We start from the raw sequence: 139,214 nt of genomic DNA on the forward strand, positions 1-139,214 counted from the left end.
AAGGTAAGGGCACAGTTGCCAACAAGACTGTCCTCACTTCAGATTCATTCACCAACCAAGAACCTCTACCAAGCTTCAGTGCTCAGAGTTTTAACTGGAGTTTCATTACATAAGTATAGGTTCATTTCCTGGGTCAGGAAGATCCCCTGGAGAAGGAAATGGCCCACTCCAGTATTCTTGCCTGGAGAATCCCATGGACAAAGGAGCCTGGCAGGCTACAGTCCACGGGATTGCAAGAGTTGGACACGACTTAGCGACTAAACCACTACCTACATAGGTATGAACGATCAAATCATTGGCTGTGAGACTAAACTTAATCTTCAGCCACCCTCCTGTTCCATCCCTTAAGGTCAGTCAGTGTTTCCTGCACGACCAGTCCCCATCCTGAGTCGTCTCATTTACATAAACTCAGATGTGGTCAAGCCGCACCGTCAACAATCGACATTTCTTTTGTTCATGGAAAACCCAAGGATCTAGAGGTTGTCTTTCAGGAACCTGGGACAAAGACCATATATATATTTTTAAAAACAATACAATAGTTGGTTATGAATAAAGCTTCTATGAACATTTGTGTACAAGTCTTTTTTGTTGTTCAGCTGCTAAGTTGTGTCCGACTCTTTGTAACCCCATATAGTGTAGCACGCCAGGCTTCCCTGTCCTTCACTGTCTCCCAGAGTTTTCTCAAACTCATGCCCACTGAGTCAGTGATGCTGTCTAAGCATCTCATCCTCTGTTGCCCGCTTCTCTTCCTGTCTTCAATCTTTCCCAGCATCAGGGTCTTTTCCATTGAGTTGGCTCTTCAAATCAGGTGGCCAAAGGATTGAGAACCTCATGAACACAAGTCTTTATACGAACATAAATTCCCTTTTCTCTTTGTTAAATATTATTACATAGGAGTAAAAAGACAGTCATGGCATTTTTTAAAGTTTTTGTTTTTTTAATGTGGACCATGTTTTTTAACAATCTTTATTGAACTTGTTACAATATTGTTTCTGTTTTATGAGTTGTGGGTTTTTTTTTTTTTTTCTGGCCTTGAGGCATGTGAGATCTTAGCTCCCTAACCAGGGATCGAACCCATACCCTCTGCATTAGAGGGAAAAGTCTTAACCACTGGACCACAAGGGAAGTCCTTGGGTCATGGCATTTTAAAAGCATTTGATTTGGGGAACTTTCAAAACACAGGCAAAACGAAGAGTACAGAATAGTGAGTTCCCATTCCCTGTCCCTGTCTCAAATTTGTGGTTATTGGTTGTTGTTTAATTGCTAAGTTGTCTCCAACTCTTTTGCAACACCATGGACTGTAGCCCACTAGGCTCCTCTGTCCAAGGGATTTTCCAGGCAAGAATCCTGGAGTGGGTTGCCATTTTCTACTCTAGGGGATCTTCTGCCCAAGAATCGAACCCAAATCTTCTGCATTGGCAGGTGGATTCCTTACCACTGAGCCACCTGGGAAGCCTTTGTGGCTGTTTCCAGGCATTACATCTCATTTACAAATACCCTAATGGTCTATAAAAGATAAGGGCTGTTTAAAAAAAAATGTAATCCTAGTATTATCACCACTCTTTTAAAAGCTGGCAATAGTCTTTAATAAACTTAATAGTGTGGACTAGGAGCCTGTTAGAGCTCATAACATTTTTATACAGTTGGTTTGTTCAAATAGCCCACATATGGTGCTGGAATATGTTTTTTTTGTTTTTTTTTTTTTAAATCTAAAGGAATGCTCACCAAAAAGTTACCAGTGTGGTGGGGGGCGGGGGTGAAGTTACCAGTGGGAAGTGGAAATAGGAGTGCCTGCTATTTTCTTCTGGGTATAGCTGGTAATAATGATCGTTAAAATTTATTTTTAAAATGTGCTTACCTCAGTGTCTGTCGGCTGTAGACTTTAAGCTTTTATTACTATTTGAGTGTTTGCTGTGTTCTCAGCACCAAGCCCTTTAGTACATGGTTTATCTTATTTTATCTGGACAACCGCTCCCTGTAACAGGCATGGTTATCCCATTTTGCAGATGAGGAAACTGAGGCTCAGAGAGGTGAAATGACTTGTCCTCGGGGACACCCAGCTAGAGACCAGGTGTGCCCAACTATATTTCCAAGTCAAATCTGGGACGTCCCTGGTGGTCCAGTGGCTAAGATTCTCCATTCCCAACGCAAGGGGTTCAATCCCTTATCAGGGAACTAGATCTACATGCCACAACTAAGAGTTTGCATGTTTGTAGCAGGCAACATGCTACAACTAAGAGTTTGCATGCTGCAGCTAAAAATCGGACATGACACAACTTAAAAAAAAAGATCCTGTGCTGCAATTCCACAACCAAGACCTGGCAAAGCCAAATAAATAAATAATTTAAAAATTTTTAAATAAATAAACAAATAAAATCTGTATGTCCTAAAGGCTTTATTAGTACAAGAAATATCTATGACTTTAGGGGAAAACAGGGTGTATTCATCTCCTGCGGCTGCTGTAACAAATGATCCCAAACTCGGTGGCTTACAACAACAGAAATGTCTCCTCTCACAGCTCTGGAGACCACAAGTCCTACATCAAGGTGCCAGAAGGGTTGGCTCTTTCTGGAGGGCGTGGGGAGAAATTGCCCCATGCCTTTCTCCTAACTTCTGGTGCTTTCCCCAAATCCTCGGTGTTCCTCAGTGTATAGATGTACCCGTCAAATCTCTGCCTCCAGCTTAGCATCGTCTTCTCCTCTGTGCCTCCCTGGGGGTCCCCTCCTCTTAGAAGGACACCAGTCATTGGATCTGCGGTCGTGACCAACTCTTTGCGACCTCATGGGCTGTAGCCTGCCTTCAGGCTCCTCTGTCCTTGGAATTCTCCAGAGAAGAATACTGGAGTGGGTTGCCATTTCCTCCTCCAGGGGATCTTCCTGACCCAGAGATCAGACCCAGGGATTGAACCTGGGTCTCCTGTATTGCAGGCAGATTCTTTACCATCTGAGCCACCAGGCCCTTGGGTCCAGGGCCCATCCCAAATCCAGCATGACCTCGTCTCAACTAATTACATCTGCAAAGATATAATTTCCAAAAAATGGTCACACTTGGGGGTTCGAGGTAGCTACAAATTTTTTTGGGGGGGGACACATCAAACCCACTACATAGGGTTAACTTTTTAAAATATTTATTTATTTATTTGGTCACACTGGGTCTTACTTGCGGTACACACGATCTTCAATCTTTGTTGCAGCATGCTTGATTTTTAGTTGTGGCGGGTGGGATCTAGTTCCCTGACCAGGGATTGCACCCAGGCCCCCTGTGTTGGGAACAATGAAATCTTAGCACTGTTAGCATTTTAGACTCAAAAAGGCAGAAAGGAGGACCTTTCACCTATTCTCCATAGCCTTATTCTCCTAGAGCCCTCGACTTGACTCCTCCAGCCAAGATGGGGCCGAGTTTCTGGGCTGGGGGCAGTGCAAGCAGGGAAATGGGGCGTGTGGGCAGATGGCCCCAGATTATTGGCAACACAGTCAGGAAAAAAGCCTGGCTTCACGGCTCCAGGCTTCTAGGCTCCTCCTGCACTGTGGGCTTCTGACACTTCCAATCCCCCCCAAACTCAGGATGAGGACATAGAAGTAACCAAGCAAGGCAAGGACACTGAGGTTCTAGGGACAATACCCCCATCTTCTCCCTGGGGCCAAACAGCTCTCTTTGTATGAAGGAATACCTTTTGTGGTATTTCTTCTACTTTGGATGGAGACATCACCTGCTCATGTGAGGCAGACAAATCTTGCGTGTTCAGCGTACTGAGACCACACGTGTGTAGATGTTGTAACCACCATCCTGTTGGTTGTGTGGAACACTCTGGGGCTCCCCCAGAGGGTCCTGGGAAATCTTTCAAATGGGAAGTGTGGTCCTGCCCTCCCTCACCTAAAATCTTTCCATGTCCCTTCACCATGAGGGTCACACTCATAATCATCACCATGATGACTGCGCTCAGTGTACATCAAGCACTTGATCTGCCTCACAGAGCTTGTCTGCACGGACTGCCTTTCCCTCCTGATATCCTTTGGACACGGAGATTCCCTGGTAGCTCAGCTGGTAAAAAATCCACCTGCAACGCAGGAGACCCCAGTTCAATTCCTGGGTTGGGAAGATCCCCTGGAGAAGGGGTAGGCTACTCACTCCAGCATTCTTAGGCTTCCTTGGTGGCTGAGATGGTAAAGAATCTGCCTGCAATGCAGACAGGTTCGATCCCTGGAGGAGGGCATGGCAGTCCACTCCAGTATTCTTGCCTGGAGAATCCCCATGGACAGAGGAGCCTGGTGGGCTATAGCTCACAGGTTCTAAAAAAGTTGGACATGACTTAGGGACTAAACAGCAATGCTTATTATACCCATTTCATAGATGGGGAAGATACTGCATGGAGTGTTGGAGTCACTGGGCTATATTTGAAGCCAGGTCGTCTGGCTCCAGCCCCACCTCCAGATAGTCATGGAGGCTGCTTCTTGTGACACAGCTGTGTGCCTGAATGTCACCTCCTGTGATCCCGAGCACCTAGCAGTCTGGGTTGAGTCTGGGTTGAGAATTCAGGACAGGGCACCAGAGATGGGGAGAGACAGAGTCAAGGTAGGAATAAAAAGGCAGCGAGAGAGACTTCCTGGTGGTCCAGTGGTTAAGACTGCTCGCTTCAACTGCAGGGGCATGGGTTCCATCCCTGGTGAGGAAACCAAGCTCTCCTATGCCCCATGATGTGGTCAAAGCGGGGAGGTGGAGACAGAGACAAAGAGAAAGAATCGAGGAAAGAGAGAGAAACAGAGAGGGATTCGGGATTCGACAGAAAGCAATGGATGGACACAGACTTGTCCCAGGTCCCTAGTACGTGCTTTGAATTTGTGGGTGGCTGGGGAATGCCCATGAGATCATCAGACACTGATGCTGATCAGGGAAAGGGGAGAAGCAGCAAGACCCCAAATATAGGCACCTGGCACAGAGGATGGGTGAGAGGGCGCGGCGGTGTGCCAGTGTGTGTGTGCATGCACGTGAGAGCCCTGCGTGGGTGCAGCAGTTTGGCCTTATGGCCGGGCGAGCATCCTTTCTCCTCTCTCCCAGTCTCTCTCCCCCATCCTGGGCCTCCCAGCTTTCCCCCTGTCTCTCTGTTTCTTGTCTTGGAGTCTCTGCGTCTCCCTGGCAGCCAGTGCTGGGTGTATGTTGGCACAAAAGGCACCTCCTTGGGGTGGGGTCCCCATGGCAGCGGCTGATGCCTCACACACACTCATTCACAGCGGAGTTCTTCCGCCCCCGCCACTGAATCCCCAGGAGGACTCACCCACGGCTGACAGTCACAGTGTGGTAAATGGCAGCCCCCATCCCATCTCACCCACGAAGTGTGGACTGCAGACCCACAAGTGGCCTGCTCTGACACCAAGAAGGGGAAATGGATGGGAGCCCGTCTCCCTCAAAACCCCCAAAACCTGGCCGAGGAAGGATCGTGAGGCCTCTCAAGCTAGGCCAGGATGAGGACTCCATCTTTAGGATTCCAGGCAGGGAGGCTGGTGGTGGTGGTAGGGTGTTCAGGAGGAGGAAGAGGAAGAGGAGGCAAGGGGCTCTGGAAACAGAGGGGACTCGGAGTGGAGGGAGCACAGAGAGGGGAAGTCAGAGAGGAGCTCAGAGAGTGGGAGGGGGCTCTGAAAGAGGATCACAGAGAGTGGGGAGGAGACAGCACCCAGGATTGAAGACTCCCCAGAGAGGGCCTGCAGCAATCCTGGAGAGCTTCCAGGAGGCCTGGCCTGCTTCCCCCTGGGAGAGTCCTTCCCACCCCACCTCCCAGCTTGAAAGAGTGGACCCCAGAGCCCACCAACTAATGACCAAGGGACTGACCAGCTGACCCTTGTTGACTAAGGAAAGCCCGTGTCCTGTTCAGGGGTATGTGTGTGTGTGTGTGTGTGCGCGCGCGTGCACGCACTTGCCAAGGCTGTCCTGTGGACCTTTCCCCAAGGAGCCCTGTTGCCCTTCCAGGTCCCCAGGGCATCCCTGTCTTCCTAGTAATGTCTGAGGGAATAGGCCTGGCCAAGGACAGAACCTGGCTCCTTCTGTGATTTTCGGGGGTCGTTCAACTGCCCCCTCTGCACAGTCCCTGTGGGCCTGGTGTGCCCCCACCCTGGATCACATGATCCCCACCCCCCTTCCCTCCCCCTTCCTCCTCGGCCCACTCGGCCCCCTGCCGTCTTTAATTGGCTTTTGTGGAGCTGAATTCATTGGGACTCTGCACAGCCCTGCGAGGTGGGGCCTGGCTGCTGCTCTCCCGCCTCCCTCCCTGGCTAATTGGGGGGCTTCATTGTCGAGAGGAGGCCCCCCCAAGCCACCGCCCGCTCCCGCTGCTGTCTGCTTGTTCCCGCAGACAATGCTGGAAGCCTGCTGTCCTTAGGGGCGGGCTGCTGTAATTTGGTCTAATTCAGCCCCGGAGACAGCGATTACAGCTAATAAATAGACCCCAACCCTCCTTTGTCTCATGCTTCCCTCCATCCTGCCTCCACCCTTCCCCCCAGCTGCTCTGTTCCTCTCCCTTCCCACAGCCAGGAGAGGGCAGGAAAACAGACAGGGCCTCCAAGCCTCAGTTTTGCCATCTCAGTTCAGTTCTGTTCAGTCGCTCAGTCGTGTTCAACTCTTTGCGACCCCATGGACTGGAGCATGCCAGGCCTCCCTGTCCATCACCAACTCCCAGAGTTTACTCAAACTCATGTTCATTGCGTTGGTGATGCCATCCAGCCATCTCATCCTCTGTCATCCCCTTCTCCTCCGCCTTCAATCTTTCCCAGAATCGGGGTCTTTTCCAATGAGTCAGTTCTTCGTATCAGGTGGCCAAAGTATTGCAGTTTCAGCTTCAGCATCACTCCTTCCAATGAATATTCAGGACTGATTTCCTTTAGGATGGACTAGTTGGATCTCCTTTCAACCATCTAGGAAATGGTTATAGCATGGGTCCCCAGGAGCTGGTGCCCATCTGTCTCCCCTGCACCTTGGGTTGGGTGTGGGCAGCAGCAGCTTGCTCAAATCAGCACCCTGCCATGTCCTAGACACACCATTAGGCCCCATTCTTTAGTGGACTCTCTCTTACTCCATCCCCCCCAAATCAAGGTCAAGGTCTGGGAATCTGGGAAAGGACTATGCACCCACCAGACTGGGTACTCCTCCCCTCACATAAATTAACCCTGACATGAAACCACTCCTGATGATGGCTTGAAGCACAGAGAGGGTCAGACACTTATCTGATGTCACACAGCAATTAAGGGGCAAGGTTGAAGGAATTCCAAGAAGGTCCAAAGTCCAGTGATCAGGACTCCGAGTTCTCACGGTAGGAGGTATGGGTTTTATCCCTGGTCGGAAACTAAGATCCCACAGGCTGCATGGTGCTGCCAAAAAAAAAAAAAAAAAAGAGGTGGGGGATGTGGGCAAGGTTGAGATGTGAACCAAGGCTTTAGGGATTCAATGCCCAAGTTCCTAACCATTATGCTATAGTAACTTAGAGGATGAACTTGCCTTAGGGGATGGACTTTGTTTTAGGGGGGCTGTTTTTGTTTTTAAATATTTATTTACTTGACTGCGCAGGTTCTTAGTTTCAGCATGTGGGATCTTTAGTTGTGGCATGTGAGATCCAGCTCCCTAAGCAGGGATCAAACCCGGGCCCCCTGGATTGGGATCAAGGAGTCTTAGACACTGGACCACCAGGGGTTCTGGGGATGAACTTTGAATGTAGTAGAATCATGGGCAAGTTGGCTAAAGGAAAGAGATTTCTAGAAGGAAGTCACAAAACATTCATTCATTCATTCACACAGTTAATGTCCTTCCTGAATACCACAGGCTGTGTACCATGGACAGAGCCATGGCTCAGATAGGTAGGCAATGCTTGGGGAGAAGCAGAAACGACAAGGAGATGTACGAGGGACAATCTGGAGACCGAGATGTTTCCCTGCCTGAGCGGAGACAGGTCAGGGCACAAGTGGGGAGGGGACTGAGCTGAGCAACAGGAGAAAGGACTCCACTGACTCGCCAGGAGCCAGGGGTCTGCTGTAGGAAACCCTTCCTGCACTTTTTTACTGTGAACTCACAGCTTCCCAGGTGGCGCTAGTGGTAAAGAACCTGCCTGCCAACACAAGAGATGCAAGAGACTCGGGTTTGATCCCTGAGTTGGGAAGATCCTTGGAGAATGAAATAGCACCCCACTCCAGTATTTTTGCCTGGAGAATCCCATGGACAGAACAGCCTGACAGGCTGCAGTCCATGGGGTCACAAAGAGTTGAACACGGTTCACACATACACACACACACACACACACACACGGCCATCCATGAGGGAGTACTATTTTTATCATCTCCATTTCATAGATGAGAAAGCTGAGGCTCAGAGAGGGAAAACCACCTGCCCAGTGGCACACAGTGAGGCTGAGTTCACCAGGCTGCCCAAGAGAGAGTAAGAGAGGAGTGTAGTCCTGGGCAAACTCCAGTAGGATACTTATGTGCATGTGTGTGTGTGTGAGGGTCGGGGAGACAGATCTGGGGAATGAGAAAATCTTTCTCGCATCCCTCTATACCCTGCCCCCACCACATCCATCTCCCCCCACATTTAGCCTTCAGAGAATGATGGTTTGATTGTGCAGAGCTAAGAATAACCCCAACTGTAAAGTGCCCTGGAACTGCAGGGAGGTGAGATGCAGAGCCTGTAGGAAGGAGGCGGGGAAAAGGGCAGGTCTCATCCACACATGCCCCCCACCCCGGTGCCAAAGCTCTCCACTCTGTAGCTTCTACCAGCAGCCCAAGGCTTCTGCTTCTCCCATCAGCCATCCCTGCCTCCCCATGACAGAAATAACAAGCTCACTGTGTCATCATCTCTTGACGGAGAAGGTCCCGTCTATATTTATAGGCGCTAGGTTAGCCATGGAGAGGTTTAGAATCGTGCGTTCTGGAGTCAGAATGCCAGGTTAGAGTCGGTGCTCCCCAGCTGGCTGAGATGAATTCATCTCTTTGGGCCTCAGTTTCCCCATCCATACGATGGGATTAATGATCATACCTCTCAGTGTCACAAGGATGAAGTAGGTTAGAAGTGCACCCAGCGCCTACGAGGTCTTCCCTTAATGTTCTCTGCAGTTGTAGTAATGGTGGTGGGTGGAATAGAATTTAAGGACCTCCCTCTCTGTGTATAGCACCAGGAGCTCAAGTTGCTGCCCTGTGATGACCTAGAGGGGTAGGATGGGGGTGGGTGGGAGGAAGGTTCATGAGGGAGGAGATGTATGCATACACATAGCTGACACATTGTTGTACAGCAGATACTAACACAACATTGTAAAGCAATTATACTCCAGTTAAAAAAAATCTAAAAATTAACAACAAAAAAAGAATTTATGGGAGCCCCCACCCCCAGCACTAGGGATTGTCTTCAGATGGCAGGGGTCGGGGGAGGAATCCACATGGGCTGCAGGCAAGAAGGCATCATTTCATAAATCAATGAAAATTATAAAGATAAGGTGGGCAGGGGAGTTCCCAGCTACTGCAAACCTCCCCAGGTAATCAGTCAAAGAATTGATTCATTCAAACATGACTGTTGTGGTTCCAACACCTAGGGAATAAATAGTTTAAAAATATTTCTCCATAGCAAAAAACAAGTGAGCGAGGTTGTTTATGAAATTAATCTCTCTGGGTGTCTGTCTTCCCAGTACACTGCTTCTTGTGTAACTTAAATCACCAAGCCTAGTTTCCCCATCTGTAAAATGGACATAATGAGAGTTATGATAAAGAAATTACGGAAACACGTAGTTCAGGGGCTTCCCTGGCGGCTTGGTGGTAAAGAATCTGCCTGCCCAGGCAGGAGATGTGGGTTCGATCCCTGGTCTGGGGGGATGTCACATGCCTCGGAGCAACTAAGCAGGTGCGCCACAGCTACTGAGCCTGTGCTCGAGAGCCTGCTGAAGCCTACGTGACCTAGAGCCCGTGATCCACAAGAGAAGCCGCACAATGAGAAGCCCTCGACCACAGCTAGAGCAGAGTCTCCGCTCTCTCTGACTAGAGGAAAGCCCATGCAGCAGTGAAGACCCGCCACAGCCAAAAATAAATAAATAAATAAATAAAATTATTTAACAATAATAAAAAAAAAAAACTAGTTCAGGACCTGGCACCTTAACTATCATTATTTAACTACTAGTTAACCAATTCATTAGCTAGTAGTTCACTATCATGATTTTTGTAAACTAATTTCTAATCGAAAATGTGATTGATCCCTGGTCTGGGAACTAAGATCTCACCTGCCAAGTGGTACAGCCAAAAAATAAAATAAAATAAAAGGTTTTTGCATTAGAGCCACGATTCTTCTGTCCCACAAGTTTTTCTGTATGTTTGGAATGGTTTCCAAAATAGGGATACAACTTGTACACAAGCTGAGGAGTAGAAAGTCAGTCCTTGGAGAAGGCAATGGCACCCCACTCCAGTACTCTTGCCTGGAAAATCCCATGGATAGAGGAGCCTTGTGAGCTGCAGTCCATGGGGTGGCTAAAAGTTGGACACGACTGAGCGACTTCACTTTCACTTTTCACTTTCATGCATTGGAGAAGGAAATGGCAACCCACTCCAGTGTTCTTGCCTGGAGAATCCCAGGGACGGGGGAGCCTGGTAAGCTGCCGTCTATGGGGTCGCACAAAGTTGGACACGACTGAAGCAACTTAGCAGCAGCAGCAGTATATGCTCTATTGGCAGTTTTTAAAGTATTGCCTGTCAAGGCTTAATAGGGATTTGAAACAGGATAAAAATTATTATAAACATGTAAACACAGATACTATTCGCCACTTCTACAATTTTACAATAATATTTCCATTTTGTGTACTTAGTCCTGCAACTGTTTAACTCGTTAAGTGGTTCAAGATGAAAATATAAATAATCCTGTGATTATTTTCCCCCAACATCTTATGACTGATGTTTAATGAGAGAAAGTAAGAAAAGACCACATGTTGCTTCAAAATTAGCAACACAGAGCCTCTCCCTCTTACTTTCAATATTTATAGTTTAAAAAATTCTAGAATTTGGCTGCTTTTTAAAATGACAGATTCAGGAACAAAAAATACATTTTTTCCTGAAAAAAAAAAAAAAGAAAGTCAGTCTTGCCCAAACCCCCAGCCCCCAGCCTACAGGAGCCTCTCACCCAGAGGTCATAGGCAGTTACCCTTGCTGCCCACTTCACAGGCTCCTTCCAGGGCTATTTTGTGGGCACACCCCACCATGTTCATATACATTTGTGTCCTTTCTGGGTTGTGATTATTTTGATAAACGCTGGCATAGGCCATACAGTTGCCCAGACTGCCCCAGTTCAGAACATAAAGGGTCTTCTCATTTATCACACAGCTGTGGGTGGACAATTGGGCTGTTTCTTCTCTTAAAAAAAAAAAATTATTTGGCTATCAGTTCAGTTCAGTTGCTCAGTCGTGTCCGACTCTGCGACTCCATGAATCGCAGCACGCCAGGCCTGGTTGTCCATCACCAACTCCCGGAGTTCACTCAGGCTCACGTCCATCGAGTCAGTGATGCCATCCAGCCAGCTCATCCTCTGTCGTCCACTTTTTCTCCTGCCCCCAATCCCTCCCAGCATCAGAATCTTTTCTAATGAGTCAACTCTTCGCATGAGGTGGCCAAAGTACTGGAGTTTCAGCTTTAGCATCATTCCTTCCAAAGAAATCCCAGGGCTGATCTCCTTCAGAATGGGCTGGTTGGATCTCCTTGCAGTCCAAGGGACTCTCAAGAGTGTTCTCCAACACCACAGTTCAAAAGCATCAATTCTTCGGCGCTCAGCCTTCTTCACCGTCCAACTCTCACATCCATACATGACCACTGGAAAAACCATAGCCTTGACTAGACGGACCTTTGTTAGCAAAGTAATGTCTCTGCTTTTGAATATGCTATCTAGGTTGGTCATAACTTTCCTTCCAAGGAGTAAGCGTCTTTTAGTTTCATGGCTGCAGTCACCATCTACAGTGATTTTGGAGCCCAAAAAAATAAAGTCTGACACTGTTTCCACTGTTTCCCCATCTGTTTCCCATGAAGTGATGGGACCAGATGCCATGATCTTCATTTTCTGAATGTTGAGCTTTAAGCCAACTTTTTCACTCTCCACTTTCACTTTCATCAAGAGGCTTTTTAGTTCCTCTTGCTGCTGCTGCTGCTAAGTTGCTTCAGTTGTGTCCGACTCTGTGGGACCCCATAGATGGTAGCCCACCAGGCTCCCCCGTCCCTGGGATTCTCCAGGCAAGAACACTGGAGTGGGTTGTCATTTCCTTCTCCAATGCATGACAGTGAAAGTTAAGTCGCCCAGTTGTGTTCGACCCTCAGCGACCCCATGGACTGCAGCCCTCCAGGCTCCTCCAATCCATGGGATTTTCCAGGCAAGAGTACTGGAGTGGGGTGCCATTGCCTTCTCCGTTAGTTCCTCTTACTGGATCTTAATTGTGACACGTCAGATCAAACTTTGTTGTGGCATATGGAATCTAGTTCCCTGACCAGGGATTGAACCCAGGGCCCCTGCATTGGGAGCACGAAGTCTTAGCCATGTAGCCACTTGGGAATCCTGGTTTCTGTTCTTTTGCCCAGAAAGCTCTTGGTCTACTATGTCTTAATATTCTCATGAATGACCCTGGTAGGGCCCAGGCCGAATGTTCTAGTGGCTGATTCCTGTTCAATGAGCTTTTATTTTATCTTTAGTCATCTTGATTACCTTGAACTTCATCTATGTAGTATGCAGTCTAGTTTTGTGCCACGAACTTTGGAGCCAGACCACCTGTCTTTGAATCTCTAGTCTATCATCAAGTTGATGTTGTTTAGTCACTAAGTCGTGTCCGACTCTTGAGACCCCATGGACTATAGCTCGCCAGGCTCCTCTGCCCATGGAATTTCCCAGGCAAGAACACTGGAGTGGATTGCCATTTCCTCTTCCAGGGGATCTTCCCCAACCCAGGGACTGAAACCACTTCTGCATTGGCAGGCAGATTCTTTACCATTGAGCCATCTGGGAAACAACTATTTATAAGCTGTGTGACCTTGGGCAAGTTATTTAACCTCTCTGTGTCTCCTTGAGCATGTTACTAAACTCTCCATGCCTGGGTCTCTTCACCCATTAAAAAGGGAGCTTCTGGGGGGTAGTTGGGGGTTTATTTATTTACTTGACTTCGCCAGATCTTAATTGTGGCATGTGGGATCTAGTTCCCTGACCGGGGATGGAACCTGGGTCCCCTGCATTGGGAGTTTGGAATCTTAGCCACTGGACCACTTGGGAAATCCCCTAAAAGAGTATAAAATGTGACATTTTCTTAGAAAGGTTCTGAGCTCACATTTGCTGGAGGTAAAAGGGATCTGTTGCAGACAGCCTTTACAAGAGATGTTTCCCAGACTGAAAACATTGAATCCTTACCCACTTCCCTTCTTTCTTTCCTCTTTCCTCTTCTTCCCTCCAACCTTCCTGAAGGCCCCTGGAAGGCTGAGCACTTTGATAGAATAGACTCTGCCTGCTGAGGCTGCCTGCTTGGGGACAAGGACACTTCTGCAAGTACTGGGGGTGGGTGTTAGGGGAGAGAAATCTAGGCCTCAGTGAGGAGCTGGAAGGAAGGATGGGATGTGTGGCAGGAAGGGGATAATGGTGGGGTGGTATGGATAATGAAAGGTGCCTGTGGTCTGGGCTTCTGCTGACACCTAGTGGAAAGATGAAACTATCGTCATTTTCATTCGAGGCACCTGAGTTTCTAGCCTCCTCAAGGACATCTACTGGACACAGACTCAGAGAAGGGGAGCGACTTTCTGGGCATCACACGGCAGACTGGCTGCCTTGAGTCAGTTTGAAGGACACAAGAAATGATTGTTTAATGAATTCCTTCAATGAGCTTTTAAAAATGTTTTATTTTTATTTTAAAAAATTATTTATATTTTGACTGGGCTGGGTCTTCATAGCTGTGCTCAGGCTTTCTCTAGGTTGCAGCAAGTGGGGGCCACTCTCTAGTTGGGGTAGGTGGGCTTCTCATTGAGTGGCTTCTCTTGTGCAGAGCACAGGTTCTAGGCACGCAGGCTTCAGTAGTTGTGGCGTGTGGGCTTAGTTGTCCTGTGACATGTGGAATCTTTCTGGACCAGGGATGGAACCTGTATCCCCTGCATTGGCAGGCTCATTTTTTTTTTAATAATTTAAAAAATTTATGTATTTTTGGCTGTGCTGGGTCTTTGCTGCTGTGTGGGCTTTTCTCTAGTTGCAGCGAGCAGAGGCTACTCTTCATTGTACTGCGCAGGCTTCTTATTGCAGTGGTCTCCCCCGTTGTGGAGCACAGGCTCGAGAGCACCGAACTTCAGTAGTTGCGGTTCCCGGGATCTAGAGCATAGGCTCAATAGCTGTGGCCAGTGAGCTGAGTTGCTCTGCGGCATGTGGGATCCTCCTGGATCAGGGATCCAACTCGAGTCTCCTACATTGGCGGGTGGACTCTTCACTACTGAGCCACTAGGGAAGCCCCAGCAGGCGGAATCTTAACCACTGGACCTTCAGGGAAGTACAAGAAATAATTTTAAAGAAGGTTTTCTTTTTGTTGTTTTTTGTTTTTGTTTTGTTTGCAGATAAGTGACCTCTCAGATCTTGATGCAGGAAAGAACAGGCTTTGCAAGGTTTTGTCTTTCACCAGGAAGCCTACCTGTGTTACTCCATCCCCATAACCAGGTATTTTCACGCCATCCCTTGGTATTTTCTCTCCTCTGAGCAGCTATTCATTTGTTTGTAATTTCAACACATGTTTCCTGAGCCCATACTGACATGTAGGGAACAAAATAGATTCAAACAAACAAATAAACAAATAAGTAACAACAACAAAAACCCTGAACTGGTAAAGCTTACAGTCCAGTGGGGTAGACAGAGGAGAAAGAAGTAAACAGATCTACATATGGGGTTGTTTCAGAGACCAATAAGTCATTGAAGAAACAGTGACATGATTGGGAGTGAATTTATGGCTGTCAAAGTTAGGGGAGAAGATTAAGGTTAGCTGGGCTCAAGGAAGGCCCCTCTTCAGAAGTAGCATTAAAACCAAGACTTGGAGGAGAGGAAGGAACGAGCCCTGGAAATAAGTAGGAGAACGTGGCAGGCACAGCTTGTGCAAAGCTGTATGGTCCTTGGGGCAGGACCATACCTCGTATGGTGGAGGGACAGCGAGCAGGCCCATGTGACTGGAGCAGAGTGAGGGGGAAGGAGAGAAGGAGAGGAGGGCAGGGAGAGGATGGGGCAGGTTGTGCAGGAGCTTATGGGCCATGGGAGGATGTGGACTTTTATCCCAAGGGAAATGGGAGTCCTGGAGGGCTGTGGGTAGAGGAGTGGTGGGGCCTGAGTCGGGTGCTCACAGGTGCAGTTGTTGCTGTAAGAAACCATGTGCTGTGGGGGTTGCGGGGATGCAGGTGACCACACTGGTCCACATGGGCCATGAGGGGGAGGATGAGAGAGATGGTCACATAATAAGTAGTCAGCAAATACTTGTTGAATGAATGAATAGACGGAATACTATGCAGCTGTCAAAAAGGATGCTGCAGAAGAATTTTTAATGGCAAGGGAAGGTGTAGTTGGCAGAATAATGCCCCCCACAATGTCCACATCCTAATGCCCAGAACCTAATGCCCAGATGCTCCCTTCCATGGGAGCACAAGGGACTTTGCAGGTGAGATTACGTTCAGGGTCTTGAGCTGGAGCAATTATTTTGCATTATCTGAGTGAGCCTACCATAATCAAATGGATCCTTGTAAGGAGAAGAGGGGACTTCCCCGGGGGGCCAGTGGCTAAGACTCCAGACTCCCAAAGCAGGGGGCCCAGGTTCAATCCCTGGTCAGGGAACTAGACCCCGGCTTGTTGTGACTAAGAGTTCACATGCCACAACAAAGATCAAAGACCTTGTGTGCTGCAACTAAGACCTAGTTCAGGAAAAGGAAAACTGTGTGCTTTTCAGTGTGATTTTAAAAAAGATTATGTATTTTGCTGTCCTGTGTCACCAGGGATCAAATTGGGGCCCCCTGCACAGGGAGCTTGGAGAGTTAGCCACTGGACCACCAGTGAAGTCCCTCAGTATGTTTTAAGCAATTTTTAATAGTAAATCCCCGCCTCGAGCCTATGTTGAAAGTGTTATCCATATGTTTGCTTCCATTAAACACAGAAACATAAAATTATAAGTTCTTAATGTTGTGAATTTTAATATACCTACTTTAAAGTTTCAATATTTTCAATGATATTCTGGGGGGAAATAGGACTTAAAAATATGTAAAATCAGACATAGAAGGACACACATTTTTGTTCTTGCTTCAGACTGCAATATGGCTTGGTAAGACACTGCCAAAACCTGTCTTGATTTAACATTTTGATATTTTGTCCACTGTGAGGTTGCTTTTTGCCATTAATTTGATATTACTATCTTAGGATAATGTACTAAAATATTATTTATCTTGATTGTTGAGTTTTTTAGAGCCACCTTAATTTTTGCACCTGAGGTCTGTGCCTCACTTTCCTTCTTCTAATCCTGGCCCTGCAAGGGGCAAAAAAAAAAAAGCAGATTTTAGTAATCTGAATCTAAATCCTTATGATTACCTCCCTTCCTTCCACTATCTCTCTTAAAAAAAGAAATGCTCTAAAATGAGTTAACTCCAGTCAAGATGAAAACTCATTTAAATTATCTTCAATTAACTTCTATGTCCTGATTTTTTTTTTTTTTTTTTTTTTTTCCGCTTCCAAATTCGATGCACCCAGCAGCTAGATCTTTTACAGAAAATTACTGTAGAAAGTGGTTTGGGCTGAAACAGCATGGTTAATATTTGTAGACAGGAAAGGGTTTAGAATAAGGACTCATGAGACGAACTAACGAAACGTTGACTTCAGGATGGGTTTGAGAGCAATTTCTGTCTTGTTCGTTTTAATAGTGTGTTTGTGCTTGTTGAGAGGGGGTTATTTTCCTCCTTCTAGCTTCCACGGCCGGAGAAGGCAATGGAACCCCACTCCAGTATTCTTGCCTGGAAAATCCCATGGATGGAGGAGCCTGGTAGGCTACAGTCCATGGGGTCATTAAGAGTCGGACACGACTGAGCGACTTCACTTTCACTTTTCACTTTCATGCATTGGAGAAGGAACTGGCAACCCACTCCAGTGTTCTTGCCTGGAGAAACCCAGGGACGGGGGAGCCTGGTGGGCCGCCGTCTATGGGGTCGCACAGAGTCGGACACGACTGAAGTGACTTAGCAGCTTCCACGGCGTCAGGCAGAGTGATGGACATTTAGGAAGAGTGGAAATCAACGTGGGGGGACCGAACCAAATGATAGTCATTTCAGGAGCCACAATGTAACAACTTCTGTGACATTGTCTATAATAAACTCAAGAAGTGTGACTCTTGTTCGTTTCCCTAGTGTAGCGGTTATCACTGTCACCTCCCACAAGAAAGATCCCTGGTTCAAAACCCAGATGGAAACACTTAGATATCTTTACTATGGGACTTTAAAATTTACTACAGTAGAAGTTCAGATTAGGGGCTTTTCAAATTTCTTCTTGTTTTTTTTTTTTTTTTTAAGCTATTCTGGAATTGTAGAAGTTATTGCAAAGTAATAGAAATACTAGCTTGATGTTTAGGAAATTTTAAATAGACAGTAAAAAAAGAAACTGTTAAAAAAGAAAAAAAGCAACCGTTGCGTTGGCCGGGAATCGAACCCGGGTCAACTGCTTGGAAGGCAGCTATGCTAACCACTATACCACCAACGCCCCAGTAAGTGAGAGTTCCTCACAATGCCCTTAGTAAAAGTATTAGCGGTTTGGTTGGGTGATACCAAGTTATCAGGGGTGTCTCTTCCCAGCGTCCCTTCTTCGCACAGGAAGACGCCACCCGTGGCACGTCTCACCCCTCTTACTGCGGGGGGCCCTGCTGACGCGTCTCCCCCAAGCGCCCCGGGCTTCTTGGTACTGGCCGGGCCGCAACCAATCCCAGGCCGCCGCCTGGGCCGCTCGACTTCCGGGTCAAAGGGGCCTGGGCTGCCGGGTACCCCGTGTCCGCCGGCCCCGCTGTGCCCCGCGCCCGCCACTTCCGGGGCCGCAGTCCCTGGCATGGAGCTGCGAGTTTAAGGTGCCGCCGGCTCCGGGACGCCCTGCCCAGCCCGGCTGCCGTCCTCGCGCCGGCCCCCAGTCCCGGTGAGCAGCACCCCCACGCCCCGTCCGGCCTCGGCCGCAACCCTGAACCCGCCATTGACCCGCCCCGCTTCAGTCCCGACTCTGGACCCTACGTGGAACGGCCTCCCCGGGGGCCCTCCGTCCCCGCCCCCGCGCTCCCCGGCCCGGCCGTTGACCGTACGCGCGGTTCCTCCAGTCCTCGCCTCCGTTTCCCCTTCGCCCCGCTTCTCTCCTCACTCTTCTCCCGCCAGTTCCCTCCGCTTGCCCGGCCAGCTCTCAATCTCTCCTCTGCCCGGCCTGACCCGACGTCCTCTCGCATCCCGTTGCTGCCCGGGCTACCGGGCTCTGACCCCTTTCCCGGGGTGGCCGCACTCAATAATGCCTTCTCTTCCCCGTCGGCTCTGGAGGTCCCCACCTTGTTCTCTCTTTATACAGACACATGCTACCTATATGAGAGCAGAGGCCACCGCCCCGCCCTGCGTCCGGCCCCCACCCCTTCACCCCACATCCCCACTGGGTCCAGCCCGCTTCCCTCAGCCTCCTTCCCAGCCCTGTCCAGCCATCCACCCTCTTCCAACAGAGTCTTGACACTTCCCCATCTGTGCGGCAGAAGTGGCTCCTGTTCCTTTGAGCGCATCCCTGCCCCGGACTGTGAGGAAGTCACTTGCCTGAGCGGCAAGCATAAACCTTTACAGGAGCTGGGACTAAAAGCCCAGGAAGGGTGCAGTGTGGTCACCAGTCCCTGTAGTCCCTTGCTGGATCCTGGTCGAATTGGCACCTGGTGGCAGGACTTTCCTGCGGGGTGCGGTCCAGGGCGCGTACACAGCGCTGCGGGGCTGTGAGGCATCATTAAGATCTACTGGGTACAGTGAATCAGGCCCAACCACTGGGGACTCGCCAGTGGCAGGAGCGTGAGGGGGTTAGTCAGTCCATCTTTTAAGTCGCCGCGTTAATGACACATTTACTCTCTCAAGGTCTGTGAACCACATCTGCAGCTGAAATGGAGGCTCTCTGGACCCTTTAGAAGGTCAGTGGGGTGGGGCGGCTGGAGTGCTGGGTATGAGTGAGTGGGGTTTATTTGTCTGTTCCAGGATATAGAATCTGGGAGGAAGTGGTTTTCTACAGCCCTGGGGGACAGTTAGCCTGGCCCCAGGCTAGTGGCTTCAGCTTTGCTCTGGTTGGAGACTTTTCTTTCTATTCAGGAAGAGAAAAAAAAGTGTTTGGTGGATGTGTGGCTACACATGCAGACAGACACACCACGCCCACCCTCCACCCCCCACTCCCCATCTGATAGGGTGCCTGGCACTGGGTTCTGGAATGATGTGGATTCTTGCTCTGAAAGGGGCTTGAGTCCAGTTCTCCTCTTGGAGATTTTAAGTAACTTGTTACTTTGTTATTAAGTACTTGTTATTTAAGTAACTATTGATTTTAAATAACTTGTTCAGATGACAGTATTAACTGCCCTGTGGTTTCTATGTGTGTGATTTTAACCCCTGTAATCTCATTCAATCCTCACAGTAGCATTAGGCATTGGCCCTGCCAACAAACAGGGCATTGATCCTGTTTTACAACTGGGGAAATTGAGGCACAGGGGTGTTAGGCGACTCCTTCAAGGTCGCAGTGGTGGAATCAGGATTTGACCCCAAACCTCTCTGACACCAGAGCCCACGAGTGGTGGAATCAGGATTTGACTCCACACCTCTCTGACACAGAGCCCACAGTTTTCATCCCTGGTCTGCGGTGAAATCGGTGCTGCTTTCTAGTGACGTTTTGCTTCACTTCCAGGTGATTCTCTATCCTGGGACCAGGCGCTGCTTTCTTTTTCTCTTTCAAATATTTACTTGGTTGAGCCAGATCTTCATTGTGCCATGCAGGATCTAGTTCCCTGACCAGGGATCGAACCCTGGGTCCCTGTGTTGGGAGCACAGAGTCTTAGCCACTAGACCACCAGGGAAGTTCCACTGCTTTATTTTTCTTTAACCATCGGGGCGCCTGTCTTGTCAAGAAGGTGGTGGAGTGCCCCCCACACCAATGGTCCCTTTGACTTTAGACAGCATTCAAGTGAGGACAAGGACCTGTTCATTCAACCTGAGATGTCTGTTGAGTGCATCCAGTCTGTCAGGACCACAGTGGGAAAGAGACAAGTGAAGGTCTGCCTCCATGGAGCTGACATCCTCTTGGGAGTGGTCATCTACCCAGAGAGGGGTTCTCAGCCTCAGCTCTAGTGGCATTAGGGGCCAGATTATTCTTTGTGTTGGGAGGGGGTTTATCCTGCTTATTGTGGGGGCTTAGCAGCATCCTTGGTCTCCACCTACCAGATGCCAGCCACCTGCCTCCCAGTCCTGACAACCAAAACTGTCCTCTGGGGACACTGGGCCTCGCTGAGACCCGTCTGCGTACCAGGATCACCTGACCTGCAGAGGCCCTGGGAGGCTGCACACATCTAAGCACACAAACAGAGAAGGGGTGACTCACAGGCCCTGGGGGCCACCCTGGTATACCACCTAAACCACAGGTGATTTACTTTCATGTCTAGTGTGAGGCTAAGAATCTTACTCAGTTTTTGCCCCCCAGACAGTAAACACAGAGTTTCTCCCCCTTGGCACTTAGGACACTGAGACCAGATCATTCTTGGAGAGAGTGGGGGTGGGCTGTCATGGACACCGTAGGGTGATAAGTAGCATCCCAGACCTCACTGACTAGGTGTCAGTAACCGCCCCCCCCCCCGACCATCAGAACAACCAAAAATGTCAATAGGCATCACCAAAGATGCCCTGGGCAAGGGTGGAGGGCAAAAATTACTCCCACTGAGAACTACTGTCTTAGAATGTGTGCCTGCAGAAATGCTCAGGCATTGAGATGGGGCTGACAGGGTAGCACTTTGGACCGAGTACCAGGAACGACCTCTGAAGAGCTGATACTGGGACCCGAAGGACAAGAGGGAGCAGGTCTTACAAAAAGCAGGGCAGGGGTGTTCTAGGCAGAGGGGCTGGGGAGTGCAAAATCCCGGAGGTGGGCTTGCCTGAATGTTTAGGGAGGTTGAGGCCATTGTCGCTGGAGATGGTGGTCAAGATCTGGGAGGAGTGGGGTCGGAACAGCCATCGGGGAGCAACCACAGTGGCGAATGTGGGTTTATTTGATTCCCCAAAAGTGCAGTGGGTGGTATGTCCCTAGTCATGTGAAACTTGCGTCTTCTCAGGATTCTCAACTGGGGAGAACTGCCTGCTTCCTGGCAAATACCTGGATAGGCCTTCAGATTTCTAATGTTAGCCCCATGAGAAGGACTTCCCTGGTGGTGCAGTGATAAAGAATCCCCCTGTATATGCAGGAGATACAAAGACACAGGTTCGATCCCTGGGTCGGGAAGATCCCCTGGAGAAGAAAAATAGCTGCCCACTCCAGTATTCTTACCTGGAGAATCCCATAGACAGAGGAGCCTGGCAGGCTACAGTCCATTGGGTGGCAAAGAGTCAGATACGACTGAGCATGAGAAGGCCCTTGGTGCTGAGTGTTCTTTGCAGACCAGAGGGCTGCCTTTGGGTTTTTTGGGTTTTTTTTTGGTCACCCCACATGGCATGTGGGATCTTAGTTCCCTGACCTGGGATCAAACTCGAGCGCACTGTATAGCCAGGAAAGTCCCGGGAGGGCTGTGTTTGAAGGGGAGCGAGACCTCGCCCCTCCACACTGCCAGAGCTGTAGCCCTGCGGTCTCCCCCCTCTCAGGCTCACCCACCCTGAGGTCAGCCAAGTGGTTAATGCGGAAGGTTAAGAAGCTGCGGCTGGACAACGTGAACACAGGACATTGGAGAAGGTAAGGGGCGCCTGGGGATCCCTGGTCAGTGGGGATATCGCAGAGGTTCCCGAATTTCTAATGGAATCTTAGGTCTGGAGGGTCTAAGACAAACCTTGGTGGTCCCCAGGTTTCTGGTTTTCCCCAAAGTGTGCTTCTGGCTCTTCTGTGAGGGCGGCAGCATGGGCTAGCAGGGTTACTCAGCCTTGGCATTTAAAAAATATATTTTCATTTATTTATCTGGCTGTGCCGGGTCTTAGTTGTGGCCTTCAACCTCTTAGTTGTGGCATGAGGGATATAGTTCCTGACCAGGGATCGACCCGGCCCCTGCACTGGGAATGTGGAAGTTCCAGCCTTGGTATTTTCGCCACTGGGCTAGGTCCTTCAGTGCCTGCCCTGGCATTGCAGGAGTGGAGCATCCACCCCCCCCCCGCCAAGTCATGACAACCCCAAGTGTCCCCAGACATCACCCAGTGTCCCCTGGGGAGGAGACTGAGAACCACTGGCCAGATGGTCAGGATGTGGGCTTGGGGCTCCTGCCCTTTTTTGTGGGGAAGGTTGGCTGGGCCACTTGACTTCAGAGCCTGCTTTCCAGTCACCTTTAGGGAGAACTCACTTCCCAAGGTTTCAGTGAGGATCAAATACAGTTATCCTCACAAGGCCCAGTCACTCATCCGTTCTACATGTGGGGCCTGGCACAAGAGAAAGTGACCATGAAAATTTCTCAGCTGAGCCAATCTCTGTCAGTATCAGTTTTCTGATCCGCAGGCTCATCTGCTTTCAGTGAGTGCAAGGATCGGGGCAGAGGACGGCAGGCAGGGAACAGAAGACGGTTCTGGAAGACAGGGCTGGCATTAAGTGCGTGATTTGTTACCCAGAAGCGGCCCTGAGTCGGTGTGGTGCCTGTGCATTCAGGCTCCGGTCCACAGTGGGGCTGGGGTCTCCTCTCCCCTGTGCACCGGGTCTGGGGCGGGCATGGGCTGGGCTGCACAAGGACTCAAAGAAGCTGAAGGCCTGGGCGGTGCTAGGGGTGGCCCTCATAGAGTGGAGGATGGCTTGCTGTTTCCGGGGAGCCCCCAAAAGGAGGGGTGCTATGAGGTCCCTGAGGCCACTCCCAGGCATTTCTGGAGCGTGGTGGCACTGGGCCCCACCTCCCTTCGTCTGGCACCTCCTGCCTTCTTGCCTTCCACCTGCTTCCCTCATCACCTGGGACCCTGGCTGATACTCCAGGGGCAGGTGGTTCCAGCTTGAGAAGCGCTGGCTCAGTCAAATCTCAGAAGCCAAGCGGGCCTTGACAGCGTCCCTGCTGGCAGGGCCCGACCTGGGTGCTGGTGGTGGTGTGGGCTGTGGGCAGTCCTATCGATTGGCAAAAAAAAAGGCGTAGGTGGGTCTGGCCTAGGTGGCTTGGAGTCCGCTTTCATTTCCCCAGCTGTGTAAACTCTTGACTGAAGAAGCCGAGCCCCAGCTGACGCTGAATGAGGCAGGGCCGGCACAGGCTTGCTTCCTGAGGGCTGCATTCTGTTCACCTGTTCCCCTCTCCGAGCCTCTCTTTCTACCCCTGGGGAGGAGAGAGGCGAGCCGAGGGCCAAGGCCCAGCAGCAAGTGTTGGCCTGCCTGCGAGCTTGGGCTGCCAAGCCACGTCTAGAAGGTTCCTAGAAGGTCCTCCCGATGTTTCATTTCGTTTCTCATCTCCTGGATCGTGTTTTTGCTTCCTGGGCTCTCTGCACTGATCGGAGGCAAGATCATTTTTATTTTCCTTTGCTGTGGATATAAGCCATGAGATTCCATGAGGGTTTTTGCCAGGTTTGCTTTCTGCCTCTGGGGTCCCCCATGGGAGCACCCGAGGCCAGTTTGTTTTTCTGCCGTGATTGCAGCTGGAATTGTGATGGCAGCGTGGGGCTGGGGGCGAGGCGGGGGGTTTGGCGGTTAGGGGACTTGTCCTGCCTTGGTTTTCTGACCTTGTTGCCAACAGTGCTGGGGCTGCGTGGGCTCTGTAGCGCCCAGCTGGTCCTGGCCCGGCCCCTTCCCAGCCCCGCCCACGGCCCCTGCTGCCGTGAAGGTGAACCGCAGCTCTGTGGCAGGCCAGGACAGGCCATGGGCGCCCCTTGGCAAGGGTGCTATCCTGCCAGGGTTTGCTTTATTTGACCTGAGGCCCCCAAAAGGCTCTGATGGCCTGTGGTCCATGTCTTCAAAGCCAGAGTGGGGGCAGCTGGTGTCTGGGGAGCAGTTTGTTGCCCCTCCCCCAGCTCTGCTGGGTCAGAAAGGACCAAGCAGGGCCCAGTTGGAAAGAGGAGTGAAGATCAGCCTGCAGTGGGTGCTCAGCAGCCATGGGTGCCTGCCATATCTCTTTCTTCTGTCGCCTCTCACAGCGGGCAAGGGATCTCGTACTAGCAAGGAGCAAAGCCTTCTGGAAGTCTTAAGGCCCCCACGTGAAGGTGGAACCCTAGTTCTGTCCACAACTTCTTGAAAGCCAGTTCCTCCTACAAGGGAACATGTACATGTGCCCACAGAGGCGCTAATCCCAGAGGATGAGGTATCCCGGAGTCTAAGCAAGACCTCTGGCTATTTGGTGCCCTCACAAGAAATCCAGGCTGGCCTGCCCATGTTGGCTGGCCTCACCAGACGACCCTGGCTCTTCTAGAACCAGGTCACCGAGGCTGTGTTTAGATTTCCATAAAATAAATATTTGCCTGGCCAGTCTAGTTCAGTCAAGAAGCCGCTAGTGCAGGGGGTGGGGAGGGATTACACAGCAGCAACCTTCCCTGGAGTGGGTGGAGAGAGTGGAGTGGCCTCTGGGGAAGGGGGTGCCTGTCCATCCTCTCACCTGAGGCTCTCTGATGACCAGCAGATGTCTGCCTGGCTCTCTGAGCCCCTCTGGTGAGACAGGACAGCTTCCCCTGCTGGCTGGCGAGCTGACAGCATGGGCCACGAGATCTGCCCATCTGCATCTTAGGCTCAGTTCTTGGGGAGTGAGAGTGTCTCCCAGTAGAGATTGTCACTCTGTGTCTCTCCAAGGAATGCCTCCTGTGCGCCAGGGGCCGTGTGAGGTTCCAGGGACACTGCCATGGCCAGGACAGACAACGTGGGGGCGGGGAGGGCAGGTGGGAACAGGCAGGGGATCCGTGAACAGTCACCATGACAAAACACTCTGAGGGTGGAGCAGCCAGGGGGCAAGTGAAAGATGGATGGACAATTTTGGTCCAGATGGCCATCCACAGCCCTGACAGACACGCTGAGATCTGATTAGAAGCTAGTCCAGTGTGGAGTGGGGCAGAGGTGTTCCAGGAAGAAGGCTAGCACAGACAAAGGCTGTGGGCTGGGAAGGAGCCTGGCTTGTTTGCAAAGCTGAGAGAAGGCCTAGATTGATGAAGGGGGTGAGGTTTGAAGGCCTGGCAGAGGTCAGAGGACAAAAGCCAGCAAAGGCCATGTGAGTGCTTGGTCTTATCCCAGGTGTGTGTGGGAAACCAAGGAAGGGTTTTAAGTCGCAAGGTCAGATTTGCAACACATGTGAGGTTGAGCTGGGAGACAGTTGCAGTGTTTCAGCCAGGAGGTGCTGGTGGTGGGGGTCTGCGGGTTCATGGCTGGAAAGAAGTGGAAGAATTTGAGGTGTCCTCAGGGGCGGGGCAGGGTGCCCAAGGTTGGGCCTGGCCAGGGGAGTCGGGGGTAGGGGGCAGCTTTTGGGCGGAACTTGGGTGCCACCCTGCTTCTCATCGTCTTCCCGCCTGTCCTTGTCTCCCTGCCCCACTCTCCTCGTAGCTTCTCGCTGAATTCCCAGGGGGCGGAGAGGATGGCCACCGGGGCGCTGACGTCTGAGCGCGGCGACGCGGCGGAGACCGAGGACCCGGCCTCCCGCTTCCAGGTGCAGAAGCACTCGTGGGAGGGGCTCCGCAGCATCATCCACGGTAGCCGCAAGAACTCGGGCCTCGTGGTCAACAAGGCGCCACACGACTTCCAGTTCGTGCAGAAGACTGACGAGTCAGGCCCCCACTCCCACCGCCTCTACTACCTGGGTAAGGCCCCAGGCTCCCCGCCCCTGCCACGTTGCTGGGCCAGCCGTTACGCCGTCCTCTGGTCCCCAGAGGTCAGCCAGTCCAGTGAGTCAGAAGGTCCAGACAGAGGTCTGGGCCTGGGGCAAGCTGTTCTGCAAATGGTGTGGTCCCACCCACAGGTGACACTGTGAGCAGTGATAGCCTGGGGCAAGGGTCCCCCAGGGCCTCAGCTGTGTGGAGGCCAGCACAGAGGGCAGTCCTGCCCCAGCCATGGAGCAGCAGCTCCAGGTTTGGGCCTGGTAGGTGTGCCCACACCCCTGAGATTGTTTCCAGGGCCTGTCAGCTAGGCCCGCCCCCTGAGTCACTTCCCAGCGGCTTGGGTTGGGCCGGGGTGGCTGGTGAGCAATGTGACTCCCCACAGTGGGAGTGGAAGGTCACTCCCGTGGAGCCTTGCCGGCTCATGGCATGTTGAGAAGGACCCGGAGGCTCACAGAGAGGTGGCAGGATTGCATCACCGTGGGCGGATGGTTGGGGGTTTGCTCTCCCAGCCCTCGATCCCCGGATAAGCATATCAGTTGCTGCTCACTTCCGCCTCCTGGGGTGTGCCTCGATGCAGGGCTTCCTACGTCATCGGCAGTTAGGTCTGCGCTTGTGTTCCCCGCTGGCCTTTGGGGCATGGTGTGGCCTTATGCACACCTGTGGCCTGGACAGCCGGACCCTGGGCTGGCTCCTAGGAGGTGGATGACAGATAACCTATTGAGCAAATGAGTATTACCTGAGGGTCTTCCAGGCCAAGAAAGAATGGCACCAGTCCTGTTCCTTTGGACACAGCCTGACCTGTGATTGTTGATCCGAGGCAGGTTTTTAACCCCAGCTCTGAATCTTCGGGGCCAGGTCACTCTCCACATACCCTCAGCCTGATCCCAGTCAGCCCTTGGTCAGTATTGGAATGAGTGATGGAGCGAACGTACAATTGAAGGTCATCCCCCACCCCATGCTGCCCCCATGCTGCCCCCACATCAAGACCCTGACCAGTGCTGCCCTCATGCCAAGGCCTGTGAACAGTGACCGTGGGGGCTGCCGGATGCTCTCCCTCCCTGCAGAGGCCCACGTGGAGACCAGATGGCAGTTTGGCAGGCGGAGTCAGAGAGAATGGTCTAGAAGGGCAGGTGAGCGGCGGCTGGCTGTTCTTAGAAATCCAGTTGTGCTGGTGTGCCGCCACACCCGTGGGTGTACAGACCATCTCGGGCGGCTTTCGAGCGTAACTGGGACAGAGGTTATGTGGGCTGCACAGCCAAAAATACTTACTGTCTCTGGCCCCTATGGAAAAAAGTTTGCCAGGAGAGATTAGGGCAGGCTTCAGGTTTCATTTACCCTGGGGAGAGGAAAAAGAGAGAACTGAATGCGGCCCAGACTCTGTGACCGTGGCAAGCTACAGCCTCTCTTTTTCTTTTTCCTGTGGTTCCGTGGTCCCCAGTCCCTTCCCTATCCTGCATGCAGTCTCACTTGGGTCCCTAGCTTGCTCAAGTTCAAGTTGCCCTCCCAGGTCAAGATACTTGTTTGAGTGTCCCAGGATAGCTGCTGACACTAGTGACCCCTGACCTGGTGGTTTAAAATGACCGAAGTGTATTTTGTCTCAGTGCTGGAGGCAGAAGTCTGAAATCAGTTTCTTGACCTAGAGCCGGGCGTCTGCAGAGCTGGTCATCTTCCTGAGGCTCAAGGGGTTGGGGGTGTGTTCTTTGTCGCTTCCTGCTCTTGGCAGCCATCGGCGTTCCTCGACTTGTGGCTGCATTGCTGCAGTTTTTGCCTCCCTGGTCACATCGCCTTCTCTCCTGTGTGTCTGAAATCTCCTCACCTCCCTCTTATCAGGCTCATTAGGCCCCCCCTGCATAATCCAGCCCAATCTCCCCATCTCGAGATCTTTACCATAATCCCAATGGTAAAAGCCCTCTTGCCAGGCAGGTACCATGCTCACCAGCTCCCGGAGTTAGGATCTGGGCGTCTTTGGGAGCCATCATTAAGCCAACCACAGAGCTGCCGAAAGGGCAGAAACGCTCTGAGTTACTCTGAGCCTCATAGTAAAGATGTGGGTGTTAGGGACCTCCTCCAGCCCGCCCCGTGCCTCCCAACACTGAGAAGCCTGAGCTAAATGGAGTCCAGGCATCCGCTTCATGTGTTTCTCTCTGCGGCTCCACTCTCACTTCCCACCTGCCTTCTGCTGCCACACTCCCAGGATCGCATGCCTGGTTCCGGCCACCAGCAGAAACTGACCACCTTTCTCTGAATATGATTCGCTCCATGTAGGTCAGATGTCCACTCCTCTGGTCGGCCTCAGCCTGTGCACGGGTCTGGGCCTGGGGTTTGCAGAAGGTTCTGAGAGCCCACCCCAGGGGTCTGGGCCAGCTCCAGACAAGGGCGGTAGAGCCACTGAGACCCCGAAAGGTGCCCAGAACAGCCCAGAGCCATCCCGCTTCTCTTGGGCTAGATCACCCTTGAGCTGATCCAGTGTGTATCACTCAGCACCCTGGGGTGCCCTTGACCTCACGTCACATCCAGGTTCCTGGATCAGGTCTCCCCCGAGCCCCCGTGTATTTATAGTTCAGTGCTGGGGGAGTCCTGGTAGTAAGACACGTTTATGGATTGAACAGAAAGGACCTCCCAAGTTGATGCCCAGCCTGCTCTGGTGCTCTGAGCATGTGGCCTGTGCCCCTGCTCCTCCGGGACCCCTTCCTCCCTGGCGAGCCCCATCACCACCCTTTGGGAAGTCTCTCTTGGAGTCCAGTGCGTGTGGGACAGAGCAGAGAAGAGAACATGCCTGCTGCTGTCCCGGAAGACGGGCTCCGGTTCCAGGGCTCCACTGCTCCTTAGTGGGTTGGCTCTTCCCTGCTGCAAATGGGTGTCACGTGTCCAGTGGAGGAAGGCACTGGGCCCCAGATGGCACTGGGAGTCCCTTCAGGCGTAAGGGAGATCTCTCGTGTTCTGTGTCCAGGTCCTGGGCCACCTGACATGCTGGGGGGCTTTGGGATGGGGTGCTGAGATGGTGGAGCTGGTAAGAGAAGTGACAGCAGAAGTCAGGGGCCGTGCTCAGCCATCCCAGACCCTCACTGTGCACACCGATCCCCACCAACACCAGGGCCTGGGCAGCTGCTTCAGGGAATGTGCCAGAGCGCATGTCCCTTTTCATGTCAGTACTTATTAGTCAGTGGGGAGGGGAGGTGTCTCTGGTGTTCTTTGGTAGGGCTGCACCACCAACTTCCTGTCTGGAAGGCTCGGGCTCCCAGAGAGCCTGTGGACCGGGGCTGTTCAGAGCCCCTGGTGCTTGGTTGAGAATGGCCACCTGCCCCCTCCCAGCTGTCCACGCTGGCCCCCACACTGGGCCTTGTTTGTTGTTTAATTGAGAAGTAATTCACGTCCCATCAAATCCCTTCTCTTAAAGGCAGATGGCACGGTGGTTTTGGGTACAGTCAGTCACAGGATTGCGCAACCATCCTCACTGTCTAGTTCCAGAACATTCCATCACCCAAGGCAATCCCCATCCCCATGAGCGGTCACTCCCCATCCCTGCCCCCAGCCCTGGCAACCACTGACTCGCTTCCTGTCTCTGGACTTGCCTGTTCTGGACATTTTACAAGAAAGGAGTCACCCACCACATGATTCCCGTCCCCATTTGTCTTGTGAACTTCGGAAGGAAGATGTCCCCGTGGGTGGCCTGGGTGGGCGGTATAGAGTCTGTGTCTTGAGCTGAGGGTGAGTCTACCTGCGGCAGCTTAGAGCAGCAGTTCCCAACCTTTTTGGCACCAGGGACCAGTTTCATGGAAGACAGTTTTTCCGCCGACTGGAGGTGGGATGGTTTCAGGAAGATTCTCATGAGGAGCTTGTAACCTGGGTTCCTCTTTTGTGCAGTTCACAGTAGGATTTGCTCCTGAGAGACTAATGCTGCTCATCTGACACGGGGCAGGGCCCAGGTGGTAACACAAGCAATGGGAGCGACTGTAAACACAGATGAAGCTTTGCTCACTAGTGCTCCCCTCCTGATGTGAGGCCTGGTTCCAGACGGGGTTAGGGACCCCTGGCTTAAAGTCCTTAGGTGTTGAATTGTGAACACTTCTCACTTGTACGTCCAAGTTGGCTTTGCATTTTCACTTCTTTACCAGCTATACTTCATGAGTAAACTGTCACGAGTCGAAAATGCAAGTCGCTTGCTGTATTGAGAAGCTACCTATAAGAGTCACTGTGGTGGGATGGGTATTACTTATGAAGCTCTGTTTAGCTCTAGAGGCACCAAACTTGGGGCCCCAGCCTCCAGTCTTAGAAGTGAGGGTGCATATGAGGCCAGGAGACCAGTACCAAACCCAGTCTTCCTCCTGGAGGAGTTTGGGATTGAAAAGGGGTCAAAGAGAGGCGCCCACTCTCTGTGATCCACTGTCGGTCATGGTGCATTCCTGGCCACAACCTGCTTCCAGGGAGCCCTGCCTCAGTCCCCCAGCGTGGTACCTGGAGAGCAGGGACCCCCAGGCTCCCCGAGAGAACCATCCTGCTCCCACAGCCATCATGCCATTGTCCATCAAGGCAAAGACACTTCAGGTTGGAAGATGTGTCCTTGCCGTATTTGCTGCTGTCTGTGCTGAGCGCTCTATATTTCTTCCCTCATTCACCCACACAGAGTTCTCCCCAGGCAGCCACTCTGCTCTACAGATCAGCAGCTCTCAGTCGGGTGCTCCTGCCCCAGGAGACGATGCTCAGTCGTGTCTGGGGACATCCTGTGGTTGTCACACTGATGGGGCTCTTGAGGGTAGGGCCAGGGAGGCTGCTTCACACCCTCCAGTGCCCAGGATGGCCCCGCAGAAGCTGACCAACCTGGTGTCAGCACTGCAGAGCGGGAGGGGCTGGACTTGAATACACTTCTTCCTGTCATTTTGGAGTTTTGCCCTTCCTCTGATCCGAGACTAATTCCTGGCCTTTGCAAGAGCCCATAGTAGAGCAGGATACATGACCGGAGCCCAACCTGTGGGAAGTTGGGGATCACTAACCCCCCTTTGTCCTCTTGGGTGCTTTTTGTTCAGTAACTGAGGCTGACATATTTGGCTCTAACATTTCAGGTGGAAGAGCCTGCTGCTCCTGCTGGCCAGTGTAAATTCTGTCTATGGATTCTCTGGGGAGGGACGTGTGGCCAAGGGGCTGAAGAAGCGGGAGGAGCCAGCCGGGCCCAGTCCCAGGAGCCGTGGGGAGTCTAGGTCCTAGGACTGTCCCACCTGAGGCTCTCTTCCTGCCCTGAGCTAGGCTAGAGTTGGCAAGGGTGCCCACTCTGCTTTTTTCTCTTCCCCACAAGGGATGCCTTATGGCAGCCGAGAGAACTCCCTCCTCTACTCCGAGATCCCCAGGAAGGTCCGCAAGGAGGCGCTGCTGCTTCTGTCGTGGAAGCAGATGCTGGATCACTTCCAGGTGAGCCCCATGGTTGAGTTGGGCCCTCCCTGTGGCTGAGGCGGGCAGGTGCACTTGGCCTCTGAGGGGGTCCCAGCCTTTCCCCTGGGGAGGAGTGCCTGGCCCTGGACACCTGCCCTACGCCCGCCCTCCCCTTCCCCCTGGGCACCCGAACCGCAGCACAGGCTGGTGATGACAGCGCCTGCTGGAAGCACCTCTCCCTTTAAAAGCCTCATCAAAAGCGTGCGAGTAACTTGGGCTTGAGGCCCTTTTATAGACGTTTAACTAATGACCCATGTGGTCCAATTCATCTCGCTTCCAAAGAGGATGTGGCTGGTGAGTGGGGAGAGTGCCTCTTGTACTGGTTTACACTGACTGCTTTTGGATCATAAACATATGACAGTACTCTGGGGAGAGGACCCATGCAGCTCTCTCCTCTCTGCTTGTCGCCTGTCCTGGACAGAAGCCACCAAGCCCACCAGCTCCTATTTGCATGGCTTTCCTTGCAGCAGGGGTGGGGGTGGAGGGTGCTCATTTTGCTTTGGATTCTGCTCTTTAAAAACACATTTCTGGGATCTCTCTTCTGCAGTCCAGTGGTTAGGACTCCATGCTTCCACTGCAGGGGGCAAAGGGTCAATATCTAGTCGGGGAACTAGATCCTGCAGGCCTTGCAACGCTGCCACAGAAAAAGAAATTTAAAAAATAAAAATGTGTTTCTTCCTTTTAATGTTTCTCTGAATTCCCACGTGATGTTCAGAATTCTCCGTGGGGCAGCTGCATGGTGTCCCCCATAATGCACCCGCTCACCTGCCAGCTGCCCCCCCGACCCCAGGTCAGGCATCTGGGTGGTCCTGAATCTGCTGGTCCCCTCCCCCGTGCAGAGAGTGGGAATGTGTGGTGGTGGGTGGAATGAGCTCAAATGTTCTTGCAGAAAGGGGCTGTGATCGAATATGGAGGGCGGGGTTCTGTAGGGTGGCACTGGTTGGGGGCCCGGCCCCATCTGTCTGGGAGAGAGTCAGTGGGGAAAGGGGGCCGGGGCTGCTGACGCCGATGTCCCCCTTGTGTCCCCAGGCCACACCACACCACGGGGTCTACTCCCGGGAGGAGGAACTGCTGCGGGAGCGGAAACGCCTGGGCGTCTTTGGCATCACCTCCTACGACTTCCACAGCGAGAGCGGCCTCTTCCTTTTCCAGGCCAGCAACAGCCTCTTCCACTGCCGGGACGGCGGCAAGAATGGCTTCATGGTGAGCTGCGCTTGCTGGTGGGGAGGGCGGGGGAATGGCTGGGGCATCCCACCCTGCTGAGCCAGGCCCCTCTCTCCGCAGGTGTCCCCCATGAAGCCCCTGGAGATCAAGACCCAGTGTTCGGGGCCACGGATGGACCCTAAGATCTGTCCCGCCGACCCTGCCTTCTTCTCCTTCATCAACAACAGTGACTTGTGGGTGGCCAACATTGAGACGGGCGAGGAGCGGAGGCTGACCTTCTGCCACAAGGGTGAGGCTGGGTTGGGGGTGGGGTGGGGGTGGACTCAGGAGCGACCGGAACACCACCACCACTACCTACCAATCCCCTCCCTGTGTCCCTATGTGGAGGGTGGCGGATGGGAACCCGCTCCCCCTTGTGGTCAGTCCCCACAGCCACCACTCCAGCTTCTGCTGGAGACCCCTGCCCCACCATGCGCCCCCACCAGACCACCAGCACCTGCTCAGAGCCTGGTCTCCCAGCCACTGCAACCCCCCACCCCACCCCCATCGTAGCCCTGTACAAAGTCTAGCTGCCTGGCTTTCTTCTCTGTGAATCACCCGGGCCATGGGGACCTGGCCTGCCCACTAGTTGCTGCCCATCTCAGCCTTCCTACCCCTGCCCTCCTGTCCGCCTCCACACTTCCAGCCCAGAGCTCACCAGATCCGGGCTTGCCTCAGGCCCCTGCCTGCCCTGTGTAATGGCACCCCTGTGCAGACGCCTGTGGAAATCCGAGGGCTATGGCTGATCCCTGCCTACCATCCTGCCCCAGGTCCCGGTGCCCTCTCGATAAGCCTGAGCTTCTCAGCTGGGGCGACTGGGACTGGCCATGTGTTGAGACATTGTTAGCTGTCACAATGGGGAAAGGATGTACCTGGCATGGAGTGGGTGAGGTGGCGATACTGCCCTACACCCCATGGTGCCCAGTACGGCCCCCAGAATGGCCCCCACCGTCAGCAGTACCAGGAGAGCAGCCCTCCTCTGAACCAGACTCCTCATCTCCCATCTGGCTCTGTCCTCTCCAGGCTTGTCCAGTGTCCTCGATGACCCCAAGTCTGCAGGTGTGGCCACCTTTGTCATCCAGGAGGAATTTGACCGCTTCACTGGCTACTGGTGGTGCCCCACAGCCTCTTGGGAGGGTAAGTGCCTCTCTGGTTTAAAAACACTCGTGCACAGGACTTCCCTGGTGATCCAGGGGTTGAGACTCTGCGCTTCCACTGCAGGGGATGTGGGTTTGATCCCTGGCTGGGGAACTAAGATCCCTCATGCTGCAAGGTGCTGCAAAAAAATAAATACACTTCTGCAAATGCTCTTCTATTAATAGAAGCACAGTATACATGCTAGTCTACCCTTCACACTTTTTAAGATCGGCCTCGGCTAGCTTGCTGGTGACACTCAGGCTGCTGTTACAGAATACCACAGCCAGGGCAGCTTATAAACAACACTGTTGCTGGGACTGGGAGTCCACAACCAAGGCAGATTCGTTGCTGGTGAGGGACTTTCCCTAGCTTCCGGGTGCCATCTTATCTCCCTGTCCTCACGTGCTGAAGGGGCAGGGAGCTTTCTGAGATCTCCTTTTTGTAAGGAGCACTAATCCCCTTCATGAGGGCTCCACCCTCATGACCTGGTCACGTCCCGAAGGCCCCACCTTCCAGTACATCACACTGAGTGGTGGGGAGCTAGGATCTATCATTTGAATTCTGGGGGGATGCACACATTCCGTCCGTTGCAATCAGAACACGGAGAATCAGTCCTCTACCTGTGGATGTCTTGGGTGCCACAGCTAGAGAGTAGCCCCACTAGCTGAAACTTGAGAAAGCCCACTTGCAGCAGTGAAGACCTATCACAGCTATAAATTAATTTAAAATAAAAAGAGGAAAGAAAAGAAAATCCCGCCTTAGAGAAATTCCCAGCTGGAAGAGAGATGAGTTGAAGCTACATGCACCTAGAAGTTTGGTGGGTTTTGCCAACAAGTTAGGAAGAAGCCAGAGCAGTGGGCCCTTTTGTATCTGTTTTTCTTAGTTGTGCCTAAGGCCGGATGTGTCACCTTTTCCCTGTTCAGCAGAGCACAGTCTGTCTTCTGAGGGAGGGAACAGTCATTTCCGGGGCCAGTGAGTAGTGTCAGACTCTCCACAGCATGAGCAGAACTGGCCCAGGCCTCTGCTGCTCAGAGTCCCTCTGACCTGAGCGCCAGTGGGCATGGGGCCACAAAACCCAGGATCCTGGGGACCAGGCGTTGGTGTCCACCGCCCCAGCCTTGCACCACCCCATCGGCCATCCACAGCCACCTTTACATCAGCTCACCTTTTCCTTAAGTTGATTGGTAAAGAAAACTTCATGGTCCAACCGTGAATACAAGCTTGGCCTGAAAATTGTGCAGTGGGGAGAAACCAGTGCCCTACACTTTAGCCAGCACCCAGGCAGAGGTTGGATTGTCAGGGTTGGGTAGGCTGCTGGCACTCCCAAGACCTGGCGGGGATCGGCGTGTTTCTGGGGAAGACACTGTCCACACTCCTCCGTCTGGCCAGTGTCTTTCATCACTGTAACACCTGGTGTGCCTGAGGCCCACCAGGGAGAAGGGCTCCAGGTCAGAAGTCGGGGTCGGGTCAGGTCACTCTGCTCATGACTCTGCCTGTCAAAAGCAGGTGACTGTCCCACCCTTCGACATCATGGTCTATAAAATGAGGTCTTCTCCCCTTGTCCCTGTGGGCATGGAGGTGGGCTTCTTCTCTGTGGGGGGCTGTGGTCTCCTGAGTTTTCATGACAACCACAGATGTCTCCGGACATGGCATAGGTCCCTTGGGGACACAGAATGACCCCTGCTGTCATCTGCTGGCCTTGATGACGTCAGGATTCTCACTCTACTATTCTCAGCAGCTCAGAAACCCTCAGATAGAGCCCCCGGCATGCAGGAGCCCAGGGGCACTCACTCCGCTTGCTGTAACCAGCACCCTACAGAGCAGGTGTGGACATCTGCAGGCCAAGTGGGCTTAGCCACATTTGGTGGATGATGTTGGTCTACCCTAGCGAGTTAGATGAGGGTATAAGATGCAGAGGGGACCCTTCTCAGCAACCGAGAAAGGAATGGCTAAGGGCTCCATCCCTTGACCTTGGCACTGGCAGCCCCCATGCCGCTTGCTAAGCCAGCAGCTCCTGGCTACTCGCTTCCTTCTCGTGACAATGTTCACGGCACCCTTTCTTGCCTCGGCCCCGAATGCTGGTCTGCTCGGGTGGGTGTGACCAAGTCCCACAGATGGGCAGCTTGGACGTCACAGCTTGGAGACTGGACGTCCTAGGTGGAGGCATTGGCAGCTTTGGGTGTCTGGGCCCCACCGTGGTGGAGCAGAATCCTGTGTGGGCAGGAGTGGGGGGCAGCGGGGGGATGCCTGGCACCCTCAGCAGGTGCCCGGCTCCTTCCCAGGGTCAGAAGGCTGCAAGACGCTGCGGATCCTGTACGAGGAAGTGGACGAGTCTGAGGTGGAGATCATCCATGTGCCCTCCCCTGCGCTGGAGGAAAGGAAGACGGACTCCTACCGGTACCCCCGGACAGGTGAGGGCCTGGGATAGGTCAGGGCAGCTTGGAGATGTCTGAAGCCTCGTGGAACCCGGTGAGGCACCAACCAGGATGGGCCCACAGGACCCAGGCAGGAATAGACCCAGAGAAGCAGGCTGGGTTCGGGAACAACAGCCGGGCCAGCGCCAGCATCAGTGGTGACTGGCGTCCTGCCTTGGGGCCCAGGAGACAACAGGAGCCCTGGGGAGGTAGTGGAGGGTGTGGCCTCTCTGAAGGCGTGTCGGACACTCATTGCCTTGTGAGAGTACAGTTTGCCCCGTGTCTCAAGAGAAGCCAGAAATCCAGACTCACCCACAAAGTCTACCAATTTATTTTTTTTTAACGTGGACCATTTTTAAAGTTTTTATTGAATTTTTTTATAACATTGCTTCTGTTTTATATTTCAGTTTTGGGCCAAGAGGCTTGTGGAATCTTAGCCTCCTGACCAGGGATCGAACCTGCACCCCCTGCATTGGAAGCTCCGAGTCTTAACCACTGAACTACCAAGTCCCAGAAATCTACCAATTCTTAAACATGTCTCAAATTATTTAAAAATACTTTTAGTGGGACTTCCCTGGCATCCAGTGGTTAAGACTTTGCCTTCCAATGCAGGGGGTGCAGGTTCGATCCCTGGTTGGAGAGCCAAGATCCCACATGCCATGCTAGGCACAGTCACACAATTTTTAAAAAGAAAAACAAACTTGGTGAGCCACACAAAAGACTCATGCAGGCCAGGTTTAGCATCTTTGGGGCCCCCATGGAAGCCTCCAAGAGACTTGTTCCTGCCGACTGTGGGCTGTGCTAGACAGAGCCTTCCTGGGGAGACTTCTAGGCCCTGGTGTGAATGGGGAGGTCAGTCTTTTCCTTCCCTTGCTGGAAAGGTGAGGAAGCAGAGCTCCAAGATACCACCTGCCAGGGTGCTAGAGCCATGGGCCAGAGCTGAGACATGTCATAGGAACTGAATCCCACCCTGGAGAACCTGTCTCGGCTACCCCAGCCTATAGCCTGCCTGCCTCCTGACTGCTGAGCACCAGCTGTTGCCAGACATGGGCCCTGTTTCTGCGTCATGGGTGCTTTTATTAGGGGCGTGTGCCATCTTTGCACCCAGCTTTCAAGGTCTCCCGAGGCAGGGAGATATCTTCCTCCTGTTTTGTGTCCCTCCATGACCCCCGACCAGCCCAGGCCTGATCTCTGTTCTTACACAGCAAATCTGTAGCCACATCACCACTGGGCCCATGGTCCAGGCTCACAGTCAGTCCTGCCTGGGGGCCTTTGTTCCCCAGGCCAGAGAGGGTGACACACCCACAGAGGGACCTTTGGACAGTTGGTGTCTTCCTCCCCTCCCCCCATGTCAGCTGGGTCACAGCCTGGGAGCATCCCCTGCACCCCCAGCTGCCGCCCCAGCACCTCCTGTCAGCCCTCTTGGTCCACCTGCCAGGTCCACCTTGCTTTCATTTCTGCAGGCAGCAAGAACCCCAGGATCGCCTTGAAACTGGCTGAGTTCCAGACTGACAGTCAGGGCAAGGTAAATGTGGCCGGGGCACCTGGAAGAAGCGTCCAGGTGAGGAGGGGAGGCCAGGGTCTCTGCTGGGAGATCAGGTGGCCAGATCAGAAGCACTCCAGGGCAGGTGCTTCTCTGGCCAACTGAACCCAAAAGAGGCTCCACCCAGAGCCCCGGCTTCCAGGCCACACCCTTCCATCCATCACCCTGAACCTGGATTCAGACAGGGAGTGGCCCTGGGGTGTGGAGAGGGGACCCCTGTGAGTGAGCTTTGAGCGGAGGCCCTGCAGGGGTTGGGGTGCCCAGAAGGGCGGGGGTGCAGTCACCTGGAGGATCTGACCTTCGACCAAGGGTACCCCTGTCCCCGCCTCTGGGCAGTTCCTCATCTGTCACTTCAGCAGACGCATCAGTGTTCCGGATCCTTCTCTCCATCACCTAGTCAGCATCACAGATGGGGGTCCTCATCACCCAGGGAGTCACTCTTCAGGATCCATAGCCAGGAGGGCAGGGGAGGCTGTGGGGAGAAGGGTGGAGGCGATGCCCAACTCCATGTGAGGATGTTGGGGGGATGCCCCTCATGTCAGAGATCAAAGCAGGCTGGTGAGCCAGGAAGCCCCTTGTATTTTGGCCAGAATGGCTTCTTGTGTAACATTTCAGAAAAGTACCTGAGATAAACTACACTTATTTTCACGATCTAGGGGTTGGTTTTGGTTTGGGCACGAGTAGGCCCTAACCATGGAGAAGGAAATGGCATCCCACTCCAGTATTCTTGCCTGGAGAATCCCAGGGACGGGGGAGCCTGGTGGGCTGCTGTCTATGGGGTCACACAGAGTCAGACACGACTGAAGCGACTTAGCAGCAACAGCAGCAGCAGCAGGCCCTAACCAAGCCCCTTCTCCACTCCTGACCAGAATGTTCTGGTGGATCCTCCAGGGACCTGCACTAAGCGGCTTTGCTGAGCCCCACCAGCTGTTGTAAATGGTTCCAGGCCCCCCCTCAGATGAGCAGGGTCCTGAGATGGCCGGGGGATTTTGCCTACTAACCCACAGCTGGGGGATGCAGAGGTTGGGGGCAGGCCTGGGTGTGGGATGTGCTGGGCCCTGCTGGCCTCTCTCCCATCCACCCTCCTCAGGAGATGCCCCACTAGCCCTGTGTCACCTCCAGGAAGCCACAGGGGCCAGAGGCTTGTCTTGCCCAAGGCCACCTGGCTCTTCAGCAACAGCCATGCCAGAACCCTTGGTTTCCAGTCAGCAGGCTGTCGCAGCAAAGACCGCTGGGAGGCTTTAGTCCCCAAAGGCTGTCATCTCCTGTTCTGGAGGCTGAAGGTCTGAAACCAAAGTGTCGACAGGGCGGCTTCCTCCGGAGGCCTGGCAGAAGACCTGTCTCTGGCTATCCGAGGCCTGGGAATGCCACCTTCTCCCTGCGTCGTGTCACAAGACAGGATGCATGGCGCCTGTGTCCACATCTCCCCCTATTATAAGGACGCTCATCCTGTGGGTTTGGGCCCCCACACCCCAGACCTCAGTATAACTGCCCCATTTCCAAGTCAGGCCCCCTCCTTAGGTCCCAGGAGTTAGGGCTCCAGTGTGTGGCTCTGGGGAGATACAGCACCTCAGAGCAGTGGCAGCACACGGCCAGGCCGGATGGTAACCCACGTCTGTCTGTTCCCCTTTAGATCGTGTCAACGCAGGAGAAGGAGCTGGTGCAGCCATTCAGCTTGCTGTTCCCGAAGGTCGAGTACCTCGCCAGGGCCGGCTGGACCCAGGACGGCAAGTAGTGAGTGTCATCCCTCAGAATCCAAGACACCCCTCACAGTCATTTCTGCCCTGGGTTGGGCCAGACACACTACACCAGAGCCCCAAAGCATACCCGGGGGCCAGACCTGGCCGGCTGCCCATCACCATGCAGCTCACAAGAATGATTTTTCCATTTTCCAGTGATGCAGGGGCTGGGGATCCAAAGAGGAGTATTTCATCACATGGAAATGATAGGAAATCCATATTTCAGTGTCCAGAGATAAAGCTTTATTGGCACATGGCCACACCTCTGTGGCCACTCACTCCACACAGGCAGAGTTGAGTAGTTGAGAAAGGAACAGTGGCCTGCAATGAGGGCACCTGGTCTGTCTTTCTGTTGAGAGTCAACTTTTCCACCTCTGATGCCAGTAGATCTCTGTCCACAATACACTGAAGTTGGGACTTCCCTGGCAGTCCAGAGGTTAGGACTCGCACTTTCACTGCAAGAGGGCGAGGGTTCAATCCCTGGTCTGGGAACTAAGATCCCGCATGCCGTGCATTACGACAAAAAAAGAAACAAACAGAAAAAAGATTTAAGCTAACTGTCCACTTAGAGCAAGATATGAAGCAAAGGACAAATAAGGGCCGAGGGTTTGGCAGAAGTTGCCCAAGTTCACCAGTGACGCGAGGTGTTTGCAGAACAGCCGGATCGTACAGTTTTGTCAGCACCCACCCCAGCCCCGTCCCCACCACCCCCATCTCCCTCCTGGGCATGCCTGCCAGCCAGGGAGGCTTTATGTACTGCGTAGTCACTTGCTCGAGTGTCACTGAAGCTGACAGAGGAGGAGCCATTCTGACCATGCACACGCATGGGCAGGGGGTGTCAGGCCCCGGCTGGCCTGCACCAGGCCCTGAGTTTCCCGTCCTCCCATCTCACCCTCCAGTGCCTGGGCCATGTTCCTGGACCGGCCCCAGCAGCGCCTCCAGCTGGTCCTCCTGCCCCCAGCACTGTTCATCCCTACCACCGACAACGAGGAGCAGCGGGCGGCCTTCGCCAGGGCTGTGCCCAGGGATGTCCAGCCGTACGTGGTGTATGAGGAGGTCACCGACGTGTGGATCAATGTAAGAGCTGGGGTGTGGGGCCCTGTCCTCGCGCACCTCCTGGTTTCCCATGTCCCTACCCCCAGGCCCCCAGCTCCTCAGTGTGGGGAAGCCAGCTCAGGAGGGAGGGTTGGCGGGGACTGCCCTCTGGCCAGACTGTCCAAGCCTCCGCTTTCTCAAAGAGACACAGCCTGAGTTTCCCCGCACCTGCTCCTGCCACACCCCCCACTCATGACACCTCTCTCTGCCCCGACAGGTTCACGACATCTTCTACCCCTTCCCCCAAGCAGAGGGAGTGGACGAGCTCTGCTTCATCCGTGCCAACGAGTGCAAGACTGGCTTCTGCCACCTGTACAAAGTCACCGCTGTCCTGCGGCCCCGCGGCTATGACTGGACCCAGCCCTTCAGCCCCGGGGATGGTGAGCAAGCCCAACTAATACTTACTCACCACTCTTGCCTGCAGTTCAAGCCAGTGGTTCAGTGCACGGCTTGTTCACGGGTCCCACCCCACAGGGTGTGGGTGTTTGTGATTAAGAGACTGGCCTTTCCCAACGCCGTTCCTGGTCTGGAAGGGCTATCACAGCCATGACTGGTTTCTTTTGGCAGCAGGGTTCATCCAGCACCAACTGCATGCCAAGGCCCTTTGTGTACCAAGGCTGTGCCATCTGGCCCCTTATAGGAGAAGCTGCCTTGCCCTGCACACAGGGAGGGTCACTGTATAAAGAGACAAGTGTGGACATCTCTGCTCTAGAGGGGAGGCAGGCAGACATCAAGAGACGGTGAAAGACACCAGGAGGCCCGGAGCACATCAGTGGATAACGTGACACAGGGCAGAAACCTGTGGCAGAGGTGGCCACACAGTGCTCTAGGCAGAGGGCATAGCCGGTGCAAAGGCCTGGGGACAGGACTAGGCCTGGTGTTGGGGAGGGACAGTGAGGAGGCCCATGTGGCTGGAGCAGAGTAGTTGGCGGGGTAAGGGAGGGAAGGCCTGGTGTGGTCGGTGGGACCCTCTAGGCCGTGAGGAGCATGGGCTTGAACCCAGAAGAAGGTTCAGGAGCTCAGAGTGAGTTGGAGCAAGGCAGGGGGACCAGCAGGCTGTGCCATCACCCAGGCCTGCTGGGGGTCTCACGGGGGTGGCTTGGTAATGAGGGGCACAGAGGCTATAGAGCTGGAGCAGTGCATTGGCAGGGCCGCCAGCCCCAGAGGAGGCCTGTGCGACTCGGCTCCCCATGTGGGCCCAACGGTGCGGGCATCGGGGAAGGTTTGGGGGCAGGCAGTGGCGCACCCACCTTGCAGTGAGTGAGGGACTGAGGAGTGGCTGTCCCTCCTGGGTCCTCTGGTGATGGTCAGTTAGCCCAGGTCTCTGTTCTGTACGCCCTGTGGATCCGTGTGGGGACATCTGCCCCTCCATAGGATACGTTGACAGTAGTTTGGTTCAGACCCAAGAGAATAGAAAGGATCTGTAGCCACTGCTAATAAACTGTTTTTAATATAAAATTTCAAACACATGGCAAGAAACATTACATATTGTTATTTACCTGATAAGACCTCTAAAGCGAGGACTTCCCTGGTGGTCTAGTGGTTGAGAATCCACCTGCCAATGCAGGGGACACAGGTTCAATCCCTGGGTCAGGAGGATTCCACATACTGCGGAGCAACTAAGCCTGTGTGCCCTGGAGCCCATACTTCTCAACAAAAGACGCCACCACAATGAGAAGCCCACTCGCCACAACTAGAGAGAGCCCATGTGTAGCAACAAACATCAAGCATGACCAAAAATAAGTAAATAAATATATAAAAAAAGAGAGAGACCTACCCACCCAAAAAAACCTACTGTAACTCCCCTGAGCCTTTGGTCAGTCCCAGAGTTTAGTCAAGACCTGGTTCCCAACCTATCCTAACCAGTCACAAGTTCAAGGCCTGGAAGGAGGTGGTTTGGCCCGCAGGGTTCTAAAACTGGGTACCTTTTTTTTTTTTTGGCCTTATCAGTCTGCATGTGGAATTTTATCAATAGTTCCCTGACAAGGAATCAAATCTATACCACCTGCAGTGGAAGCTTGGGGTCAGGAGAAGCTCAGAGTCCTAACCACTGTGCCTCCAGGGAAGTCCCCAAAATCGGATGCTTTTGATAAAAATGCAGATCTCAGGTCTGCGTCCCATGGCAGGGGCCCAGCCGGTCCACCTGCCTGTCTCCCAGCTGCCTGGGTTTTGCAGCAAGTCCATTTTGTGCTTTGAGTCTGTGTCACAGCTTCCCCGGGCCCCCTTCACCTCTTTTCCTATCCTTCCAGATGAATTTAAATGTCCCATCAAGGAGGAGATCGCACTGACCAGCGGCGAGTGGGAGGTTTTGGCGAGGCACGGCTCCAAGGTACCCGAGTCTCCACACACGCCTGTACACACACATGTGCACAGACACACACACATGGTCCTGACCCCTCCAGACCCTGGGCGCCTGTGGCTTTCTTCTCCACCCCCATGCCCCGCACCTAGCCACCCGCTCCTGCTCTGCAACTAAGGGCCATGGGGGCTGCACTTGCCACCAGCAGGAGATCCTGGGTCTGGAGGCAGGGTTGTCTGCGTTTCCTTGGATCCTGGTGGGTGGGACCTGGCCCATTCTCCCTGCCATTAGGAGCGTCCACTTGGCCTCCTTCCGCTGCATGAAGCTACCTGTGGACACTGGTGGGGCCCACCGTGGAACTGCCCTGCATCCATCATTGGGGGCCAGGTCTGCAAAATTCTCAGTTTTACAGAGAGACCCCTTAATCAGACGTCCTGGAGGCCTCCCTCCCTCCCAGCTTTTATAAAGGTCTCCTGGTCCAAAGACTCAGACAGACCTAAACTGTCCAAGTGCCCAAGAGGAGATGTAGGCCAACCTTTTTAAAGCCCAGAGCTGGGTGGCCCGTGTGCTGCCAAGGGAAGGGGCCTTGGCACCCCTGGGCAGAGAGCAGAGGGGGCATCCATTACAGTGTCAACCTGCACCTCATCTGACCTGACAGCCCCCATTCTAGGCGAGACCACCCGGGACACTCTCAGGTTAGCACACAAGTGTGCACTGTTGATATGGTAGGAAACAGCAATGTGAAAACACTCGATCAGGAGACAAGTAACCTCCTTGGGCCCAGGTAGTGTAAGGCACGGTGCCCGTGACAGTGGGACCACACTTGTCCCTACTGGGTGGCTCTGCTGTGCTTGAGTCTTGCTGGAGGCGCCCCTGGGCTCATAGCCTCGCTTGGCCCAGCCAGCCAGGCACTAAGACTGGGTTTCCTTGCTGCGACATGGGGCCAAACAGCTCCAACCCTCCCATCTCCACATCAGTGGACACTTGGGGCAACTGTGGGCACTGTGGGTGTGGAGCAGCCTCCCTGGCCCCCACCCCAGCTGTGATGACCACAGATGTGTCCAGAGGCTGCCAAATGGCCCGGGGGCACAGAGCGGCCCCAGGTGAGAACCCTGTTTTAAAGTACTTTGAAGGCCTTTAGCCGCTGGCAGACACACAGGACAATATTAAAATCTTTCTCTGGGGACTTGCTGGGTGGTCCAGTGGTTAGGACTCAGTGCTGTCTCTGCCAGGGCCTGGGTTCAGTCCCTGGTAGGGGAACTAAGATCCCCCATGCCGTGCTCACGGCTGGGGGGAAAAAAAAAAAAAACTTTCTCCATGGTCAGAGTTTAATCCTCTGCACACCCTATCTTTTTACCTAGAAATTTTCTTTAAAATAAAAAAGCAACATTTTAAGAAAGAGAAAGGGAAAGAATGTCCTTTGCCGTTCCTTTGCCGTCACTGCCCACAGCCACATGCTCCACCCCTGTGCCCCGGGTCTGGGTGGGTCCCTCACCTGCAGACTCTCCTTCCCGCCCACACAGCTTCTTACAGAGACTTGGTAACAAAACCAGCACACGACTTAACTATGGGTGGTTTGGGATTTTCTAATGACATCCTCCATTTTCAGAAAACCTGCATTTATTTTCCAGTGAGCACATGATAACCAACATACCAGCATTGGTTGTAAAAATTGAATTTCTCTATACGGTCCCCTTCCATCCTCACCCAGGCCCCCGTGACCTGCCTCCATCCTCAGAAGTGACCACAGTGGGGAATCACTGTAGGTCTTTCCTGTTTGCACAGGAACATGAGTATTTTAGAGGGTTTGTAGGGTTGCATGGCTTCTTGTGGCCCCAGAGAGGTGTGCTGTAAGGGTGGAGCCAGCCTGTCTTTAGGACATTTCAGCTATCATCAGCTCTCTCATCTGAAGAGCACTTGGGGCATCGCTGTGCCTTCATTTGGAATTTGCCCCTCCAGTGCCATCCTTGGGAGCAGTCCCCAGGGGCATAAAGGCCTGTTCAGAGCATCTGTGCTGCACGGTCAGCCCAGCAAGGCAGTGCCTCTTTCATCCCCAGAACGAGGTTCTTTCCCCCTCCTCCTGAGGTCCTTGCCTGAGAACCACACCCAGGCCTGACGGGCTTTTCCTCCAGGAAATAGCGGGGCAGGGAGTTACCACTTCTTAACCCTGAGCACTTGGGTCAGAGGGTGGGCTGTCCCCACTGGGGACCAGGACTGGGGGCTGCTGGACCCAGGACAGGCCCTCCCTCGGCCTCGGTATCCCCCCACAACTGTGCCTTCAGTCCCCCTCCGGTGGCTCTGGGCCCGCCTGGAAGGAGCTGTCCAGACTGGGAGTTCTGATTCCAAGTCAGACCAGAGAACATGTGGTTAGCCCAGCTCTAGTGGAGTGGGCTTCTTCCCTGCGGGATCCAGGACAGTCTCCCAGACAGCTCTCCAGCCGGCGGGCTGAAGCCAGCTCTGGGAGAACTGTCCTCCCTGTTCATAGAACACTGAGCCCTCCCTGGGGGCGGGGAGGGAGGCCCCGGGGGCCATGTCACCAGGAGCTCCTGTGCCACCTGCAGATCTGGGTCAACGAGGAGACGAAGCTGGTATACTTCCAAGGCACGAAGGACACGCCCCTGGAGCACCACCTTTATGTGGTCAGCTACGAGGTGGCTGGCGAGATCGTGCGCCTCACCACACCCGGCTTCTCCCACAGCTGCTCCATGAGCCAGGTGGGCCTCTCCCCAACGTGCCCTCCCTTGGAACATTCCAAAATATCAGGCAGCAATCTGGAACATGACCACAGGGCCACCCCCGACCCAGACAAGTAGGCAGTGTAGTCTGCTGGCTGTAGGACCAGCAAGATGGGGAGGTCTGGGTCTGAACCCGCCCCCAGGTCCCTCAGTCAGCAGCACCCAGGGCCCCCCTGGTCAGGGGACAGGCTCCTCTCACCTTTCAGGGTAGGGGTGGTGGTAACAGCAGGGTCACACGAGCAAACACACCACACGGGGTATGGACGGCAGGCAGTTGATGCAGGTGGAGGTGATGGGGGAAGGCGCCAGCACAGTGGGGGTGATGGGAGGCGCCCCGCGGTCTCAGTGCCCCATCCCGCCCACAGAACTTCGACATGTTCATCAGCCACTATAGCAGCGTGGGTACACCACCCTGCGTGCACGTCTACAAGCTCAGCGGCCCCGACGACGACCCTCTACACAAACAGCCCCGGTTCTGGGCCAGCATGATGGAGGCAGCCAGTGAGTAACCCCAGACCCCTGGGACCTAGACCGCGTGCATTGCCGGCTGAGCCCTGGTGAATAACGCGGGTGAGCGCAAGGCAGCAAGCGGCCCAGAGCCCCAAGAACCAATCGAGCGTAACCATAGCCCTGAACTGTCCTGTGGGGCCCCCGAGACAGCCTCAAGTTTCTGTGCTGCTGTCCCAGAGAGAGCACATGCAAAGGGCAGGAGCCGGCTCTGCCAGGTGGAGGGGTCCCTGCTGCTGCTGCTGCTAAGTCGCTTCAGTTGTATCCGACTCTGCGACCCCGTAGATGGCAGCCCACCAGGCTCCCCCGTCCCTGGGATTCTCCAGACAAGAACACTGGAGTGGGTTGCCATTTCCCTCTCCAATGCATGAAAGTGAAAAGTGAAAGTGAAGTTGCTCAGTCATGTCTGACCCTCAGTGACCCCATGGACTACAGCCTACCAGGCTCTTCCATCCATGGGATTTTCCAGGCAAGAGTACTGGAGTGGGGTGCCATCGCCTTCTCCAGAGGGGTCCCTACACAGGGCCAAGTGCACCTGTGCAGAGCAGATGGCCCCTGCCTGGGGTCGGTTGGTAGGGGCCTCGGGGAGTGGGAGGAAGCTGGTTAATTAACCCAGGAGCCTCCAGGGCGGCCAGGCCTCCACCTGGGTGACCCCAGGTTCCAATTCTAGCTGCGGAAGCGAATGCCAGTCAGTTCACTTCATCTCTCTTAAATGTTTCATTACCTACTGAATGGCCCCGTGGCAGCCCACGAGTTGTAAACTGAATGCAGAGCACCCCGCCATGGGGATCACTCACTAAAAAGGGCCCCCTGGTTATAACTGCCAGGAAGCACAGAAGACGGGGTGCTTCTGGTCCACCCTCTGGGTTTGGGGGAGTGTGGGTTCGGCCAGACGTGGGCCCCGCTCAGAATTGAGCCTGCCTTGGCTCACCCTGGCCCTCGGAGCCACAGCCACTCTGTCTCCATAGGCTGCCCCCCCGATTACGTGCCTCCGGAAATCTTCCATTTCCACACGCGGTCCGATGTGCGGCTCTATGGCATGATCTACAAGCCCCACGCCGTGCAGCCAGGGAGGAAGCACCCCACTGTCCTCTTTGTGTATGGAGGCCCACAGGTAGGCACGCCCCTCCCCCATACCCCCCATCCAGGGCTCGCGGGGCCCCTCCTAGCGCTGCTGCCCATCCCCACTGACCTCACTGCACAGCCTCCCCCTTTCACCTGGTGATACTCCCTGTCCCTCTGGGAAGCCCCCCTAAACCCCGTCTGTGTGTCTGGGCCACCCACCCAGCAGTGACCCACTCTTACCCCTGGTCAGCAGCTTGGAGCTCTGGGCCCAGCCCTCTGAGAAGGGGACAGGCCAGGCAGGCAGGTTGGCAAGCAGGTGCACCTAAGACAGCGCTTCTCAGCTGGGGTGGCTGTCTCCCAGGAGACACTTGGTGACATCTGGGGACATTTGTAGTCATCACAGCTGGGGTGGAGGTGCTCCTGGCATCTAGTGGGTAGAAGCCAGAGGTGCTGTCAACACCCTACAGCCAGCAGGACACCACCCAGAAGATGAGGAGGCCCCAAACATGAATTGTGCCGAAGTAAGGGACCAGCATAAGCCACATTACTTGGGGGACACACCACCCGGCACCACCAGCCTGCCACGCTCCCCATCAGCTTCTGTGTCTGTTTGTAGATAAAATAGAGGGGTAGAAAAGAGGCAAAATGTAGCTGAAGAAATAAGGGAGTAATTCCAGGGAGGAACTTGGGCAGGGGCCTTCCTCTCCGTGCCATCCATAGTCTTCATGATAGAGTGCAGGCCTCATCTTTAGACTCACACCTGCCTTGACTTCCCCACAGGTGCAGCTGGTCAATAACTCCTTCAAAGGAATCAAGTACTTGCGGCTCAACACCCTGGCATCCCTGGGCTATGCTGTGGTCGTGATTGACGGCAGGGGCTCCTGTCAGCGAGGGCTTCGATTCGAAGGGGCTCTGAAAAACCAGATGGTAATGTCTTTTCCCATTCCCTTCTTGTGTGGTGAAGGTGGGGGGACCTGGGGTTTGGGGGAGGCCCTGGGGCACCTTCCTCAAGGACAGTCTTGGCCAGGGTGTCAGTCCTATGGGGCAGCCTATGGAACTAGAGGAATGTCCACTCTGCTGCTCAGCTCTGAGTGGTGCCCCGTGGGGAGACAGGTATACATATACCCTACCTGGTGCCTAAGACCCAGATGCAGCCAGGCATGTCAGTATAGGCCCCTTCAGCAGGAAGCCCCGAGGGCTAGGCCAGATAGGCACTGGTGGCTGTGGAAGTGGTAGTGGCGGTGGTGGTGAGGATGGTGATGATGGTGGGGATATTGATGGTGGTGGGGGTGATGCTGGTGATGATGAGGAATTTGATGGTGATAATGGTGGTGTTGAGGATGGAGGTAGTGGTGCTGGTGGTGGTGATAACACCAGCTGTTTGAGTCTTGGCACACACCAGGCCTCTGAATACAGGATACCTTGCATTTCATTTCATCCTCACACTCACTGTAAAATCCGTACTCTTCATGTTAACCTCCTTATTTTGGGGATGGGGAAACTGAGGCCCAGAGAGGGGATGTAACTTTATCAGAGCCAGCCAGGAGATGGCAGGGCAGGGTTGGTGCCAGGTCCTGCTGACCACCACCCCGAGAGGTTTGCACAGGACCTGGAGAGAGGGTGACTTCCAGAGAGGGCCCCCTGCGAGGGAAGGGAGACTGTGGGGCATGGGCCTGGGAGGAGGCCACTGAGGGGTACCTGGCCTCATTCCCCAGGGCCAGGTGGAAATCGAGGACCAGGTGGAGGGCTTGCAGTTCGTGGCCGAGAAGTATGGCTTCATTGACCTGAGCCGGGTGGCCATCCACGGCTGGTCCTACGGAGGCTTCCTCTCGCTCATGGGGCTGATCCACAAGCCCCAGGTGTTCAAGGTGGGTCCTGCCCCGCCTTCTCCCCCCTGTCTGCCAGCGCCCTCATGCCCCTTGGAGCCCGCCCCCCCTGGGGGAGGCATCTTGGCAGGGGCCTTGCCACGTGGCTGTTTCTCCCCGCAGCAGCCCCACGGGGACGAGCCCCCCTCCTCATTGCCCGCCACTGCTGACCCCAGGATGGCGTCCGGCTGCACAAAACCCCGCCAGCAGCTCTCTGTGGGAGGCTGAGCTCGGGACCCCGGCCCCGGACGGGCAGAGGTGGGGCATGGTGTGGAGAGCGTCGGGGGAGGGGCCCCCAGGCCGGCGGCGCTGCCAGGGCGATGAGGAGGAGGAGGCAGGAAGGCAGTGGGCCCAGGGAGGGGCCAAGTTCAGCCTGAGCGCTCGCCTAGCTCACCCACCCTCCCACGACAGTGCACGGTCCACGGGGGAGACACACGGAGGGCCCCTCCCCGCCAGCCCCCGTGTGCATGCCCGCTCCTCATGTCCTCCGGGGGAGGCCCCGGGACCACAGGCCAAACGCAGGCTCCCAGGACGTGACCCCTATGTGTGTCTCTCTCTCTTTCTCTGCACCCCTTCACCCACGGTGGCCCCCAGGTGGCCATCGCAGGCGCCCCGGTCACAGTGTGGATGGCCTACGACACGGGCTACACAGAACGCTACATGGATGTCCCAGAGAACAACCAGCTTGGCTACGAGGCGGGTTCCGTGGCCCTGCACGTGGAGAAGCTGCCCAATGAGTAAGGCCCCCTGCCGCCAGATCACGAAGGCCGGCCCTCCCTGAAGTTGGGTCCTCCTGGGGCCGGGTGGGTGTGGCTTCCACATCTGCTTCTCTGTCCGCCGGCGCCCCCTCCCCTTCCTCCATCCGCCTCACAGAATGCAGGCCCCCGGGTTCTCTTGGCCCAAGGAGAGAGGGAAGCCCCCAGCCCTGCCCCCAGAAACATGGAGAGGAAGCTCTAGAATGATACTACTTTGGACACCCTGGCATCCCTTGGCTCCTAAGCACGTAGCCTGCCGTGGGCCCTGTGAGTCGGTTTTGAACCCTAACTGCCTGTCTTGTGGGTTCTGCCTCAGAACCCAGGTCCACAGTGGTTGTAAAACCTACGTGTGTTGGCCCAGCTCTGATATTCCATGTATGCTTTGGGCACTGGTTTCTGATTTTCCCATCGGAAGGAAAATGGCGTGGCCATTTCTGATGTACCTTGTGTCTGGTGAACGTCCACCCTGGCCTCACCTTTAGTGCCAAGGTTCTTGTCCCAGACTGACCCCGCCCTGGCCCCTCTCCCTGCGAGGCCGTTCTCTTCAGTCTAGAGGGTGACTCCAGGGGCCACCATGGTGCAGCCAAGCTCAGAACCCACAGCTCTGCAGCCACTTCCATCCACTTTTGCATTCATCTCAGTTCACTGGAATAATAAAAGACAGAAGCCTGGTGGTTGCCAGGGACTGGGAGCGACTGCTCATGGGTATAGAGTTTGCTTCAGGATGATGGAAATGTCCTGTAACTTAGGATCCAGGTGATGGCTACTTGACATTGTGAATGCACCAAATGCCCCTGAATTGTTCTCTTTAAAATGAGTGAATTTTAGATCATGTATCACCTCAGTAAGCTATTTTTATGTCAAAATTTCAAAAGGAATCATCCTCCACTACCCATGCCACATGTCAAGTGCTTGGTAGCCACTGGTGGTGTAGGGTGAGGCAGGTCTAGCACATTCCAGAAGCTTCTGGGACCTCAGGGCATTCCAGGTACCACTGGCCACACCCTCCCCTCCTGGCCAGGTGTCTCCCAGAGGTGCCAGTCATGCCAGATCATTGGGTTGCTCCACCATCTGCTGCCAAGTTGCTGCTTCTGCCTCCTCACTGCCATGGGGCAGGGTGAGAGAAGGGGGTTCGGTCCCAGACCCTCACCCCAACCTTGTCTTCCAGGCCTAACCGCCTGCTCATCCTGCACGGCTTCCTGGATGAGAACGTGCACTTTTTCCATACAAACTTCCTCGTCTCCCAGCTGATCCGCGCAGGAAAGCCTTACCAGCTCCAGGTGAGTGGCTCCTCCCAGGAGCTCGCAGGGTGGGCAGCAGCGTGGGTGGGGAGGGGGCAGTGGGAGGAAACCCATGTCCCTGCCCCCATCCTCATATCTGACTGCCTGGCTCCTCACGGTAATTGGTAATTACCCTGGCTCCCTGGGTCCCCGAGTCCATTCAGTAGATGCCTCGCAGTCCACTCCGCCCTCTGCTGGCCACCTCTGGGAACTGGGGGAGCACACGCTCTTACTGCAGGAGCACATGCGTTATTTTAAACCAAGAAGCTTGCTTTGAAGTTCGGAACCCCACCCAGAAAGTATGAGGGGCACGGGGGGAGTGGTTGGAGAGGAATTCCCTGAGGAGGTGACATTTAAGGATACTAATGAGTGAGTGGGGATTCAGCTAGGCCTAGGGGTCGGCTGTGGAGGACACTAGACAGAGGAGATAGTGAAAAGGAGCAGCTCAGGGACAAGAGACCAGCGTGGTTGCAGCCAGCAGAAGAGCTGAGGACCAGGGCCGAGTGACCAGCGTGGCCAGGCGGGCAGTGCCTCCAGTGGTGGGCGGGGCTTAAGCAGTAAGGGCGGGGTCTCAGGCGAGGGCAGGCCCTCACGAGAGGGTGGGGCTTCGGTGGTAAGGGTGGGGCTTTTGTGGTAAAGGGCCGGGCTTTGGGAGTGGGTCTCAGGGGAGGGCTGTATTTTTTTCTAAGGGTGAGGAAAGGTTGGTCATCTTTCAGGCAGCCGTGTAGACAGAGGCCCATGGGGCCAGTGGGACATGCACCAGTCAGTTGTCCTGGCAGGAAAGGGGCCGGGAGTGAGGAGCGAGAGGCCTGGTGGACTCCAGGGGTGGGACGTGGTCGGGGGGGTGGGAGGGTGAGGGGGGTGGTTGGGGGAGGCCTGATGCTGGAGGTAAGAAGGACAGATTTGATTACCTGCAGCCGCCACGCAGTCTTTTTGCATCCTGGACACCTTCACGTGCTCAGTCCTGTCAGGGGAGGACACGTTGCCATTCAACAGATGGAAAAACTGAAGGTCATCAGGCAGGAGGGACAGGCCTCAAGATCTATGGCTGTGCATGCACTGGCCAGACAGGGCAGGAGGGCGGCGGGGCTCCCACAGGGTGACGAGCTGTTGGGAGCAACCCTGCCCCCAACCCCACATGCACCCCCAACACAGGCCAGCAGCAGCTGCGTATCAGAGTTGAGGAGTCAGGCAGGGCCAGGGTGGATCCTCAAGTATCCCTTCTGAGCCTGAAGGCCTGAGTCTCCTGGTTGGGGTAGCCCCTCTCCCTGAATGACCACAGGTCATTTAACCTTGGGCAGGTCCTTTAACCTTGGGCCTGGTCTCCTTATCTATGAAATGGGCTTGATGACCCCTGCCTCTGAGAGGTGTTGAGGGTCAAATGAGTGCTCTCAGGAAAAACATTGGGCACATGGGGGCCTGGAGACTTGTGCCTCTGCCTCCCAGGGGAAGTTGAAAGTGAGACAGGATGCTCCCTTGGAGGGTGGGAGAGGGGGGATGGAGCACACCCACTTTCCGCTTCAGACACCCTGAAACACTTGGCTTGGAGGCTGACAGGCCAAACTTGTTCACACTTCACATTGTTGCCGCAGACCAGGCCCACGACTGGGGGTTGGGAGCAGAGTGGGGAGCCAGATGAGCCTCTCCTTGCCCTCACAACCCAGGAAGAGGAAGTGACCAAGCACCCAGGACCCAGGGTGGCATAGAGGGGTGGGTGTCTGTCCCAGGTTGTGCCACTGCCCCGGGCCCTGAAGGAGTGGGACCTATGAAGCCTTGGGAGCAGTAGGACCCAGGAGTCCAGGTCTTGATCTCAGCCTGGCAACTCCTCTGAGCTGGGGACAGTATGGTGAGACTTGTGATTCATCCAGGATGGAATACTGAAGGCAAGGGTGGAGGAGGGCAGATATCTGAGCAGTTAGATGCATTCCTAGGGTGTGAAGCAGGTTTCACACCTGCCCCAGGAACCCTCACTCCATGGCCAGAAGCAAGACCTGCCTCGCTGTCACCATCCACCTGAGAGCCTACTTCCACTCAGCCAGGTCTCAGGGACTGGGTGATTCCTTGGGCGTGGGCCCTATCACCAGCACACTGCCACTTCTCTCAGGGGAGGGTCCCCCCTTGGTTATTGAGAGGGCCCAGGAAGCACTTGGCAAAGCCTGGGGGGAGGCCCTCCTAGAGCAAGGGCTTTCTGGAGCCTTGGTGTGTCCAATCCCCAGTGGGGCCTGTTGGTAAAATGCAGTGGCTCAAGTGGAGGGCAGCAAATGTCTCCATGATTTGAAGCCCCAGCCCCTTTGCGGATATGAGTTCCTCACGCTCCCTGGGTTTGGGGGACAGAGGAGCAGCACAGGTTCGCAAGGCTTGCATATGTGCTTTCGTATCTGCACTAGCTGGCCCAGGCCACACAGACCCTACAAGGTCTGAATTTTTCACTCAGCCTTCATGGGGGGAGGCTGTCACTTGCCCAGCAAGTTGTCCATGGAGGAGGGATTCAAACCTGGGTCCCTCAGTTCCAGAGCAAGACCTCTTCCCAGGGTGGCAAGGGTGGGACCAAGGCCCTGAGGGGACACACTGGGAGCCAGACTCAGAGGGTGAGGTTCAGGATGCAGGGTCCTCGGTGCCACCAGCCTTGCCTTCTCTTTCCACCCAGATCTACCCCAACGAGAGACACAGCATCCGCTGCCCCGAGTCCGGTGAGCACTATGAAGTCACACTGCTGCACTTTCTTCAGGAACATCTCTGAGCCCGGGGCCGCCTCGGGAGGGGCCTGCACAGTCAGAGCACAAGTGGCTCCACAGCCGCCATCGCGCATGCAGGGTGCAGGAGGGACCGAGTGGCCTCGCAGGCCCCGCACCGCACCTCCTCCCACCGGCCCGCGGGACTGCCCGCCCCGGGAGCCACCACCTTCACCCCCACGCCTTTGATCGTTTTTGTTCATGCTCCTGGGTTTTCTGCCTGCTGCTTCAGGGTTGCCAGGATGGAGCGCTGAGGCCAGTGTCCACAAAGCACTTCCTCAAGCCATCCCACTGCTCCCCATTGTCTGGGAGCCTCAACTCCACTGAATGTGGAGGCCTGAAGAGACTCCAAGAAGCCTGGCCTTTGCACTGCTCGCCCCGGGGGCAGGGTGGGGTGGGGGTGGCCAGGCCTAGGCTCAGCCCAGCCAGCGGTGCAGAAGCATGTGGTTGCCTGTCCTCCCCACCCGCGCCCACTTGTGTTTTTTTTTTTTGTTGGGGTGTGGGAGGGGCGTTTTTCTTTATTATTTAAAAGACAGAAAGCTAGGGGTGCCTAAATCTAGAATCTGGGTCTGCCGCCGGCCGCTGGTTTCACCCCAGCCAGCACCCGAGACAGGAGCTGTGCACCCAGCAGACCGCAAGTGTGCAGGGGAGCGGGCAGCCCTCCGGCCCGGCTCTCCCTCAGCTTTCAGGCAGGCTCTGAAACGTGACCGGCTGGGGCTCTGCTGGCCAGCGGCTGCTGCCCCTTCTCCAGCCGGGCCATCTGGTCCCACGTTTCTGCCTGGCCCGCACTAACCGGGCTTCCAGGGTTGGGAGTGGAACCCTCCCCGCCTCAGGGTTATCCTTATTCTTCCTTTCCCTCCCGCCAAGAGTTCTGCCAGGGGCGGGTTAAAAAAAAAAAAAAGAAAACCCAACAACAAAAAAATCCCACCAGAGAGCCGAACCACCTCTACATATTATGGAAAGAAAATATTTTTGTCAATTCTTATTCTTTTATAATTATGCGTGTAAGAAGTAGACACATTAAACAATTCCAGATGGAAGCACTGCCACCTGCCTGAGGTTCCTTCTAAGCTAAACTCCCCGGGGCTGGTGATGGGGGTTCCGTGGGTGGGCAGGGAAGTCCCAGGAGGGAGCTGAGCCAAGGGCAGGGCAGTCTTGGCAGTGGTAGGAGAGGGGCTGCTTGCTCAGCCTTGCTGCCCTGGCACAAAACAGCAGGGGGTCCCATGCCACGGCTGGAAGATGCCCAAAGGACAGTCTCAGAGGTCCTGAGGCAGCTCGTGGGTGCCACTGAGGGACCCAGCCCAGGCTGTCGTGGGCAGCCTGGCCCTGACTTCCTTTTGCACCTTTCCTTATCCAGAGGCTTGATTCAGTGGTTGGAGCATCAGGACACACCGACAAGTCAGGGCAGGGTGCAGACTCTTCAAGTCTGTCTCAACAGCTGAGAGATGAGACTGGAGACCCTGCCCGAGCTGAGGGCACTCATGGTACTTGAGTTTCTAATGGCACAATGACCTTGGCCCCAGGGCCATCACCCGCTCCATCCTTTGTGAAGGTCCACTTTTATATTTAATGGCTTAAAGAATAAAACAGGGACTTCCCTGGGTGGTCCAGTGGTTAAGAAACCATGCATCCACTGCAGGGGGCACAAGTTCCATCCTTCGATGGGGAAGTTCCACATGCCGCAGTGTGGCCAAAAATAAACCAGTACAAAAGGGTATAGAGAGGAAAACGATGCCCTCCCCACCTCCGGGGGCGGTAACCCCTCCCCAGTCTCTCGTTAGAAAAAGAAAATGTTATTTTCGGCTGTGCTGGGTCTTCGTTTATGTGCTCAGGGTGTCTGTAGTTGTGGCAAGCAATGGCTCCTCTAGTTGCAGTGGCTTCTCTTGTGGAGCATGGGCTCTAGAACATGCAGGCTTACGTAATGTTGGCAGCACCTGGGCTCAGCAGTTTTGGCTCACAGGCTTAGCTGTCCCATGTTATGTGGAATCTTCCCGGGCCAGGGATTGAACCTGTGTCACCTGCATTGGCAGGCAAATTCTTAACCGCTGGACCATAGGGAAGTCCCCCAGTCTCTCTTTTTAATACCTGCCTTCTGTTTTGCTCTGGGAATGCCATAATTTATTTTGCCAGACACTTATCAAGGGATAAGGTTATTCTGGGCTTTTTGTATAAATCAGGGGTCAACAGACTTTGTCAAGGACCAGAGAGTAAATATTTCAGGGTTTGTGGGCCAGTTAGTCTCCGTTCCAACTGCTCAGCTCTGGCCCTTGCAACTCAAAAGTAGCCAAGGGTAATGTATAATGTATACATTATAATGTATAATTATAATGTATAAATGAGTGGATGTGGCTGTGTGACAATAAAACTTTATTTACAAAGTCACACAGCTGGCCAAATTTGGCCACAAGTTGTCAATGACCAACCTCTGCTATAAAAGATCCTGCAACAAACAGCCTTGTACATGTTTTGGGCATGTCTGAATTTATAGGATAATTTCCTAGAATTATCAAAAGGCATATTCATTTTTAATTTTGAACAATATTGCAATATTGCTTTCTAAGGAGAATGCCTCCATGTACACACCTCCTGGTGAAATGTGCCCCTTGCTCCATTCCTTCAGTGTTGCTCTTGTTCAGTCGCCAAGTCATGTCTGACTCTTTGTGATCCCATGGACTGCAGTATGTCAGGCTTCCCTGTCCTTCACTATCTCCTGGAGTTTACCCAAGTTCATGTCCATTGAGTCAATGATGCCATCCAACCATCCATCCAATGATGCCATCCTCTATCATCCCTTTCTCCCTTTGCCTTCAATGTTTCCCAGCATCAGAGGCTTTTCCAGTGCGTCGGCTGGAAAAGGTGGCCAAAGTATTGGGACTTTAGCCTCAATATCAGTCATTCCAGTGAATATCAGGGTTGATTTCCTTTAGGATTGACTGGTTCGATCTCCTTGCGGTCCAAGGGACTCTCAAGAGTCTTCAGTACCACCTGTTATTTTTGAAAAGCTTAGGGAGTGAAACACAGCAGCTCACTGTACTCTGAACTCATATTTCTGTGTGTATGAATATTTTCATGCTTTAAGGCACTTGTTTACTGCTAATTATTTGCCAACTTTTTAAATTTCTTTTTGGCTTGCAGGATCTTAGTTCCCCAACCAGGAATGGAATCCAAGCCCTTGATTCCTAACCACTGGACCACCAGGGAATTCCTTGCCCACCTTTTGATATGTTGGCCTCATTCATTTGTAGACCCTCTTTATATGTGAAGGAAATAAGTGCATTGTCATACATGTTGCAACCTGAACAATGTTGCTGATTTTAAAATGTTTGATGGGTAGGAAGCTCAGCCAATGAATGCTAAGAATCATCTCAGGAATAAGAATATATCTTGCCTGTAATCCACTGTGAAAGTGGAGAGGCAACTAATCACAGGTCACAGAATGACAGAAGTTGATGAGAAAAGAGTCACTAGAGTTGCCCAGGAGGCTTGGCAATTGGCAACCCACAACCATCTCAAGCAGAAACTTTTTTTTTGGGTGGGGGGAGCTGCCTTGTGACATGCTGGATCCTAGTTCCCTGACCAAGGATCAAACAAGTGCCCCCTGCGGTGTAAACATGCTCTGGACCACCAGGAAAGTTCCTGTTTGTTTGTTTTAAATTAACCACAGACACATAAGAAGTTGCAAAAACAGTGTGGAGTCTCGTGTACTCTCACCCAGCGTACATCTTACCTAACCCTAATACACTGTCATGCCAGGAACATGATGTGAATACAACGCAATGAACTAAACTCTAGACCTTATTCAGATTTTATCAGCTTTCACAGGCACTCATATGTGTGTAGTTCTATTCCACTCTGTCACCTGTACAGATTCCTAGAACCACCACCACAGTCAAAATACAGAGCTGTTGGGAACTTCCTTGGTGGTCAGTCTGTTGGTTAAGACTGAGCTTCCACTTGAAGCGACCCAGGTTTGATCCCTGGGCCAGAGAACTAGGATCCCATATGTCTCATGGCAGGGGAAAAAAAAAAAAAAATATATATATATATATATATATACACACACATACATACAGAGCTGTTAATTCACCACAAGGGAGTTCCTTCACACTCTATGATGTCCACACCCACCCTGTTTATGGTGTCCTGACCATGGAGACAGAAGCCGTGGTAGTTGTTACCAAATATTTTTTGACTGCTAGATTTCATGTCATGATTAAATAGCAGAATCTTGGGAATGATGGTTTTTCTCTTTAAATCCCTTAAGTTTTTTGTTTGTTCCTATTTTGGTTTTTGTTTTACAGGCAAAAAGGAAAAACAGAAACAAGAGGCTGGGGTTCAGTCTGAGAAGAAAACACACATACACACACCTACCCCTCTTGAGTAGGAAACTCAAAACCACTCACAACCAAATACCTTGTCAGCTACAGCATTTGGCCACTAATTGAATCCTTCATACGGACCCACTGAAGGTCAAACACGGGAAGTAGGGAAATGGAGACATAAAAAGAACTGTGCTGTGTGAAAACACCAAATAGTCTGCCGTCCTCCGATTTATGGAGCCAATTCCTAACAGGTCCACGGCAGCCGGCTGCAAAGAGGGAAGCATTTCTTAACAGGAGCAAGTACCCCCTACTCAGAACAGGCTGTAAGAAATAAATGTGTTGTTTAAGCCAGCCTGTCTGCTTAAGATATTGTTATAACAACCCAGACTAAGGCAAGGATCCAATCCTAGATCCCAGTTGCCTTTCGACGTCTTAGTCTCCTCATTCTGTGATGGTTCCTCAGCCTTTGTCTTTCGTAACATTTTTAAAGAGAACTGCCAGCTACCTAGGTAGAACATGCTTCAACTTGGGTTTCTCTGGTATCTGCTCTATCAGATTAAGGCCGTGCATTTTGCACAGAAATTCCAAGGAGATGCCACTCAGAATGTCCTCTGTATCCCGTGGTGACTCCATGAAGTCACTGTCTTTTTTTAACGACGTTGACTTTGCTCAGTGGGCTAAAGATGGTGTCACCCCTATAAAATTACTTACTTTTCTCTTTGTAACTGTTATGTATCTCGGGGGGGGAATACTTTGAGATAATGCAAAAATCCTCTTCCCCACCAGTTTTTAGCATGGATCCACGAATCTTGGAGTAACAATCAGAGTTGTTTGCTCAATGGTGATCTTCCATTTCCCTCATTCTGCCTACATGTATTAACCTGAATTTCAGTGGTGCTCCTTTATATCCTTCATTCGTTGTACACGTACTAACTAGAAGAGTTGAAGGGTCAGTCACTTGGCTAGTGAGGGACAAATGGACCCCAAACCAAGAAACCTTATTCCAATTCCTTCAGCCCCAGAACGCTCCTGGGACTTCCAAGCCCCGCCCCAAGATGGCAGCCCGGGTAGGAGGGGCGGGGCCTTTCGGATCACGTGGTCGCGCCCGACGCCGACGTGGCCTCCGCCAGACTCCCTACGTGTCCCTCGCCGCGCTCCGTCCGCCGTTCCTGCCCCCGCGAACCTGATTCCAAGATGGCAGCGCCCAGCGGAAGAAGGAATGGCAGCGGCGGCGCGAACTTGTGGGTCTCGCTGCTCCTGGCGGCCGCGGCGCTGAGGCCGGTGGAGACGGTGTCCGAGCCCACGACGGTGGCGTTTGACGTGCGGCCTGGCGGCGTGGTGCATTCTTTCTCCCAGAACGTGGGCCCTGGGGTAAGTACCTCAGACACCCCGGGGGCTTGAGGAATGGTGCTAGCCGGGGCATGGCCTGGGGAGGGGGAGCTGACCGGCGGGGTCGGGGGCGGGACCGGGGGGCGGCCCCGGCGTGGGCAGGGCCTGAGGGTAGGAGGCGGGACTTGGATTAAGAGGAGGTGAGGCTCCTGGGGGCTGGCTTCTTTGAGGGGGCTGAGTCTCTAGCCTCAGTCCGTAACTCATCTCACTTGCCCATCGTGCCCAAGCAGCCCCATCCCTCAGACTGAAGTGTTGTTCTGCAGTCGCTCAGTTGTGTCCGAGTCTCCGACCCCATGGACTGCAACACACCAGGCTTCCCTTTCCTGCACTATCTCCCCGAGTTTGCTCAAACTCGTGTCCATTGAGTCAGTGATGCTATCCAACCATCTCGTCGTCTGTCGCCCCCTTCTCCTCCTGCCTTCTATCTTTCCCAGCATCAGGATCTTTTCTTATGAGTCGGCTCTTCACATCAGTTGGTCAAAGTACTGGAGCTTCAGCTTCAGTGTCAGTCATTCGTTCTTCCAATGAGTATTCGGAGTTGATTTCCTTCAGGATTGTCTGGTTTAGACTCAAGTGAGCCCCTCCTTATTGGAGGGCAGGATGGGCCCAGAGGTAGGGAGAGGAGAGCTGGAGGCCCAGGGGCATATGCTTCCAGACCCCACAGAAAGTCGTTCTGCCTCCGCTCTGACCAGGAAGGAAGTGGACAGATGTTGCTTTTCCTTCCATTGCACAAGGTCCCCCATCTTTTTCATTGAAATCTGAGGCCAGACCCTCCTTATCTAGAGGCAGCAGGCCTAGGTCTAGTCTAGCCCATCCTCAGCTTGTTGGAGAAATTGCTTCCTCTCTCAGTCCCTCTTTCCAGTCTAACAATGATATCAATAGTCACTATTTGTTTATTTCTTTCTTATAACCTGATATTTTGCTAGATTCTTTATGTGAGGCCCATTTTCCAGGTGAAGAAACAGAAAGCTTTGCCCTTGCCCAAGGCCCACAGCGGAGCAGAGATGTGGACACAGGGACCCCAGGGGTCCCTAATTCCAGATTTCATGTTCCTAAATGGGTGGGTGCTGGAAGAGATGTGATCTCCCCCTTCTAGAAGCCACATGGGTTGTTTGTCCAGAGCCAGGAGATCCCCAAGCGGGGAGGCTGGTGGGGGAGTTTCAGGCTTCCAAGGACATCGGCCTCCAGGGACATCAGCCAGAAGGCTCTGACTCTACCTCCTCCCCCTAAGTGTAGATACTCAAAAGCAGGATCTTGATTCTGGATCTCAGAGGGACATTCAGAGACCCTGAAGCTCCAGCGCTAACAATTATCTACTACCGAGACGTTTTTTCCTTCCATTCTCTAGGACAAATACACCTGTGTGTTCACCTATGCATCTCAAGGAGGGACCAATGAGGTGAGTTGTTCAAAACTCCATGTAGTTTAGTATGATAGCATCCATTGTCATACAGACATGCTATCTAGAGGACACTGGACTATTCTTGCCTAAGCGATAAAAGACAGTGCTCAAGTCCAATGGTGATGGCAGATTCTACTCATAATTCCATAGAGTGAACAGACATATGGACAGAAAGAGGGATGTGAGACCTGAATCTGCCTTTCTCACGAGCCTCCCTTAGCAGTATCGTGTTCATCTGTGCTGAGTAACACAGACTGAGCAGCTTAAAACAGTGCCCAATTATTATTGCATCATTATTTTTTTTTTTTCAATTATTTGGCTACCGTGGGTCTTTGTCGGGGCATGTGGGCTTCTCTAATTGTGGTGTATGGACTCTGGAGCACGAGGGCTCAGTAGTTGTGGCACGAGGGCTTAGTTACAGTATGTGAGATCTTAGTTCCCCAACCTGGGATAGAACCCAGGCTCCCTGCGTTGGGAGCATAGTCTTATCCACTGGACCTCAGAGGAAGTCCCTGTCCCATGGTTCTAAAGGTCAGAAGTCCCTGTCAGCTCAGCTGGATGCTTCACAAAACCAAGATCAAGGTGTCAGCCCGCCTGGGCTCTCACCTGCAGGCTCTGGAGAGAACCCTCTTCCAGACTGATTCAAGTTGTTGGCAGAACCTGGTTCCTTTCGGTGTGTGACTGAGGTCCTCAGTTCCTTGCTGGCTGGTTTCTCCAGCTGATGGCAGAACATGGAGTGAGAGAGATTGGAAGCACAAGACAGGTATAGTGCACCACAGCTGACTTTGAGGAGGTAGGATGTGTGGCCTCTAGAAGCTCAGAGCAGCCCCTGGCTGGTAGCAGGGAAATCAGGGCTTCAGCCCTCCAGTCACAAGGAACTGAACCCCACCACAACCAGGTGCGTCGGAAGAGGACCCTAATCTCCAGATCTCTAGCTGGGAATGCAGTCTGGCTTCCAATCTTATTTCATTTATTTCATTGACCGGGCCATGCAGCACATGGGATCTCAGTTCCCCAACCAGGGATCAAACCCACGTCCCCTGGATTGCAAGGCAGAGTCTTAACCACTGGACCACCAGGGAAGCCCCTGGCTGACACTCTGATTTAGCTTGTGAGACTGAACAAACAACGCAGCCCTGCTACGCCCAGATTTCTGACCTACAGAACTGTAAGCCAATGAATGGGTGTCGCTTTCAAGCTATTAAATCTGTGGTAATTCTTCACATAATGTAGTGAGTTGAATGAGGTCCTCCAAAAAAGATGTGTCCACATCTTACTTCCTAGAACCTGTGAATTTAGACAATGTCTAAATGTCCTCCAGTATCTGCTAGAGGACAAAATTACCCCCAGGCGAAAGCCACTGGGCAAGAATGATATGAAGTTGGGGCTTCCCTGGTAGTCCAGTGACTAAGACTCTGTGATCCAAATGCTGGAGACCTAGGTTCAATCTCTTGTCAGGGAACTAGATCCCACAAGCCCCAACTAAGACCCAGCGCAGCCAAATAAATAAATAGATAATTAAAATTAAAAAGTGACATGAAATCCACTTTCCTGATTTTGGATACATTCGATTTATAAATAAATGTCCCCCAGCAACAGAATTGTAATGAAATGTAGTGACCACCTGGTGACACCCTTCCCAGGGGAACCAAGAGTCGTTGCAGCCCTTCCCCCTGCCGCCAGGACCATGGGCATCCTGGGATTGTCCACCGCTCCCTCGGACACCTCCAGGCCTCGCTGCTTCTCTAAGCAGTCCAGTCCACTGTGGGGTGGTGACATGTGGTAGAACATTATACCCCGGTCCATACCTCTTGGTAGAGCCATGCCCCTTCTTGGGCTCCTTCTCCTCATCAGTGCATTCCTTGCCTGTTTGGTTGTGAAAGTGAAACCGTCAGTTGCTCAGTCATGTCCAATTCTTTGCGACCCCATGGACTGTAACCTGCTTGGCTCCTCTGTCTGTGGAATTCTCCAGGCAAGAATACTGGCGTGGGTTGCTGTTTCCTTCTCCAGGGCATCTTCCCGACCCCTGGAACGAAACCAGGTTTCCTGCATTGCAGGCAGATTCTTTACTGTCCAAGCTACCGGGGAAGCCCATGGTTGTGTCCATGGTCAGTTCATAGGATAATAAAATCGTGATGTCCCCAACCACCTAGCAGTTTACCAGGCGCACCGAGCGGTGCTAAGCCAGGCACATGTCACGTTTCATCTTCAGAACCCTGGGAGGCTGTCATTACCCCACTTCGCACATGAGGACATGGCAGCCTCTGAGGCTGAGGACCCAGGCCCCCTCAACTGGAATGTGACCGAGGTCCCCAAGGTGCAGACCTTTGACTACTACCCTGAGGTGGGACACAGCCTGCATCACCAGCAGTGCCTCCCTGACAGGACCCTGCAGGTGGACAGTTCACGGGAGAGCCAGGCTCACTCTTGGGACAGCGGCTGGGTCACAGATTCTGAGCCAGCAACAGGCTCAGTTCTTCCATTTTGGATGAGGGAATTCTTCCCAAAGGAAATACCTCAGAGCAGACGTGTCCGGCATGACCTGTTCCAGCAGCACCAGCCAGAACTCTGGTCATCAGAGACTGCGGGCCACCAGCAGAGCATGGGAACACGACAGTGTGACCCACAGGCTCTCTGGCTGCTGGCCCACTGCCCCGGTGGCAGGAAACAGCCCACTGGATCCTCTGTATCTGCCTGTTAGAAATGAGAACTTACGTCCACACAAAGCTCACACGTGACTGTTCAGAGCAGCATGATTTGCCATAGCCAACAAGTGGAAGCCACCCAAGTGTCCCTCAACAGGTGATGAATGAACACAGCGTGGTCCCTCACACACAGGAGCATCACTCAGCAATGGAAAGGGGTGAGGCCCAGACACTCGCTACCACGTGGACAGATCCTGAGAACACGATGCTCAGTGAGAGAAGCAGGCACAGGAGGGCACACAGGGTGTGACTCCACTGGTGGGAAACGTCCAGAACAGGCCGATCCACAGACACAGTGGTTTCCTGGTTGTCAGGGCCTGGGGGAGTGAGTGCGGGTGACTGCTCATGGGTTTAGGACTTCTTTGGGGGATGGTGAGAATTGGATAGGGGTTTCTTTTGTGTCTCAAACAGCAAAGAATCTGCCTGCAATGCAGGAGACCCGGGTTCGATCCCTGGGCAGGAAGATCCCCGGGAAAAGAGAGTGGCTATACAGGTGATGGTTGCACAGCTTTGAAAGTACAAGGAAACACTGAAGTGTCCAATTAAAAAGAGCATATTGTGTATTATATAAACTGTTTTTCAATAAAGCTGTTAAAGGTGAGTGAACTGTTGATACACATGCAACCACTCAGATTAATCAGACATGTGTTAGGTGGAGTCAGACTGACCGACTCAGGAGATCGTGGCCTGTGTGATTCCGCTCAGGCGGCGTTGTGCAAAGGCACAGCTATGAGGACAGAGCAGATGAGTGATGCCTGGGGATTTGCAGGAAAGGAATGACTGCACAGGGATGGTGAATAGACAGCTGGGGAAACAGAACTGACTTGTGTCGCAGTTGGGTAACTCAGAACAGACACAGTGACTTCCCTGGTGGTCCTGGTTAAGACTTCACCTTCCAATGCAGGGGGTGAGTGTTCAATCCCTGGTTGAGGAACTAAGATCCCACATGCCTCCTGACCAAAAAACCAAAACATAAAACAAAAGCAATATTGTAACAAATTCAATAAAGACTTTAAAAATAGTCTGCATCCAAAAATCTTAAAAAAATACACAAATGGGCCCATTTCACCATCTGTTACTTATCAGTATATCTTAATGAAAAACAATAGCGGTGACCATTTGGGCACTTAGGCCCTGATCTCCCCAGCCTTCCGGGGAAGGTCACAGAGGCTCTGTCTGAACGGGCTGCCTCAAAACACACCCTCATGTGAGTATCTGATGCCAAAATGTGAGCCTCACCAAGGGCACCTACCGCCCACCCTAGCCTGCAGCCTCAAGGCCACAGTCAAGTTCATTTAACAAACAACTCAGAGGGAGGTTGGCCATATTGCTAAGAAATGCTTGGTTTTAATTTAGTTTGCTTTCATAGTCTTAAAAAAAATGCTTAAAGATTTGCCTGTCATGGAACTTTTAAGAGCTATAGAACACCATCCCAGAGATATTTCACAGCATAAAACTGTGAGCCCTTGAAACTGTGGGCAGGAGTTTTTTTCCTGTTTTGTCCAGTTTTATTTTTTGGCCACACTGTGCAGCATGTGGGTTCTTAGTTCGCCGACCAGAGATCAAATCCACGCCCCCCTGCGGTAGAAGTGCAGAGTCTTAACCACTGGACCCCCTGGGAAGTCCCAGTAGTTTTTAAATAGAAAATGAATATATGAGTCCACTTGCCTTGCCTGTCCCACCTAAGTGATTGGCTTCGGCCTTCATGCTGCAGGCAGGAGGCTTCTAAGTGACCATTTATTCCCATCATAATTAACATAAAAACGGCCTTGTTTTTACTAGTGGAAAAGCTGTAGTGTTAAAACAGCTTATCAGCAATTGGAATCCATCTTTTCTCTTTCAGAAAGATAAGACACTCTCATTTTACTAGTCAAGCTCAGAAACACCTCAGGCCACCAGACCTTGCATTTGGCCAACTTTTCGGAGGCCCTGAAAATGAGAATAAACTGGTAGTGGTGTGTTTTGGAACCATCTTAAAGTATGATCCTAGTTCCCTGACCAGGGGTCGAACCTGTGCCCCTGCAGTGGAAGCACAAAGACCTAACTACTGGTCCACCAGGCAAGTCCCTAAAGTATTATTTTCTTAATTTAATTTTTTAAAAAAGCTAATACGTGTCATTCAGAAAGAGAAAAAAAAAAAAAACCATGAAAAGCTCTCCAGCACCTTCCATCTGCCCAGCCCCCACCACGTCCTGTGTGTCACCATGGTTATTGCAGTCTTGCATCTTCTCTAAGAACTGCTCTGCACTTACACAAGCAAGCAGGAGGATATTGTCTTTCCTTCTTTTATTTTTCCCAACAGACTTTATTTTTTACAGCAAAATTGAGCAGGAGGCACAGGGATTTCCTGTATCCCTGTCCCCCCACCATCATCCCTGATCACGTGGATTTGTGAGGGTCAGTGAACCTGCACTGACACATCAGCACCCCAAGTCTAGAGTTGACATCGGGGTTCACTCCCGGTGCGGTGCAGGCTGTGTACCATGTGAGGCTGTGTGTCCTGGGTTGACCTGTCTGTCCTCTCTCCCCAGAAGTGGCAGATGAGTCTGGGGACCAGCGAAGACCACCAGCACTTCACCTGCACCATCTGGAGGTAAGCCAGGGTCCTGGGGGTGGGATTACCCCCTCCTCAGATGAGGCACCTTTGCTCTAGGCAGCCCACAGGCTGACAGAGTCCTGCGGCCCTCCAGGGTGGGGAGAGCTCCCTGGGAGGGCTCCCCAGGAGATCACCTTGACACTGAGGCTGAGAAGGGGTTGAGGGGGCAGGAGGCAGGGGCTGCAGCCCCCGGGAGAGGGGTCGGGCTCCCCAGACACTGCCCCCTTCTTCTTCACCCTCAGTTACATTCATCATTCAAGGGCTTAATCTCCTGCCCTGGGGCTGACACCATGCCCACCCTTCTTGTAACCCCACGGCCTGGAGCCCAGCTCGAGGAGCCTGAGAAGGAGGCGGTCAGCCCCCTGATGGGGAGGAGGGTCTACAGTGTCATCGGATCCTGGCCCTTCTCCTCTGGGCCCTGTGGCCTGGAATGGATCACCTGAGCAGAACTGATTTTTTTTTTAGCTGTGTTGGGTCTCAGTTTCTGCATGTAGGATCTTTGCTGCGGTGCAGGGGCTTCTCTTCTTGTGGCACACAGGCTTGGTAGTTGCATGACGGCTCAGTTGCTCCATGGCATGTGGGGTCGAACTGGCATCCCCTGCATTGGCGGGTGGATTCTTACTCACTGGACTGCCAGAGAGGTCCCGTAGAACCAATTTCTCAAGCATTGACACGTGTCCAACACAGCAGAAGTCCCAGCCACGCTCTCACTGTCAGGGACCGGAGTCAATCCAGGGGACAGATCAAGAAATGGGATATGATAGAGAGCAGAGAGGGTGACATTTAATCAAAGAAAACGCGTGCTGGCCTCGGTGCGGTCCCCGTCTCCTGCGAGATACCTTACACACAGCAGCAGTACCCCACTCCAGGGTACCGAGTAGTGTGAGGGTGGGAGCCTCATGTCCTCAACACGCCACCACCAGCCCTGTTGAGACCCTATCTGTGCCCCTTCCTGGCCTCAGAGGGAAGCATCTAGAGGAGAGGAGCCGGGGTGGGGCCCCCTCGTTACAGGTTAGTCATCCAAGCTGCATCCCCCTGCCTGTAGACCATCATCTCACATGGGCTTGGGAGTGCCAGCCCTCCAGCTGGGCACAGACTTGGGCCACACAGGCCCAGAGCAGGGTCCTCATCCTGCAGCCTCTTAGTTGACCCACCCAGCAGCAGCTCTTAGGGACACACTCAGCTGTAGACACCCTCCTCTGCTACCTAGTTAACCCCTGTACTCTCACCCTTTGGGCATGTTGCCCCGCCCCGCCCCCACTGCAAACCTGGGATGTTGTCCAGGGGATGACAAGTGTTCAGCAAATGGATGCAAGTGTTCCTGTCCTCAAACAGCTCCTGTGCAGAAAGGGAAGAGGCGTGTCCATCGTGGAGCTGGAAGAATGTTCTGGCAAAGAGCAGATCATGTTGAGGGCACCCAGTCTGTCCTTCCCCAAAATGGAATCCCCAAATAGATTCTTAGGGAGCGGGGGACACGTAGCCCCAGGCTGATCTGTCTCCCAACCTTTCTTCGCAGGCCCCAGGGCAAGTCCTACCTGTACTTCACGCAGTTCAAGGCAGAGGTGCGGGGTGCCGAGATCGAGTACGGCATGGCCTACGTGAGTGTCGCCCAGACTGGGGGCTGCCTGGCTGGCCCACCATGGACTGTGCCTTGAAGACCCCCAGGTGGGGGGTGGGGAGGCGGCAATAATGAGGAGATGGATACCAAGCCCTTAGAGGGAGGCCTGGGGGTCGCAGGTTGCAGTACCCAGAGGGGATCCCAGTTGGCCCCTAGAGACCAGTCTTCCTCCAGTAAGGCTTTACCAGCCTCCCGCTTACGTCCCCTGCTGGCCAAGCTGGCAGGAAGTCAGGAGGCAGGGGGGCTCAGATCTGGGGATGGGGCGGAAGTGGGCCCAGAGGGCAGGCTCACTGGTATTGGGAGGGCCCCACGTCCTTTGGCCCCAGTGAGCTGTGGTTCACGGCTCAGCCAGCACCTTCCGCCATGCTCCTGACCCACACAACCCCCTTCAGAGCCCGGCCACTCTGCAGAGCCCATGACTGCTTCTGCATCCGAGTTGGGAATAGTTTGAAAACCACTTTATCAGCCCAAGAAGCAGAACCAACAAGAGACAGACATGAGAGATTCACTGTAGGAACTGGCTTCTGCTGTGGGGGCCTGGCTGTTGGCGGGGATTCGTCCAGGGGAGCCTCAGCTCTTCCCCTAGGCATCCCCAGAGCATCAAGGACCGTCTCTTTGACTTAAAGTTAGCTCAGGATGAACCTCTGTCACAGCAGTGCCCCCCGCCCCAGCAGCCGCCACCAGGGTCTGATTGCCTAATGCTACCACGGCTCCTTCCAGTTGACACATCAGACTGACCATCAGTCTGTTAACTCATCACTCTCTTGGGTCTCTTCTCACTTTGCATGCATTCATGCTCAGTCACGTCCAAATCTTTTGGAACCCCATGGACTATAGCCTGCCAGGCCCCTCTCTGTCCATGAGGAGTCTCCAGGCAAGAATACTGGAGTGGGTTGCCATACCCTCCTCCAGGGGATCTTTCCGACCCAGGGAATTGAACCCACATCTCTTACCTCTCCTGCATTGGCAGGTGGAGTCTTTAACACTCCACCACCTGGGAAACTCCACTTCTTAAAGAACAGGTGCCTGGCAGGCTACAGTCTATGGTGTCGCAAGAGTCAGACACGACTTAGTGACTAAACAACCACAAAATTGTGTCTAAAGTAATCTATTCTTACTATAAAACTCCATTATTCTAACTGATCTGAGAAAGACACAGTTCTGATTTTTAAAAATTACATTCAAGAGACTGCCATGCTTGTATGCCATTTCCATACATCAGCTAAAGGGAAAAACTGAATTAGATGCCTCCCTCCTTGGATTTGCAGCAAGGCATGAGGTTTGAAGCCAGTTGATGATCTCGTAAGTGGATTAACCCGCCACTTCCACCGGATTCTCTTTTCTGTGCTTAAAAAAGCATCTCAAGTCTGTCATCTCTGCTGCTCCAGGAAGCAAACCGAGCCGTGTTCTTTCCTGATTAGAAAAGTTTCCACTTGTTCTCTTTCAGTCGAAAGCTGCTTTTGAGAAAGAGAGTGACGTTCCATTGAAAAATGAGGAGTTTGAGGTGACCAAAACAGCAGGTAGGTGGAGGGGTTTGTGGGGCTGGAAACCAGGTTCTCTAGCAGGGAAGGTGAGAGAGGGGACAAGACCCCCATGAGGGGTCGATCCAGGGACCACTGGTGAGAGGAGGCGGCTATCCCTCCTGTAAAAAGGGCCGTCTGGTAAATATTTTCGGTTTTAGGGGCAGACACCCCCCTTTGAAATAACTTGATCTGCCCCCGCAGGGCCAAGTCAGGCATGAACCACTAGTCAATCAATGCATGTGGGTGGCTGCATGCTAATAAGACCTTGTTTTGTGAACACTGACTTGTGAATGTCATACTACATTCCCATACCACAGGATGCCGTGTTCCCTTTGATTTCTGTTTATAAATGTAGAAGCCACTGCTCACAGGTGGCAGGCACGCTTGGCCCGTCCCTTGCAGAGAACAGAGGGTGTAAAAGTCTGCTCAGCTCCACAGTGGGGAATGGGGGAGGGGGCGTCCTGGGCCCTGTGACAGGTTCAGGCATCGAAGTTGGGACCTCATGTGCGCCGCATGACTGGAGAGGCAAGGGCGTCACATCCTGAGGCTCCGAGACCCCTGTGACCTCTGACCCCTGTTCAGCTACAGCCATGCAAGCCAAATGCAGAACAGAAAGAGTGGGTGCTAGACTTGGGGCTCGGAGGGGTGAGAGCAATGGGGGATGAGTGAGTGAGACAGTGGACATGGAGTTAAGCTGAGTCAGGGAGCCTGAGAGTCCTGAGGGACAGGGGAGAAGTGAGATGAGGAACCCATGTGGCCATGGTGTCACCAGGCAGCAAAGTGGAGAGTGGGAGGGGAGGGAATGTGGTGGTGTGATTGGGGGTTTTAGGAGGGCCTGGAAGGAGGCCTGCCCTGCCCACAGGTCCTCCAGGGAACAGGGCCTATTCAGAGTGGAGATCAAGGACAGAGGGGCCTGGGATGCTGGCAGACCCTGAGCCCCAGGGAGCACCAATGGGGAGGATAGACAGGGAATGGGAGGCAGGCTGGGGCTGCAGAGCAGGGCATGGCCAGACAAGTTTGCCAGGGCAAACTTCTGACCCCCAGCTGTTCTCAATGTGGCAGAAATAATCACAGCTTTTTCCACCTCAGCCTCTCCCGTGGCCTCTCGTTTCCCTCCAGTCAGGCCCTCGACTTCCCCACCTTTCCCTGTCCATCACCCATAAGCCTCTCAGGGCCAGGAGCCTATCCTTATGGAGTCCACTTGGAGGCCCCTCCACTGCCCTGCCCACATTGTTGCCCCCACCCCACCCCCCAGCTCAGGACCCAGAGGACTTGCAGAGGCGAGCGCCAACCCAGGGTCTCTTCCTTTGCAGTGTTCCACAGGCCTGGGGCCTTCAAGGCTGAGCTGTCCAAGCTGGTGATCGTGGCCAAGGCAACACGCAGTGAACTGTGACCTGAAGCCCCTCTGAGGGTAGCTTTTCCTCCTCTCTCCGCAAGGAGCTGGACCCCCAGAAGGCCCAGTACTTGTTTTCTAGGTTGGATGGGGGGGCTCTTGGTTTTCTGTCCCAGCTGATGTTGCCCTGTTTGGAGGACAGCTAAGGCCCCAGAATGGAGTCTGGAGGGCTAGGACTCACCTGGCTCCCACCTTCCCTCACCCTGAAGATTGTGGGTCTGAGACCCACTGCTCTTCTCATCAGAAGAGACATCAGAACACATGGCCAGGGGAACAGGGGGGCGTCTCCCTGGAATCATGGCTTTTGTGAAGCCAGGGCATCACCTCCTCCCCGCTGGGATCAGGCCAGGCTCCAGGATGTTCTGCGGGGGAGCCCCCAGCCGCCTGAGACCCCACACCAGCCGCCTTCTCACTCCCCAGGGGACCAACTTTCATACTGGGCAGCAATGAAATGTTCTTTCATATTTAAATAAATAAGACAACTAAAAAGCACCCACAGTCTTGGCATCCGGCGCTGGTGGCCTCCCCCCCGCCACCGGCTGGGCTTGCAGGGCTGGGATCCCCTACTTTCCTTTGCTGCTGAAGACGGGCGAACTGAGTCACCCCCGGGCAGAGGGAACCTCCTGGTAGGACTTTCCTGCAGGTGCAGATGTACTGGACCTGAGGCAGCCTCACCAAGGCTCACATGGCCTCACCTGTGGGGCCACTCCTAGCTGAAGGGGAATGCACCAGGGAAGACTGGCTCTTCTTTTTTTTTTGGCATGGCATGTGGGATCTTATTTTCCCAGCCAGGGATTGAACCAGCATCCCCTGCTTTGGATGTGTGGAGTCTTAACCACTGGACCACCAGGCAAGTTCCCAGACCATCTGTTCTGTGCCCTATAGTTGGCTCTGCTTATTTTTTTGGAAGCTGGATTGCAAACTCAGTGACTTAAAAAAAATAACAAAACACCCACAGGCAAACAAAAATAAATAAATGAAATCCCCAAATGCCTCAGCCAGTCCTAGCAGCAGGGCCTGGGAGTCTGACCCCCACTGGACTGTCTGCCTGGCCTCTGACCAGGAGGAAAGAAACCTGTGGCTGTGAATCGGGTCCTTGATGATCAGAATCACCGCATTGGGCTGGCTGAGGCCTCTCTGTGTCTGTCACTCACCTGGCCCGCCCCTCGTGCTGTTGAGGAGCCAGGCGCTGCTGGGACCCCGCCAGCCAGAGAAGAAGCCGCTGACCGAGGGCATGGGATCCAGCCCCAGGGCTCCAGCACTACTGGTGTAGGAGCCATTCCAAGGGAGGTGCAAGCAAGAAAAACAGCTGCACTCAGAACCAGCAATGACTGACAGCGACCTTGGGCCCACAGGACTTGAGGAAAGAACCAGCAGCCTCAGTGGTCAAGTGCGCATGACCTGTGCCATTTCGGGAGCACCTCTTTTGTTCAGTTGCTCAGTTATGTCTGACTCTTTGTGACTCCATGTTCCACAGCATGACAGGCTTCCCTGTTCTTCACCATCTCGTGGAGCTTGCTCTAACTCCTGTCCATTGATTCGGTGATGCCATCCAACCATCTCGTCCTCTGTCCTGTCGCCCCCTGGACAGTACAACAGAGCAGCTCTGGACGCACACAAGTCCTTGGGGACGCTCGCTTCACTGAGCACGGCACCCTGCAGGTCTCAACAGGGCCAGGAGACGCTTGCCTGGGGCTGCCTGCAGAAGCTAGGCAGCAGGACAGAGCCAGAGGCAATGGTGCTCCCTGGGCCTAAGCTACGTGAGGAGACCCCAGCCAAGAGGGGTACTGAGTTTTGTACGGTCAGTTGGGAATCACTTACCACTTCCACATCCTGGGTGCTAGCAGAGAGGCAGAGCGCTGGGTGCGATGTGGCAGGGCAGGGCAGAGCATCTCTGGACACAAAGAAGCCTCCCCTTTACCCCAAGGGCCTGGTGAGCAGAGCCGCCCCGCCGCAGGTCACAGTGAGGAGCGGTACCAAGCCCCCTCTGTGCTGCCAAAGCCAAGCTGTGCCACCTCTGCTAGGGTGTCATCAAGCCCAGCGGGAATTCAGCCTGCCAGCAGCCTGTGAACCTATGACATTTGTGTGCAATCTGGAGTTATTTTCTTTTTTTATTTCGGCTGTGCTGTGTCTTCGTTGCCATGCTCAAGCTTAAGTTGCCCTGTGGCAGGTGGGATCTTAGTTCCTGGACCGAGGATGGAGGCTGTGTTCCCTGCATTGGAAGGCAGATTCTCAACCACTGGACCACCAGGGAAGTCCCCAAACTTGATTTTTAATAGGTAGAAACCCCGGGCAGGTGAGAGAAGGCTATCAGATGCTTTTATTTACATAGTTCTCTTTGGTTCTTTTTAAAATTCTTTTTATTTGGCTGCACCAGGTCTTTGTTGTGGTACGTGGGATCTAGTACCCTGACCAGGGACTGAACCCGGGCCCCCGCATTGGAAGTGTGGAGTCTTAGCCACTGGACCACCAGGGAAGTCCCGGTTCTTTTTTTTTTTCTAAATTAAATCTCAAGTGTATGAAAAGAGTCAAGACAACAAGTCCAAAGCCTTGTCACGTGGATGTCCTTCAGCCAGCAGAGCAGAGGGCAAAGAATTTCATCTGGGGCTTCTCGGTTAATCAAAATACACGTTTGTTCTTGAACTTGAGGATCTGTCTCTTGGCACACAAAGGGGGTAAGTTGCTTTGGAAGTCGAAGGTAGAGAGGGGAACAGCTGACTGTTGGGTGGAAGCCTTTGGCTTTTTCAGGGCAGCCGAAACCAAACAGAAATGCTGCCCTGGATCTGGGGTCCTAATCTACTAGCCAGCCCAGCAGGCCATGGAGAGGCAAAAGGGAGTGGTGAGGACTGTGGCAGAGCAAAGACAGGCCGCCTCTGCAGCTTCACCAACGGGCAGTGCAGGTGAGTTTTCTAGAGTTTTCAAGATCCACTGATAGATTGGGACATGCAATTTCCTTGGTTTCAAGTGTTGGCAACTAATTCCAAATGTCTCAAACACTGAATGAGGCTAAGCAAACCCATCTTCTCACCTAATACGGCCTGCAGCCCTCCTGTTGGCAGTGTTTCCCCTAAACAGACCAGATTCTACAGAAATGGACACTGTTCCCCCTCCCTCGGGGTGCTCAAAACAACCCGACACAGCCAGACCTGCAGGGGGCTTCACAATCTTTTACAACCTGTGCCCACTTCCAACCAACAGATTGCAGATACACCCCCCACACCCCCACGTGTCCATCCATGCCCCAAGTTAAGCATTGTCCCACCTGCTGGGTGTTGGCAAAGCCAAGGTTTGTTGAGCTTTGTCTCTGAGGCCTGTCTTATAAAAACAAGTGTTTATGTGTATTTGTTTTCCAAATATGAAATGATCCTTTAAAAACAGGCATGTGTCTCAGATGGCTTTCCCAACGGCCTTCATCGGAGGCGCACTCTGACCACTCCCTCCTGGGAGTCAGGGCCACGATGCCAAGCAGACAGAGGGGCATCCTCACCAGTAGGCCTGAGCCCACCACAGCCCTCACCACGGCTCCCTGGCGTCATTTTCTGAGCTGCGGAGCAAAGTGCCCAGCCTGGGAGGCTGAGACAACGGAAGCTTGTTTGCTTAGCTCAGGAGGCCCGACGTCAAGGTGTGGGCTGGGCCGGTGTCCCAGGCTCTCTCCCAGCTTTTGGTGCTGGCTTGCAGCTCTTGGCATTCCTTGTCTTATAGACACATCCGCCCAGTCTCTGCCTCCACCTTCACATAGCATTCTCCCTCTTGACTCTGTGCACATGTCCCCTTCTCAAAAGGACCCCAAGTCATGGTGGATTAGGGGCTGCCTGGCTCCAATATGAACTCATGGCAACCAATTACATCAGCAATCACCCAATTTTCAGATCAGGTCACATTCACAGGTCCCAGGGGTTAGGACTTCATCCGGGAAATAGGAGGTGGGGTGGGGTGAGACAGTTCACTCTGTAACACCCCCTTTCTCCTGGTTCCCTGTGACCCTCTCTGCGGGAATGAAAAAGCCCAAGTAACACTTAAGTGAGAAGCCCCCAGCTGTCAGAGACACCCAGTGATTTGAGGGGTACAGACGGTGGCTTAAGGGGCATAGTTCAGATGGTGCCAGAGCAGGCAGGGGTCTCCAGGTGCCTGGGAGAGGCCGCAGGCACAGGCAGACTGAGCCGGGCTCTAAGCCCGGTGAGACTGGGCCCGAGGACAGGGGACCTGGGTCTTTGGAGCTGCACAGTCACCTGTGTGTGTGTGTTGGGCGAGGGGTGATTGGCCAGAGTCAGACAGGAAGGAAAGGGTTAGCTCCGTCCCACTTAAAGCTGCGCCCCCTGCAAGCAACCACAGCGGTTCGGAGGTTGTCATATGCTGTCCTCATCCAGCATCCGGGTGAGGCCGTCACAGATCCGGCGCAGGTGGGAGCGGTAGGGCTCTGCGGGGCTGTAGAGCGCCGCCAGGAAGTCGCAGTCGGCCAGGTGGCCGAACACGTGGTTGATGCGGCCGTGGGACTTGGCGGTCAGGTGCGCGCCGGCCGCCTGGTGCAGCAGGTCCCGGCACTCGAGCAGGGTGGTGGCCAGCACGCGCCGGTCGAAGGTGAAGTCCACCTGGTGGAAGCTGACAGCGGTCATGGCCAGGCGGCGCGCCTGCTGCCGCAAGCGCTGCAGCCGCGCCAGCTCCTCGGCGCCCAGCTGCCCGGCGCGCAGCAGGACGCCCAGCTTCACCGCCACCTTGACCAGGTTCTTGACCAGCTTCTGGGCCTCCTTGCGGCTGCGGGTGAACTCCTTGGTGGCGCGGTACAACTCGTCCAGCACCTCGCTGCTGGTGTCGTCAATGAAGGCGGACGCCACTGCCCGGGAGGCCATCTTGCTCAGGAGCTTCTTCTGGGCCTGGAGGGCCAGGCTCTTGGTGCTGAAGGTGTCCATCTGTCCTGCAAGGAGAGACACACAGACCTGCCGTCAGCCCGCGGGGCCCAGCTGTGAGGGGCTTTCAGGGGCAGGCAGCTAATGCTGGAGATCTGTCTTCCCCATCCGAGAAATGGGCGCGCGCCACCAGCCTATCCCCAGGGGAGCCCACGTACCCACACCACAGAGGTACTGGGTGTGCAGAGCTGACTGGGAGACCTTTCCTCCCCCCTGCACCAAACACAGCAAGTGCCGCCATCTGCGATGCTGCAAGAGCCCTTAGCAGGGGCTCCTCAGCAGATCAAGAAGGCCCTGGACAAAGGGACAGGTAACAAGATGGGGAGGGAATCCCAGGCAGGAAGATTACGGAGCTCCAAGGCCTAGGGAAGAGAAATTCAGAGTTGTTGGAGGACCGGATGCAGAAACTTGTGAACAAATAGCAAAAGCTATTTTTAGGAAAAGCTTGTAAAAACAAACAACATTCACACTGAAGAGATAATGACCCAAGGGACCCTAAGGGACCTAAGGGAATTTGTTTCTTAAAGGAATTAATGTGTAGTGGTGAAATCTGGGCAGGGCCTTCTGTTATGGTTTATTACAGAATATAGATCCCTGTGTTATACCCTAGGACCTGTGGTTTAGCCATTTCTGTAAACAATACTTTGCACCTACTTTTCCCAAACTCCCAACTAATCCCAGACTTGCAACTGCAAGTCTGTTGTCTATGTCTTTATTTTTGGCTGTTCTGGGTCTTTGTTGCTTCGTGGGCTTTCTCTAGTTGTAGCAGGTGGGGGCTACTCTAGTTGCGGATCACAGACTTCTCATTGCGATGGCTTCTTTTTTTTCTGAGCTTGGGCTCTAGGCACATAGGGTTCAGTAGTTGTGACAGACAGGCTTAGTTGCTCCATGGCATGTCGGATCTTCCAAGATCAGGGATTGAACCTGTGTCTCCTGCATTGGCAGGCAGATTCTTAAACTGCTCCACCAGGGAAGTCCTGTTCTCTATGTCTGTGGGTCTGTTTCTGTTTCGTTCAGTTCAGTTCATTCACTCACTCATGTCCCATCTTTGCGACCCCATGGACTGCAACACTGCCAGGCTTCCCTGTCCATCACCAACTCCCAGAGCTTGCTCAGACTCATGTCCATCGAGTTGGTGATGCCATCCAACCATCTAATCCTCTGTCTTCCTCTTCTCCTCCTGCCTTCGATCTTTCCCACATCAGGGTCTTTTCCAGTGAGTTAGTTCTTGCATCAGGTGGCCAAAGTATTGGAGCTTCAGCTTCAGCATCAGTCCTTCCAGTGAATATTCAGGACTGATCTCCTTTAGGATGGACTGGTTGGATCTCCTTGCAGTCCAAGGGACTCTCAAGAGTCTTCTCCAACACCACAGTTCAAAGACATCAATTCTTCCGCGCTCAGCTTTCTTTATAGTCCAACTCTCACATCCATACATGACTACTGGAACAACCATAGCTTTAACTAGACAGACCTTTGTAGGCATAGTAATGTCTCTGCTTTTTAATATGCTGTCTAGGTTGGTCATAGCTTTTCTTCCAAGGAGCAAGCGTCTTTTAATTTCCCGGCTGCAGTCACCATCTGCAGTGATTTTGGAGCCCCCAAAAATAGTCTGTCACTATTTCCATGTTCCCCATCTATTTGCCATAAAGTGATAGGACAAGATGCCATGATTCTAGTTTTCTGAATGTTGAGTTTTAAGCCAGCTTTTTCACTCTCCTCTTTCACTTTCAACAAGAGGCTCTTGAGTTCTTCATTTTCTGCCATAAGGGTGGTGGTATCTGCGTATCTGAGGTTATTGATATTTCTTCCGGCAATCTTGATTCCAGCTTGTGCTTCTTCAGCCCAGCATTTCTCATGATATACTCTGCATATAAGTTAAATAGGCAGGGTGACAATATACAGCCTTAACGTACTCCTTTCCAGATTTGGAACCAATCTGTTGTTCCATGTCCAGTTCTACTTGATGCTTTTTGACCTGCATACAAGATTTCTCAGGAAGCAGGTAGGGTGATCTGGTGTTCCCATCTCCTGAAGTATTTTCCACAGTTTGTCCTGATCCACACAGTCAAAGCATAGTCAATAATAGCAGTAGTAGATGTTTTTCTGGAACTCTTGCTTTTTCGATGATCCAGTGGATGTTGGCAATTTGATCTCTGGTTCCTCTGCCTTTTCTAAATCCAGCTTGAACATCTGGAAGTTCACAGTTCACATACTGTTGAACCCTGGCTTGGAGAATTTTGAGCATTACTTTACTAGCATGTGAGATGAATGCAACTGTGTGGTAGTTTGAACATTCTTTGGCATTGCCTTTCTTTGGGATTTGAATGAAAACTGATCTTTTCCAGTCCTGTGGCCACTGCTGAGTTTTCCAAATTTGCTGGCATACTGAGTGCAGTACTTTCATAGCATCATCTTTTAGGATTTGAAATAGCTCAACTGGAATTCCATCACCTCCACTAGCTTTGTAGTGATGCTTCCTAAGGCCCACTTGACTTCACATTCCAGGATGTCTGGCTCTAGGTGAGTGATCACACCATGATTATCTGGGTCATAAAGATCTTTTTTGTATAGCTCTCCTGTGTATTCTTGCCACCTCTTCTTAATATCTTCTGCTTCTGTTAGGTCCATACCATTTCTGTCCTTTTTTGTGCCCATCTTTTCATGAAATGTCCCCTTGGTGTCTCTCAATGTCCCCTTGGTGTCTTTGTTTTGTAGACAAGTTCATTAGTGCCATAGGTCCCACATATAAGTGGTACCGTACATGGTATTTGTCTTTCTCTGACTTAGTCCTCTTAGTAGGAGAACCTCTGGGTCTGTCCATGTTGCTGCCTATGGCATTATTTCATTCTTTTTATGGCTGAGTGATAGTCCATTGTATATGTAAACCACATCTTTATCCACTCATCTATTGACGGACATTTGGTGGCTCCCATGTCCTGGCTGCTATGAACATTGGGCTGCATGTATCTTTTTGAGTTATAGTCTTGTCCAGATATGTGCCCAGGAGTGGGATTGCTAGATCATCTGGCAGCGCTATTTTTAGATTTTTGAGGAACCTGCATACTGTTCTCCATAGCGACTGCACCAATTTCCATTTTCACTAATAGTATGGAAGGGTTCCCTGTTCTCCACACCCTGTCCAGCATTTACTATTGACCTTTAACGATGGCCATTCTAAGAGGATGACAGAGGCTGAGATGGCTGGATGGCACCACTGACTCGACGGACATGAGTTTGAGCAAGCTCCGGGAGTTGGTGATGGACAGGGAGGCCTGGCGTGCTGCAGTCCATGGGGTCACGAAGAGTTGGACAGGACCGAGCAACTGAACTGAACTGATTCTAAGAGGTGTGGGGTGATACCTCATTGTAGTTTTGATTTGCATTTCTCTTCTATCAGCGATGTTGAGCATCTTTTATTGTGCCTATTGGCCATCTGAATGTCTTTGAAGAAATGTCTATTTAGGTCTGTCCATTTTCTGATTGGGATGTTTGTTTTTTCTGTTACTGAGTTGTATGAACTGATTATATATTTTGGATATTAATGAGTAGGGCCTTCTGAATCCCACTACACGTGAGCCCTGGCTCCAGCCTCACAAACCCACTGTAGCCTTGCTGTGAGCTGAGAAAGGCTCAGGATGAGTGAGTACAGGGGGTCCTGGCCTCATTGCACAGCTCCATGAGACAGGGTCCCAGCCCCAGCCTCAGGCTGTTCAGGGTGGAGGAGGAGCGCAGTTAGCAACCCCCCATCTCCCCAACCCCGTGAGTTTACAGCAGACATCCCTGAGGCCTTAGTCAGGCCCTGGATGAGTCAGAGGGCAGCAGCTGGCTGGGGTTCCCCAGGGCCATTTGTGGGGTTTTTGGAAGCACAGCGTTCTGATGACTCCTCTGATACAGAAACACTGACATGCATCAGCTTCCACCCAGGAAAGGACCGGGCAGGTGGCCAAGGTGAGTGGCAGGCTGGTGCTCTTGGAATAGCAGCCACGCCTCTGACTGCAGAAGCCTGGATTTCTGCCTGTCCCTTATGTCCTGCCTACCATGGCCATCTTCCAGATTTCTCAGGCTCTGAAGCCTCCCCCTCAGCACCAGAATTCTTCCTAAACTGAACATCTGGGCATAGTCCTTTCCTTCTAAGAACCAGCTGGAAGCTCCTCATGGCTCTTGAGACCAAGCCTCACATTCCATTTGGATCCCTGCCTCTTCCCTGGTGAACTCCTATACATCCCTCAATACCTTAGCCCCCAAACCCCTGCCTCTTCCTTGGTGGACTCATATATATGCCCCAAAGCCCTGGCCTCCAAGCCCCTGCCTCTTCCCCTGGCAGCTTCATCCTTCAGCTCAGCCTGGACACCACCTCTAGGAAGCCATCCCTGAACAGCCAAACTGACAGTGAGGCCCCTCCTATGAGTGACCCAGCACCCAGGCATCCCCCATCCCTGCTGCACACCCTGGCTTTGCTGCCTCAGTGGTCTGCCTCACCACAGGTCCCAGGGGACAAAATGGCGTGATTCCCTATCCACTCTGTTTCTGGAGACTCCAGAAACATCTGCCCAATGAATGAGGTAGCCTGAGACCCGCCCCCAGCCCTCCCCCACTGCTGCCCCAGGCTCTGGTCAGAATCCACCCCACCCCAGCTGCAGGCCAGCCAGACCAGGAATGCCATGTGGGTGCCCACTCAGCCACGGGAGCCCCCACAAAGCCCCTCTTTGTGTGAGCTCAGACGCCGGGAGGAGTCCAACCCTCGGCCGCCCTCTTGCTGCCCACAGAGGTCAGGATAGGCCTGGTGATGAATGACCTGGGCCTCCCTGCCCCCTACACCAGTCTCAGACCCTGTCCACAGGCTGGGGCCAGAGCAGGGTACGAGTGACTCAGCATCACATGGCAGGCCCTGAGCAGTGGCCGGTGCCTGTTTCACAACTTCTGCCTGGTATTCTACTGAGCTTGCCCATTTGCAGAAGAAACCAGGCTCAGGGAGGCTTAGCCATTTCCCCAAGGCCACACAGCAACACAGGGACCGCCTGCCCCACCCTCTCTGCACCCCAGCTACCTCTGCCTTTCCTAGTTGATTCCTGGGAGTCAGCCTCAGTCTTGGGGTGCTGGGAGATATCCCCTGTGACAAAACCAGCCCTGATATCTGAGGCCTGCTCCTGGCTCTGACCATGTGGCCAAGCAACATAACTGCCCTATGCCTCCGTTTCCTCTGTAAAATGGAAGATGGTGACTGTCAGGATGGAGAACTGACTCCATCCCAGGGCAGAAACTTGTGGCCAACCTGAGAGCCCCCCCAACCCCCAGGCTGTGAGCTTTCCCTGGGCAAGAGGCTGGACCACTGTCTTGACTTCTGACCTTCAAGCTCTGCGTCCTTTAGCTCTCTGAAAAGACCTATTTCTCTATATTCTCAGCAAGGATGCCTTCTCAACAATTTCTCTAGAACAGTCTATTCTTTTTCTTTTTGATCACACTAGGTGGCATATGGGATCTTAGTTCCTGGGATCAAATCCACACCCCCTGCATTGCAAGCACAGAGTCTTAACCACTGGACCACCAGGGAGGTCTCTAGGGCATTCTATTCTGTTCCCTCTATGAGCACCCCTCCTGCTCTCATCACCTGTAAACTGCTCCCCATGCAAGTCTCAGAGTTACTGTCACCTCCTCCCGGAAGACTCCCGGATGTCCCAGGCTGTGCCGGGTGCCCTTTTGGCTCCCATGGTTCCATGGGTGTCCGTCCTCCATTGCAGCCCTGAGCGCTTGGTTTCAGTGTCCATCACGCCAGGCCTGAGGGTGTGGGCAGGGGCTGTATGTTTCTTGCTCTGGCGGCCAGCCTGGGGCCTAGTACCCAGCAGGCACCCAGTAAGTGTGTGTTGAATGAATAAGGGGAGGGATGTCTGCAGACATTGGAACCCAGAGGGAACTCCCAACACCCTGGGTCCCCCAGTTTACAAACGGACAAACTGAGTCTCAGAGACAGGAGAAGGCCTTTCCCTAGATCCCAAGAACCCTGGCACTCAGGTCTTTCTGCCCTATTCCATTACTGTGTGACCCCAGGCAGGGCTCTGCCCCTCTCTGGGCCTTGACCTTCCAGTCTGCAAGTCCTGAGCTTGTGCATGTTGGTTCAGAGGGGAGGCTGGTCCTATTTACTGGCTTCACCCCACCCTACCCTGCCAAGCATAGGAGGAAGAGGGGTGGGGGTGGAGTGGGAGACTCCACACTCTTAGCCCCTCCGGCCAGTCCCCAGATCTGTGACACCTGGACCAGCCCAGCTGCATGGTAGCCCCCCCCTTCTCCTCCATCCATTGTTCTATCAGAAACGCCACCCCCTCTAAGCAGCCAGACAGGGAGATGACTACTCTCCCGGGGGAGCACTCTGGGGACCAAAATAGACCCCAGCCTTCCTTCCTGCCAGCTGTGCTCATCCAGGTCCAAGGGCAGGCCAGCCGGGAGGGGCCTGGCGGGGGCAGGGCCTTCCCAGGGTCTGCCCAGCGGACCCAATGCCAGATCACCCCACTGCCATCACGAGCCAGAAATGCCCAATGAAGCCAGGGCTCGACTGGAACGCTCATTCAGGTTCTCAGTGAGTGTTTATTCAGCACCAGCTGTGTCCCAGGGCTGGGGATATGTGTGCTAAGTCGCTTCAGTCCTGTCTTACTCTTTGTGACCCCATGGACTGTAACCCTCCAGGCTCCTCTGTCCATGGGATTTCACAGGCAAGAATACTGGAATGGGTTGCCATTTCCTCCTTTAGGGGATCTTCCTGACCCAGGGATTGAACCCGGTTCTCCTGCTCGTCAGGCAGATTCTATAGCTGGACCAGAAGAGACTGGGTCCCTGCCTCCCCAGGCCTGCTAGATCCCGTGCCACCTCCTTGTTCCAAAATAATTTGGGTGCCCTCACTTCCCTGAAACAGAGTCCACAGGCAGCATTGTCCGCCCACCAGTATAAAAATAAAATTAATAGGTGGTGAGAACAGTGAGCAGGATTGTACAGGCGAACTCTGGAATATTTCTTTAAAAAAATTTTTTTTTTTTGGCCATGCCGCACAGGATGCGGGATCTTAGTTCCCCAAACAGGGATAGAACCTGTGCCCCCAGCATTTGGAGTTGGGAATCTTAGCCACTGGACCACAAGGGAAGTCCCTGGAGTGTTTCAGGTTCTGTGCCTCCATCTGGGTTTACACGAATGTAAAAAGTCATTACAGTGGGTGGTTGCAAAGCAATGTGAATACACTAAAACCCAGCAAATTGTAAACCTTCAAGGGGTGAATTTTATGGGGTATGAATTAGATCTCGATTTAAAAAAACCCGACATTTCTCCAAAGAAGGTATACAAATGGCCAATAAGCAGGTGAAAAGATGCTTAACATCACTGGCTAGGAGGAAAATGGAAGTCGAGCTCATAATATAATACCTCACCCCATAAGAACGGCTACTGCCAGAAATACAGACAATAAACAGGGCTGGCGAGGCTGGGAGAAACAAGCCCTCATCCAAGGCTGGTAGAAACAGAAGATGGTGCAGCTACCATGGGAAACCGTTTTCTGGCAGGTCCTCGAACAAACACAGTTACCACATGACCCAGCGATTTCTGCTCCTAAGCATCAACCTCGCCCAAGAAATGAAAATATATGTTCGCGTAGAAACGTACACACACGTGGGCATAGATAGCAGCACATTTGTACTAGCCAAAACACGGAAATGACACAAACACCCACCCACATACAGATGGACAATCAAATGTGGTCCCTCCACACACGGGAGCATCACTCAGCCCTGAAAAGGGGTGAAGCCCTGACACTCGCTACCACATGGATGGACCCTGGGAACACAGTGCTCAGTGAGAGATGCAGACACAGAAGGACGCACAGGGTGTGACTCCACTGACAGGAAGCGTGCAGAGCAGGCCGATCCGCAGACACAGTGGGTTCCTGTTGTCAGGGGCTGGGGAGCACAGAATGGAGAGTGATTGCTAATGGAAACAGGATGTCTTCTGGGGGTAGAAGAATGTTTTGGAATGTGAACACTTTAGTGAATTTTACAATACGTGAATTACACATCATCAAGCTGAACACTCACTGCGCCTGTATCCAGGGGACATATTTTATACCTTTGTGCCCCTTACTATATATTTGTTGTTGTTTAGTCACTAAGTTGTGTCTGACTCTTTGTGAAACCCTGGACTGTAACCTGCCAGGTGTCTCTGTCCATGGGATTTCCCAAGCAAGAATACTGGAGTGGATTGCCAGGAATCAAACTGACAGGCGGATTCTTTACCGCTGAGCCACCAGGGAAGCCTATATAGATATAATGCCTCACTTTAAAAATGTTAAATAGGGTTTTCCTGATGTCTCAGTGGTAAAGAATCTGCTTGCCAATGCAGGAGAAATGGGTTTGATCCCTGATCTGGGAGCAACTAAGCCCACGTGCCACAACTACTGAGCCTGTGTTCCAGAGCCTGGGAGCTGCGACTACTGAGCCCACGAGCCACAGCTACTGAAGCCCATGCGCCCTAGGGCCCGTGCTCTGCATCGAGAAGCCGCCGCAATGAGCAGCCTGCGCCTCAACTAGAGAGTAGCCCCTGCTTGCCCCAACTACAAAAAGCCCACACAGCAACAAAGGCCCAACACAGCCAAAAATAATAAATAATTTAAAAAAAATGTTAAATAAATTGGGACTTCCCTGATGGTCCAGGGGTTAAGACTCTTGTGCTTCTAATCCTGGAGGTGTGGGTTCAGTCTCTAGCTGGAGAACTAAGATCCCACATGTCTCATGGCCAAAAAAAAAAAAACCAGAGGATAATTTGAGCCCCAGCTCCACTCCGACGGCGGAGGCGGGGGGAGCGGGTACGCGCGGTGCGCATGCTCAGCAGCCCGGCTCCGCCGGGAAAAAAAAAAACCAAACATAAAATAGAACCAATATTGTAACAAAATTCCAACAAAGACTTTAAGGGCTTCCCCTGGTGGCTCAGTAATAATAAATCTGCCTGCCAATGCAGGAAACATGGGTTTGATCCCTGATGCGGGAAGACCCCACATGCCGCGAAGCAACTAAGCCCATGAGCCACGACCATCGAGCCTGTGCTCTGGAGCCCGGAACGGCAACTTCTGAAGCCCGAGCGCCCTCGAGCCCAACCTCCACAACAGGGGCAGTCACTGCGATGAGAAGCCCGAGCACTGGAGCAACTAGAGAAAAGCCCGCGCAGCAATGGAGACCCAGCACAGCCAAAAACAAACAAAATTATAAAGTAAATAGATAAATGAAAACGGTCCACATAAGAAAACAAAAATCTTCAAAAAAAGAAAACCTCAGGCCCACTGCACTCAAGGATGGAGTGAATCTGTCAGAGGTTTGCCCCTTAATGAAGCATCGCAGTGAACATGTAGATACAAATTTCTATCAAAAAAAGAACTCCAAAGGTACCATCTGTTTGTAGGACATATGGCAGGTTAACCTTAAAAATGCATTCCAGTATACATCAGGTGCAGACAAATACTGTTTGACTCCACTTTTACCTAGAATAGTCAAATTCATAGAAAGTACATTGGTAGATGCCAGGACGTGAGGAAGTTGTGAGCTGAGGGGCCGCCCTGAGCATGGCTGGATGCCTAGTGTCCCTGGTCCCTGCCCCCGGAATGCAAGCACATCCCGTTATTATCACAAGTGGGGGGAAAAGCCCTCTGAATTTCCAAAACAGCCACCTAAGAGGGGTCACCCCTGCTGGAAGGAGGAGACAGCAGGAACCAATGAACGTGGAATAAACAGGATAATTTCAGAGACGAATAAGGCCTGGGTGGGAAGCAGTGACAGCCAGGGATGGCAGGTGACCTAGGCCAGTGGTCAGGAAGTTTTCCTGGAGGAGGAGCCCCTGCAGCTGGGACTGGAAGGGCGGGGTCTGAGGAAAGGTGAGCCAGGCAGAGGGAACAGCAGGTGCAAAGGCCCTGGGGCAGGGCAGTGCAGAGAGGAGACGGAAGGCTGGTCCCCAGCCTCCGAGGAGCCCACTGTCCAAGTCCTCCCACAGCTCTGAGGTCTCCCCACCGAGACTCCAGACTAGCCCCAGCCCCCGAGGGCAGCTTTCCCATCTGTGAAATGAGTGTCCAGTCACTGAGTCCCTGACTCTGTCAACTCCTGTTCTCTATGTTCTTCTCAGAACCCTGGCCTTCCATCCCTACCTCAGACTTTTGCCCTCTGCAAACCCCACTTTGTCTCTTTGGCTCTGACCTTTGTCCTTGCCCCCATTTTGGACACTCCAGCTCCTAAACTGACCAGACATTGACCTGGAGCCTCGGACTGCTCTAGACATGCAGCATCCTTTCCTTGCCCAGGCAGGGGCAGGGAGGCAGGACTCTGTGAGCCCTCCCAGAGGGGAAGGGCACCCAGCCTGGCAGATCTGTTCCTCCCAATCCTTTCAGTCCCCAAACTCTGGAGGAGGGCCAACCCCCATCCCTGCCCCATCAGTGACCTTCCCAGTTCATCTCCTCTCTCACTGTCCCTGCAACATGCTAGGCACGGTCCAGCCTTGGGGTCTCCACCAGGTGGGGAAACTCTCCCCACGGCCCTCCATCCAACCTGAACTGAGCACGCTGCGGGTGGCCTCTCCATGCACACATTCCCGGTGCTGGACGCTGGGCATGGGGGTGATGGGGATTCCGCCCCAACTCCCAGGGGCCCTTCCTAGGCGCACTGGGAATGCTACATCTCATCCCATTCACCACCTGCTGGAAAGAGCCACCAGCTCTCCGGGGTTGGGGGCGGGGGGGATGTAGGCGTGTAGGTACATATGTATGTTTTCCATAAACCTTCCTGACATAAAGGATGTGTACCGTGCAACTTAAGAAAATAGCAAACCTCGCTGTAAATTTCATGCAGCCAGTTGATGCTCGATAAACATTCTCAGTGAGTTTTGCCTAATGCGGTGGTGGTGGTGGTGTTAAGTCGCTAAGTCGTGTCTATTTTGTGACTCCATGGACTACAGCCCATCAGGCTCCTCTGTCCATGGGATTTCCCAGGCAAGAATACTGGAGTGGGTTGCTGTTTCCTCCTCCAGGGGATCTTCCTGACCCAGGGATCGAACCCATGTCTCCTGAATTGGCAGACGGGTTCTTTAGCACTGAGCCACCAGGGAACCCCAATTGTAAAACTGGTACCAATAGCCAATCTATGGTTGCTATGGATAAATGAAAGCAGTTCTGACATGGATGTTCCTGGATCTTCTCTTTCATACAAACAGAGAAAACTTGGACTTCACTTACTCGTCAGCCAGGTGACAGACTTTTTTGCAGAATCCAACAGTGGTTTTCTTATAGGAGGGAATATCTCTTCAAGGTTTTTTGTGCTATTTGAAAGCAAGCAACTAGAGACACACCACCCTTTAATTTTCATTATTGACATTACCTGGAATTATACCGGGGGTGGCAAACCCTGGCCAGCTGCCTGTTTTTGTAAAGTTTTATTGGCACTCAGCCATGCCAATTTGTGTACATATTAAAGCACAGCCTTGAATAGAGGGAACAGAGGCTGTACGGCTTGCAAAGCCAAAAATATTTACTATCTGGCCCTTTATAGAAAAAGGCTGGCCAACCTCTGGATTAGATGATGAATGAACAATACATCAAACCCTGATTTGTAGCATCTGCCAATATCCATGGTGTAAATTCTCTTGCCATGGCCAGTTTCAAGCTTCCAACCTGACCATGGAGTTGGAACAAACTGCTCACCATTTCCACCAAACAGAAATAACCTCGAGAGCATAGAGGTCATTGCACAATGCAGTAAAATAATTAGAAAGGATATATTTTTTCTTTTCTTGGCTGCACTGCCTGGCATGAGGGATCTTAGTTTCCAGACCAGAGATGGAACCTGTGCCCCCTTCATTGGAAGGTCGGAGTCTTAAGCACTGGGCCACCAAGGAAGTCCTGAAAGGATTTTTGACCATTTATGACCTTTGCTTTTTTATAAGTTATTTTGAAGTATTTAAGTCACATACCATAAACTCCATGCTTTTAAAGTGTACAATTCAGTGGGTTTTATATATTCACTGACCTGGGTAACCATCACCACTATTTAATTCTGAAACATTCTCATCCCTCCAGAAAGAAACCCCAGCCCTTGAACTTCCCTGGTTGTCCAGTGGCTAAGATTTCAAGAATGGGACCCAGTTCAATCCCTGCTCAGGGAACTGGATCCCGCATGCATGGCATATAAGAGTTTGTAAGCCACAGCAAAGTTCAAAGATCCCAGTGCAACCAAGTAAATAAAATATATCTATATCTATATATTTTATTTATTATTCTTTCTTGGGAGAAGGAATGATGGATCTGCATTGTTGCACCTGGGCTTTAGTTGCGCCAAGTGGGGCCTACCCTTGGTTGCAGGGTGTGGGTTTCTCATTGCAGTGGCTTCTCTTGTTGGTGCACAGAGGCTCTAGGTGCTTGGGCTTCAGTAGTTGCAGCACGTGGGCTCAGTATTCGCAGCTCACAGGCTCTAGAGAGCAGGCTCAGTAGCTGTGGTGCACGGGTTTAGTTGCCCTGAGACATATGGATCGTCCTAGACCAGAGATCAAACCAGTGTCCTCTGCATTGCAAGGCAGATTCTTAACCACTGGACCACCAGGGAAGTCCCTTTTTTTTTTTTTAATAAATCCCATCCCCATCAGAAGTCACGCCCCATCCCCTCCTCCAGGCCCTGGCAACCACTAATTTACTTTCCATCTCCATGAATTTGCCTATTTTTTCATATAAATGGAATCACACAGTCTGTGTCTGGCTTCTCTCACTGGGCATCCCATTTTCAAGGTTTATCTGCCTTGTAACAAGTGTCAGGCCTTCACTCCTTTTTATGGCTGGATAGTATTCTGTAGTTCTGTGGGTGTTTTTCTTCTTTTTGGCAGTGCCATGCAGCTTGTGCCATTAATTTATCCACCAGGGATGGAACCTGGGTCCCCTGCAGTGAAAGCTGGGAGTCCTAACCGCTGGACCACCAGGGAATTCCCATCCATACCTTTGTTTTAAATATAATGTATTTGACTGTAAGTTCACAGCCTGTCATTATTTAAAATTTATTTTTTCTTCCAGTTTTATTGACAGTCTGTCATTTTTAATAACGACTGGGTGGCAAAATTGGGATATTAACAACTGGGTGGCAAAATTCCTAACAGTACAGCAAGTGACTCCGATGATTGGGGTGAGGCCGGCTCCGGCATGCCACAGGTCCACAGAGCAGCCTGCCCTCCACATGAATTCTTCATGTCCCAACAAAGGGCATCAATAATTGATGAGCCTGCTCAGCGAGGCCAGGGCTACCACCCCACCTCTCTCCCTCAGCCCCTGCTGCAGGGGCCCAGGGAAGCCTGGGGTTGGGGTGGGGGCTCCGGGCCTCCGCCCTCCATGGTAAATGCCCCCACGATCCTTGTTCCCATTCCATACCCTCCGCCAATACCAGAGCACCTGCTGTTTCCAGCCAACACCAGGGTACCCGCTGCTTCCAGCCCTTTATCAACCATCACTCAGACCTCACATTTGGCGCCCATTTGGATATGTAGAAAGTGGGGCTGGGGGCTACCTGTTTGAGGTGGGGGCTGGGGAGGGGATACCAGTGGTTCTCAAACCGGGTTTCCCAGAGCCTTCGGGGGCCACCCCAAGGATGGGCAGGCTCTGCCTGCCTGCCAGGCTGCGGCAAAAACTGAGACACTTTCCACAGTGGTCAGATCTCCACTGAAGAAAGATCAGGGATTGGGCGAGGGACGGGGGTTGGGGGTAAAGAATGGATGGGCAAAAATGAATGTTGGGAGACCGAAGCCCACCCCACTGCAGAGAAGGACAGGAGAGGCTGGGACTCAGTCTGATTTTTAACAGCAAGTGGCAGAGGTTCGAGGGTCACCCACCGGGAAAGACTGTGGACACAGCCCTTTAGAGTCCGGCTCCACCCACTTCTCACCTCTCCGCAGCCTCCATCCTGTCTCTGGTCCCCGTCCCCTGTCCCGGGTTCCTCTCCGGAGAAGCCGCCAGAGGGCGCTAGTGAACACCCGAGTCCCCCTCCTTTGCCCGCAGCCCTTCAGGGCTCCCACCCCCCTCAAAGTAAAATCCCAAGTCCTCCCGTGGCCCACAAGGCCATGCACGACCTTCTCCGTCCCTTCCCTGCGCTCCCCTCCTTCCTCTCTCCCCCTCATTCACTTTGCTCCTGACACACAGGCCTCCTGGTTGTTCCACCAGCACATGGAGCCTGGTGCTGCCCCAGGGCCTTTGCATGGGTTGTGCCCTCTGCCTGGATTGCCCCTCGTCTCTGCATGGCTATTTCTTTCTTGCCATTGAGCTTCAATTCAAATCTCACTTTCTCAGGAGTCCCTCCCAAATTCCCCACCTCAACTAACTTCCCCATCCATCTGTCTCTCCAGTCCTTCATGCAGTTACAGCTAAGCCTAATGACTTTCTCTGGATGAATGTCTGTGAGCTGAATCCGGGTGGGAGGGAGGGGTGCACCACGTGGACCTGGGTCATTGCTGGGTCCTAGGCACCCTGCACCAGGCTTGGCTCACAGTAGGCACCCAGAACCAGTTTGTTGAATGAATAGATGGCCTTTCGGTGCCAGAAACGAAGTCAGAGATGTCGTCCAAGGGCCCCACTATCCAGCCAGGGAAACTGAGGCAAAGAGAAAGACAGATATCCTAAGGTCACATAGAAGCAAAACACGAACCCTTCTGGAAGGGTCTCTTCCGGGTGGACACTCCCCAACCTCCACCGCCCCTTTGGACACAAGGGAAAAGTGAGGCCGGGAGGATGGAGCCTTGGAAGATCCCAAGGACTTGGCCAGAGGTGCCTCCTGAATGCCTCACGTGGTGAGATTCTGGAGGAAGTCGTCTGATGGAGGGGTATATGTGGGGGATTCTGGGGTGAAAGCCCGAGTTCTCTGTAAGGCCAAGTCCTGCCTGTCTCTAGGTCATCTCAGTCTGTAACACCTGGGGCTGAACCTGCACAAGCATGAGTCATTTCTTCAGCACCTGCCTTTGGAGCTATTTGCATGACAATAGCAGGAGTTCTGTCCTAGGCACCCTGTTGTGGCCCCATTTGACAGACAGGGACATTGAGACCTTCTGAATCCATCACATCAGATCACCAAGCAACCAAGAGGCCCCTCCCCTCCCCAGGCCTCAGATGAGGAAACAGGCTCAGGCAGCCCCTGACCTGCCCAAGGCCACACAGCAGAAAGGGATACCACAGGGCCTCCAACCTGTACCTGCCTGACTGGTCTTTTAACTTAGGGACCCCCACCCTCCATCAGAGTGGTGTTCGAGTCCCCAGTTTGCCTCCCCTCAAGAGATCTGGGCACTCACCCACCACTGGCGTCCCAGGCCACTGGGCCTGCCAAGTGGGAGAAGCTCAGCCCAGGTGTTCCTGTGGCTGGGACGACAGTTCTTTGTTCTGGTTTCCATAGGTACAGCGTCCCTGGGTCGGCTCCTCCTCCGCCCCTCCCAGCCACCCAGCTGCCCAGCCTTGGCCCCGCCGGCCCGTGGCCCGGCCCATCTAGGCAACTTGTTATGTTTTAAAGCTGGCTCCTGGGCACCTGGCATTCAGGTAGAAGGAACAGTTCCTGCAAAGGCCCTGAGGCAGGAGGGTGCCTGGTGCGTTGGTGGAGTGTGGCAGCTGTGTGGCTGGAGCAGAGTGAGTGAGGGGGGTGAGGAGGAGGAGGTGGGGACCAGGGGAGAGACATGCAAGGCCCATGTTCCTGTATTTAATCCTGCAAGCTGCCCTCACCCCTGGGGGAGTTATTATGTCCCTCAGACAGGAAACTGAAGCTGGGAGAATGGAATCAACTTGTTCAAGGTACTGGTGGTGAGCGGCAGAGCAGGAACTCCGGTTTGTCTGATTCCAAATTCTGAGCTCCCCAACCACTGGGCTGAACTGCCCTCACCCTGCTATGCTACCCACCCACCCTCAAACCCAGGATGTTCATCTCCCCCAGCTGGGCTGAGACCTGCTCAGGAAGTAACCTCAGAGGCCTGTTTACAGATGGGGCTGCCCCTCCTCCAGCTGAGCCCCCCCAGCTACAGGGAGTGGTGATGCACACAGATCTGGGTCAGGTCAACTGCCAATTACCTCAGTGACGAAGCCCCAGTTCACAGCTGACAAAACTGAGACCAAGGCTTCAGGCTACTGGGGACTCCCAGGTGGCCAGTCTGGGTGGGCCTGGCTCCGCACTCCCTCAGCTGCCTGGATCAGCCAGAAGTCACACACATCCTCACCTCCACGTCTTTGGCCTGGCTGCCCACACCTGGAATGCCCTCCTGGCTCTGGATTCTGGCCCTGGGACCTGGCACCCTGCACTGTGAAACGGGCAGAGTCCATCAGAGTCCTTGTTGTTGGGTGTGCTCTGGTCTCAGAGCACTACCCATGCGGGGGGTGGGGAGGAGGCAGATCAGATATGCCTCCCCTGACCCACAGAGCAAGAGAGACAGAGGGAAAGGGAGAAGAGAGAGGGAGATGGAAACTGAGGCAGGAATACTGATTGAAGGGGGATTGTCAGGGCAGAGGGAGCGAGAGAAACAGAGAGACCAAGTGGCCCCCGAGATATGCTGAGATGCGGGGCGGCCCAGCACCGCTCGCTTACCTGTTCTCTGGGATTCAGTCGTTGGTTCGACCGTCGAGGTTCTGTCCGGCCGCCTCGGAGAGGCCGTTGCTGTGGCTGCGAGACTCGTGCCGGAGGACTGGGACCCGGCGGGGCGGGGCAGGAAGCTCGGTCCCGCCCTCCAATTGCCCCGCCCTTCTCTGCGGCCCCGCCTCGCCCCCGCCCGCCCGAAAAGGGCCGCAGTGGGGCCGACGGAGGTGGGGGCGAGCGAGGACTTAGGCTCAGCCAATGGCAGCGCGGGCGGTGTACGAAGAGTCCAATGGGAGAAGGTTGCCGCGCGGGAGGGGTGGGGCCTGGGGCGGGGCCAGGCGGCTTGGGGGATTCCTCCGGAATCGCGAAAGGGGCCGGATGCCAGCGGAGAGGCCAACCCCGGGCCAGTCCAAGAAAGGAGAGGAAGGAGACTTGAGTCAAAAACAGAGATATGAGGGCCATGGAGACAAAGCGAGCCAAAAAGAAAAACAGAACAACTCTGTGGCTCTGGGACTGCCCCTTTCTCCCACTGGGACTCCGTTTAAAGAACGGCCCCGGGGAACCCTTAACTACAGAATGACCAGGGAGCCCATTAAAAATGTAGATTGTTGTACCCTCCAGACGAGCTGAATCTAACCCAAGGTTGAAGATACATCTTTCTGGGTTGCAGATAAATTCTCCAGGTTAGGTTTCATTCAGTCGCTACGCGGATGGACCCTGGAGATCCCACCAGGGGACTTCCCAGACCCAGGCACGATGTCCGTGGGAATGAGCCAGGGAGATCTGCAGGAGCCTCCAGGCCGCTGGCGGGTGGGGCGGTGGGGCCAGCTGGGGCCCCCGGAGGATGCAGCTGTGAGTCCTGGGAACCGGACCCAGGAGCAGCTCCCAGAGTCCCTGCCGCTCCATTTCCTCCCGGAATCTCCAACCCTGAGTCCCAGTTGCAGCTAGGACCAGGGGGAGCCAGAGCAGGCTGCACAACCTGTGCAGGTTGAGTCCTATCCTCTACGTGGGGCACACACAACCCTGGCACAGACTTCAGGAGGCAAAAAGAGATGAAATGTCTCTTTATCCCATCCTTTTTTTTTGTTGTTTGTTTTTTTTAAATCAGGGGACTGTGACCCAGAGAGTGGAAGTGACTTGCCTGAGGACCTGCAAGCGAAAGTGGCAGGTCCAGGATTTTAACCCAGTAATTTTTGTCCCACCTCCTCCCATTCACAGCCAGGTACTAGTTTCTCATCCGGGACACTGTGTATTGGCATTCCTATGCACTGACATACTGTTGTGTGGAAATTGTATAAATCTTAATTGTGTTGAATTGGTTCATAGTGATTTTCAGGTCTACTATATCCTTCTACAGGGGCTTCCCTGGTGGCTCAGATGGTAAAGCATCTGCCTGCAATGTGGGCGACCCAGGTTCGATCCCTGGATTGGGAAGATACCCTGGAGAAGGAAATGGTGACCCACTCCAGTACTCTTGCCTGGAGAATTCCATGGACAGAGGAGCCTTGAAGGCTACAGTCCATGGGGTCGCAAAGAGTCGGACACGACTGAGCAACTTCACTTCTTCACTTCATATCCTTCTACTCTTCTGTATATTCATTCTATTAATTTTTGAGAGTTTGATATTGAAACTCCAACTAAAATTCTTTATCTACTTAAAAAATAATTGTAATATATAGTGGAACTATATGTAACCTTGTTCTGCATTTTCCAAGTCTCCTATAAATGTGTTATCATACTTTTGTAATTTAAAACAATAAAATTTTAAAAAATAAAGCCTACAAGCCCACAAATAAGAATGAATAAAAGGAATTCCTTGGTGGTCCAGTGACTAGGACTCCATGCTTTCACCAGGGTGGACACAGGTTAAATCCCTGGTCGGGAAACTAGGATCCCACAAGCCACGAGGCCAAAAAGTAAAAGAATGAATAAGAAGTGCCCAGGAGGGACTTCCCTGGTGGTACAGTCGTTAAGACTCCATACTTTAACTGCAGGGGGCATGGGTTCGATCTTGGGAAACTAAGATTCCACATGCTGGGCAGTGCAGCCAAAAAAGAAAAGTGTCCAGGAGGATATGAAGAAATTAGAACCTTCACACTTTGTGGTAGGGATACAAAATGGTGAAACTTCTGTGGAAAATAGCTTGGTCATTTCTCAGAAAACTAAACCTAGAATTACCATCAGATCAGATCAGATCAGATCAGTCGCTCAGTCGTGTCCGACTCTTTGCGACCCCATGAATCGCAGCACGCCAGGCCTCCACTCCTAGGTATATACCCCAAGGAGTTGAAAGGAAGGACTTTAACAAGTATATTTTTTCATAACAATTTTAATAGCAGTATGATTTACACTAGCCTAAAGACGCTTTTGAACTGTGGTGTTGGAGAAGACTCTTGAGAGTCCCTTGGACTGCAAGGAGATCCAACCAGTCCATTCTGAAGGAGATCAGCCCTGGGATTTCTTTGGACGGAATGATGCTAAAGCTGAAACTCCAGTACTTTGGCCACCTCATGCAAAGAGTTGACTCGTTGGAAAAGACTCTGATGCTGGGAGGGATTGGGGGCAGGAGGAGAAGGGGACGACAGAGGATGAGATGGCTGGATGGCATCACTGACTCGATGGACGTGAGTCTGAGTGAACTCCGGGAGTTGGTGATGGACAGGCAGGCCTGGCGTGCTGAGATTCATGGGGTTGCAAAGAGTCGGACACGACTGAGCGACTGAACTGAACTGAACTGAAAGACAAAATAACCCAAATGTCCATCGACAGAGGAAGGGGTAACAAAATGTTATCCATCCATATGTTATTGTTCAGTTGCTAAGTCTTTGCGACCCCATGGACTATAGCTTACCAAGCTCCTCTGTCCATGGACTTTCCCAGGGAAGAATGCTGGAGAGGGTTGCCATTTCCTTCCCCAGGGGATCTTCTCTGCCCAGGGATCAAACCCACGTTTTTTGCATTGGCAGGCAGTTTCTTTACCACTGAGCCACCTGGGAAACCCAATCCACCCATACAGTGAAATGTGGTGGTGGTGGTTTAGTCACTAAGTCGTGTCCAACTCTAGCAACCCCGTGGACTGTAGCTAGCCAGGCTCCTCTGCCCATAGAATTCTCCAGGCAAGAATACTGGAGTGGGTTGTCATTTCCTTCTCCAAACAGTGAAATATAATTCAGTCATAAAAAGGAAGGAAGTTATTCATGCTAACATGCTGCTGCTGCTAAGTCACTTCAGTCGTGTCTGACTCTGTGCAACCCCAGAGACGGCAGCCCACCAGGCTCCCCCATCCCTGGGATTCTCCAGGCAAGAACACTGGAGTGGGTTGCCATTTTCTTCTCCAGCGCATGAAAGTGAAAAGTGAAAGTGAAGTCGCTCAGTCGTGTCCGACTCTTAGCGACCCCATGGACTGCAGCCTACTAGGCTCCTCCGTCCATGGGATGTTCCAGGCAACAGTACTGGAATGGGGTGCCATTGCCTTCTGAACCTTAAAAATAGGTTTAAGGACATCTGCTACTGAATACATGTTGTATTTCTTTCTTGTTTGGAAATATTAAAAATATTACCATAACAAAGATTTCAGACAAAAAAAAAATAGGTTTAAGATGCCGATCATAAGATGATCAACATTCGGTACTTCCTTGGTGGTCTAGTGGTTAAGACTCCTCACTTTCACTACATGGGGCACAGGTTCGATCCTTGGTCAGGGAAGATCTGCATGCCATGAGGTGCAGTCAAAATATAAGAAAAAAAATAGATGATAAATATTGTGTGATCCACTTATATGAGGGACCTCAAATCAGAGAATCCACAGACAGAAAGTAGAATAGAGGTGGCCAGAGGCTGGGGGGACAGGAATGGGGACTTAGTGTTTCATGAGGACAGAGTTTGTGTCAGGGTTGATGGAAAAGTTCTGAAGATGATGGTGGGGATTCACGACATTGTGAAGGTACTTCATGCCACTGAACTGTGCATTTAAAAAGACTTACATTGGTAATTTTTATTATATATTTGCCATAATTTTAGAAAATGAATATTGTAACATACCAAACCACTGAATTGTATGCTGTAAGTGGGTGAATTGTGTGGTATATAAATTATGTCTCGACAAAATTATTTTTCTTTTAAAGTGCCCAGCAGTATATCTGGCAATAATAATAATACTATAGTTGATGACTTCCATGGTGGCTCAGACCATGGAGAATCTGCCTGCCACGCAGGATACCTGAGTTTGATCCCTGGATCAGGAAGATCTTCTGGAGAAGGGAATGTCTACCCACTCCAGTATTCTTGCCTGGAGAATTCCATAGACAGAGGAGTCTAGTGGGCTACAGTCCATGGAGTCGCACAGAGTCGGATACGACTGAGCGACTGACACTATTACTACTATAGTTAATATTTACTGAGTACCTACTACGTTCCAGTCCCTAAGCACTTTACATACATTAACTCACCAAATTCTCAAGGCAACCCTACAATGCTGTGACACCCTACAGGTGTCTCATTTCACAGATGATGAAACTGAGGCTCAGAGGAAACAAGTAACTTGTCTCAGGGCACTCAGCCAGGTCATGGCAGAGGTGGGATTAGTGAGGCGGGAGCAATGGATATAGCTCCTCTAGGTGGTCGGACATCCTTAGGGGTCTCGCTAGGGAGTGAGGGTCTGAACAGACGAGGGACTCTATCCGGGGTTGGAGGCTAAGCCTGAAACCAGTGACTTGAGGTCTAGAGCTTAGCTCAGAGTTGGGGCTCAGTGCAGCGTCGGGAGCTCTGTATCAGGGGTCAGTTTCAGCCGGGGAGCGGGGAGCTGGGTGGGTGTTCAATTTTGAGTGGAGGATTCCATCCAGGGTACCAATGTTCGTAGCTGCGCGGGTTCCGGCCGTGCCCAGCAGGGGGCGTGCTCTGCCCACAGCCAGGGCCGGCTGAGCCCTGGCTTTCCTGGGAATGGTCGCCCTGGTGGGCGGGATATGCAATGCACGACACAGGGTCCCCAAGTCTAAGTCACCCCAGATCCTAGACCCACCCAGCGTCATCTGCACCCCGAGGTCAGACCTCGCACTAGGCGGTGCTGTGTGTCTCGCGACGGCCGACCCCCTTCTCTGGGTCTCTTCCTCGCGCCTGCGCAATGGGACCACAGTAGTGGCGGCCGCGGGGGTGATGGAAGGATGGGAGGTAGGAAAGCCTGTTCTCCAGGAACCTCCGGGAGCCCCTTCTCCTCCTCCTGGCGGCTTCCTCGCAGCCGGAGCGCTCCACCGCCGATGGTGGCGGTGACCAGCGCGCCACCCTCCCGCGCTCCAAGTCCAGGCGTAACTCCCACGTGCCGCGATCCATCTGTCCCCAGCCCATCAATCTGTCCCGCAAGACCCCTCCCAAGGCCACTTAGGAAAGGGAGTGGGTGGTTGGACACAGATGGAGGACGGGAGGAGGGGCGGACCTTACTTGAGCCTCCTGGCCAGGCCAGGAAATCCTGTGGAACTTTTCCAAGGGCACTGAGCGTGGAGAGCTGTCTTCATCCCAGGGTCACGGGCTCAGCAGGGAGTGGGGGCTCAGGGCCCGTCGACCCCATCCCCCCGCCTCCCCGCCCAATCAGGGAAGCAGAAGGAAAGTGGGACCGCAAGGTCCTAAGAGCCAATATTTCAGCCCTCTGCCTGCGTCTGCCCACCCCGCCCGAGCCCCCCTCCCCGCCCTCCGCATTCCCCACATCTCCCTCCCCGTGGCAGTGAAGGAGCGCAGGAGCGAGTCAGTCCCAGCGCTAGAATGTGTTTACAAGCGTCCGCCGCGCAGACGCCAGTCGGCCGCCTGCGTGTGGGAGGCGGGCGTCTGCGGAGATAAACGGTCAGGTGTGGGTCTGGGTTCGCGTGTAGTGGGGGAGGGGAGGGCCGGATCTGCTGCTGCTTCTGAGGGTAGTGAGCCCCACCCTCCCTCCGTTACTCCCGGCTGGAGGAAGCTTCACTTCTTACCAGAGTCTCAATTGCTCCATCTGGAAGATGGGTGCACAGATTCACAGCACCGGGCCATCATGTCAGAGCTGTGATGGGGAAAGCACAGGCAGCTTTGGGGGCCTAGAGGAGGTACCTGACCCCATCTGGCAACCAGGGTGGCTTCCAGGGGGAGGTGACCGCTGAGCTGAAACTTAAAGAAAGAGCAGAAGTCAGTCACAGGGAAGAAACTGGAAGGAGGGTCTCTTTTATTCTTGGCTTACTGATTTTGGGCATCTCATAGGTCCACTCTGAGCCTGTTTCTTTTACTTTCTTCCCACCACCCCCGTTTTTGTTTTTGTTTTACTATTCATTCATTTATTTGGCTGCTTGGGTTCTTAGTCCCAGCCTGAGCGATCTTCATTGCCCCATGCAGGATCTTTTGTTGCGGAACAGGACTCTAGTTGTGGCCTGAGGGCTTAGTAATTGTGGTGCGCAGGCTTAGTTCCTCTGCACATAGGATCTTAGTTCTCCAACATCCCCCGCGTTGCAAGGCAGATTCTTAACCACTGGACCACCATGGAAGTCCCTGAGCCACTGTGTCTTCATCTGTGAATCAGACTCATGATACCCACCTTGCAGGACAGTTGCAAAGACTCCTGACAGGATGTAGGGAAGTGCTCAACCCAGTGTGAGGATGGGTTATTATCATCTGCCCCCAGGAACTCCCAGGCTCTGGAGGAATAAGGACAGTAGAAAGGGCTGAAGTGCTGATGATGGAAACCTCCCCAGGCGTGAACAAGGGCAAGGGGGTTGGGAAGGTCTAGGGGCTGACAGGGAAAAGCGTGTGTGCTGATGGGACCACAGAGACCTTCAGGACATCAAACGTTGGATATAAAAATCCAGAATTCAGGTCTTCCCTGGCAGTCCAGTAGTTAAGACTCCTCGCTGCCAAGGCAGAGAGCACATGTTCGATCCCTGGTCCGGAAACTAAGATCCCACATGCCACGCGGGTGGCCAAAAGATAAAAAATAATAAGAAGAATCCAGAATCCATCCTGAGGGCAATGGGGAGCCTCAGAAGATGTCAGAGCTTGGATGAGATGAGAATATTGAAATATCTCTCCACTGGCCAGTGTGGGTAGACAGCAGTGTGCAAGGCTGGAGTTGGGACGCCAGGGAGGAGGGGGCTGTAGGGAAGGAGGGGGCAGCCCTGGGATGCCCTGCCCCCATTGCACCCCAGAGAGGAGGAGGAGAAGCTGTTGGAGATCTTGAGGAGGGTAGCCGGCAGGCAGCACCAGGGTGCGGAGGCCAGTCTGAGCTGTCTCTCCTGGGAGAGATAGTTGGGGTGAGGGACAGTTGGGAGGTCATTGGCAAGATTTGGAATCCAGATGTTTGAGGACATGACTGGAGGTGAGGATATGGTAAAGGCAGAGAGAGGTGGGTAAAGAGTGGAGTTTAGGGCTCAGCCTGTTTCCTCTATGATTTCCGCTCCCCGCCCCCCAGCACTCCTGGTCCCAGACTCTAGGGATCCCAGATTCCACAGTCTCCCCAGGATTTACCTCTTCCGGATTGTCGCAGGCCACCTACTTCCCTCCCCGGGCTGTGTCAACCCCACATCCAAAGAATCTGCCTCCCCGCCCTCCCCTTACCCCCTCCTCCCACAGATCTAGACTGGCCCTGATCAGCAAGAAGATAAGAAACTCCCAAGATCCCCCGCCCTCGTTCAGACCATCACCTGCAGCGGATCTAACAGGGTCCTACAGACCTTATCCCGGAGTGCCCGGCGCATCGCCTCCCCTCCCCCCACCCGCAACCCCATCACCCTGCCGCCTGATAGTGTTTTCCTGGTTTGTCGAGGACACACTGCTACGCCAGTGCTCATGCGGTTCTCTCCACCTTCAGAACCCTCCTCGCACCCTTCTCAGCGGGTGAGATAGCTCCGCAAGGGAGCAGGTGTAGCTCCTGAATCATCACACAGACCCAGCTGTTTCTGGCTCAGACTGGAGTGACTGTCTATCTGTCGACCAGCTTCAGTTTCTTTCTTTTCCTTTTTTTTCCAGTGGCGGGGGGAGGGGGAGGGTGGCCATGGAGAACTTCTCTGACTAGGGATGGAACCCGTGTTTCCTACATTGGCAGTGTGGAGTCTTAACCACTGGACCCCTGGGGAAGTCCCATCAACCTCGGTTTCTTTTATCCACCGCCTTCACAAAGCTGACTTCCCAGAGGGGCTTGAAACAGCGATAATGCAAATCATTTCAAAACTGCAATTGTAGGCTTCACTGGTGGTCTAGTGCTTAAGAATTCACCTGCCAGTGTAGGTGACACGGGTTCAATCCCTGGTCTGGGAAGATCCCACTTGCTGGTGCAACTAATACCGTGCCACAATAAGAGAAGCCACTGCAACGAGAAGCCTGCACATTGCTCGGAAAATAGTCCCCAATCTCTGCAACTAGAGAAAGCCCGTGGGCAATAAGGAAGACCTAGCACAGCCAAAAATATAAATAAATAAATATATCTTAAACAAAAAAACTGCATCGTGCAATTCTAAAAGGGAGTGAACATTCAGTGCAATGTGGTATCCTGGATTGGAACCTGAAACAGAAAAAAGGGCACTCATGGAATAAAGGGAGACATCCAAAGGACATCAGGAGCATCTGTGCATCTTAGCGTGCCCAGGCTGCTTTGTTCATTAGGACAGATGTTAAGGTTTTAACATTAGGGAAAGCTGAGTGAAGAGCAGAAACTGTACTATCACTACAACTTTCCCGTAAATCTAAATTACGCCAAAAGAGAAAAAGAAAGGCAAAGAGCAGGGGGCCGTGGGTGCTTTTAGCAGAGCACTGGTGTGGTTGGGGTGGAGAGGTAGGTGTGACTCTGAAATTAATCAGATGATCTCTCTCCTGTCCTGGCACAGCCTCAGCTTTCAATGTCAGCTGCTCCTCTGGGACCTCCGGGCCTCCCCACATCCCCTGATCTGACCAGTCCATGTCCTGACATGTCTCTGGAAAGGGCTGGATATGAGGCTGGAAGTGGCCTGTGTGCACACACGAGGGAGTGTCACATAGCTGGTGTGTATGTCCCCGTGTCCGTGCCCTGCCTCCAAGCTGACTTCTGCACTTGGCTGTTGGCAGGAGGGCCTCAATTCTTTGCCACTTGCCCATCATCACGCGCTGCTTGAGTGTCCTTTCAACATGGCAGCTGGCTTTCCCCAGAATGGATGAGCAGAAAGAGAGCAAGAGAGAGCCAAGAGAAAGCCCTGGCTTTCTGTGTGTATGACCTCATCTCAGAAGTCACACTGTCACTTCTGCCATGTTCTAGAAGTGAGTCACTCAATGCAGCCTACACTCAAGAGGAGGGGAATTAGGCTTCCCTTTCTGAAGGGAGGTGTGTTAAAGAATTCGGGGGCATTTTTAATTTATTTTAAAAGTAACTGTGTATTTTAATATTTTTATTTATTTATTTGGCTGCACCGGGTCTTAGTTGCAGCATGTGGGATCTTTAGTTGTGCCATGCAAACTCTTAGATGTGGCTTGCAGGATCTAGTTCTCCCACCAGGGATAGACCCTGGACCCCCTGCACTGGGAGTGTGGAGTCTTAGCCACTGGATCACCAGGGAAGTCCTTGTGGGCATATTTTTAAAACACCACCATCTCCCAGATAAACTACCCGCAGCCTTGTCTTGGTGTCTGCTCAGCACTAGTAGGAGAGTAGAAAATTAGATAGAGAGGTCAGTTGATATATGATTTGTCATGACCCACTTGAGGTTCAGTCGTGCTGAGCTTCTGGAAGACAGTGTAGACTACCCCACAGAGTTGTTCCACCCCAACAGTGAAGGAGCTGGGATAGTCATCCTCCAGCCCTAAACCAGCATTGCCTGAGGCTGCTCCCAGGAATGTTGGCTCTGGGCAGAGTGAAAACTTCAAGATGAGCCTTATAAGTATTTGCCAGTGCTGCAGAGACACAGGGCTCCAAGGGCATCTGCTGTAGCACACAGCTCAGTATCAGTCAAGGGGAACCCGCCCTGGGACGTGATTGATAATTATAAGACAGGAATCTCTAAACTGGGGAAACAAGAGCTGGGAGCTGCTAAAGATCAGCTGAGAGGTCAGTCTGCTGGACACAGAAGACAATGGAGGACAGCAGAACCAAGGCAGAGAAGGAGACTGAGTTCTGAGGCTCTCGCTCCAACTATGCCTGAAGCCCCTGGACTTTCTAGCATCTAGAACCTGTAGATCCAGCCAAGGACATCTTCTTGGCACCTCATAGGATGTATGTATAGGGTAGAGGGCAGGAGCTGTGAATCAGGGGAAAAGTTCATAGCACTATAGACCTCCAGAAAAGAAAACCTTAAAACTGTCTTTATTCATTTCATTTTCACACTGTAAACTCCCTTTCTCTTTATGTGCCCAGCCTTGTACTAGGAGATCACAGAGCCAGAGTGGCTTCATTCTCCAGACATAGGCTTCAAAGATTCCCCACTCTGGGGGAAAACAGAGCTCTACTCAGACTCTTCCTGAAGAGGGAGGCTCCAGAGCTCAGGCAGTAGAAGGGAGAAAGAGTTTGCCTGTGAAGGTCCTAGTGGGCTGCATGGAAGCAGGGGCATGGGAGCTAGGGTTTTGATGGTTGAATAGGAGTTTTTGAAGATAAAATAGAAGCAGAAAAGGAGAGTGTTCCAGGAAGAGGGGCCATCCCAGGAAAAAAGGCTTAAAGGTGTGAAAACAGCAATTCACTCACAATGGTTGAGTTAAAGGATCCACAGGAACCATAGAAATCTTGACCTGAGATTCAACAACTAATGTGTAACAACTGGATATGCCCCTGCCAAAGGCTGAAGTTGGACCTCAGCCTTATTATTATATGTAAAAATTATATGCTGAAATTTATATGTAAAATAAATTTATATGCTCAAAGGTATATGTAAAAATTAACTCAAACTGGAACTCAAACATAAATGTATGACCTAAAGCTATAAAACTCCAGAAACAGAATGAAAACAAAAGAAAACAGAAGAGTAAAATTTTAAGATCTTGAGTAAGACAATGGTTTCTTAGATACAACACAAAACTATAGGCAAAAAAATAGAAAAACTGGAAAAATTGAACTTCTTCAAAATTAAAACTTATGTTTGGCATATGATATAATTAAAAAGTGACATACAGATGCTCATGGCAGGTTTATTCATAATAGTCAAAGAATATCCAATGTGTGGATAAATAAAAGTGTGTAGGTATATCCATACAAAGTGATATCACTTGGCAATAAAGAGGAATGAGATACAAATATATGCTATGAGAACATAACTTAAAAACATAATAAAGAAGTCAGTTACAATGAGCACATATTGTATAATTCTATTTGTATGAAATGCCCAGAATAGGCATAACTATAGAGACAGAAAAAAAAAAAGAAATCTTGACCTGAGATTTAATCTTCACATTAGGTGACCAAAGCATTCGAGCTTCAGCATCAGACCTTTCAATGAATATTCAGGATGGATTTGCTTTAGGATTGACTGGTTTATCTCCTTGCAGTCCATGGGACTCTCAAGAGTCTTCTCCAACACCACAGTTCAAAAGCATCAAAGCTTCGGTGTTCAGCCTTCTTTAGAGTTCAACTCTCCCATCCATACATGACTACTGGAAAAACCATAGCTTTGACTATATAGACCTTTGTCGGCAAAGTAATGTCTCTGCTTTTTAAAATGATGTCTAGGTTGGTCATAGCTTTTCTTCCAAGGAGCAAGTGTCTTTTAATTTCATGGCTGCAGTCACCATCTGCAGTGATTTTGGAGCCCAAGAAAATACAGTCTGTCACTGTTTCCATTGTTTCCCCATCTATTTGCCATGAAGTGATGGGGTTGGATGCCATGATCTTTGGTTTTTGAATGCTGAGTTTTAAGCTAGCTTTTTCATGCTCGTATTTCACCTTCATCCAGTAGCTTTATAGTTCCTCATCACTTTCTGCCATAAGGGTGGTGTCATCTGCATATCTGAGGTTATTGATATTTCTCCTGGCAATCTTGATTCCAGTTTGTGCTTCATCCAGTCCAGCATTTTGCATGATGTACTCTGCATATAAGTTAAATAAGCAGAGTGACAATATACTGCCTATCATACTCTCTAACACAAAAGGGAGCCTCAAAGGAGTTCCAAGTAAAGTAGAGCCCATAATCATTTAGGGGCTCTAAATGGACATCAAGTACAGCCCATAATCACCATGAACTCATTGCCAATTCTTCACTGAACAAACCGTCATTCAGTTCAGTTCAGTTCAGTCGCTCAGTCGTGTCCGACTCTTTGCGACCCCATGAAACACAGCACGCCAGGCCTCCCTGTCCATCACCAAATCCCGGAGTTCACTCAGACTCACATCCATCGAGTCGGTGATGCCATCCAGCTATCTCATCCTCTGTCATCCCCTTCTCCTCCCCCAATCCCTCCCAGCATCAGACTCTTTTCCAATGAGTCAAATCTTCGCATGTGGTGGCCAAAGTATTGGAGTTTCAGCTTTAGTATCAGTCCTTCCAAAGAACACCCGGGACTGATCTCCTTCAGAATGGACTGGTTGGATCTCCTTGCAGTCCAAGGGACTCTTAAGAGTCTTCTTCAACACCACAGTTCAAAAGCATCAATTCTTTGGCGCTCAGCTTTCTTCACAGTCCAACTCTCACATCCATACATGACCACTGGAAAATTATAGCCTTGACTAGATGAACCTTTGTTGGCAAAGTAATGTCTCTGCTTTTGAATATGCTATCTAGGTTGGTCATAACTTTGCTTCCAAGAAGTAAGCGTCTTTTAATTTCATGGCTGCAATCACCATCTGCAGTGATTTTGGGGTCCAAAAAGATAAAGTCTGACACTGTTTCCACTGTTTCCCCATCTGTTTGCCATGAAGTGATGGGACTGGATGCCATGATCTTCGTTTTCTGAATGTTGAGCTTTAAGCCAACTTTTTCACTCTCCACTTTCACTGTCATCAAGAGGCTTTTGAGTTCCTCTTCACTTTCTGCCATAAGGGTGGTGTCATCTGCATATCTGAGGTTATTGAGATTTCTCCCGGCATTCTTGATTCCAGCTTGTGCTTCTTCCAGCCCAGCATTTCTCATGATGTACTCTGCATAGAAGTTAAATAAGCAGGGTGACAATATATATAGCCTTGACGTGCTCCTTTTCCTATTTGGAACCAGTCTGTTGTTCCATGTCCAGTTCTAACTGTTGCTTCCTGACCTGCATACAGATTTCTCAAGAGGCAGGTCAGGTGGTCTGGTATTCCCATCTCTTTCAGAATTTTCCACAGTTGATTGTGATCCACACAGTCAAAGGCTTTGGCATAGTCACTAAAGCAGAAATAGATGTTTTTCTGGAACTCTCTTGCTTTTTCCATGATCCAGCGGATGTTGGCAATTTGATCTCTGGTTCCTCTGCCTTTTCTAAAACCAGCTTGAACATCTGGAAGTTCATGGTTCACGTATTGCTGAAGCCTGGCTTGGAGAATTTTGAGCATTACTTTACTAGCGTGTGAGATGAGTGCAATTGTGTGGTAGTTTGAGCATTCTTTGGCATTGCCTTTCTTTGGGATTGGAATGAAAACTGACCTTTTCCAGTCCTGTGGCCACTGCTGAGTTTTCCAAATTTGCTGGCATATTGAGTGCAGCACTTTCACAGCATCATCTTTTGAGATTTGAAATAGCTTAACTGGAGTTCCATCACCTCCACTAGCTTTGTTCGTAGTGATGCTTTCTAAGGCCCACTTGACTTCACATTCCAGGATGTCTGGCTCTAGGTGAGTGATCACACCATCGAGGTTATCTTGGTCATGAAGATCTTTTTTGTACAGTTCTGTGTATTCTTGCCACCTCTTCTTAATATTTTCTGCTTCTGTTAAGTCCATACCATTTCTGTCCTTTATCGAACCCATCTTTGCATGAAATGTTCCCTTGGTGTCTCTAATTTTCTTGAAGAGATCTCTAGTCTTTCCCATTCTGTTTTCCTCTATTTCTTTGCATTGATCGCTGAGGAAGGCTTTCTTATCTCTCCTTGCTATTCTTTGGAATTCTGCATTCAGATGCTTATATCTTTCCTTTTCTCCTTTGCTTTTTGCTTCTCTTCTTTTCACAGCTATTTGTAAGGCCTCCCCAGACAGCCATTTTGCTTTTTTGCATTTCTTTTCCATGGGGATGGTCTTGATACCTGTCTCCTGTACAATGTCACGAACCTCCGTCCATAATTCATCAGGCACTCTAACAGATCTAGTCCCTTAAATCTATTTCTCACTTCCACTGTATAATCATAAGGAATTTGATTTAGGTCATACCTGAATGGTCTAGTGGTTTTCCCTATTTTCTTCAATTTAAGTCTGATTTTGGCAATAAGGAGTTCATGATCTGAGCCACAGTCAGCTCCCAGTATTGTTTTTGCTGACTGTATGGAGCTTCTCCATCTTTGGCTGCAAAGAATATAATCAATCTAATTTCAGTGTGGACCATCTGGTGATGTCCATGTGTAGAGTCTTCTCTTGTGTTGTTGGAAGAGGGTGTTTGCTATGACCAGTGCGTTCTCTTGGCAAAACTCTATTAGCCTTTGCCCTGCTTCATTCCGTATTCCAAGGCCAAATTTGCCTATTACCCCAGGTGTTTCTTGACTTCCTACTTTTGCATTCCAGTCCCCTATAATGAAAAGGTCATCTTTTTGGGGTGTAGTTCTAAAAGGTCTTGGAGGTCTTCATAGAACCATTCAACTTCAGCTTCTTCAGCATTACCAGTTAGGGCATAGACTTGGATTACTGTGATATTGAATGGTTTGCCTTGGAAACGAACAGAGATCATTCTGTCATTTTTGAGATTGCATCCAAGTACTGCATTTCGGACTCTTTTGTTGACCATGATGGCTACTCCATTTCTTCTAAGGGATTCCTGCCCACAATAGTAGATATAAGGGTCATCTGAGTTAAATTCACCCATTCCAGTCCATTTCAGTTCGCTGATTCCTAGAATGTTGATGTTCACTCTTGCCATCTCCACTTCCAATTTGCCTTGATTCATGGACCTGACATTCCAGGTTCCTATGCAATATTGCTCTTTACAGCATTGGACCTTGCTTCTATCACCAGTCACATCCACAACTGGGTATTGTTTTTGTTTTGGCTCCATCCCTTCATTCTTTTTGGAGGTTTCTCCACTGATCTCCAGTAGCATATTGGGCACCTACCGACCTGGGGAGTTCCCCTTTCAGTATCCTATCATTTTGCCTTTTCATACTGTTCATGGGGTTCTCAAGGCAAGAATACTGAAGTGGTTTGCCATTCCCTTCTCCAGTGGACCACATTCTGTCAGATCTCTCCACCATGACCCGCCCATCTTGGGTGGCCCCACAGGGCATGGCTTAGTTTCATTGAGTTAGACAAGGCTGTGGTCCGTGTGATTAGATTGACTAGTTTTCTGTGATTATGGTTTGTGTGTCTGCCCTCTGATGCCTCTCGCAACACCTACCGTCTTACTTGGGTTTCTCTTACCTTGGACGAGGGGTATCTCCTCACTGCCGCCCCTCCTGACCTTGAAAGTGGAGTAGCTCCTCTCGGCCCTCCTGCACCCGTGCAGCCACCCCTCCTTGGACGTGGGGTAGCTCCTCTCAGCCGCCGCCCCTGACCTTGGGTGAGGGGTAGCTCCTCTGGGCCACGCTTAGGGGCAGCTGAGGGGAAACCGTCATTAGATGGGTTCAAATCCCTGCTCTGCCAGCTACTTGCTGTATGACTCCAGACAAATCATTTGTACTCTCTGAGCCTCAATTTTGTCATCTGTACAATGAGCACTTAGTGTGCTAGGCCTGGTATTGGCTGGAAATAGTCTCTGGGGACAGAGCTGGGGACAGTCCCTGCCCTTGGAAAGCTCACAGCCTAGAAACCAGGGCTGCTGCTGTGAGCTGGGGACTTGAGGATGATCTTCGTGTTTAATCTGCCCTGTGAGGACTTCCCTGGTGATCCAGAGGTCAAGAATCCACCTTCCAAGCCAGAGGATGTGGGTTTGATTCCTGGTCTAAGGAACTAAGATCCCACATGCCATGGGATGTGCCCCAATGAAGACCCAGTACAGTCCAAATACATATATATATATATATAATCTGTCCGTGACCAGGCACAACTTCATCCACTTCTCTTCCAGGTGCGTTCACATCACCACATCATGCAGAACTTCTCTCTCTTCTCCAGGCCTTTGCCCATGCTGAGCCTGCTGCCAGATACCCTCTTCTGCACTCCTTGGCCTGGAGATCTGTTCACTCCCCAGAGGTTGTCTCAGAAGGAGCTTTCCCCCCTGATCTCCCTCCCAAGCTGAATCTGGTCCTCCTCTGGGCTTCACAGAACCCTAGGTGCCCCCCACCACAACCATAGTCCCCCTGTATCTTAGCAGCCCAGTGACATGTCTGTCTCTGCCAGCCTGAGAGCCCTGGGAAGGCAGAGCTGGGTCTATCTTGTTCACTGCTGTGTTCCTGGTGCCCCAAACAGGGCTTAGTACACAGTAGGCACTCACTAAATATTTGTTAAGCTCCTTGAGGAGACTTCTCTCCACTTTGTGGCTGAGAAAGCAAGAGTCCAGAAAGGACTGGTCTAGAGTTTCAAAGCGAATGAGTCTGAACTAGGATTCTAATTCAAACCTAACTTCCGATCCTGCTTTCCCGCACATTCTGGACACTTCTCGTGGTCCTCTGACTATCCTTTCCCCCATCTGACCAGCCTCTGGGTCCCTACTGTTTCTCTAAGATCCTCCCCCTAACAGCTCCCTGCAAGACCCCTGAGAGTCAGGACAACTGGGAAGGCTTCCTGCAGGAGGGGTCTCCTGGGCAGCGAAGTGTGCTGAGGGTTGCATCTCACAGCCTGTGGAGTGTGATGTTCCCCTTGGTTTGCTCATCCTCACCTCTCCAGCAGACACAGGGCGCAGGTGGGGAATCTATTTCCGCCGCTGTCCTTACACCCACCCGTCTCTCTTGGTGACTTCATCGGGGCCTGAGCTGGGGGTGCCGCTGACCTCATCCTCCCACCTTCGGGAGGGTGTGTGAGCCTAACCTTGACACCCTAAAATAACTCAGCGGCAGCACACCCAGCCAGAATCTGGGGCAACAGGCACCTTCTGCGCGTTATCTGAGTCCCTGCCGCAGCCCCAGGAAGGAGGAGTTGTTATGGTCCATCGTTAGCAGATAAAAACTGAGCCCAGAGAGGGATTTCACTCGCCTGGGGATACAGAGCAAATGAGAGACAAAGCTGGGACTGGTCTCCCCTCGGCCGTTGCGCTCCCTTTTCAATGCATTTTCCCCGCGCCTGCTAGAGGGCGCCCATGAGCACTTGAGTGAGGCCGCGCCCCTCCTCTGCCCACAGCCCTCCAGGTCTTCCACCTCCCAGAGATCAAAGCCCAAGCTTTCTGCTCCTTCACCCCTCCCCTCCTGGAGAAAAGACCTTCAGCCCACCAGTGGGTTGTGATCATAGGAAGTCCTTCCTCTTTCTGAGGACTCTCTTTTTCAACCTGTAAAATGGACAGGTTGTTGTTCAGTCGCTCAGCTGTGTCCAACTCATTGCTATCTCATAGACTGCAGCACACCAGGCTTCCCTGTCCTTCACCATCTCCTGGAGTTTGCTCAAACTCATGTCCATTGAGTCAGTGATGTCATCCAACCATCTCACCCTCTGTCATCCCCTTCTCTTCCTACTTTCAGTCTTTCCCACCATCAGGGTCTTTTCCAGTGGCCAAAGTATTGGATCTGTGATAGGGTTAAAGCAAAGTGAAGTCGCTCAGTCGTGTCCAACTCTTTGCGACCCCATGGAAAGTAGCCTGTCAGTTTCCTCCATCCATAGGATTTTCCAGGCAAGAATACTGGAGTGGGTTGCCATTTCCTTCTCCAGGGCATCTTCCCGAGCCAGGGATCAACCTGGGTCTCCAGCACTGCAGGCAGACTCTTTACTGTCTGAGCTATCAGGGAACCCCTACTATCAAATCAGATCAGATCAGTCGCTCAGTAGTGTCCGACTCTTTGCAACCCCATGAATCGAAGCACGCCAGGCCTCCCTGTCCATCACCAACTCCCGGAGTTCACTCAGACTCACGTCCATCGAGTCAGTGATGCCATCCAGCCATCTCATCCTCTGTCGTCCCCTTCTCCTCCTGCCCCCAATCCCTCCCAGCATCAGAGTCTTTTCCAATGAGTCAACTCTTCACATGAGGTGGCCAAAGTACTGGAGTTTCAGCTTTAGCATCATTCCGTCCAAAGAAATCCCAGGGCTGATCTCCTTCAGAATGGACTGGTTGGATCTCCTTGCAGTCCAAGGGACTCTTAAGAGTCTTCTCCAACACCACAGTTCAAAAGCATCAATTCTTTGGCGCTCAGCCTTCTTCACAGTCCAACTCTCACATCCATACATGACCACAGGAAAAACCATAGCCTTGACTAGACGAACCTTTGTTGGCAAAGTAATGTCTCTGCTTTTGAATATGCTATCTAGGTTGGTCATAACTTTCCTTCCAAGGAGTAAGTGTCTTTTAATTTCATGGCTGCAGTCACCATCTGCAGTGATTTTGGAGCCCAGAAAAAGAAAGTCTGACACTGTTTCCACTGTTTCCCCATCTATTTGCCATGAAGTGATGGGACCAGATGCCATGATCTTCGTTTTCTGAATGTTGAGCTTTAAGCCAACTTTTTCACTCTCCTCTTTCACTGTCATCAAGAGGCTTTTGAGTTCCTCTTCACTTTCTGCCATAAGGGTGGTGTCATCTGCATATCTGAGGTTATTGAGATTTCTCCCGGCATTCTTGATTCCAGCTTGTGCTTCTTCCAGCCCAGCATTTCTCATGATGTACTCTGCATAGAAGTTAAATAAGCAGGGTGACAATATACAGCCTTGATGTACTCCTTTTCCTATTTGGAACCAGTCTGTTGTTCCACGTCCAGTTCTAACTGTTGCTTCCTGACCTGCATACAGATTTCTCAAGAGGCAGATCAGGTGGTCTGGTATTCCCATCTCTTTCAGAATTTTCCACAGTTGATTGTGATCCACACAGTCAAAGGCTTTGGCATAGTCAATAAAGCAGAAATAGATGTTTTTCTGGAACTCTCTTGCTTTTTCCATGATCCAGCGGATGTTGGCAATTTGATCTCTGGTTCCTCTGCCTTTTCTAAAACCAGCTTGAACATCTGGAAGTTCATGGTTCACGTATTGCTGAAGCCTGGCTTGGAGAATTTTGAGCATTACTTTACTAGCGTGTGAGATGAGTGCAATTGTGCGGTAGTTTGAGCATTCTTTGGCATTGCCTTTCTTTGGGATTGGAATGAAAACTGACCTTTTCCAGTCCTGTGGCCACTGCTGAGTTTTCCAAATTTGCTGGCATATTGAGTGCAGCTATGGACAGGTAACATTTCGCAAACCTATGCCAATGACTCCTTACATATTCAATTTTCCCTACACCCATAAGTGTTTGATTAAGATTTTCCTTTACACCTGCTCACATCGAAACATCAATACCTGTATGGATTTTTTTAAGGTTTCTTTTTTTTTAAATGTGTTTGTTGAATTTGTTACAGTATTACTTCTATTTTATGTTTTGGGTTTTTGGCTAGGAGGCATGTGGGATCTTAGCTCCCTGACCAAGGATCGAACCAGCACTCCCTGCATTGAAAGGCAAAGTTTTAACCATGGGACTGCCAAGAAATTCCCTGTATGAGTTTTTCAAAGTCCTTTTCTCTTAATCACAAACATAAAAGAAAGATCAGCATTTCTCATCATATCTAGAAGGTAACTGAAAATCCAATTTAATCTGAATCTCATTGGTTACTGATGCCTGCAGGAGCACTGATCCTGTGACGGGATTAGCAGGTAGAAAATGTGTAACAGACACCCCCTCCCCCAGGACCCAACTAAGACTTGGGGAAGATGGAAATGACGTTTAAGAAGAGTCTCTTTGCAGCTGGAGTTTGAGGTTATTTCTGCTGAGCACCCTCTGAAGTCATGTTGTTCTCGAACAAGGGGCATGCAGCTCTGGGCAACACTGACTCCCCATTCTAGGGTCAGGTGCAAAGATATCACTCCCTCGGGCAGACTCATCCTGGTAGCAAACATCAGATATTCTGTCTGCTTCCTTGACTGTGTTTTCTGTCTCTCTCAGTGAGCTTATGTTTCATGAAGGCCAGAATGGTTGTCTGCCTTGTTGCCTGCTGTCTTCAGTACCTAAGACAGCTTGGCATACAGTAGGTGCTCAATAATGTTGGCGGAAGTAATGAATGTATCCACATCTGCATCTCTTTGTGGTTGGCAGGATAATAACTCCCCCTCAAAAAAAGAGGTCCCCATCTTAATCCCCACAGCCTCTGCATATATCAACTTATGTGGCAAAAGTGACTTTTTGCAGATGCAATTAAGTTAAGAATCTTGAGATGGGGAGGTGATCCAGGATTACCCGGGTGAGCTCAGTGTCACCCCAGGAGGGAGGCAGAAATGCCAGAGTCTCAGAACGAGATGTGATAACAAAGCAACAAAGGCAAAGTGAGAAAGAGAGCAATAGTTTGAGAGAGACGTGATCAGTCTTGGCTGGCTTTGAAGATGGAGAAAGAGGCCATGGGCCAAGGAATGCAGGCAGTCTCTAGAAGTTGGGAGAGCCAGAAAGTGGGTTCTTTCCTAGAGCCTCCAGAAGGAGTAAAATCCTTAATTTCAGCTCAGGGGAGCTCAGGATGGATCCCAGTGGAAAGATAAGAGGAGTCAGGACCGGGGAGAGCGCCACCCAGATCTGGTGTCCACTCAGCCAGTGTTTACTCCCAGGCGTTGTTCTGGATGCTGGGGCTGCAGCAGTGGAGGAAACAGATAAATCCCTGCCCTCAAAGGGCTGACCTTTCAGTGGGGAAGACGTATAATCAACAGTTCAATAAAACGCATAATACAATGGCAAATTCTTTCATCAAACATGAAGCCGATTGCTGGAGGGACAGGGTGATTATGGAAGGCTTCTCTGAGGAGATGACATTTGAGCAGAGACCTAAAGGAAGTGAGGAGGAAGCTGTGTAGATATCTGGGCAGTCAACACATGTGCAAAGGCCCTGAGGCATTAACTCTAGAGAACTGTGGATTTGGGAAATGATGGAGGAGAGTTGATGTTGCCGAGTGCATCCACCCAATGACCCACTGATTCCATATTTAATCATAGTCCTCAGGGAAACACTTTGCCTAATACATAAAGAGATGTGTGTGTGCTAAGTCATTTCAGTTGTGACTGACTCTCTGCAACTCTGTGGACTGTAGCCCACCAGGCTCCTCTGTCCATGGGATTCTCCAGGCAAGAATACTGGAGTGGGTTGCCATTTACTTCTCCATTAATCAGCTATACTCCAATAGAAAAATAAAAGGTTTAATAATAATAATAATAAAGGAACTTCATATAATTAAAACAACAACAACAGAAAAGCAGGAATTGACCTAAAAAAATCCATAGTGTAAATTAGGGCATATTCTAACAATGCAATAGTGTAGAATAGTCAAAAAGGACATAATTAAATCCATACAATAATGATTTCTAGGGACTTCCCTGGTGGTCCAATGGCTAAGACTCCATGCTCCCAGTGCAGGGGGCCTGGGTTCAATCCCCGGTCAGGAAACTAAGAGCCCATATGGCACAGCAAAGACCTGGCATAGCCAAATAAATTCATTAAATAAATAAAAAGAATTTTTTTTTTTTTTAGTGTTTCATTTGATATTTATTAGATAAAAAGATCTCAGTATTTGGTCTTTTGAGTGTTGAATACAGAAGTCAATTCCTCTTCTCAAACTTTAAGTCAAACAGTAGAGAGGGAGGTTCAAAATACACAGTAATATTCCGGGAAAGCAGCTCTTTGGAAGTAATCCTGCCTTTTAGCAATTGCAGATTTCTCTGGTATAAATACTCCTGCTGCTGCTGCTGCTGCTGCTAAGTCGAATCAGTCATGTCCGACTCTGTGCAACCCCATAGACGGCAGCCCACCAGGCTCCCCCGTCCCTGGGATTCTCCAGGCAAGAACACTGGAGTGGGTTGCCATTTCCTTCTCCATTGCATGAAAGTGAAAAGTGAAAGTGAAGTCGCTCAGCCGCGTCCCACTCATAGCGACTCCATGGACTGCAGCCTACCAGGCTCCTCCATCCATGGGATTTTCCAGGCAAGAGTACTGGAGTGGCTTGCCATTGCCTTCTCCAAAAAGAACTTTTAAAAAATAATGATTTCTAACATTTATTGAGCACCTACTATGTACCAGGTACTGTGCTAAGCACTCTATGTGTAATAACACACAGCAACTCTTAGAAAGCAATCCTAAAATGACTACTAAAGAGTACCCACTGAAAAGGAGAGAGTATCAGTGTCTGTATTTTCCCAAATGTGGCAATTTTAAAAGAAGTCCCTGAATTCTTTGACAGTTTATTCAACAGGTGGAGCCCAGTTCTCCTCTTTCTGAGGGTGAGTGGACTCAGCAACTGGTTTTTCACGCATAAAATAAGGCAGGAGTGACTAGGATGTAAAAGGCTCTCTGGCTTCCTTCTTGGTGTCTTTCTTGGATCACTCAGTTGATGGGGGCAGGGAGTGAGGAGCCAGCCACCATACTGTGAGGATGCTCAAGCAGCACTATAGCAAGGTCGAGGTGGAGAGGAACGGAGGCCTCCTGCCAGCAGCGGGGTGCATGGACTGCCTTGAAAGTGGCTCCTTCAGCCCCAGTTGAGCCTTCAGATGATCCAGCCCCAATCAGTGTCTTGACTGCAACCTCATGAGGGACCCCAACCCAGAACCATCTGGCTAAACCACTTTCAGATTTCTGACCCTTAGAAATGAGACAATAATAAGTGTTCATTGTTTTAAACTGTTATGTTTCAGAATATTTCGTTATTCTGCAATAGATGGTGAGGAAACTGAGACACAGAGAGGCTAAGGAACTTTCCCAAAGTCACAGATTCTTACATGGCAGAGCTTGAATTCGAACCCAGGCAGTCAAAAATACAATGTTAGTAAAATCATAATAATAAGTTGCACAATTATATATGCCATGAGTACATTAATGTCTTTTTTTTTTTTTCTGCAGCACTGCACAATTTGTGGGATCTTAGTTTCAGCCAAAGACTGAACCCAGGCCCTTGGCAGTGAAAACGCAGAGCCCTAACCACTGGACCACCAGGGAATTCCCTGCATTTTTTAATGCACAAAATAATCCTATTCACTGTTCCTGGATATAAATGTGCTTGAGAGAACATACAGATATAAGCACTCCCACATTTTGTTTGTTTCTTAAAAAATGAAAAACACCTGAAGCAGATATGACAAAGGTTAACCATTCATTGTCAGCCCTGGGTGGGAGACACACAGGTGTTTGCTATGTTCATCTTTGCACTTTTCTCAAAATGAGAAATAAATGATTATAAGGAAGAGAAAAAGTTAGTGGTGGAGGACTTAAATGGGAGGGGAGGAAGTTCCAGGCAGAGGCAGCAGCTGAAGCTGGTGAAGACCTGAAGGCAGCGGTGAGCTCGGTCTTTTGGGGAAATGAGGAAACCTAGAACCTCTCATTCTACACCCTGGTGGCACCTTTGGGTCATGTATGCAGCCCCCACTTCAGACCAATTAACTCAGAACCTGAGGGCAAGCAGGGACAGGGTGGAGGACAGTGGCAGGGTTTAATATGTCCCAGGTGATTCTAGCATGCGCACATTGTCGGGAACCATTGAATACACAGTCTAGTACAGTAGCCACTTAACACCTGTTTGCTGAGAGTCATAGAGAAGCTGAGGGGGATGGATAGGCCTCTGCCAGCCTGTCATTTGGACTTGGGAGAGGCCATCATCAGCCTAAGAGAATCCCAGGTGATAACAAGTGCTGTAAAGAAAATGCAGATAATAATGAAATTAATTATATCTTCTTCGGTGTCTGTTGATAACATTTTAAATAATAAGTTGTTCTTGTTAAATTGTTTGACAAAAGAAATAAAGAAAATGCAAGAAGATGATGCGATAGGAAGCAGCCAAGCAGCCTTTTGAGCCAGCTGGTCAGGAAGAGCTTCTCGGAGGAGGTGACTCTTGAGCTGAGACCTGAAGGGGGAGCTGGCCCTGGAGGTGTGTGGGAAATGTGTGCCAGGCAGAGGGAACAGAAAGGGTGGAGGCCCTGGGGGAGCAACAAACATATAAACAGGTGGTTTGCAGCACAGGGTGAGCAGGGCTGTTCTGGGGATCTCTAGGGGTGGCAATTCAGCCCACCACAGCAAAAATGCCCCCTCCCACTTCCCCACAGCCTTGAGAGAAACAGCACCTGAATAGAAGCGCTTATTTTTTTTCCCCCAAAGGAGAGCAAGCGTGAACACGATCACCCTATATCCATCTGATTTTAAATTTAGCCCAGTGCACATGGAACGCAGTTCAGGGGAAAAACAAGGAGTTACAAAAATATAATTCCATTTTCCGTCATGGGCAGCAGCAGAGGGAGTGGAGCAGGGAGAGATGGGGGTGGGGTGGGGTGGAGGATGAGGAAGAGGTAAAACTCCCAGAGCAGCTACACGATATGGCCTGCTGGGACAGAAGGCTTCTGGGGTCCCATCCTGGGTTCCCCACTTTCTCCAGTGCTGCCCCCCGACAGCTCTGTCCCTGCACAGACATAACGAGTAATGAGAATGGCCAAGTTAAAATCCAGCTCCGTCCCATCCCACGCTGCCCCCAAACGCCCATGGGTCCCCACTGCCCTGCCAGCAAGACACAGACTCTCTCCTTGCCCCGCGCTGTGTTCCTGCCCGGGTTGGGAAAACCGCCTTCCAGCCTAAAGAAACCACACATGCTGGCGACCAAGAAATGACCCCAAATGTAAAGACTGTAAGCAACGCACGTCACTGCCCATCGTTTCTGTGGGTCAGGAACCCAGCTCGGCTTAGCCAGATGCCTTTCTTCAGGGTCTGGTGAGACTTCATTCAAGGAGACACCTGAGGACCCCATCTCATCCGCAGCACAACTGGGGCAGGCTCAGCCCTACAGACTGGCTGCAAGCTGTTAGTGGCTCTCGGAGTCCTGCCAGGTGGCCTTCTCCATCGGGGCAGGCTTGTGGGGAGACAGAAAGAAATAACAAAGCTGAAGTTACAATCTCATGTAATTTAATGGACTTCAGAAGTACCATCCCATCATATTTTGCTATACTCTGTTGTTTAGAAGTGAGTCTGAGGGACTTCTTTGGTGATCCAGTGGCTAAGACTCCCACTCTCCCAATGCAGGGGACCCAGGTTTGATCGCTGATCAGGGAACTAGATCCCGCGTGCTACAACTAAGAGTTTGCATGCAGCCAAAAAAGATCCTGCGTGCTACAATTAAGACCCAGCACAGCCTAATTAATTAATTATAAAAAAAGAAGTGTCAGAGACCCCGTTAACACCCAGTTGGAGGGAATTGAACAAAGTGTGATAAAGGAGGAGGTGGGGATCCTTGGAGGGCCATTCTAGAACTGGGGCTTCATTAAGGGTATCACTTCAGGCTCATGCTGTGGAACCCTACACAGCTGTCGAAAGTGATAGGGGAGTTTTGAGTTAGAATGTTATTCTGTTGGACTTTCCTAGTGGTACAATGGATAAGAATCTGCCTGCCAATTCAGGGGACACAGGTTCGATCCCTGGTCCAGGAAGATCCCACATGCTGCCAGGCAGCTAAGCCCAGGTGCCGTAACTACTGGAGCCTATGCACCTAGATTCCATGCTCTGCAACAAGAGAAACCGCTGCAGTGAGAAGCCTGTGCCCCACAATGAAAAGCAGCCCTCGCTGTCAGCGACTAGAGAAAGCCTGTGTGCAGCAGTGAAGACCCGGCACAACCGAAAATAAATAAATAAAACTAGAGAGAAGAGAAGGGAGGTGAGAAATCTGTAAAAAAGAAGGAAAAAGGAATATTACCCTGTTACTATTACCCTGTTACTATCCCTCATAATCTAGTAATGGTCCTGCCTCAGGGCCTTTGCAAGTGCTATGCCCTCTCCCTGGAATGCCCTCTCCTTCATATCTTTGTATGGCTCCCTCCTTTATCTCTTTCAGATCTGTGCTCAAACTTGGAGAGGCCCTCCCTGATCACCCTCTGTTAAAATAGCACCGCTCCATCCCCTATCCCCCCTAATTTGTTCAGTCCACAGCTCAGCTCACCCTTGGCTTTACATATTTATCTTGTTAGTTCTCCACTTCCCACTGGAATATCAACTCCACAGAAGCGGGGACTTCTGTCTGTTCTGTCACTGCTGAATTCCCATCACCTGGGCACACAGTAGGTGCTCAATAAAAATGGATTGAACAAATGAATTTAGACAAACATGCCCCCTCCCCACAGATTCTTTGCTTAATGTCTTCTCCCTGATGAAAATCCTGAATGTCAACTCTTTTCTTATATGCCACCTCCACCCCCAGCCTCAGACTCTGGGACATCAGTGGTCTTGATCCTGTCTGTCAGCTTCATCTTTGTTGCTAGGCAACCCAATGCTCTTGACTTCCCCACCCCCAGCCCCTTAATCCACATTCTTTTCTTGGAATAGAACAGACTAGCTTGTCCCACCAGCCCACCTCCTCCCCACTAGCCCCTAGACCCCTGGCCACCCTTTCTGAATCAAATCGGCTTCTGAATGAGGGTCCCAATGCAAACCAGCCCTTCCTCATCTCTCTCCACTTTCCCAGGATCATCCAAGTCTATAGTGATCCCTCTGACTCCATGTTTCATGTGTTCTAAGCGCTTTCTCTGCGCAGATTTGCTTAATCATCACCCACTGATCTTAATCATCACCCTCATCTTCCCCCATACAGATGAGAGAGCTGAACTGTCAAAGAGGGGGCACAGCAAGCAAGAACCAGTGGGACTCACATCTGAGGCTTCAGGGGGTCCCAGGCGAGGTACTGTGTGACCTTGGGGAGGTCTCTTTCCCTTTCTTGTCCCCCACCCCGACTCCTAGCCAGGCAGTGAGGAGAGAGGAGGCTCTGGTTTAGGTGGGAAAATTAAGGCTGCACCAAAGAGGGACTTGGAACAGGGGCACTAAAAGATAAATTGGTGACCAATCACTAGGAATAAAAGATTTTGGGGGACAGGCATCCTAGCAGACAGCACAGCAGGTGCAAAGGCCCTGGGGCCGGACCCTGCCTGGTGTGTTGGAGGAACAGGGAGGAGACCTGTGTGGCTGGAGCAAAGTGAGAGAAAGGAGAGAGGGAAGAGGGGAGGGAGGGGATGGGGCAGGTCACCCAGGGCCCTGTGGGCCATGGAGAAGACTTGGGTTTTTTATCTCAAGGGAGGTGGGAGCCCTGAAGGGCTGTGGGCAGAGGGAGGATGGATCTGACTTAGATTTTAAATTGATCATTCTGAATTATTTCACAGAAGAAAAACAAAAATCTCAGGCAAAAGTAACAAACTGGGAGAGTAATATTGACATATGTACTCTGCTGCTGCTGCTGCTGCTAAGTTGTTTCAGTCATGTCCGACTCTGTGCGACCCCAAAGACAGCAGCCCACCAGGCTCCCCCATCCCTGGGATTCTCCAGGAAAGAACACTGGAGTGGGTTCATATGTACTCTACTACGTGTGAAATAGTGGAGACCTGCTGCATAGCTCAGGAAGCTCAGCTCAGGGCTCTGTGACGACCTAGAGGGGAAGAATAGGGTGGGGAAGGGAGATTCAAGAGGAAGAGGATCTATGTGTACATACATAATAGCTGATTCACCATGATCCACAACAGAGCCTAACACAACATTGTAAAACAGTTATACTCCAATAAAAAAATACTGACTCAGTGAACATAGAATTTGATCAAACTCTAGGAGATAGCGGAGGACGGAGGACCCTGGCGTGCTACAGTCCACAGGGTTGCAAAGAGTTAGACATGGATTAGTGACTGAACACAACAAAAGCAAAATAATAGGTGAAAAAGAAAAGTGACGAAACAGTAACTGTGATCCTTAATTGAGGTCGGTTCTTATGCAATAGTATTCTCTGGACTTTATGTTTAAAAAGAGAGAAAAAAAAAAGTCCCCAAATATAAACCAACTATTAATAATACATGAACAACGACAAGTTGAATTTGATTGGTGGGCCTTCACCTCCAGCCCCAGCTGGAGCCACTAACTGGGACATCCAAGGCCTCCCTCTGGCACAGTTGGCCATTTCCTGGGGCTGGGCACCCGTGTCACTGCCCACGCACCTTAGTCTTTCTGGCAGGGAGCCTAGCTTCTTCCCTGAACTTGACGAATTCCTCAGCTCTGAAGGCCTAATTGTGCGTAAATCCAATCGAGTTATCAGGCCCTGATGAGCAATTCCCGAGATTATTTAGCTCAGTGAAGTAAATAATGACATTAGCATCTCCTGCGAGTTCCTGGAGCCCCCGTCCCCCACTTCAGTCTTGTATTCATTTTCTGCATGGTCTTTTGAGCGGTGGGAATAAAGATGTGGAGGTGAGGGTAGAATCTTCAGATGTTAGCATAGGAGGGACTCAACACTTTCCTACAGATGGGGAAATTAAGGCCCAAAATAGGACGTGTCACACAGAAAGTTAGGGCCTCTGGAATCCATCTGCACCTCTTCAACCACGGCTGCAGACACTGACAACCCACATGGGCATCTCCCAGCTCACTTCCATCCTTGGATGTGCCAAGGCAGGACTCAAATACCAGCAGGAGTGACATTCAGAGCGTGTGTGTGTGTGGGTGTGTGTCGGGTGGTGGGTAGGGGAGGCTGTAGTGTTCATGAATCCTAAGATCTTGTCTTATTGAGAGAGACAAAGAGACACTGATTGACTTTCTGCTGTGGTAAGCTAAGTATGCCTGATTTTTTTTTAAGTATGATAAGAATGACTACTTAGAGGACAGAAATAGAGTGAATGATTTTCAAGCCATTAGAGAGAATAATAAAAGGAAATAGAGAAAATCCCACAAGTTCAGCAGGAGGTTGAAGAGAAGGTAAAAAGGAAGTAATGGGAAAAAATGGTGTTGACCATAAAACACTATAATAGAAAGCGATGGAAATATATCCAAATACATCTGTAAATTCAACAAATATAAGTGGATTAAACTCAACAAATATAAATGGATTAAACTCACTACTCGAAAGACATAGACTCTCAAATTAGACACATAAAAACAGCAACAAAGAAACAAAATCCATCACTGTGTTCTTTTGAGGACACACACCTAAAACAGAATGCTGATCATCAGCAAATAAATTGCAAGGAAAAAAAGACATAAAGAGACATAAAGAGAAATCAAACAATTATGTGTGTGGATCTTGTCTGGATCCACTTCAAAGTGTAGGAATTGTTTTTTTTAACTTTTTTTAGACTTCCTTTGTGGTCTACTGGTTAAGACTCAGCGTTTCCAATGCAGGGGGCGAGCATTTGATCCCTGGTTGGGGAACTAAGATCCCACATGCCACACAGCATGGCTAAAAAAAAAATTATGACTTTATGCAACTGGAAGTTTAAAGGCTGGTGGATTGCTGGACGATATTATGGAAATATTAATATTTTAACCATGAATCCTTATCTTTTAAAGATACAAACTGATCTGTGTATGTCTACATTATATGATTCCAGAATTGTCTTCAAAAATAATACTAATGAAGATGAAACAAGATCAGTGATGAATTGATAAGTTTTGACATTGACAATGCTTACATAGGCTTCATTGCATTAATCTCTACTTTTATATGTTTAAAATTTCCCATCATAAAATGTTTTTATATTAAAAAAAAGAATGATGCAGATAAGCTTAAAAATTAAAGAATAGAAAAGAATTTACTAGGGAAATATGAACTCCCTAAAGAGCCCCCAGAATAATAAACCAGGCTCACCTCTGCACGGGTGGTGATTCTTTACCAACTGAGCTAACAGGGAAGCCCAAATGAATCTGTACCCCTCAACAACTCCCCCCCATCTTCAGGCCTCAGTGTCCTCTCCAAGATGGGCTGAATTCTTGCCCTCCATGAGTTAAAGCAGAGAAACCAAAATCAGGCACACATTGTAGGGACTTCCCTGGTGGTCCAGTACTTAAGAATCCACCTTGCAGTTCAGGGGTGCAGGTTCAATCCCTAGTCAGAGAACAAAGATTCCCATGTGCCAGAGCCACTGATCCTGCGACAGCTGTACACTGCCTGTGCCACGCCCAAAAATCCCGCGTGGAGCAACAGAGAATCTGCCTGCTGCAGCTAAGACCCAACAACAGCCAAATAAATACATATTTTTGATGTTGTTTAAACACACACACACACACACACACACACACGGTACTGATTGAATAGTGCCTGTCTGCCCTGCCACTCCCACTGCTCCTGGACAAATTCAAGACTGCTTGGAACCTCAGAATGGGATTTTATTTGCCACTGGGGTCCTTGCAGATGTAATTAAGGATCTTGAGATGGAATCATCCAGACTTAGCTGCTGCTGCTGCTGCTAAGTCGCTTCAGTCGTGTCCGACTCTGTGCAACCCCAGAGACGGCAGCCCACCAGGCTCCCCCATCCCTGGGATTCTCCAGGCAAGAACACTGGAGTGGGTTGCCATTTCCTTCTCCAACGCATGAAAGTGAAAAGTGAAAGTGAAGTCGCTCAGTCGTGTCCGACTCTTAGCGACCCCTTGGACTGCAGCCTTCCAGGCTCCTCCGTCCATGGGATTTCCCAGGCAAGAGTACTAGAATGGGGTCCCATTGCCTTCTCTGATCCAGACTTAGGGTGGGGCCTAAATCCACTGTGCGTCCCTGGTGGCTCAGACGGTAAAGAATCTGCCTGCGATGCAGGAGGGAGAAGGCAATGGCTCCCCACTCCAGTACTCTTGCCTGGCAAATGCTATGGACAAGGGAGCCTGGTGGGCTGCAGTTCATGGGGTCGCTAAGAGTCGGACACGACTGAGCAACTTCACTTTCACTTTTCACTTTCATGCATTGGAGAAGGAAATGGCAACCCACTCCAGTGTTCTTGCCTGGAGAATCCCAGGGATGGGGGACCCTGATGGGCTGCCGCTTATGGGGTCGCACAGAGTCAGACACGACTGAAGCGACTTAGCAGCAGCAGTGATGCAGGAGACCTGGGTTTGATCCCTGGATTGGGAAGATCCCCTAGAGGAGGGCGTGGCAATCCACTCCAGTATTCTTGCCTGGAGAATCCCCAGGGACAGAAGAGCCTGGCTGGCGGGCTATAGTCCATGAGGCTGAAAAGAGTCAGACATGACTGAGCAACTAAGCACATAAATTCACTGATCAGTGTGTTTATGAGAAAGGAGAGGCTGATCTGGACACACAGGGAAGAGAGTCATGAAAAATGATGGAGGCAGAGACCGGGGTGATGTGGCTATCAGCCAAAGAATACCAAGGCTGCCTCAAAAGTACTGGCTTGAAACAGCCTGAATTTATTATTTTTAAACTTCTGGAGCTAAAATCCTGGTGTGGGCAAGGCAGTTCCGGGGAGAATTGTTTCCTAGCCTTTTTCAACTTCTTGAGGCCTTCTGCATTCCTCGGCTCAAGTAACAGTTAGGGGGGAGGGGCAAGGGAGGGGAGTCCTTCCTTCATCTTCACAGCTAGTGCAGTCTTCCTCCCATTACATCCCTCTGATAAGGGTCCCTGTGGTTACACTGGTTGTTGTTGTACGTTGCTAAGTTGTGTGGAACTCTTTGCCACCCATGGATTGCAGTATGCCAGGCTCCCCTATCTTTTACTATCTTTTGGAGTTTGCTCAAACTCATGTCCATCAAGTCCGCGACACTTTCTAATCATCTCATCCTCTGCCACCCCCTTCTCCTTTTCCCTCCAATCTGTCCCAGCATGAGGATATTTTCCAATCAATCAACTCTTTGCATTAGGTGGCTAAAGTATTGGAGCTTCAACTTCAGCATCAGTCCTTCCAATTAATATTCAGGGTTGATTTCCTTTAGGATTGACTGATTTGATCTTCATGCAGCTCGAGGGACTGTCGAGAGTCTTCTCCAATACCATAGTTCAACAGCATCAATTCTTTGGCACTCAACTTTCTTTAACGGTCCAGTTCTCACATCCGTACATGACTACTGGAAAAATCATAGCTTTGCCTAGACAGACCTTTGTCAGCAAAGTGATGTCTCTGGTTTTTAATGTGCTGTCTATGTTCGTCATAGCTATTACACCGGGCTCACTGGGATAATCCAAGATAATCTCTTTAATTTAACTGTCAACTGATTTAGCAACTTTAATTCCATTTGCAACTTTAATTCCCCTTTGCCATTCCAGGTTTAATATTCACAGATTCCAGGGATTCAGATGAGGACATCTTTGTTGTTCTTCAGTCATTAAGTCGTGTCCGACTCGGTGACCCCATGGACTACACCATGCCAGGCTTCCCTGTCCTTCACTATCTCCTGGAGTTTGCTAAGATTCATGTCCATTGAGTCAGTGATGCTATCCAAGCATATCATCCTCTGCCACCCCCTTCTTTTCCTGCCCTCAATCTTTCCATCTTCATAGTCTTCTCCAATGAGTCAGTTCTTCGCACCAGGTGGCCGAAGTATTGGAGCTTCAGCTTCAGCATCAGTCCTTCCAATGAATATTCAGGGTTGATTTCCTTTAGGATTGACTGGTTTGATCTCCCTGCTGTCCAAGGGATTCTCAAGAGTCTTCTCCAGCCCCACAATTTGAAAGCATCCATTCTTCGGTGCTCAGCCTTCTTTGGGGAGCATTATTTTGCCTAACACAACTGGTTATGTAGCTTTAATCTCCCAGGACACATGGAGATTATTCCTAACCATGCCATGGTATTCCTCTTCCCTGCCTTCCTTTGGAACTTGCTTCTATTTATGCCTCAGATTACAGTTTATGGATCACCTCCTCCAGGAAGCCCACCTTGATGCTTCCTTTAGTCCCCAATGCCACCTGTATCATAATCATAGCTCTTACCACTCTGTGGGTTACCTAGTGATGTCTGTCACTCCCACTAGATCATTAGGAAGTGTCTCTTGTCCCTGCTGTATCCTCACATCTAGCATAGGACTTAGCACACAGTCGACACCCAATAAATGTGTAGCCTGCATGAGTTGGAGGCTGCTCCACTCAGGTCTGTAAATAGCTCCAGCCTGGTGAGGATAAATGTAATACTAGCATACACAGGGACCCACAGATTTGGCAGGCGGGTGGGCACTGGTGGCTGCAGGACCCCATATTCCTGGCCAGGCCTGGCTGAGCCTGGTGCCTGCCGCTCCAAGCACCCCTCCCGGCCTCCTCATTAAAGCAGGCCTTTTACTTAGGCAGGCGCTGCCAGTTCTAATTGACTGCCTGCATCCCTGGGGGGACTCAAGTTCCCGAGGTCGGCAGTTGGGCCAGGGCCAGACCACGGCAGGTGGGAAGGAGCCCAGCTCCAGGATGGGAAACAAGGCCTGAAGGCTGGACCTTCGGTCTCACTGGAGGCTGCCCACCCGCCCTCCCTCACTGGCCTCCGACCCTGTGGCACCCACTGTCCTCAGGCTCAGGGTGCCCTCACAGCTTGTGCAAGCCCTTGGTAAGTTTGCTCTTCAGATACTTGGTAACACTGAGAACACACCTAGATGTACAGAGACATGCAAACATGCGCAAACCCACAACCCACAGATCCAGACCGAGAGGTGGTGTGACATGGTGGTGAGACATGTGGGAGCATAACCTGTCTGTGACTCAGCCTTTCCACCTGTAAAATGGGTTTACAGTGGTCCCCCTCCCCCCACCCCCGACACACACACATTCATGGGGTCCCCCTCCCCCCCCAACCCCGACACACACACATTCATGGGGCTTCGGGGAGAAATAAATAGGTTAATAGTTAGAAAATGCTTAACCCAGGACGTGGTTCTATAGGGCTTATTATGTATGCATTTGACAGGTATTGATGGAGCACTTAATACATGCCAGGCCTAGCAATTACAGCGGTGAACAAGATTCACATAAGTTCCTTCCCAGGTGATGCCAGTGGTAAAAAAAAAAAAAAAAAATCTGCCTGCCAGTGTAGGAGATACAAGAAATGCAGGCTCAATCACAGGGTTGGGAAGATCCCTTGAAGTATGAAATGGCAACCCACTCCAGTATTTTTGCCTACGAAATCCATGGACAGAGGAATCTGGCAGGCTACAGTCCATGGGGTCACACAGAGTTGGACCTGACATGCACACACGCTGTCCTGGGGAGCATGGAATCTGGGGAGGGGGAGAGTGAGTCTAAAAAGAGAGTAATTGTTGGAGTGTGCTGGGAGGACACAGGTGGACACACACACACACACACCTGGAGAGACACTCTCTGAGTTTCTGTGACTATTTCCATTTCACAAAGGGAATAAATGAGGCTCAGAGACAGAAGAAAAATGGGTTTAATTTGGGGCCATGCAGTTTCTGAAACAGTCAACACTTCACATGGCCCCAGGGCCTTTGCCCTGTTGTCCCACTTCCAGGCACCCCTCCAGGTCCTCATTCTTCTGTCCTCAGCTCAAGTGTCACTTCCTCAGGTAGCCTTTGGAGTCCCTCTCTCCCCTGACTCCTTGAAACTCGCCTAGCTACGGCTGCGTTTGACTAGGGAGCTTCTTTCATTAATATCTGTCATAGCTGCCTCTGAGTTCCCAGAGCCCAGCACACAGTGGGTGCTCTATGAATGCACACTGGCCCTGGGGCTCAGCCCCGCTCCTGAGAACTTGCAAACTGGCAGCTGGGGGAGTTCAAGCTGGGGGCGTCCCTCCCACCTCCCAGCTTTGATCTGGGCAGTCCCCTCCTCAGCCACCACCACCACGCTTCTAGAACCTGTTCCTAGCTTTTCATCCTCCCTGGAGAGGCCTCATTACCACTCCCAGCCCAAGAGACAGGAATCTGCAGCCTCCTGGGCTTTCAAATCAATATATGAAAATAGAAATCGATGCCGCCACATGGACAACCTGGGGCCTAACCTTGGGCTGCAGGCCTCTGGCCGCCTGCTGTAGCTTCTAGCCCCTCCTTTGTGAGCTGAAGGGGATGACAGACTTTGGAGCTCAGAGCCTCGGGAACTGGTAATCACTGTCATTCGGATAATGATTTTAATTATTATCTAATAAAAGTATATTTAGCAGCATCCCTTTTGTGAGCGTTTACACGGTTTGGGGCACTTTCTTTTTTCGGCCACACCAGGGATCGAACCTGCACCCTTGGCAGGGAAAGTGCAGAGTCCTAACCTCTCAACCAGGGAATTCCTTCAAGGCACTTTATAAAAGCTTCTCTTTTTTTACCCACTTTTGTTTTCCATCACTTAAAATTTTTTTTATTGCTTGCACCTTGCTTGCAGGATCTTCATTCCCTGACCAGGGATCAATCCTATACCCCCTTGCTGTGGAGGTACAGAGTACTAACCCCTGGACTGCCAGGGAAGTCCCTAAAACCCTTTCTTCTTCTTTTTTTAATATTTGTTTATTTATCTGGCTGTGCCGGGTCTTAGTTGCATCTTCATTGTGACATGAGACCTCTTAGTTGCAGCATGTGGGATCTCATTCCAACCAGGGGTCGAACCCCTTCCACTGGGAACATGGTGTCTTAGCCACTGGACTTCCAGGGAAGTCCTAAAACCCTTTTCTTGATCCCACATTCCTCTCCATTGACCACCCGGTTTCTGAGAGTCCGCTGTCTACACTCATCTTCCTCCCATCCCCTTCAGGATCTCCTCCCCACTAAGGGCCCCCACACCAGGAATCTGCATTCTCGAAAAGATGCCCCTGGCCAGGGGCACCCACCCTGGTGACTGCCTGGCAGGAGGAAACAGCAGCTGCCCCATAAGAAGATTGCTGGCGGGGGGAGGCTGCCCTGGAGGGTTCTGGGATAGGGGACCACTTGCCAGGCAGCAGGCCCAGTCTCAGACTCACCTACCTCAACCCCTGACTCCAAGTCTGGGGCCTGGGAAGCCCTGGGCATATGACCACACCCTCCCCCCCTCCACCCCTCACACACAAACACAGGCACACCCAGCCTCTCTCATGAAGAACACAGGATAAGAGGGAAAATTGGAGAGCCAGCTAACACTTACGAAAGGTGTATTCCATACTAGTGAGTTTGTATCATAACTGCTTCAATTTTAAGAGCAACTGGGGAAACGGAGGCAAAGAGAGACGCCGTCGCCGGGCTAGTCACACAGCTAGTACGTGGCAACCTGAGTTTGAACCCTTCTCTCTCTGAGTTGGGGCTTCCCAGGTGGCACTAGTGGTGAAAAAAAGAAAACCCGCCTGCCAATGCAGGAGACATAAGAGACAGGGGTTCAATTCCTGGGTGGGGAAGATTTCCTGGAGGACAGTGTAGCAACCCACTCCAGTATTCTTGCCTAGAGAATCCCCATGAACAGAGGGGTCTGGTGGGCTACAGTTCATGGGGTCACAAAGAGTCAGACACGACTGAGTGACTTGGCATGTAGGCACTCTTTGAGTTGAGAGGCCTGCCTGTGCTAAATATCTTATTTCCCATGCAGGGACAGTGGGATCCACAGAACCATCCACCAGGTGGGTTCTATTATCCACTAGTGGTGCAGATGAGGAAACTGAGGCTCAGACGGGCTGCTGGGCTGTGCTAGGAAGGAGACAGCATGACTGGGGCTCCAGTCCCAAGTCGGGTACCCAGAACCTGGTCTCTTAACCACTCCAGTCACCAAAGGTTCTCCCGGGCACTATTTCAGCATCCTTTAGGTGGGGTTCATTGCAGAACCCAGGTTATGAGGACCACGTGCCAGCAGGCTTGTAAAGAGCCCCTTGTGGGGTCTGGCCAAACAGGAGGGTCTGATTTGGGTGAGTTGAGGACACAATAGGGACGGAGGCTGGGAAAAATTTTCCCATGGCCCCCGTCAGTCAACCTCTCTCCAACCTGGGACAGTTAAATCTGCCACCCTCCCCCGCCCTCCGCTCCCAATCCCCACCCCCCGGCCTGAGATCCCCTTCCCTGGCGGTCACTTAAGTGCCCTCCGGCCCCTCGCAGGGACAGCGCCGCCTCTGTGTCCGGCGCGGGGCCAGCGTCTCTCCAGGTTTCTCAGCGTTGCCCAGAGACGGGTGGGCTGTCGGCTGGCCCTCGCCCCCGGCACGCAGAACCCTGCCCGCCCAGGCCCCAGGACCCCGGATCCAGAACAATAGGCAGGCCGAGGGGAGGAGGGGAGACAGGCGGGGCTGGGGCCTCGGGGGGCCTGGGAACCGAGCGGCTCGGGGTCGGTGTGCAGGGAGGGGGGTCCTGCGATCAGACAGAGGCTCCCGGAGGAGTGGGAGCTCGGGGCGGGTGGCGGGGAGTGAGGCGCACCCAACCAGGAGGGAGCTCGCGGAGGCCGGGGAGCTTAGCCCCCTCCCCAACTGTGGCTCCGGGAGGAGGGGCCGCCTACTCCCCCCAGCCACTGGGCTCGTGCGGGGAACAGGTGTCGGGGGTTCTGAAGGCAGGACGAAGGGGCACAATCCCTTTCGGAAGTGAAGCGGCATCGGGGCCCCGCACCGCTATAAATACGGTCACAGCTGACTAGGGGGAGGGGACCTGAAGGACCCGAGAAGTGGGACGTAGGGTGCGGGATGGCGGGCGACCCTGAGCTTGGGGACGCGGCCAAGCTTCTGGGAGGATGCGAAACCCGGTGACGTGCTACTTTCCGGACCCTGGCGTCCTGGGGGCCCAGGGGTGGGCAGAACTGGGCGTGTCCATAACCTATATAAGCACCGCCCCTCGCCGAGCTCCGCCCCCTCGCCGAGCCGCCTCCGGGTCTGAGCCCACTGCACTCTCTCAGCCCCTCCCCTTCCGTCGCCCTCTCCTCATCTTTAGCCCCCTCCCCTCGCTGAGTCTCCTCTTCTGTCTCAGCCCCTCCTCTCTCAGCTCCCCCTTTCTAAGCACCCCCTGCCACCTTTCAGCTCCTAGTGGGGAGAGGTGTCCTGAGACAGCCCCTTCCGGCTGTTCCAGGTAGAAACTTGACTCCTTGGCTGGCAGGGGCTACCCTGGCTCCTCCTCATCTGCAGTATCACCCTCATATTCTGTGACTAGAACAGCGGGAGCTTTTGGGGTTCTGCCCTCCCCGATAGCTCCTCGTGCCCGATTATCTCCTACCTCCAACACCCAGTCCGGGGCTAGGCTCCCTATCAGAAACGACCAGAAAGAACTTCATGCAGGCACACCCCCTTCAAGTCCCTGCCTTAGACCTCTCCCTTGCTTCCCAGACCCAGGAGCCAATTTCTGAAATGGGTGATGGGTAGAAATCCTAACTTCATTAATTTTTTCATTCATATTCTTCAACAAACATTGAATGAGCACCTACCGCCTGCAAACCTGTGCTGGGGGTTGGGGATATAGCTCATTGACCAGTGGGGAAGATAGTGGGGTGTTGGAGGTTAGAGGGCTGTGATGGGGGGCAATAGGGGTCAGGGAGGTGATGGGTCCCAGAGGGAAGGCTTCCCACAGGAGGTGTCATCTAAACTGAAGGCTAAAGATATTAGGGCCCAAGAGAGGGTGTACCTAGCAGAGAACCACAAGTGCAAAGGCCCTGAGGCGGGAGCAAGAGCCCCTGGCTTTCAGTCCCAGCTTTGCTGTTTATTTGCTGTGTGACCTGGACAAGTGACTATTTCTTTCTCATTGTTACCAGCGCTCAACGGAAGGGCTCAGCTGGGCACCCGATACACAAGAGATGCTCCATAAATATTTGCCAAATGTTGATGAAGGAACTGCAGTTCTAGAGGGTTGTCACGAAAGAGAAGGCTTCACGGCCCCTGCCTGGGGATGGGTGGGTTGGGGCAGTTTGTGACCTCTTTGTCTGGCCAAGGTGTCCCTGTCCGCTGGGCCCCTCCCCCAGGCCCACCCATCCTCCACCAGCTGTCTCTCCATGTGTGCGCCCGCCTGTCAAGAGCAGGCGCCTGTTCCGGAACACCTGATGCCTTGCTTCCCAGGGATTTCAGAGGGGTAGATGCACGGAAGTTCAGCTGCCATGGGGGCTTAACCCTGGAGCCTGGGCGCCGGGTCTTCAGAGGCCCAACATCATCCCTCTTGACTCCGTAGAAAGCTCTGGCAGCGCTCCCAACCTTAGCTAGAAAGACCCCACTTCAACTCCTAGCTCTGGCGTTGCTCAGCTGTGTGGCTTTGGGAATGTCAGTCAACCTCTCTGGTTACTGCCACCACCAATAATAATAAGAGCTGACACATCTTCAGTGCATATGATGTGCCTGAGGCCATGTTTAGAGCCTTTCTGTGAATGAACTCTGCCTTCTAGCAGGATTCTGAGTTCCCAAGTATTGTTGACCCCCTTCTAAAGATTGAAAACTGAGGCACAGAGTAAGGTTATATGACTCACAGGGTGAAATGATCCAATGAGTAATCACTGTTGGGTTGGCCAAAAGTTTGGTTGGGTTTTTCTGCACAATCTTAAAGAAAAACCAGAGAGAACTTTTCGGCTAACCCAGTACAATAACACTGGTGCTGGAGAAGACTCTTGAGAGTCACTTGAACAGCAAGGAAATCAAATCAGTCAGTCCTAAAGGAAATCAACCCTAAATATTCATTGGAAGGACTGATGCTGAAGCTGAAGTTCCAGTTCTTTGGGCACCTGATATGAAGAGCTGACTCACTGAAAAAGACTGATGCTGGGAGAGATTGAGGGCAGGAGGAGAAGTGAGTGACAGAGGACGAGATGGTTGGATGGCATCACCAACTCAACGGACATGAATTTGAGCAAACTCCGGGAGATGGTGAAGGACAGGAAAGCCTGGCGTGTTGTAATCCATGGGGTCATCGCAAAGAGCTGGACATGACTTAGCAACTGAGCAACAATACAGTAGCACATATTGCGTGCTCACTGGGTGCCTGGGTGCCTGCTTTATATGGATTAGCTCATTTAATTCTCCCCAAAACCAAATGAGGTCATGGGACCACTAACACAAGTCCCTTTTTACAGATGTAGAAACTGAGGCCCAGAGACAATAAACAATTTGCCCAAACCCACAGAGCTGTATAACTTTGAACACACATCATCATAGAAAGTTCTATTGATGAGCATTGCTCTATGAGCAAATGCTTCTATTTGACTTTGCTCTCTGTTGTCTGTTAGGAGCCCAGTCCCTGGTAAGTTACAGTTAACTTGTAGATTTCTGGCTGGTAGGAAAAAGAAACCTCCAATTATGGTTTTGTTGCATGTAGGCCATTCACTAGTTTGTATCCAGCCTAATCTTCTTCTAACTTTCTTAAGAAAGAAATATCCTGGGGACTGCCCTGGTGGTTAAGACTCCGTGCTTCCAGTGCAAGAGGCACCAGTTCAAGCCTTGGTCAGGGAACTAAGATCCTGTATGCTGCATCAAAAAAAGAAAAAAGGAAGGAAGGAAGGAAGATCCTGACAAATATCCAGTCCCTTAAATGCTCTCAGAACCAACTTGACCATTTAATTGGTTCCCTGAATAATGAGTCAATTAATCATTGACCAGAATTTACATTGAAATGAGTTACATTTTCAACTTTCTGAGAACAGTACCGTGACAGCCCTATTTTGCAAAGAGGGAAACTGAGGCCAGCTCCCTGCCTCCCCCATCCCGAGCCCAGGGGCCCACCCTTGAAATAAAATCCAAACTTTTCCCCATGTCCCCAACACCCACTGCTCCCCCTCCTCCCTCTTCCCCCCTCCCTCATTATACACCTGGCTCTCCACATTCAGGCACCCCCCGCACAGCTCCCAGAAGCAGCTCCGAGAACCTGTCTTCCCGCAGTGGCAGAGAACCAGGTCAACGAACCGCTGGGACATCAAAGGGAATCTATAAATACAGCTGCAGGAGGAAAAATAGACATTTTTCTAGCCCCTCCCGGCCTTTCCTCTCTCCCACTCCAGCTCCTTCCCAGCTAGGCTCATTCATATTGCAGTAGCAGGGCTGAAGCCCCCAGCCACAGGGACCACTACAGGAAAACAGTGAGAGAAGAAGCTGGCAATGCTTCAGTTTCCCCCAGTGAAATCAAACCTCTTCTGCTCTCCCCTTCCCCTGCCAGGGGACTAAGAAAAAAAGGACATCACTGAGCCTGCCCCTGGGAGGGCCACATGAGATGCTAAACCCAGAGACGAATGTTAGTGGTTTGTAGAAATCTTCAAATTCCAGGACCCTAGAATCTTCTCTCTTTCTCAGGGAACATGTAGGGTTTCTGTGCTGTGTTGGGTGCTGGAAAGCTGGCAGGACCAACTTCTGGTACATAGTTTCGACTTGGCCAAGGCAGTCGGGAGGGCTTCCTGGAGGAGGTGGCATAAGCTGAACCCCATGGAAGATGGGAGAGATGGGAAGAGAAGAGTGAGACAGAGGAGGAGGTTACACAGAAAGGAATTCAGAGTCTTCCTGGATTATTCCCACTTCCTGGTTCCCTAAGTCCTGTGACTTTACATCTAAAATGCCTCTCAAACCTGCCTATTTCTCTTTACCTCCTCACTCCCTACCCTGGTCTAGGTCCCCATGTTGCTCCCCTAGACCATGTTGCTCCCCTAGACTAGTCCCTCCTCCCCTGGGGCCCATTCGTGTCCTGGGTACATCGTTCTCTGCCAGGCTGGCTTTTAAAAAGTCAAACTAGAGGGACCTTTTAAAAAGTCAAATCAGATCATCTCAGTCGCTCACTATAAACTCTCCTATGGCTTCCTAGTGCCCTTGAAATAAAATCCAAACTTTTCCCCATGTCCCCAACACCCACTGCTCCCCCTCCTCCCTCTTCCCCCCTCCCTCACTCTGCTCCAGCCACAGGGACCTATTCACTTTTCCTCCAACATGATCCTGTCCCAGGGTCTTTGCACATGTTGTTCTCTCCACCCTTCCCCTATTTCTTTTTCCTCAGACTGGCTCCTAGTTCTTCAGGTTTCAGCTCAAAAGTCACTTCCTCATAGAAGCCCTCCCTGATGCCTCCAGTCAGCTGCTGCTCTTCACCTTCATTTCTTCCTGGGCTTCATAATGATCTGAAATTATTTTTTAATCATTCACTTGTTTCTTTGTGGTCTGTCCATGGGTATCCCAAGAGGACAGAGATCCTGCCAGAGACCTCACCTCCGTGGGCTTCCCCTGTCTGTACAATAGGTGGGCTTGTGGAAGAAACACAAGCTGGAATCAAGATTGCCGGGAGAAATATCAATAACCTCAGATATGCAGATGACACCACCCTTATGGCAGAAAGTCAAGAGGAACTAAAAAGCCTCTTGATGAAGGTGAAAATGGAGAGTGAAAAATTGGCTTAAAGCTCAACATTCAGAAAACGAAGATCATGGCATCCAGTCCCATCACTTCATGGCAAATAGATGGGGAAACAGTGGAAACAGTGTCAGACTTTCTTTTTCTGGGCTCCAAAATCACTGCAGATGGTGACTGCAGCCATGAAATTAAAAGACGCTTACTCCTTGGAAGGAAAGTTATGACCAACCTAGATAGCATATTCAAAAGCAGAGACATTACTTTGCCAACAAAGTTTTGTCTAGTCAAGGCTATGGTTTTTCCTGTGGTCATGTATGGATGTGAGAGTTGGACTGTGAAGAAGGCTGAGCACCAAAGAATTGATGCTTTTGAACTGTGGTATTGGAGAAGACTCTTGAGAGTCCCTTGGACTGCAAGGAGATCCAACCAGTCCATTCTGAAGGAGATCAGCCCTGGGATTTCTTTGGACGGAATGATGCTAAAGCTGAAACTTCAGTACTTTGGCCACCTCATGTGAAGACTTGACTCATTGGAAAAGACTGATGCTGGGAGGGATTGGGGGCAGGAGGAGAAGGGGATGACAGAGGATGAGATGGCTGGATGGCATCACTGACTCGATGGACATGAGTCTGAGTGAACTCCGGGAGTTGGTGATGGACAGGGAAGCCTGGCATGGTGCGATTCATGGGGTCGCAAAGAGTCGGACATGACAGAGCGACTGATCTGATCTGATCTGATCTGTGACAAGTCATTCCCTTGGGCAAGCTGTCTGCTTTATTTGCTATTAAAGTCACTGTTTCCCTTACAAACTGCTTGTAATCGATATGCTAATTGATGCAGATTTATGTAAATAACATGAGTATTTATTTCTCCTTCTCCTTCCCCGCCCCACACAAATTCCCTATGGGCCTAAGGGACCCAGAAGCTGAGGGTGGGTAGCTGTCTCAGCCCCCGTCCCTTGGGGATCTTTGGGGGTAGGGGGGCAGGTAGGAAAAGGGCAGGAATGGGGGTGAAGAATATAAATCTGGAGACCCGGGGGAAAACTGAGACCAAGACAGTAAAAGAGCAAGATGGGGAGATGAAGAGGGTGGGAAGATGGAGAAACACAGAGAGGAGAGGAGACAGAAAGAGAGGGAGACTGGGAGGGATGAGGTTGGAGGGTTGGGTAGGGGCCCCCTGCCACCGCAGGGCATGCTGGGGACATACCGGATCCCCACTACACATTTGGATCAGTAGAGTTACCTCCCGCCTTCACTCTGATCATCATGCACTGGAATCTTCTGGAAGGGGAAACTGAGGCAGGACAAGGGGAACCACTGGCCTCACTGGCTATTCCAGAGCAGGTCTTGGATGAGGACTGGCCCATCCCTCCATGGGACCCTGGGGGCCAGGAAACTTCCTTGACGCTCACTTGGACCTTAGCCAATACTCCATTGTTTTTACTGAGTGTCTACTGTGTTCCAGGCCTGTGCTGGGCAGTGTTGGGGCCAAGACCAAGCGCCTTGTCTATGAAAGCTGGGGGCAGTTGAGAAGCCAGATAAATTCCAAAGTGGTCTCCACGGCCCATAAGACCCTGCATGGTCTGCCCCCAGCATCTTGTCACTTTCTCACCTTCACCTCCTCCCTCTCTCCTCCTGGATCAGGGTGCTCCTGCCACAGAGGCCTCCCCTAACAGATCAAGAATGGTCCTGCCCCAGGGCCTTTGCACTGGCTGTTCCCTAGATCCAAAGCTGACTTCCCCCACATACCTCCATGATTTTCTCCATTATCTCCTTCAGGTCTCTGTTCAGATGTCATCTCCTCCATGAGGCCTTCACTGCCTACCACCTGCTAAATATCTCCCCCACTTTAGGCATGCCCCCTATCTTCTTCTTTTTTTAATTTAAAAAAGCTTGTTTTGCCACATACCCCAGCATGTGGGACCTTGGTTCCCTGATTAGGGATTGAACCCACACCCCTGCACTGGAAGCTGGAGTCATAGCCACTGGACCACCAGGGAAGTCCCCTCATCTTCTTTCCTTGCTCAGTTTTTTCACCTTACCCTCCAGCCCAGAATAGATCTCACTCATTTATGTTGCTTCTTGTTTGTCAATCCCACTGGGATGTCAGCTCCACACGGCCAGAGACTTCTGTCTCTTCTGTTCGCTGCTGGGTCCCCAGTGACCAGAACTAGCCGGGCATCCAACAGATAATCAATACTTGTTAAATAAGTCTATCTACTCCTGCCCTGAGCTGTGAGCAGGCCAGGACAGGACCTGGCTCTGTCTTGGTCACCACTGTGTCGCCAGCACCACCCAGCAGAACCTGGCACACAGTAGGTGCTCAATAAAGTCAGCTGAATAAATAGACCAACGAGGGTCAAGACCTCAGGACTCGGCTTTGCCTCCTGAAGGCATTGGAGGGTTTGTAGCTGGAGCTGAGCTCGTGCCAGGTGGGGCCGAAGGAGCCTGGGTGTGGAGGGTGAGCTCAGAGCCCACAAATTGCACCTCCACACTGACATCAGCATCACTTGAGTCGAGAGCCTTGGTGGCAATGACGAAGCCGCTACCAGCTGAGGTCATTCACACACACCCTTACTGTCGCTGGCTGTTTTTTTTTTCCCTCCATAACAGTTCTGATTTTCGTTTTTTTTTTTAATTGTGGGATAATATACCTAAAAATACATTATTTTAACCATTTGTAAGAGTTCAATTCAGTTACATGAAATACCTCCTCACTGTTGTTCAGCCATCACCACTACCTCGGCCCAGAACTTTTCCATCTTCCCAAATGGAAACTCTGTCCCCGTGAAACACTGACTCCCCATCCCGTCCCCCACCCCCTGGCCCCACCATCTCTGTGGATCTGACTCCTCTAGGGACCTCCTGTGAGTGGAATCAGACAATGTGTGTCCTTCTGTGTCTGCCTTCTCTCACTGAGCATCACTCCTCAAGGTTCATCCATGTTGCAGGAGTTGTCAGATTTCCTGCAGAGTCCACGCTCATTCTACCTCCAGTTTGCTTGCTCCTGATGAAGGGCAGCTCACCACTCCATTGTGGATTAAAAAAATGAATTAACAAAAGGCCTCTCAGAGAGGAGGACATTGACCAAACACATGAGGATTTCCCAAGAAGCGGAAACAGCAAGTGCAAAGGCCCTGGTATGAGGCGGATCTCCATGTGTCATCTCGGCTGGAAAGGGAAGCCCAGTAGAGGGTGGATTTTGAACAGGGAGAATGTGACACCTTTTCCCCCTCCCCCAAGTGACACTGCCCGCTCTGTGTCTCAGTTTCCTACCCACCCCCAGGACAGACCCCAGGAAACTCAATGGTCCCTAGGCCCGTGTCACTTCCTCCTCTGAAGACCAGGATACCCCTTGCCTCATTTGCATATGCAGATAAGGCCTTGGAGCACGGGCTTCTGAGAGGACCCTGGACACACTCAGGCCTTTCTGGGGATGTTGCTTGCTGATTCTGACAGGAAGAAAGCACTGTAATTGCTTGAAGTTTTACTCACAAATCAGGCGGTGGCTTCTGCCACTTCTCTCTCTACTGTTTCCTGGGACGTACGTGTGGCACTTGGAGCTCCAGCCAGACACACAGTCAGTTCAGGCCACAGCCTTGAGTCCAAGGGGCTGGAGAGAGGGTCTCAGGCTGGGCAACCCCCAGCCATCCCGGCTGGCTGCCTGGCTGAAGGCCTGCTATGCATACAGGCTGGCCTGACTACCACATACCCTCTCCCTTACACTGGAGGGGGACTTGGGCAAACTCTGGGGCCAGGCATGCTGGGTTGAAATCCTTGCTCTGGCTCAAAATGTGTATTGTACCTGGAGCTGTGCAGTGCACACACTTAATAAGTGCTCCTGAAGTTATTGGTTCACTGGATGCCCCTCCCCAAGCCTGAAGAGTTGGCCTCATTGCCCCATTTTGCTGCCTAGGGAACTGAGGGACCCAGAGCTCCTGCCCAGATGGGCTCACTTTCCCCATCTGAACAATGAAGGTAGAGCTTTCAGGCTCCCATTCATTCATTCACTCATTTGTTCAACACATTTGTTGAATGCTTACTGTGTGCCAGACCCTAGACCCCAGGGACACAGCCATGACCAAGGGAAACCCTGGCCCTGACCTGGTAGAGCTGACTGGGGGCAGGGGTGTGGGGAGGGGGAAATGGGAAGAGAAACAAGTAATAGATAAAAGAAATACTCTTGGTAAAAAAGTACAGCAGAGCAGGGACTTCCCTGGCGGTCCAGGGGTTAAGACTCTGTGCTCCCACTGTAGGGAGCATGGGTTCAATCCCTGGTTGGGGAACGAATGTCATGTGCTACACCATGTGGCTGAAAAAAAATAATCAAAGATTAAATTTAAAAAATTGTACAGCAAAGGAATCCAAACAGAGAAAAGGGAGTGATTGTTTAGACAGGGGGTATATTAGGGGAACATTGAGCTGAGACTGGGAGCCGTTTAGATATCTGAGGAAAAAATGACTCTACTGGGGGCAGGGACAGCCAGTGCAAAGGCCCTGAGGAATAAGGAATTCAGTGTGGCTGAAAGCAGAGTGATGGAGGGGGTCCTGGCGAGAATTGGATGAAAGGGGCACAAGACAGGGTCATGATTGAGGCTCCTAGGCACACAGCAAGCCAGAACTACCAGGGACTTCCCTGGTGGTCCAGTGGCTAAGACTCCGTGCTCTCAGTGGAGGGGGCCTGGGTTCAATCCTTGGTCAGGGAACTAGATCCCACAGGCCACGACTAAGAGTTCACACACCACAACTAAAAGATCCTGTGTGCCACAAATAAATAAATAAATACTAAAAAAGAAAAAAAGAAAGAACTACTGTATGGGCCTTCCTGAGGGCTGCCTTCTGCCCTCCAGCCCCCATTCACATCTACATCCCTAAGATTTCTGTATAACAAGCAATTGTTAAGTACCCTGAGAGTGGGACCATAAAGAAGGCTAAGCACTGAATAATTGATGCCTTTGAACTCTGGTGCTGGAGAAGACTCTTGAGAGTCCCTTGGACTGCGGGGAGATCAAACTAGTCAATCCTAAAGGAAATCAACCCTGAAT

At 51.7% G+C, this 139,214-nt stretch overlaps 3 protein-coding genes and 2 non-coding genes across 11 annotated transcripts; 2 read left to right on the top strand and 3 right to left on the bottom strand.

Annotated features, from left to right (window-relative positions):
* Positions 1–17,649: 17,649 nt before the first annotated feature.
* On the bottom strand, positions 17,650–17,721 carry TRNAG-UCC (transfer RNA glycine (anticodon UCC)). Its single transcript has one exon. It is a non-coding gene; the product is annotated as a tRNA-Gly (tRNA).
* A 245-nt stretch (positions 17,722–17,966) lies between these two features.
* DPP9 (dipeptidyl peptidase 9) lies at positions 17,967–54,773 on the top strand. 4 transcript variants are annotated; one of them, XM_070793065.1, is made up of 23 exons: positions 17,968–18,144; positions 19,098–19,150; positions 20,442–20,638; positions 21,846–21,933; positions 25,669–25,922; positions 31,231–31,343; positions 32,394–32,567; positions 32,649–32,817; positions 33,591–33,704; positions 35,987–36,115; positions 37,582–37,643; positions 39,295–39,395; positions 40,300–40,477; positions 40,713–40,875; positions 42,745–42,824; positions 45,356–45,508; positions 45,895–46,030; positions 47,005–47,150; positions 47,882–48,028; positions 48,817–48,969; positions 49,561–49,703; positions 50,890–51,001; positions 53,649–54,773. In XM_070793065.1, the coding sequence occupies exons 4-23, from the start codon at positions 21,878–21,880 to the stop codon at positions 53,739–53,741; spliced, it is 2,676 nt and encodes an 891-aa protein (XP_070649166.1). In that variant the 5' UTR covers positions 17,968–18,144; positions 19,098–19,150; positions 20,442–20,638; positions 21,846–21,877; the 3' UTR covers positions 53,742–54,773. The 4 variants fall into 4 exon arrangements, with proteins under 4 accessions (XP_070649167.1, XP_070649168.1, XP_070649166.1 ...); XM_070793064.1 differs by lacking the exon at positions 20,442–20,638; XM_070793066.1 differs by lacking the exons at positions 20,442–20,638; positions 50,890–51,001; positions 53,649–54,773 and adding an exon at positions 49,090–49,224 and having other exon boundaries at positions 17,967–18,144; positions 49,561–49,698.
* Positions 20,005–20,077, bottom strand: TRNAG-CCC (transfer RNA glycine (anticodon CCC)). The gene has a single exon. It is a non-coding gene; the product is annotated as a tRNA-Gly (tRNA).
* Positions 54,774–59,193: 4,420 nt separating the features above from the next.
* On the top strand, positions 59,194–71,173 carry MYDGF (myeloid derived growth factor). Its single transcript, XM_019964419.2, has 6 exons — positions 59,194–59,426; positions 60,793–60,843; positions 66,083–66,144; positions 67,664–67,745; positions 69,213–69,285; positions 70,602–71,173. Exons 1-6 carry the CDS (start codon positions 59,250–59,252, stop codon positions 70,679–70,681), a joined length of 525 nt encoding a protein of 174 aa, XP_019819978.1. The 5' UTR covers positions 59,194–59,249; the 3' UTR covers positions 70,682–71,173.
* Positions 65,821–92,326, bottom strand: TNFAIP8L1 (TNF alpha induced protein 8 like 1). Of its 4 annotated transcripts, none has more exons than XM_070793071.1 (4): positions 92,178–92,326; positions 71,836–75,593; positions 67,416–67,485; positions 65,821–66,745 (listed from the first exon to the last, which is right to left on the bottom strand). In XM_070793071.1, the coding sequence occupies exon 2, from the start codon at positions 75,586–75,588 to the stop codon at positions 75,028–75,030; it is 561 nt and encodes a 186-aa protein (XP_070649172.1). In that variant the 5' UTR covers positions 75,589–75,593; positions 92,178–92,326; the 3' UTR covers positions 65,821–66,745; positions 67,416–67,485; positions 71,836–75,027. The 4 variants fall into 4 exon arrangements, with proteins under 4 accessions (XP_070649172.1, XP_070649171.1, XP_019819977.1 ...); XM_070793070.1 differs by having other exon boundaries at positions 65,821–66,857; XM_019964418.2 differs by having other exon boundaries at positions 65,821–67,485.
* Between the last annotated feature and the right edge of the window lie 46,888 nt (positions 92,327–139,214).

The sequence above is a fragment of the Bos indicus genome, chromosome 7 (assembly GCF_029378745.1).
Source record: "Bos indicus isolate NIAB-ARS_2022 breed Sahiwal x Tharparkar chromosome 7, NIAB-ARS_B.indTharparkar_mat_pri_1.0, whole genome shotgun sequence".
NCBI classification, from domain to species: Eukaryota; Metazoa; Chordata; class Mammalia; order Artiodactyla; family Bovidae; genus Bos; species Bos indicus.

Coding starts and splice junctions, on each gene's coding strand:
- DPP9 (XM_070793065.1), top strand. CDS start 21,878: ATGCGGAAGGTTAAGAAGCTGCGGCTGGACAACGTGAACACAGGACAT. Junction 32,568..32,648: donor GCGGCAAGAATGGCTTCATG/GTGAGCTGCGCT, acceptor CTCTCTCCGCAG/GTGTCCCCCATGAAGCCCCT. Junction 33,705..35,986: donor CCCCACAGCCTCTTGGGAGG/GTAAGTGCCTCT, acceptor GCTCCTTCCCAG/GGTCAGAAGGCTGCAAGACG.
- MYDGF (XM_019964419.2), top strand. CDS start 59,250: ATGGCAGCGCCCAGCGGAAGAAGGAATGGCAGCGGCGGCGCGAACTTG. Junction 67,746..69,212: donor TCGAGTACGGCATGGCCTAC/GTGAGTGTCGCC, acceptor GTTCTCTTTCAG/TCGAAAGCTGCTTTTGAGAA. Junction 69,286..70,601: donor TGAGGTGACCAAAACAGCAG/GTAGGTGGAGGG, acceptor CTTCCTTTGCAG/TGTTCCACAGGCCTGGGGCC.
- TNFAIP8L1 (XM_070793071.1), bottom strand. CDS start 75,588: ATGGACACCTTCAGCACCAAGAGCCTGGCCCTCCAGGCCCAGAAGAAG.